Source organism: Vipera ursinii (genome assembly GCF_947247035.1).
Source record: "Vipera ursinii genome assembly, chromosome: 1".
Lineage (NCBI taxonomy): Eukaryota > Metazoa > Chordata > Lepidosauria > Squamata > Viperidae > Vipera > Vipera ursinii.
In genome coordinates, this window is record NC_139512.1 from 228198550 (window position 1) to 228342728 (window position 144179).

The 144179-nt window shown below is 39.9% G+C and overlaps 2 protein-coding genes across 5 annotated transcripts; both read left to right on the forward strand.

Annotated features, from left to right (window-relative positions):
* Positions 1-2157: 2157 nt before the first annotated feature.
* On the forward strand, positions 2158-87457 carry MLIP (muscular LMNA interacting protein). Of its 4 annotated transcripts, XM_083348051.1 has the most exons (15): positions 2158-2287; positions 39447-39542; positions 45359-45727; positions 46534-48096; positions 52824-52895; positions 56432-56497; positions 58212-58295; positions 58387-58446; positions 63699-63743; positions 67718-67762; positions 70265-70324; positions 70861-70986; positions 82023-82076; positions 82702-82846; positions 85384-87457. In XM_083348051.1, exons 1-14 carry the CDS (start codon positions 2222-2224, stop codon positions 82843-82845), a joined length of 2850 nt encoding a protein of 949 aa, XP_083204177.1. In that variant the 5' UTR covers positions 2158-2221; the 3' UTR covers position 82846; positions 85384-87457. The 4 variants fall into 4 exon arrangements, with proteins under 4 accessions (XP_083204177.1, XP_083204178.1, XP_083204179.1 ...); XM_083348052.1 differs by lacking the exons at positions 70265-70324; positions 85384-87457 and having other exon boundaries at positions 82702-83629; XM_083348053.1 differs by lacking the exons at positions 67718-67762; positions 70265-70324; positions 70861-70986; ... (1 more) ...; positions 82702-82846; positions 85384-87457 and adding an exon at positions 64041-64180.
* Positions 87458-92580: 5123 nt separating this feature from the next.
* On the forward strand, positions 92581-130208 carry TINAG (tubulointerstitial nephritis antigen; the record flags this gene model as incomplete). Its single annotated transcript, XM_083349634.1, has 11 exons — positions 92581-92887; positions 97476-97539; positions 99016-99105; positions 104128-104242; positions 106162-106285; positions 106910-107060; positions 116692-116869; positions 117203-117248; positions 120771-120885; positions 128239-128284; positions 130092-130208. 11 exons carry the CDS (start codon positions 92581-92583, stop codon positions 130206-130208), a joined length of 1353 nt encoding a protein of 450 aa, XP_083205760.1.
* Positions 130209-144179: the final 13971 nt, after the last annotated feature.

The following is a 144179-nucleotide window of genomic DNA, read 5'->3' on the forward strand; positions in this document are numbered from 1 at the left end:
CATGCCAGGCAAATATAGAAGGGCTGGATAAACCAGCAAAGAGATGCTTTGCTTTGATGAAGTTTCGTGCGAAGCCCTCTTTTAAGGCAGCTTTGCCAGCCTGCTTTCTAAATAGCACTGCATATGAGCTGCTTGACTTCCCTTTGTTGAATGAGATGGACTTCTCTGGAAAGAAGCATACAACACCACCACCCCCTCCGCACACAAACACACACACACAGTTTATAAAGGTCAATTGGGCCATCTTGCACTATCCTAAAAAGTACCTACTGATCTTCCTTGCTTCCTACCTCAGACAGGTAAGAACTCTAAAGAAAAAGAGCTTCCCAAGGAGAAACTGACAACTGATCGTCCAAATATTTGCCACATTCCCAGGTAGACAGACCTGAGCTAGCTAGCTAGAAGTTCAAACTTGTTCCCAGCATTGCTCAACAATCCCATGTAACCTTCAGTGAAAAGGATGCTCCTGGCCAACCTTTGTTCATCTCATGTCGAAGGTTTAATGTGAATCGTTCAAATATAAAAACAGGTGGTTTGCAAAGTATTAATGGAATAAGGTCGGGCTTGATTAGAAGCCCCTGCCCTAAAGTGCTTACAGTCCAAAAGGCAACCCTGAAATCAACAGCAGAGAGGACTCCCAGGCAAAGGAAATAGAAAGAACATTAATTCAATTCCGTTCTTAGATAGGCAAGTTTAAGCTGGTGGTTCCATGCAGTAATAAAATAAAGGAATAAAAACGATATTTCTTTTTTTAAAAAAAAAACTCAACAATTTCAACGCCTTCAGATGAGTCTAATAAATGCTTACATCATATCCCTTGATTAGAGTGATTCCTGCCGCCATCTGCAGCTGACCCCTTTATTAATCGTTTTCCCCCTGTCCCTTTCTGTTTGTGCAAGTAAAAAAGCTTCTGCCCTTTCATCTAATGATTGCCTATTTACACACATAGTTACCGCATTCCTAAAATGCCTCCCTGTTAGTCCTGTCTCATTCCTTGCAAAAGTGCGCTTTGAATGCCAAGATTTTTGCAACTAAAGTAATTGCACATTATTTCTATTTGTTTTTTTTTTTAAAAAAAACTTTGCGGGATTGCTATTTGAATGAAAACATAGTAAGGATAGATGAAAATTTTCTCTCAACTTACTATCAAAGTAGACCTAAAGGACCAGATTCTTAGAATTTCCAGGCAGACCTTTCTGTTTCTAGATATTGCTCTGATTTCTTTCATTCCTGGATCTCGTTGAGCAATTAATGCCTTCAGATTACAATTGGTCGTACGCTTCTGTGGGCAAACATAGCTTGCTTGTTTATCTAACTACATAACTGGAGAAAGCAGCTTTGAGAATGGAATGTGATTCTCTTCCCCCAGGGGCACTTAAATTACTTTGCTTCCATTCCCCAGCACGTATACACCCACTGCAGAAGATTTGTAACCATTTGCAACCAAGTGCAATCAACCTGTTTGCATGGACAAAATTGCTGAAATGGCAGAATGTTGGAAAATGTCTCTAGTTCTGTAACAAAACCTGCCTAAGATGATCATATGGATGTATTTCCTTTCTAGCACACGTCTCCGGAGGATAGCCTGAAATTTGTGCTTAAATTTATAGTCATAAAGGGAATTCAGAGCTTTGGCAGGTCATGTGCAAAGAACTCCTGGGTTAAGGATGACATTTCCCTTCTCTTTTACCACAAATCCCCAGACCATTGGCCTTCCAATGTGAACTTTTAAAAAGGATTTGGCAGGTTCTTTTGCGACACCATCTATTGTGTGCATGCCGCGATGTTGGGAGCAGCAACAAGATGTCCACTGGAGAGGATTAAGAGAAAGTGAGTGAAAGATGACTCAAAGTGCAGCTGATTGACTGTGGACTTTTAGCTCAGGCTGTCGTCTCATAATTCCTTCCAAATTCTCCGAGGAAGTTCTAGTGAAGGTGGTGGCATGAGCTCCAGGTGACCAAAATCATGCTGGGTTTCAATGGGTTCAGTGCCAAAAGGGCATTTCATGTTATCTGAAGCCCGGGTCTCGCCTTCCTGCCAGAGCACTCCTGTTTGTGAGTTTTCTAAAGCTATAAATGGAAAGTCTAGCTAGGAAGAAATTATCACCCAGGCATTCCGATCCAGTTCAGTCTCACCACTAGAGTGTGGGCAGTCATGGTTTCCACCACCTAGCCAGTTAAGCTCCTTCTTTTTGGGATTTAAATCTTTCTCTTGCTGGGAAATGGAGATAGAAAAATGTAAAAGACTCTCTTCAGCAAAAGACAAGTTATCCCAAGAGAAGCTGAAGGTAAGATGCAATTTTCCTTGGCGTTATTATGCAATATTAGGATACTAGAGGCCGAGAAGAAAAATAGTTACTATTTTTATACTTCCTCCAGTGACCTTAATGATTAACTGGTTCAGCCGTGGGGTGTTGAAATTAATTATGCCATAATCTTTCAGCAGGGATTATGGAACTTCTTAATTGATATTTCTCTGGCTATGAATTTTTCAGATGGTAAAGCCTGGATCTGCAAATGCTCAGTGTGTAGTGTTGTCCCAAAATAAAACAATTCTATAATTTGCTAAATCTTACAGTATGCTGGGTATTATACAAATGGATATGAGAAAGAGAATCTTGGAAGAAGCAGCTGACAAAATGTTCTGTTTCATTTTGTTTATGCTACTTCCTGATTACAACTTCAGTGAGAAAAATAGAATTTGCTTGTGCCAATAGTTGTTATTCCCAGGGACAACGAGGTGCCACGTTATTCCTGACACTGGAAATTATATGAGAGAGAGAGAGAGAGAGAGAGAGAGAGAGAGAGAGAGAGAGAGAGAGAGAGAGAGAGAGAGAGAGAGAGAGAGAGAGAGAGAGAGAGAGAGAGAGAGAGAGAGAGAGAGAGAGAGAGAGAAGAATGGAAAAAACCTTGCAGTCACTCATATTGAATGACAAATTAGAAATAGTATCATATTCTTAAATAAGAATGTCATAAGTTAAGAGCACTAGAGTTATCGGTTTTCTGTTCTAAACAGAACTGTCTGCATCTATGTCTGGCTGCAAAACTCAGACAAGGCTAGATGGTAGCAGATGTCAGATAAACAATTCTTAAAAACTCTACTGCCACCTACTGGTTGCTTAGGCGTTTGCATTCCTGATATGGTAATCTTGGACTGCTCCTTTCAGAATGTATATGTTAGCAAGTCCTATTTCAATCCTTTTAACAATTTAAATATTGGAGAAAATATAAAAACTGAAGTGGGCCACTCCACTACTTTACACCTGTTCCTCATTTATTGAAAGGTTTCTCCTCAACTGTTAAATGTTCCCTGGACTAGTGAGAGGAGGAGGAAGGGGAGGAGGAGAAGAAGGAAGAAGAAGAGGAGGACGAGGAGATGATTCAGACCAGAACCAGAAACTGTCCAAAACATTTTCCAGAGAAATAATTTTAAGCAGTACAGTTAGTCCTAATTTATGATTACAGCTGAGCCCAAAATTTATGTTGCTAAGTGAGACTTTTGTTATGTGAGTTCTCCCTCATTTTATGATCTTTCTTGCCACAGTTGTGAAGTGAATCACTGCAGTTGTTTAGCAACATGGTTAGTAAGTGAATCTGCCTTCCCCCATTGACTTTGCTTGTTAGAAGGTCACAAAAGGTGATCACATGATCCATCCATGTAATCATAAATATGAGTCAGTTGCCAAGCGTCTGAATTTTGATGACATGGCCATGGGGATGCCACAATGGTTGTGTGAGAAATGGTGATATGTCACTTTTTTTGGTGCTGCTGTAACTTTGAACTGTTGTAAGTCAAGGGCTACCTGTATATGAGTGTATAAAGTAACAACAAGAACTGTTTAAACAGATCCTTAAACTAACGAAAGGCAGGGCACAGGGCTGGCCATTGGATTATTAATAACATTGGAAGACATCACAGATTACATTCCACCATTTAAAAATCTAATAGTGCTATAAAGTTTTTGCAGGCTGGACACAGCTCCTAATTTTCAAGGCCACTTCAGACATTTTTGCACCCCAGACAGAACATTTCCTAAACTCCCTTCACCTTATTAGTGGTAAAAAAGGTAAAGGTAAAGGTTCCCCCACACATACGTGCTAGTCGTTTCCGACTCTAGGGGCCGGTGCTCATCTCCGTTTCAAAGCTGAAGAGCCAGCATTTCTCCGAGGACGCCTCCGTGGTCATGTGGTCACCAAAGGCGCACGGAATGCTGTTACCTTCCCACCGTAGTGGTCCCTATTTTTCTACTTGCATTTTTATGTGCTTTCGAACTGCTAGGTTGGCAGAAGCTGGGACGAGTAACAGGCGCTCACTCTGTTACGCGGCACTCGGGATTCGACCCGCCAAACTGCCGACCTTCTGATTGACAAGCTCAGCGTCCTAACCCACTGAGCCACCACGTCCCTATATTAATGGTAAACATTGCAATAATTATAATCAATGAAATATCCAAGAAGTTATTGCCCCTTGAGGATACCTGAAGTAAACCATCTAAGAACGGCAATATTATTTTACCTAATGGTAGGGCTGGCCTTTAATGCCCTGCAGTGAAAAGAAGGGAAATGCACATGGGAACCAGCCCTGAGGAGCTTCCCTTGCAGCTGTCTGCCACATTGCCTACAGCAGTCCCCAGGTTCTTTTCACACGTCAGACATTTCAGCTTCTATTCAAAATGATGCAAATAGATTCCTAGCGTTATAAGCATCTGAATCTCGATTCTGCCCAGCTTAGCATATGTGACCATGTAGGCTGAGAGATCATTTAAAGAAACAAATAATAATGCCCACATGATGCTGGACTAAGATTACTGAGCATGCTAGTGATAATTGGGCGTTGGGTACAGACTGGGTCCCTTTCAAAATTCTGCCAAGGATAGCAGATAAACATGTTGCTCTCTTGGCCAATAGACAAGGCATTCCCAGCACCCATCCCCTTCCCCCAGTTCCACAAATAGAAAGCAATCTCACTGGCAATTGAATCTTTCTTTCTATTTCAGCAGTAGGACAGTGTCCTTAAGGATACCTGATAATTATCACTTATAAGTGAACTCTACCTTACAGCCCTCAACCTTGGCAACTTTAACACTTGTGGATTTCAACTCTCAAAGCTGGCTGAGGAATTCTGGGAGTTGAAGTCCACAAGTCTTAAAGTTGCCAAGGTTGAGGACCCCTGCATTACAGGATATAGGATTGATCTTGATTGCTTGAAATTGCTATCCTGGTATGCCTTAGGTCAGGGGTGTCAAACTGCCAGCCCGCGGGCTGGATGTGTCATCCAGAAGCTGCACCCACCCCATTGCCCACAATGGCAAAACCGTCCTGATACATTGTGTGATGTCACGTGACATCGCGAGTTTGACATGTCTGCCTTAGGTCTTAGGACAGGGGTCTTCAAACTTGGCCCTTTTATGACTTGTGGACTTCAGCTCCCAGAATTCCTCAGCCAGTGTGCCTGGCTGAGGAATTCTGGAAGTTGAAGTCCACAAGTCATAAAAGGGCCACATTTGAAGACCCCTGTCTTATGACAACATCAGCGACTCTGACTGAACAGAGAGACCGAATCCTCAATTGTCCTCAAAGTCAGAGCATCTGTGTCCTTGGCCACAGATTGAGGGTTAACACTGCATTTCTTACCCCATTTAGAACTATAAAAATGTGGAGAAACTGCAGCATTCTTGGAAATCAGGACTCTTAATATTTAGATTATCAAGATGCTGCTTCTCTCAGGGATGATCATTTGTGATCCTTTAATGATCTCCTGTCTCTGTGAAGTTGCAATCCTTTCATGAAATGTGGCTTTTTCTGATGAGATTCTGTCATTAATACTATACACCATATGGACTCCAGAAGATGGACTCCAGAAGATGGTAGAGGACAGGAAGGCCTGGAGGAACATTGTCCATGGGGGTCGCGATGGGTAGTACATGACTTCGCAACAACAACAACACCACCATAGCCTTTCTTAAACATAAAACTATTGGTTTGGCTTTTTCCCCAAGATATTGGAGAATATCATGAGTTCCTATAGATACTAAATCCCAAAGACTACAAAACAAGACATCTTTTGACATTTGTATTCTCAACAGCCTTTGGAAACTGTTATTTTACTAATTATTTAGGAAATCTTGATACCCAATTTAGCGGATTATCCTTTTTTGCAGGAGTGGAGTGGAAGGTGGAGTGCAAATTACTACTTCACAAATGGATTACAACGTATGTCTGACCTTCCTATACTAAATCAGGATTCAGGACAATTTCCTGAAATTAGCATTTCAAACATGAGAGTGGTTGACATTTTTGAACAAACAGGCAGAGTTGATCGCTGTGAAGGTTCAGTCTGAATATTAATTCAAAGCCTCCTTTATCTTGCCTAACAACTGATTCTCTTTGCCAATTCTGATGCCTCTCACCCTCCAGGGAAATTAATTGTGATATTTTAATCTCTTTTGGATAATTAGGAACTCGTCAGTGGCGAGGAGCTTCAGCTGTCATAAGTACATCATTGTAGTTGTTAGTAATGTGGTTGTTAAGTGAATGTGGCCTCCCCACTGACTTTGTCAGAAGGTCACAAAAGGTGGTCACTTGAGCCCAGGATACTGCAAGCATCATACATATGAGTCAGTTGCCAAGAGTCTGAATTTTGATCATGTGACCATGGGGATGTTACACTCGTTGTGAGTGTGAAAAAGGTCATAAACCACTTTTTCCAGTGCTGTTGTAACTTCAAATGGTCACTAAATGAGCGGTTGTAAGTCAAGGACTACTTGTACATCTGGTGCCAAGTGAATGCTTCCTATTCAAATCTCCCCTTTGATTCTAAAAAAACTTTGGGTCATGGTTGCAATTTCTGGGTCAGTAATTCCCAGGTCTGAATACTTTGCAATACTACAGTGAAACTATTTCCCATTTTTTTTTCTTTGCACTGCATGTTCACATGGCTAACTAACTGGGTTGGGCTCCCTAGGATGACCGAGGGAGGAACTGAAGCCAGAGATAAAGTTACTGACTGGCACATCCATCCTAAACATTCAAGACAACATGGCTGTCAGGCACTACCACAAAAAGGGAGTAGTAAGGCGTTTGTAACGTTGAGCTGCTGGGCAAGCTGATACATGCCTCTCGTTCAAAGCACACATTTCTTGGTGGAACAAATCTCTGGATCGGGATCAAAAGGTGCAGAATATCAAGGATGCCAATAAATCCATCCAAGTTACTCAAAATGTATGGTCAGCATTATTTGCCTAAATGTGTAGCTACTGGGCAGCCTGCTATAAATATACTGCTATGTTTGCTGTAAATCAGCAGCAGGAGAACCACTATTTCCTTCTGATTTGGATGAGAGGACTAGTCTGCCTTTGATGTTTGATGTTTGAAGCTACTGTCCCAAAGGAGGAAGGGTACAGAAGAAAAATTGGGTGAGACCAGGGCAAAAATGAAATGTTAACTTAATAATAATAATAATAATAATAATAATAATAATAATAATAATAATAATAATAATAATAATTTAACATTTCAAATGAAATGTTAATTTAATGGATTCACTTTAATTCAAGTTAATATTCTGCATATTTCTGCATATTTTTTTAAATATCCATTTCCCCCTACATTAATAATTGCAATTCAGGGTCAATGCTTGATGCAGTTCAAATCTAGAAACTTGTAATGTATCCGTTCATAGGTAGATGACGTCTGTGAGCAACTGGTGAAAATGGGATGTCTTTTCCCACATACTTGATTGCGCTTGCTCAGTTCCATTAAGCCATGAGTTTTGTTCTGAATTATGATTTGTATCCAAATGAAGTCCAACAAGTTTATTCTAGCCTCTCTCAGGGATCGTGCTAAGCCATGGCTTTAGCCGTGTGTTGGATAAATCACAATTGGCTCGCTCAAATCTAACCACATTGCAGTTTAACATGAATCCAGCCTCTGATTTTCAGTGGAATCATAATTGCCATAAACTGCAATAACAGCAGTGCCTGCACTTTCTGCGTCGCATGAGAAAAGCTCATGTTCCTTCCCTTGTCCTGACCACTTTCTACAGGGCAATGATCAAGAGCATCCTGTCATACAGCATCACAGTCTGGTTTGGAAGCATCGCTGCTTCAGACAGGAAGGCGGTGCAGAGTGTGGTGAGGACGGCAGAAAAGATTATTGGCAGTTCCCTCCCTCCCATCCAGGACATAGCACAGAAGCGTTGCTTGAGCAGGGTCCACAAGATTGTCTAGGATGCTACACATCCTTTTCATGAACTGTTTTCCTTGTTACCTTCAAGGAGGAGGCTCCGTGGTATCCGAAGCAGAACATCCAGATTCAGTCACAGTTTTGTTCCATAAGTATTAACCTTGTGAACTCTAACGCTTTCTCCTTCCATTATGTATTCAAGTTGGACAGTGAATAAAATTTATATGTTACTTATATGTAAGGGTGTAGATCTGTACATACGTTGTATATAGTACATTTAAATGTTATGTACATGTACACTTGAGACCAAACAACTAAATTTCATTTTTAATGAAAAATCACTATGGTAGAAATGGTCCTTGAGAGGCTCTGGGCTTTAATTTCTTATGAATGCACAATGTGAGAACTTATTAATCCAACCTTGGTGCAGAGTCCTTCTGACAGACACCCAAAATGCCCCATACAGTCTCATCTTCTTTAAATCAATTCTTTTTTTATCAGTTGTTACAGCTAAGCTGATACGGATGAAGTAGCAGATGTTGCAAATCAATTTATGGAGCATCTTTTGAGGGCCAGAGTCATATACCCTTCCAATTTTTTTTCCAGGTAATAAATGGAGAAAAAAAAATATTACATGCCCTGTTGGTCCTCAACTTCCAACCATTCATTTAGTGACTGTTTGAAGGTACGATGCTGAAAAAAGTAACTTATGACCAGTTTTCGTATTTACAACCATGGCAGCATCCTCACGGTCACGTGATCAAAATTCGAGCACTTGGCAACTGGCATGTATTTATGACAGTTGCACTGTCTTGGGGTCATGGGATTACCATTGGTGACCTTCACAGCTGGTTTCTGACAACCAGAGTCAATGGGGGAAGCCAGGTTCATGTAATGATTGTATGATTCACCTACTAACTGCAGCGATTCACTTAACAGCTGTGGCAAAAAAACGATTGTAAAATAGGGCAAAGCTCGTTTATTAGCAATGCAAATTTTGGGCTCCATTGTGGTCATACGCTAAGGACTACAGTATCTTATGGAGCTGAATCAATGTAATTTATTAATTCAGTGTTAATTTAAAATAATTAATTTGGACTTCATTTATTTTTTTACTCTTGTCCCACCTACGCTTTGACATGTATGCATACTTTATATAGGTCATATGTGGCTCCTACTCATCTTTTCCCTAAAGGTATATATTCTTCATTTAACAGCTAGTTACAACTGTGGTTTACTTCTAGTAATTGGTTGATTTGAAGCTATTTGGATCTTATGAAATACTTGCCTTTTGGTGAGAGGAGGGAGGAAATGAGAAATAATGTTCACCACCTTTTTATTTACGCTAAAGACTCAGCTTACTGTACATTATGCAGACTTGACAAAGGAGAATAGACAATAATGAAATTGGAGATGTCCTGAGTGTTTTCTTGTTTTTTTTATTATGTATTTCAGAAGAGTTTCCAATTTTTAGTTCAGTTTTAATTTGTATAAACAGGGTGCCTTGAGTGCTCTTTATGGGCACAAGCTAGCTAGGATATACATATGGAAATAAGAAATTATCACTGAGTATTGGAAAGCAGAAAGAGCTATTTCTCCTGTCGTTGTCTTCTCCTTGCCAAAAACTCAGTTGAGTGGCCAGGTTTGAGAACAACTAAAGACAGCCTCAAAAGCAGTTGGACTTCTCTAAAGTCAAATCCTTCGCTGATCTGTGACCATAATAATAATATAAAAAAGTAAAATCCAGAGTGAACGGCTTTGTTGCCTTGTACACCTTCACCCAATGAGGAAGTCATGGATAGAAAAGAAGAAATGCACATGGAATTCATAGTTCTCACTTCCTTCTTGGAAGAAATGATCCTCCATTCTTTTTTTGGAACATCCAAACCCAGTACTTTCATTGTCACTCTTACATAGGCTACATAGGTTTAAGACCAACAATATTTTCTTTGTGCAATCCCAACCAACCTCAGAAAGTATTTGATACCAAAACTGGATGAACAGATCCATCTGGTTTTTTTTTTTTAGTACAGACTACTTTGCAAGCATGCTTTCCATTCAAATATTTTTGTCATCTATCTTTAAACATCCGTATGAAAATTCTGTGCTGTTGTAACTGTACCTATACACCTCAGGAGTATAAAGCTTTCCATTCCCCACCATCCAGTCAGAGCTGAAGAAGCTTCTTGGATGAGAAGCAAAATGTCTTCAAAGAAAAACAAGAAAGTCCAGTTGCCTCTTGGAAAAGCATCTTTGGGATTCCTAAGCTTTTGCTAACTTGCTGACTAAGCAGAATTGCCAGCAGTGGTTTCCATTTGGCCAGATGGAATATATTAACTTGCTTGACAATTCTGCTGGCCAACGCACGCTTGATATCTTCCTTCTGGAGTGCATCAGCTACCACACCAGTTAACAATTTGAATGTTGTTGGTAAGCAGGTAATTGGCCTATAGGTTCTGCCAGATGTTAGCCACTCTTCAATTTCACCTCCTTGTAGTATGTTGCTACACTGCTTGGCAACGAGTGGGTATAGAACAGTTAGATATTTTAACCAAAAACCATGCAGACATCTTCACCTGGTACCGACCAATCTTCCTTGCTTTTCTTGTCTACCATTTCAGCGGTTATTCCTAGCTCTTTCATTTCAACTTCTTTTTTTTATTCTTATGCACCTTTTTAACCAAGCGGTGTCCTTGTTGTATTTTGTTGGGTCATCCCATATCTGTCCCCAGAACTGCACTCTTTCTATTTCCACTATCTTTATTGCTTCCACTATCCTGACTTTTTTGTCTTTCTTATTGACAACTGTTAAGCCTAGGGTAGTTATGTAGTAGGTATCTATTTGTTTGATTTCTAAAGTCCCAGAACAATTTACCTTCTTCATTTTCTATGACTGTCTCTATTTTGTGATCTCACCAGTTCTTGGTTGCAGGCGAATAAGATTTCTTGCAGATCTTCCAAAGGAGCATTGTTACTACTCTATCATGCCATTGTTGTACTCAGTCCGTTCAATCTTCTTGCAGCAGCTAACCAGGTGATCCACTGTTTCTTCAGTTTCTTTGCATAGGTGGCATTTGCTGCCTTTTTTATTTTTCTTAATTCTGGTTTTGTATCCATTTGTTATTAAGGCTGGCTCTTGTGCAGCAATAATTAGCCCCTCTGTCTCTTTCTTCAACTTTTCTCCTCTTAGCCATTGTTAGGTCCTATTATTGTCTGCTTTGCCTATTTTTTTAAAACAAATTGGCCATATAATGCCTTTTCTTCGCATGCCTCCTTTCTCTTCCTCCTTTGATCTTTCTTGTAGGCCAGTTTGGTTTCTCCAGTACTCAGTATGCCTTCAGTGCATCTTCCTCATCTTTCAGAAATTCTTCCAATGCCCCCTTTTTTCCCTTCAACTATCTGATCTACTTGTACATTCCATGCCTACCCATTTTCCTTGGTGGGTAGAGTCAACTTCACTGCATGGATGAAGGGCATGATTCATTGTTATTATTTTTGGTCTTCCTATCCAGGGCCTTTGGTTCTGGTTGAGTCCAGTCAACTATTCCAGCAGGGTATCTAATGATAGGAATTGCCCAGGTGTTGATTGGCTTGATGGTATTTCCTCTACTGACTTTGGATTTTAAGATCTTCTTTATGTTCTTGATGTATTTATTTCTAAACTTTTTTTACTTTATTGTGCTCAACGTTGTCAGCTTGAAGGATGCCCAGGTATTTATACTGTAGTGATCGTTTTCATCTAGACTTTTCATATGATTTCATACGTCATCTTGATTCCATCAGTTTTCATTATTTTTCCCTGTTTCTTGATAAGCCTGGCATATTTGTCCAGTCCAAACTCCATTTCAATATTTTGTTTGTATATACGGACAGTGTTGAACAGAGGTGCTATTTCAGATGGTGCTTTTTCATGTAGCTTCAAATTGTCCATGTAAAACAGGTGGCAGATGTTTTTGATGTTTGATAGGCATGGCCTGAGTTTTTCAGTATTGTTGACAAAGGAATAAGTGCAATGACAAACAGTACTTGTGATTGTGAGTCTCCTTGAGATATTCCTCTTTTAATGTCAACCTCTCTCATTATATCACCAGCAACCATGTCCTCCAATATGCTATCGATCTTTGCACAAAGCTTCTGATGTTTCTACTGAATCCTGTTATTTCTAGGCACTTGATTACCCAGTTAAGTGGCATGAAGTTGAATGCCTTCCTGCAATCAGTCCAAACCACATTCAACTTGGTCTTCCTTCTCTTGTAGTTTTCTAGAATCGTCTTGTTGATCTTTTGTTCCTCTGCTGTTTGAGCGGTTTTCTTTCTTTTCAGCTGCAAAGAACTTATTTTCTACTGGATTCTGTTGGAGTTCATCAGCTACCGTACCAGTTAATAATATGAAAGTAGTTGATGGGCAGGTAATTGGCCTTAGTTGCCTGGGGTTGCCCTTTTTCTGGCTCTTCCATTATCAGGCAGGTTTTGCCAGATGTTAGCCACTTTTCAATTTCACCTCCTTGCAGTATGTTGTTAAACTGCTTGGCAATGAGTGGGTGTAGACCAGTCAGATGTTCCAACCAAAAACCATGCAGCTCATCTTCACTTGATGCTGACCAATTCTTGATCTCCCTTGCTCTTTTCATTACCATTTCTGCTCTTATTACAAGTTCTTTCATTTCAGCTTTTTTTTAAAAAAAACATTTTATTCACCTCCTTTAACCAAGCTACATCCTTGTTGTACTTCTTTGCATTATCCCATATCTGCACCCAGAGGTGCACTGTTTCTTCCTGCTCAGGTACTGATTGATTCACTGCAGTCTCTCCATAGATGAATTGGTAGAACATTTATAATTGAATTGAATTGAAATGGGAGGCTTGGGCTATAATTTGCAATTTGAGCTTTGTATCTGCTAATCTTCTTGGCTATAGCATTATTTACTGAATTGTCATTTCCAGTGCTTCCTTAATCTTCCTTGTACCAAGGTGGTATTTCTTGATCCAGTATTATTTGGTTTTTTTTTTGTTCTTCTGGTTCTTTTATTTCATCTGTTCTACCTTGCTTGTATCTGATTAAGTTTGATCATCTTATTTTCCAGCCTGATCTTCAATTTTGGTGGTGTACTGGTTGGCTTTTTATCCCTCTTGGTTGATTTTGCATCCCAGATATTCAGTTTTAACTGCAGATGTGCTGTAGATTAGTTGGTTTGTTTCTTGCATTGAGCTAGTGTTTATATTTTCTATTACAGTATTGGCATCTTTTAATGCTTGTGCTAGCTGTCTCTTTGGAACAAGCTTCAATGCAGGCCACCTTATCCTGTGTTTTTGTGCTGTTCTACATGATCAGTGATTCTTTGTTTCAATTCTTTTTCTTTCATTAGAGAATGTTGCTGTTTCTGAGGCAAAGGATAGGGTCCTGCTTTCTGATAATAAACAGTTCAATAGCTGTGCTGGCTTCTTCTACTGCCAATTCCCCCTGATTTGCCTTTACAGTTTGACTTACTTCTGGCAAGGCTGTGGGCCCTGCGGCAGCTTTGAGTTCTAAAGCCCATTTTTCATCAAATGTTCAGGAAATCAAAATCTGTTGCAAATCTTAGTTCACGCTGACCCTTAGCTTTCCTGACTTTGTAGAGTCAGATTTTTTGCTGCTATTCTGTTTTAATTATTTGTTCCCCTTTCCATTTTTTATACTTGTCCTTTTTGTCTCTCAATTTCTCAGAGAGTTCTTTATACAACCATGCTGGTTTCTTCTGGGGTCTCTTATTTTTCTTTCTCAGTGGTATTGTGCTAGACTGGTCTTTTATAATCTCATTTTTCAGAGTTTGCCTAGTTTCATGAGTTCTTTTTCCCTTTAAGATTTCCATTTATGGAATCCTTCTTAAGCTGTTGCTAACTTGCTGACTAACTAGGGAAATTTGCTGGCAGTGGTTACCACTTGGCAGATGAAACATGTTAACTTGGCTGGCAAGGCTGGGCGTCTCCTCTTCCTGGGCATTCTTGAGGTTTTCTTTTGTAACACCCTAACATTTGAAGGCAGAAGCTTGAGGGACATGAACCTCCTGCTTCGCATTCAAATTGCTCAAAGCCTTTTCCTCACTTTGACCACCAGGAGGGAAGGGGATGCCCACAATACTTGCTGCAGTTGCTGAAGTTGTTGTTCCATTTTGTTTCAGGTCTCTTTTGTGGAAGTGGAATCCATTCTATGACTGCCTTAGTCCATCTGTCACCAGTTCTTCTTGCTATGTGACCAGTCCATTTCCATTACAATTCTTTTACTCTTTTGATGGCATTATATATTTTCATTTGTTTTCTATAATCCATGTGCAGGTCTTTCCATCTTGTCTTGTGATGCTGAGCATGCATCTTTCCATGGCTCTTTGTGCCACTCATAGTTTTAGTACTGATTTGTGAGGTTAATGTCGATGTTTTGCTGGCCTATGTTGGAACAGATAGCACACACTGATTGAAAATTTTTCTCTTCATGCATAGAGGGAGGTTGTTCTTGAAAATTATGCTTAGCTTGCTGAATCCATGCCAATCACATTTAACAAGCTGTTCAATTTCCTTTTTTGTATCACCTTCCATTGAGATCCATTGGTCAAGGTATACGTAGTGATCTACTAATCTAGTTCTGCTCAATATATTTTTTCTTTCTTTCTTTGGTGAATGTATTAAACATAACCTTTTTTTTCAGGTTTATTTTTAAACCAAATGGTTCTCCTTTGTGCTATACTTGTATGTGTCATTGTAATGCTTCTGGACCTTGTGACAAGAAAACAACACCATTTGCAAATCTTAAGTGGTTTAAATAGGTGCCATTGATTTTTATTCCATCTTTTGCCCAGTCTAGTTTGCGAAATACTACTTCAAGGCAGGCTGAGAAAAGGATAGGTGATATTGTATCATCTTGTCGTACACATGTCGTATGTTGATTTCCACTTTAAGATCATTAAGACAAATTGTTGTTTTTGTTTTTTCATTGAATGTAATAAGTCTCTATGCCTTTGTTTTGCAATGCATTGATTGTTGCTTGCTGGAATACTGAGTCAAATGCATTTTCATAGTCAATGAAAGCCATGCACAAAGGCACAGTGTACTCATTGTGCCTTTTAATGACTTGTTGAACAACATGGAGGTAATTCATTGTGCTGTAACCACTTCTGAACCTTGTCTGCTCCTTTGGCTGGGCATAATTTAATGTTCTCAATATTCTTTTTGCTATTATCTCAGTGAAAATCTTATAGATGATTGAAAGAAGGCTTATTGGTTGATAGTTCTTTTTCTCTTTTTCTCCAGTTATTATTCTTCTATTCTTGCATTCAGTTCACCCATTAGTGTTTTGTATTGGCATTTTTCTTTGCCTTGAAGCTGGGCCATATCATTGTAAAACTCTTCGACCTCATCATCACTATAGCTTATTGTTGGCGCATAAGCTTGGATTATTTGAAGCTTGTATTCTTTGTTCAACTGAATGATGCATTGGGCTATGCTGGTTGGCAGATGTGATTGCTGTTAGTCTGGGGTATCCATCATGGCCTGTTCGCCTTGGATGACCTTTCTGGACATTTACATGACTGATGACATAGCCCATGATTTCATTTACCCACACGAGCCTCTTTGCCTCGTCAAGGCCCCGATCATAGAAGGAGCTTTGGGAGTGTATTTGATGGAGAGTATTCATGATAAGAAGGTTGTCATCATGTTGCGACTTCATTTGGGACCAAATTGGGACTGATTGCTGTTGCTGTTAAGAGAAACGGTGTAAAGCACGATGTCCCCTGACTGCCTCTCTCGGTCACAGCAATCCAGCCAGTTCTGGTGGTCCCTGATTGGGTCAAGCAAGAAGCAGAGGGAGTCCTCAATGGAAGAACTGCAGGTTTCTTGAAGTAGAACTTTTCAACAGTCACAATTTTTTAACCAGAGGTTCCTGCAGAATCTGAGAAAAGTGAAACAAATATTTTAAACAGTATTACGTGTATATTTCATTGTTTTTATGCTATGACACATTAAGAAAAACTGCATTTTATTAACAGTGGATTTATATATAATCTTACAACTCCTTATTTTGTAATGCAAAATATTAATCGGATTGAATAATGCAAAAGAACTGGATTTCTATAAGAACTATTTTAGATGTATTCAAAGAAAGCGTGCTGCTAAAAGTTTATAAAATTCTAGCAAGGGAGGATGAAGGGACGACATTCCCAATTGTGACTTCCCAAAGTAGAGAGTCATCAATTGAAATGTGTCTCTTTCCCAGAAATGGAAGGACCAATCTTACCATCATTGTCATCTGATTCCCTTTTATTTGTTCAGGCAGATGGATTCAAATTCTGTGCACGTTTCCCTGATGTTTTTCTCCATCACTTTTAAAAGTTGTTTCTGTTTTGTGTTCTCCTTTGCTACTTCCTATAAAACGAAATTGACTAAGCACAGTCAAAATTTAACTTTTAACGCATTATATAATTTTACTTACTGAGGTTGTTCTAATTTCTTACTAGCATGTAAGATATTTACCATTTTCAGTTCCTCCAGTTCTTTCTGGAACCTCTGGGTTTCTTCTGCCAGTTTCCTGCATTTCTCGCAATAACAGCCAGCTCCTTGTTCATTAGCAGCCTGGGGGAAGGGAGTGTAAGAGAAGAATAAGTGGCTGTAAAGGTGCACTGCAGATGTTACTTACTTGGGTAAGGAAATGTCTGCAAGAAAACAACCAAGCTACTATTGAGCCTGGTACAGCCTATTCTCTGCATTTGTTTTCTTCCTGCAAATTTGACCAGGTCCCCTTCTATGCTCTCATCTAGCTCATTGATGAAGATGTTGAGGAGGCCAAGACAGAACCTTGAGGTATCCCACTGCAGGCTTCCCTCCAAGTGGATGTAGCTTCACTGAGGGCTACATACTGAGTGTGGTTCATCAGCCAAGCGTGAATCCATCTGATGGTCGTTCCATCTATCTCACATTGTTCTATTTTATCAAGACATAGGCTGTGGTTGACTTTGTCAAATGCCTTACTGAATTCTGCATATGCTACATCCACAGCATTTCCTTGGTCCGCTAATTTGCTCCATTAATTAAATTAGTAATTTAATCACAGGTCTTTATTTATATATAGTACCTGTGTTTTCCTTGGTTTTTTCCCTCCAGCCAGCTGTTTCTCTTTTTTTTTATTGAAACGTTTTACAGTACATTTTTGAATACAAAAAGTGATATCTGCTTCTTTGAGTGAGGGTGTCTTTCCCGCCGCCTTGAAGGAAGCGGTGGTGAGACCCCTTCTCAAGAAGCCTGCCCTGGATCCAGCTATTTTGAATAACTATCGTCCAGTCTCCAATCTTCGCTTTTTAGCGAAGGTTGTTGAGAGTGTGGTGGCACATCAGCTTCCTCTGTTCCTGGAGGAAACTGATTATCTTGACCCATACCAATTGGGTTTCAGGCCCGGGTACAGCACGGAGACAGCATTGGTCGTGCTGATGAATGATCTCTGGCGGGCTCGGGACAGGGGTTGTTCCTCTGTCCTAGTCCTATTAGATCTCTCAGCGGCTTTTGATACCATTGACTATGGTATCCTGCTGCGACATCTCAGGGGGTTGGGAGTGGGGGGCACTGTTTTGCAGTGGTTCTCCTCCTACCTCTTGGGCCATTCGCAGTCGGTATTGACGAGAGGGCAGAGGTCCGCCTCAAGGTCTCTCGTTTGTGGAGTTCCTCAGGGGTCGGTCCTCTCTCCTCTCCTGTTCAATATCTATATGAAGCCGCTGGGTGAGATCATTCGTGGTTTGGGGGTGGGGTATCATCAGTACGCCGATGATACCCAACTTTTTCTTTCTACCCGAAACCAACTCAGTGATGCCCTCGATGTGATGTCCTGTTGCCTGGAGGCGGTTCGGGTTTGGATGGGGAGAAACAGGCTCAGACTCAATCCTGCCAAGACTGAGTGGCTGTGCGTATAGGCATCTCGAGTGAACCATTCTATTCCATCTTTAATGATGGGGGGTGAGGTGTTACCCCCCCGTTGATAGAGCTCGCAACTTGGGTGTCCTCCTAGACTCGCGGCTCAGCCTTGAAGATCATATAGGAGCCATGACCAGGGGGGCTTTTGCCCAGGTTCACCTGGTGTGACAGTTGCGGCCCTATCTGGACCGAGATGCCTTGTGCACAGTCACTCATGTGCTTGTGACCTCCTGGTTAGACTACTGCAATGCTCTCTACATGGGGCTGTCCTTGAGGACCACTTGGAGGCTTCAACTGGTGCAGAATGCAGCCGCATGAGTTGTGATGGGGGTTTCCCGATACTCCCATATAACACCTCTGCTCCGTGAGCTGCATTGGCTTCTGGTTGCCCTCCAGGTAAGATTCAAGGTGCTGGTGATGACCTATAAAGCCCTAAATGGCTTGGGTCCGGAATATCTGAGGAAACACCTGCTGCCAGCATCAAGTTCCCTTCGTCCTGTGCGCTCCCACAGGGAGGGCCTTCTCAGGGTGCCAGCGGACAACACCCAGGGGGAGGGCCTTCTCTGTGGGTGTGCCTGCCCTCTGGAACCAGTTACCCGTAGAGCTTAGGACTGCCCCTGATTCTCGTTCGTTCCGCCGGGACCTGAAGACCTGGCTCTTTGAGCTTTCTGGCCAGGACTGAGGATTTTTTAATTTTTTAACTTATTGTAATTGGGTTTTTAATCAGAGTTATATGGGTTTTAGATTTTAAGTAAGGAAAATTTAATCTATTTTAATTGTTATTAATTTTTGTATTGTAATGTTGTTTTAATTGCCTTGTGAACCGCCCTGGGTCCTACGGGAGAAGGGAGGTATATAAGTTTAATAAATAATAATAATAATAATAATTTCTTTGTAAGGGAAAGCATCTTTTCTTTTAGTGGTTTCGAGTAAAGCTGACTTTTGCAACTGAGCAATGGTGATTTTGTCAATGCCAGCGGAGTCCAAGAGGTGCTCCAGTTGTCCTGGGATTGCACCCAAGGTGTCTCTTACTGTTGGTCCTACCTTTGCCTTCTTTTGCCACAGTTGTTCTGTTTCTGTTTTCAGATTTTTGCATTTTGTTATCTTCTCCAGTTTTTCCTCTTCTAGTCTGCTGTTTCCAGTACTGCCCAGTCCACTGTCTAGACTTTTTTCGTCTTTCTTATCGACAGTTGGCTTGTTATATGGCAGGCGCCTGTCTTTTTGGATCCTAAACTCCCAGAACACTTTAGCTTCTTCACTTTCTATATTTTACGGTCCCACCAGTTCTTGCCTGCAGGCAAATGGTATTTCTTGTGGATCTTGCAATGCACCTGTGTGGCTACTTTGTTGTGCCATTCTTTGTAGTCGATTTGTGTGACCTTCTTTGGTTGGGCTGCTTACTGTTAGCTTGTTTGCCAGTTCCTTGAGTGGAACATTGTTTCCTCCTCGAGTGTTGGTTTGATGTTAATCTTGTTCATGTGAATGTTGATTGTTGATAGGGAGGTATTTTGATCATTTTGTTGCCTTCTTGGATTCTTAATTGAATTCTCAGGGAAAAAAAAACTGGAAAAAACCAGAGCTCACCTCTTCTTCTTCCTCCTCCATTGCCTCCATCTCCTGTTGCCTCAGCCTCTCTAGTAATGTTGTGGTGTCAGGGGTCAGCTGGGCTAGCCCTGGGGGAAAAAATAATAAAACAACGGGCACTCGTGAATTTGTTAAACTTTGCATAAAGCCAATCACTCTCATTTTAAAAATGAAATTAAATTTAATTAAAATATACTCACTCTCTTCAGCTTCTCGGGGTTTCTTTTTAATCTCGTTGTTTTCCTCCACAATATGTGCTAGATGGCTGGCAAGCGCTTCATTTTCCTCTTCCAACTAAGACATAAAAATGACCAGAAGCATGCATCAGTCACAGAGTAGAACTAAGCAGACCAAAAGAGAAGCTTAAGACAGGCTTGTAAGGGAAATGACTGACTCACAGCGGTTATTCTGGCATTCTTTTCCGCCAGCTCCTCCTGATGCCTTGCTGTTATTTCATTCAGGTGTTCCCTCTGCTTTCTTTGTCGCTCTTGGTATTTCGAGAGACACACCTGCCAAAAGAAGACATTTTGAACCCTTTGAACAGAGGAGGCAAATTTACTAAGCAAATCATAGGGTGGTACTGTCTCAAGACTCCATTGCTATTAAAGAAAAAAAACAACTGCAACAGCCTGTCCTGTCTTCCCTCAATCCTTCTCCAAGCTACACGGACCCAACTTGTAACGCTGTTTAACAGAATTTGGGCAGAGATTGATAATGATGGAGAGAGCTTCATTTGTGGCTGGAGTCAGATCCAGTCACGATGCACTTTGGCTGCGTCCTGACCTTTTGTTCTAAAGCACTTTGCAGCAGTTCTGGCAAAATGCTTGGGCTATAACGCCACATTTTGGAAAAAAAAAAGTTAAGTACATCAATCTATTATTAATCTTAACACTGTAGCAGCTTCGTATCCTAGTTTTCAATGGCATTTATACATCCCTTCTCCTAAGCAGAATATTAATATTTGTAGTTAGGACAAAGTAGGGTGAATTTAGATTTTTAGCAGCAATATTAAACAGGCTGATTAGCAATGAAGCTGCTGAGAATAATTACTCTCCTTTGTAAAAACCTTTAACTCTCACTAACCACTGTTAACCATTGTTAAGCAACAAACCTCATGACATCACCTGAATTTTTGCCTCTAGCAAGCTGCAGGGACAGCTGAAGTGGCCCTTGAGCTGCTCTGCTGTTAAAGTGATGTTATAATGGCCCTCCTCTTCCAATATAAACCTTGCTGTGTGAACAATTGACAGTGCCTCCCAGATAGTGTTGATGACAGCTTGGACGGAGGCTGGGATCCTCCCATCTCTAGTTTCAAGTAAGGGGACTCTGAGCCTCCTGACATAATCAGGAATTAGGGACTTGAGGGCTCTAGCCAGCCCCACCACTGTGTGCTTTTCTCTGCACCCCAAGCAAAGCCACAGAGCCCTGTTTCCCAGTGTTTCTGGAAGGTTGTCCTGTGGATGTGTTTAAACTGAACATATAAACACAGTTCACGAAGAAAGCGCCTGAAAGAAGATGTGCAAATATTTTAAAAATATTCAGCTTCAAAAGTTACTCTAAAACTTATTCTAAAATGTTTTTTTGCTTGTTCCTAGATTCTTTTGATTCCTGTTATAACAACAACAACAACAATAATCTTTGTCACTTTGAATGCACACCAATCGGCATACATCAAAATAAAATTTTGTTGCATACAGCTCTAAAAGGGCCATCACCTCTGACATACACTCTTTGTTCATGGCCAGGTCAAATTTCAAATTGTCCATTATAGTCTCTAGGGAGCAAACGATGGCAAACAGGACAGGTGGAAATGGAGCACTATGTGGATTAGCTCTCAAATTAGCTTGTATTCCTGCACGAGAACCTCGCCTCCTTTCCTTTTTCTGATCCTGACTCTTCCACCTTTTCCTTAAAGAGGCCTTGCTTCTTTTCACCCCTGGAGAACGCTGCCGCCACCACCAACTCCTGCAAAAGTCTCTGTGTTATATATGTAAACAGTTCAATAATACTTCATCGACAAAGTATATAAACTAAGAAGCCGTCTGACAGGAAAACACGCGGGAACTTTGACAGCTGTCAAAGTTCCCCGCACAGCGCAGGCGCCACCACTGACAGCTCGCGGCTGTCAAACTCCGGACCATGAGGAAGCCTGAGCTGTCAAAGCGTCCACCGCACAGCGCAGGCGCAACCACTGACAGCTCGCGGCTGTCAAAACACCAACCATGCGGAAGCCGGAGCTGTCAAGAGAAGACGGCGCGGATTGGTCCCTGCTTGACACGGCGCCAAAATAAACACCTCTGATTGGTCCTCGCTTCCAGCTGCCGGCTATAAAAGCCGGACAAGTTATTCTATGTTCGCCTTGCTCTTAATAAACCTGTTGTTAACTAGCCTGTCGTCCTGAGTGGTCCTTAGGCTACTTCACTGGCGACGAGGATGGGATCGCTCTGGAGCTGAAGTCACGGCCGAGGAAGAAAGTTCCCGGCAAGAGCTGTCACGGAAGTTTTAACTTCCATCGGAGCAACCCAGGACCGGATGACATGGCAAACTTCGGCCGTGTGAGGGAATTTGATACCCGCCATCCCGAGAGATGGCAATCACACCTTGGCCAGGTCGAGGGATTCCTCCTCGTCAGTAAAATCACTGACGACAGAGCAAAGGCCGCCGCTCTGCTGTACATCAGCGGACCTCCAGTGTACGATGCAGCCGTCGGGTTGTTCAGCCCGGTGCCCATCACAGAAGTCTCCTACGCGGACCTGGTGGACCAGCTGAACAAGTACTACATGCCGGCTTGTTCAGAACTGTACTGGCGGGTGCAATTCGCCCAAAAGAAGCAACGGCCGGACGAGCCCGCCAACGAGTTCATCGCCGGGGTCAGACACGCCGCACAGAACTGCTGTTTCCCCGACCTGGAAGACCGCATCAGAGACCAGGTGGTGATCGGTCTGAGGGACGAGAGGCTACAGAAGAAACTAACTTCCAAACCCGACATGAGCCTGGCAGAGCTGACCAGAGAGATCATGGCTTACGAGCACAGCCACAAGAAGAAGCCGGCAAACACGACCCCAGAGAGCCCCGCGACCGTCTATCAAGAAAGCGCAACCTTCAGCGACAGCGGAGAGTCGGTGGATTTCACAGATGGAGAAGCCCTGCAGCGCAGAATGGAGCGCCGGCAACCGAGGAGAGGTGACCCGTCAGACCGCCGTAGGTCCAGGAACCCCCCTCCGCCGCCACCGCGTTACGAGCAACGAGCCGCCTGTGCCAGCTGCGGGGGCAATCATGCCCGAGGAAGCTGCCGCTTTAGAAACGCGAAATGCCACAATTGCGGGAAGACTGGCCACATCAAGCCGGTGTGCCGCAGCAAGGGCCGGGACAACATCAATGATGTGGAGGCAAATTCCCCAGGTAGGCCGGCTGCCCAGGCCAGCAGAGAAAACCCACCAGGGCCCCTGGTAGAGACAATTGACAGGGTAAACAGCATAAGCTCCAAGGTTAAGATCTGGGTCAAAATTCAGGGGGTGCCCTGCCACATGGAAGTGGACTCAGGGTCAGCAGTCTCCTTAATTTCGCTAACAACATACCAGGAGATCTGTCAGCAAGGCCAAGAACAAATTCCCTTGAGACAAACCCAGGTACACCTAGCTGATTTCCAGAAAACCCCCATTCCTCTGGAAGGGAGAGCTAAGGTCGTAGTGCAGTACAAGGGGTTCAAGGGTCCCTTAGAGGTTTTAGTTACGCCGGGGAACCGTACCAACTTGATAGGGCTAAACTGGTTCGGCCCGCTAGGTATCGCCTTAACGGGGGTAAATACCATCCAAGCACCCAGCCTGGAAGCCGTTTGCAACAAGTATGCAGACGTCTTCGATGGCACTTTAGGGAAATATACCGGTCCCCCCATTTCCTTGCAGCTAAACCCAGCAATCCAACCAATTAAAATAAGAGCTAGGAGGGTACCCTTTGCCCTTAAAGAAAAAATTGAAAACGAACTAGATCGCCTCATAGGACTTGGGGTGCTTGAGCCAACAGAGGGGGGAACCTGGGAGACCCCTATTGTCACCCCAATCAAACCTAATGGTGAGGTGAGAGTGTGCGCAGACTATAAGGCGACAATCAACCTAGCCCTCAGCCCCCATGCTTACCCGGTGCCAGCGGTAAGAGACGTATTTGCTTCCATCCGCTCTGGCGCCATTTTCGCCAAACTTGATCTCACGCAGGCGTATTTGCAACTGCCTGTCACTGACGACACCGCGGAAGCTCAGACTATTGTCACCCACCGCGGTGCCTTTAAAGTAAAAAGGCTCCAATTCGGCATATCGGCAGCCCCGGGTATCTTCCAGGGTATCATGGAGAAGACCCTGAAAGGAATACCCGGGGTCTGCCCCTATTTCGACGATGTTCTCATCGCCGGGGAAAACGAAGCTAGTTTAGCTGACAGGCTGTCAGCTGTGCTGAGCCGGCTCAGAGAAGCCGGCCTCAAACTTAAGCGTGAAAAGTGCTCTATTGGAGTCACATCTACAGAATTCCTAGGGTACAAAATTGATAGCCAGGGCATTCACCCCACCACAGAAAAACTAAAGGCTATTCAAACCGCACCCAGCCCTAGGAATAAGCAAGAGCTTCAATCCTTTTTAGGACTATTAAACTTTTACCATGCCTTCATCCCCCATAAAGCCACTATTGCGGAGCCTCTGCATAGGCTCCTAGACAAGGGCACAGCTTGGTCCTGGACCAAGGAACATGAAAATAGTTTCCAATCATTAAAAAAGATTATTTGTCACAGCTCAACTATTACCCTTTTCAGAGAAGACACCCCAATATGCATCGCTTGTGATGCCTCTCCCTATGGAATCGGGGCTGTATTAAGTCACTTATTCAAGGACGGTACACAAAGACCCATAGCATTCTATTCACGCACTCTGACCAAAGCTGAAAGAAACTACGCACAAATAGATAGGGAAGCCCTAGCGATAGTAGCAGGGGTCAAAAAATTTCACGACTACTTGTATGGAAGACCATTTACTATAATTACGGATCACAAACCCCTGCTAGGCATATTCACCTGGAATAAAACTACTCCACAAATTCTCTCTCCGAGAATATTACGATGGTCAACATTCTTAGCAGCCTATTCCTATCAACTAATACATAAGCCAGGTAAAGAATTGGGACACGCTGACTGCCTCAGCAGACTACCCATGCAAAACATAGACTCAGACCCAGCCCCTGCCGGTCAGATTTTAGCAATCTCCCAACTTCCAGAATGCCCCTTGACTGCAAACATTATAGCCAGTAATTCAGCTAAAGATAAAATACTTACCAGAGTCCTCAAATGGGCCACAACAGGGTGGCCAGCTCAAAACCCACAACCCCAATTCCAACCATATTTTAACAGAAAAAATGAGATCTCAACACATAGAGGATGCCTTCTGTGGGGAAATAGGGTCATCATACCAGAGAAAAACATAGACCAAACATTACACATTTTACATGAAGGACACCCAGGCATTGTAAAGATGAAGGCGATGGCTAGAAGTTATGTGTGGTGGCCAGGCATAGATAAACAAATAGAAAAGTATGTGGGTGGGTGTTATACCTGTCAAGCGACCAGGAACGAGCCACCCCAAGCGCCAATCCATAAATGGGAAACTACAAGGAACCCTTGGTCACGTATACATATAGATTTTGCAGGACCTATCCAGGGCCAAAGTTTCTTAATTGTAGTGGACAGCCATTCTAAATGGCTGGAAGTCACTCCCCTTAGAAAAACAACGTCCGAAGCCACTATTCAAGCCTTACGAAAAATATTCGCTACACACGGCCTTCCAGACACCATAGTTTCAGACAACGGACCTCAATTCACCTCTCGTGAATTTCAGATGTTCGCTATGAAGAATTGTATTAGGCTGGTCACGTCGGCGCCATTCCACCCATCGTCGAACGGGATGGCTGAGATTATGGTACGGTCCACAAAAGAAGCTTTGAAAAAATTCATTAAAGGGAACTGGCAGAGGCGTCTCAGCCAGTTCCTCTTGTCACAACACACAACTCCTTGCACAACAACGGGCAAATCACCGGCTGAATTAAGATGGGGGAGGCGGCTAATAACAAGACTCGACAGACTGCACCCTGACACATGTCCAGAAGAAAAAGAGCACCCCCACCCCACCCGCACACTCAACCCTGGTCAATTGATCTGGGCACGGTCATACACAGATAAAAACAAGTGGGTCCAAGGGACAGTAATAAAACAAACGGGGCCCATCTCATACCTTATAGCCACGCAAGCACATGGCAACATACGCCGCCATATTGACCAGCTCAGACCCAGACAACCACCACACAATTCTGAGCAACCAGACAATACCGAGATACAACCCCCACCGGAAATGCTGCCTATCCCAAACCAGGAAGAGGAACAGCAAAACGAACAACCAGAACCAGACCAGCCTCCACCCCTTCGCCGCTCAAACAGGAATCGAAGACCACCCACCTACCTAAAAGACTATCAGTGGGCAGGTTCAAACGTCCAAGAGGGAAGAAACGCGCCAGGGGAGGGGTAAGGGGTGTGTTATATATGTAAACAGTTCAATAATACTTCATCGACAAAGTATATAAACTAAGAAGCCGTCTGACAGGAAAACACGCGGGAACTTTGACAGCTGTCAAAGTTCCCCGCACAGCGCAGGCGCCACCACTGACAGCTCGCGGCTGTCAAACTCCGGACCATGAGGAAGCCTGAGCTGTCAAAGCATCCACCGCACAGCGCAGGCGCAACCACTGACAGCTCGCGGCTGTCAAAACACCAACCATGCGGAAGCCGGAGCTGTCAAGAGAAGACGGCGCGGATTGGTCCCTGCTTGACACGGCGCCAAAATAAACACCTCTGATTGGTCCTCGCTTCCAGCTGCCGGCTATAAAAGCCGGACAAGTTATTCTATGTTCGCCTTGCTCTTAATAAACCTGTTGTTAACTAGCCTGTCGTCCTGAGTGGTCCTTAGGCTACTTCAGTCTCGCTCTCTTCCTCTGGGTTTGCCAACAGCCTCATCCACTTCCTTCGCTCCATAAGCCCCGGGACTTCTCCTCCTCTGCCTCCTTTGGAAACAGCCCTGATTTGCAATAGAATGCATCGCTGGGCCAACAGTCAGATCTTGCTGCTGGCAGAACAATTTCAAACAGCACCAACAACTTTTAACGGTCTCACCAACAGTTCTGAAACAGCTAGAAACTGGCCATGCCAGCAGTTTGTCGGTCGTAAGTTAACTTAGTTCCGCCATGCCGCTTAAACACCTCAAAACCTTCCTGATCATGTGGCCCATATCCCTTAATATCCCTCCCAGAACTTTTCATCATGTTATCTGTCATATTACCTCTTTGAATCCTACATCCTGCAGTCAGACATGCAAGTTGACAAGCAAATAAATAAAACCAAAGATCTCTTACCTCAAACAGGAGTTTCCCTGCGTAACATAGGAATGTCTCCATTATGAATGAAATGTGTGAAACTGAGCTAAACTAAACTAATCCTAGCTAAACGAATTCAACAAATATATGAAATATGATAAAGAAATAAACAAATATATATAGTATGTGTAAATAGGTATGTTGAGTAAAATGAATAAACGAATAAATACTGTAAAATAAAACAAACCTAAGCTACGTAAATACAGTTAAAAAAAAGCAAAAGAAAATATAAGCAACCAAATAAAAGCAATTGAACCTAACTAAGCGCCCACAAGAGATAAAACTTTGAGGGAATAGTGAATAGTTTTCACCAAAAAGTTTTATTTACTTCTCCTTTGGGAGCTCATGGCCCTGTCAGCACCATTATCAGGCATGACCTCACAAGGGAAAAGCAGAGCAAGCCGAGTGGCTGAATGAATGCTACTCAGAGGTTTATCTGTCTTTATCTCCTCCCCTCCGAGGGGAGTCGCCCCCAAGCACAGCCGGGCACAGAGCAGTGCAGCCAAGGACATGGCAGCCAGGCAGCAGGGACAAGATTCTGCCCTCGTGCCCCGTTGCATGCAATGATGTTGTGGGGCGTGGGCAGAGGGCATGGCTGCCATGGTCCTGCTGGGCCACCTGGGCAATCTGCAGCGGACCATGGAGGCAGTGGATGGCCCTGTGGGCAGGTGGGGCTGGGCTGGGGGCAACACGAGGCAGGGAGGGTGGGATGGGGCAGAGCAGGTGTGGAACAAGGGTAGGTGGGGCCAGTTTTTGCACACCCGGTCTCTAAAAGGATTGCCATCGCTGCCCAAAGCCTTGTCTTGAGGGAAGAAGTTGAAATAATTTATGCCCAGGATGTGACAGGTCGGTAGATATTTTTTACAAACCTTTTCCTGGCTCATGCAGTAGACGGGTCCTCAGTGGAAGGCAGGCTGGTTGCAATTGTTTCTTTTCTGCAGTCCTAACTATCAGTTGAAGTCTGTGTCTGTCTTGTTTGGTGGCTGTGCCAAACCAGACAGTTATAGAGGTGCAAATGACAGACTCAACAATTCCTTTGTAGAACTGTATCAGTGGTTCCTTGGGTAGTATTGGTATTATTATTGTTATATTTGAATGGGAAGGACAAGGGTGGAAAATAATACTTCTCTGTATGATATTATTGGTCCTGTCAAATCTGCTGCTTTTTCCAATTGATTCCATGGGCAGGATTGGCATATTCTCATACATTCTATATTGTGATGTTACCTGTGTCCTCTTTCCATCACTGTTTCCAAACAAAACTTTTTTTTTAAAAAAAAAGCAAAACTCTTCTTGTCTGTCCTCATCATTTCGCTGGAAATATGACTCCTTCAGGAGAAGCAGAATCTCATTCTCATATGAGGCTCTCAGGACACCCAAATTATAGAGTTGGAAATTATTATTTTTCCTTTTCATCGTTGCACAGTGCAATGTCATGCTACACTTTAGTGAATCAACAGAATATACTTTAAAAAGCGAAGTCAGTGCGTCATTATTTCATTGCAGAGATTTGCTTTCCACTAGCCTGATGACCCTCTGGCTTGTCCACATTTTCCAGCCCCATTTATTCTTTACTCCTTTCTTAGAGGCATATCTTACTTCTCTTCTGGGAGTTTAAGGCAGCCTTCACAGCCTTCCCTTCCTCCCTGTCTGTTTCAAGTCTGTGCATGTGGGAACTGGATACCTGTTCAGTTTGGGTCTGGACTTGTTGTCTAAGCTCAGGAGATACTAAACAAATCTTTGGGCAAAGGCATGCTGAAAGGGTTGCCTAAATGACAATGGACACGATGGGCCATTCTAATAATATAGCAAATTGCAGTTCTTAAAAATGTTAGAGGTTCTGAGTAATACTTCTGCTTAAATTACTTTGACATAATTTCTAACCTGACCACTTGTCCATTATGGTTCTTTAAATTATTGCTTTTCTTAATACATCCTCGGCTCTGGCATACACATCAAGCCAGAAATATAACGTTTTTATGACAATCCTTTTGCTTTCCCGCTGACACTGTTTTCAATTATTTTTTTCATCTATCATCTAATGGGACTTACTGTTCTGATCTTTTGTCAGTGATAATTCAACAGTGAGTCACCAGCTTGATCAAATAATTGGAAATGATAAAACAGTTTCCAAGGCAGATTGTTTGCCTCTGAAAATGGTGAATGCAACCTATCTATTCTTCTCCACTCCACTTGGTTGATATCCCAGAGCTTGCAAATGGATTCCAGATAATCCTTCATTTCAAGAAGCTGTGTAGGAACTACTTCTGTCTAGCCCCTGCACACAACTGCACTGCATGTTTAAGAGGCTGAGAAATCTGCTGCTTTCACCTGGATACTTAAAATGCTCAAACTGGGTCTAAAGAAGTTAGAGCAAGGTGATTATTGTGTAGTGGGTCCGACGCAAGGAAGAGACGCCAGCCGGTGTGTGAGTTCAGCTCTTTATTGGAGGGGCGTAGTGAACTGAGGAATGAGGGTTACCTGGCCTCCTTAAATACCTAGCCAGGTAAGCAGACAGCCAATGGGGTTGGCCCTAGGTTTCCCGCTGAAACTGGGTTTCCCGCCAAAACCGTCCAGGCCAACGCCCCCTGGTGGCTGTTGCTATGCAGGTGCCTGCATACATAACAGTGATTGCTTTTTTATTGAAAAGTTTTACAATACATTTTTAATAAGACAAAACCCCTCCCAACCCCCTCCCCTCTCCCCAACCCTCCCCAACATCTCCCTCCCTTCCCCTCCCCGACTTCCCAGAGCTCAATACAGGGTATAAAAATACAAGCAATCATAGTCTACCTTAAGCCAACAACAATAAAATATTAAATCTATTGCACTTTAACTCTTATAAAATAACTACAAGCAATTTAAATATCACATCAATACTTATTCAAATGCTAGATGAAACTTTTTAGTCCCATATTTATTCTGGATATAATCAATCCATCTTCTCCACTCCACAATATATCTCTGTTGTGACTGATCTTTCAAGTACGCAGAGATCTTTGCCATTTCCGCCAGGTTGGAAACTTTTAACGTCCATTCTTCTATAGTCGGCAGTTCTTCCTTCTTCCAATATTGCGCTACTAAAAGTCTCGCTGCCGTAATTAAGTTCAACATCAGCTTAGTGTCCACAACAGTAGTATCAATAATAATGCCCAATAAAAACAGTTGCGGACAAAACTTTATCCTTTTCTTGAATATCTTTTGCATGTTCCACCAAATTTTAATCCAAAAAGCTTTAACCTTTTTACAGGTCCACCATATATGAAAATACGTTGCATCTTCACCTCTACACCTCCAACATTTGGGCTGACAGTTCGGATACATACTTGCTAATTTTTTAGGATCTAAGTGCCACCTATAAAACATTTTATAAAAGTTCTCTCTTAAGTTTTGAGCCTGCGTAAATTTTACATTTCTCACCCAGATCTTTTCCCAAGTATCCATTGTAATAACTTCTTGAAAGTTCTGAGCCCACTTTATCATACAATCTTTAACAAGTTCCGTCTCTGAATCAATTTCTATCAATGCAAGATATATCCTTTTAATATGTGCTTGACCTTGATCTCTAATTTGCTTTACCAAATTTTCATCAATCATTGAAAAACCAATTTTCTGGCCTTCCTTCCACCTGGCCTGTAATTGCCCATACTGAAACCAAGTTTGTACAATCTTTTCTTCTCTTAAAATATTATATGGCTTTAATTGCCATACATTCCTTTCCAAACTTAAAATTTCTTTTTTTTATTAAAGAGTTTTACAAAAACAAAATTTTACAATATATCCCCAAATCCCTCCCACCCCAAACCCACCCACTTCCCCCCCCCCACTTCCCAGAGCTAAATACAGGATTATAATTACAATAATCATATTCTAAATAAAAATTATGCATAATATACAATTAACCAAATTCATAATGTGCTTTAACTCTCTTTTAACATAACTACAAACAACGTACCAATAACAATATCCCACTAAAATCTACTCATAAGCTAAATGGTACTTTTTAGTCCCATATTTGTTTTGAATATAATTTATCCATCTCCTCCAAACTGAAATATATCTTTCCTGTGAATGATCCTTGGGATAAGCAGAAATCTTAGACATTTCTGCAAGATTTGAAACTTTAAACACCCATTCTTCTACAGTGGGCAAACTATCCTTCTTCCAATATTGTCCCACCAGTAACCGTGCTGCCGTTATCATATTCAACATCAAGTTAGTTTCTTTAACATCACAATCTACAACAATGCCCATTAAAAACAATTGCGGGGAAAACTTTATCTTTCTCTTAAAAATCTTTTGAATGTTCCACCAAATTTTAATCCAAAAAGCTTTTATATTTCTATAAGTCCACCACATGTGAAAATAGGTAGCTTCTAAACTACCACACCTCCAACATTTAGACTGTAAATTAGGATACATGTTGGACAACTTCTTGGGATCCAGATGCCATCTATAAAACATTTTATAAAAATTTTCTCTTAAATTTTGAGCCTGGGTAAATTTAACATTTCTGACCCAAATTATCTCCCAGGTGTCCAACGAAATTGGTTCCTGAATATTTTGTGCCCACTTTATCATGCAGTCTTTAACCAGTTACGTTTCCGAATCTAATTCAATTAAAGCATTATATATCCTCTTTATATGTGCACAATTTGAATCTCTAATTTGCTTTACTAAATTTTGATCTGTAGTTGTGATGCCAACCTTTTGATCTGACTTCCACCTAGCTTTCAATTGGGTATATTGAAACTAAGAGTAACTTATGTTTTCTTGTCTTAACTCCTCTACTAGTTTAGGTTGCCAATCATTCCCTTGCAATCTAAGTAGTTTCTTATAAGAAACCATATCCATACTCACTCCCATAGATACGCCCTCTATCGCGTGTCCAGGAATTCCCCAAATCGGTATTTTATAATTTAACTTATAATAATACATTTTCCAGACACGCAATAAAGCACTTCTAAGAATATGGGATTTAAAAGCCCTGTCTACCTTCTTATCATAAAGCAAGTATGCATGCCATCCATATACCAAACCCCATCCCTCAAGATGAAGTATTCTCTTGTTAGTTAGATTAAGCCAATCACTAACCCAGGTCAAGGCAACCGCATCATAGTACAATTTCAAATTCGGCGCCTTGAGTCCCCCTCTCAAACTTAAAATTTCTTTATATGTAGTCACATCATGTTTAAACCCAACACTTATATTTTCTATTGCATGTTTCGGTATTGCCCATATAGGTATCTTATAATTTAACTTATGTCTATATTTCTTCCAAACTCGCAACAGAGCATACCTTAAAATATGTACCTTGAACACATTATCCACCTTCTTATCATACAATAAATATGCATGCCAACCAAATAACAAATCATGGCCTTCAAGATTTAGTAATCTCACTTGTGTTAAATTAATCCAATCACTTATCGCTGACAAAGCAGCAGCTTCATAATATAATTTAAGATTAGGCATTTTAAGACCACCTCTCTCACGCGTATCCTGCATAATCTTAAATTTAACTCGTGGCCTTTTCCCTGCCCAAACAAATTTATTAATACCTTTTTGCCATTCCTCCAAGTTTGAATCCTTTTTAAGTATAGGTATCATTTGAAATAAAAATAAAAATTTTGGCAAAACATTCATTTTCACTGCTGCAATTCTTCCCAATAAAGATAATTGTAGTTTTTTCCAGCTATCCAATTCTTTTTGAACTTTTCCCCATAACTTTTCATAATTATTTTTATATAACTTTACATTTGAGGGTGACAAATATATCCCCAAATATTTAACCCTTTTAACTATTTCAAATCCCGTTAGCTCTTCTAAAACAGCCTTTTGTGATACTGTCATATTCTTAGACAACATTTTAGTTTTTTGTATGTTAACCTTAAATCCAGAAACTTTCCCATATAACATTATTATCTCCATCAGTTCTACAACTGAGTCTTCAGGCTGAGTTACTGTAACAACCAGATCGTCTGCAAACGCCCTCAATCTGTAATCCTGATCTCTAATTTGAATTCCCTTAATTTTATCCGAATCCCGTATTTTAATCAATAATATCTCCAATGTTAAAACAAATAATAAGGGTGACAATGGGCACCCCTGCCTTGTACCCTTTTCAATGTTACATACTTCCTTCAAACTATTATTAACTATTATGCGGGCTGTTTGCTTTTGATATAATGCCCTGATTGGTTGGAAAAATTTATCCCCAAATTTCATTTTATCTAATACTTTCAACAAAAATTGCCAATCCAATTGATCAAAGGCTTTTTCAGCATCCAAGAAGATCAGCACTGCAGGGATCTGATTGTTTCTTTCCAAAAATTCCAACAAATCAACTATATGCCTCACATTATTCTTCATTTGTCTACCACTTATAAACCCAGTTTGATCACCATGAATTACTTGTTGCAATACCCTCATTAATCTGTTAGCTAAAACCTTAGCAAATATCTTGTAGTCCGTGTTCAAAATTGATATTGGCCTATAATTTTTTGCTTGGGTGACATCCTGGTCTTCCTTCGAAATCAAAGAAAAAAAAGCAGTTTTCCAAAACGGAGGCACCCCTCCTCCTATTTGAATTATCTGAAACAATTCCCTTAATGGCTTTACCATCTCTAACTGTAAATTTTTGTAATACACAGCAGTCAATCCATCCGTACCTGGCGCTTTACCCACTTTCAATTGTTTCATTGCTGAAAAAATTTCTTCCTCAGTTATCAATTGGTTCATCTCTTTCTTTTGTTCTTGTGTAAGAACAGGAATATTAGCTTTCATCAAATATTCATCAATATCTGCCTCACTAATCTTATCTCTAGCATATAACTTAGAGTAAAAATCAACAAAAGTCTTTTTGATAAGACTCTGCTGGAACACTACCTTACCCTTATGTTCTATTCTATCTATATTAGAAGCCCTTTGCTTCTTCCTTAACAAATAAGCTAGCCATCTACCTGGTTTATTGGCATTGCAAAAAGTATTATGTCTAACATACCGTAAGTTAGTTGCCACTTGATCAGCCATCAACTTATCAAACTGTCCCCTTAATAAATTAATTACCTCTTTAATCTTCACATCCGATGGATTCAAAATTAAAGCCTTTTCTTTTTCCCTAATTTCATTCTCTAATTCCTTCCTCCTGAATTCCAGATTACGTCTACTGTATATTTGTTATTCAAATATATTAATACACCTCACATGTGATGGGACATGTGATACCCAGCACAGAATTTCTCTTCCCAAACTGCCACTACCTCGTAACTCATGTGTTCTCCACCTTCTAGCCCTCTCTTCTTTATGTAAAAATAATTTGTTTTATTAGCAACCTTCTCCAGTCCGTATCTTCCAGATATATTGAATTTGCTAGCTGCTAAGATTATGTGGCTTTTATTATCCATGGTCTCATGATCAGTGCTGGTTTGGCTGGAATAATGAGTATTGGTTCATCTCCTATTGGAAGGTGCCCAGTTTGGGAAGACCTCTGATGGATCTACTAAAGCCTGTCTTTTAGCTAGTGGTGTATTAATGTATATGCACATAACATACGTACATGTTTATGTAGAACAGGGGTCCCTAACCCCCAGTCCATGGACTAGTACCAGGCCATGGCATGCCAGCAACCAGTCCACACAAACAAGCAAAGCCCCATCTGCATGATGCAGGCAGCACACAAAACCAAACACCCCCTGGTCCACTGAAAAACATCTCTCCATGGAACCGGTCCCTGGTGCCCAAAAGGTTCTGATGTAGAACCTTTAAATTGCTCCTACCAGTAGTAATCTCCATCAACCATAAGAGGTAATTCCCACACCTCAGAGAAATACTTATAGAGTCTTATGTATGTTATAGAGTCGTTTGTCATTGACAGGAATAATCATCATGGTTGGGAAGAGGTTTGTTTGCTTTTTTATGGGCAAGGCTGAGTCATTTTCAATTCAGTCATTTGGACTTTTTGGCATAGGATTCGCCAACCCATAAGAAAACTTCTTCCAGGAATAAGTATATTCGTTGTTCTCAAATGCAATATATTTTATATTAAGATGACATATGATGTAATAGTATACTGGTTTAATGAGCAACATCCTCTAACATCTCTTGACTGGAGAAAGCAGCTCCATTGCTTTAACAATGGCACATTATAGCAATAGGAAAGTTGGACAAAGAGAACATTTATGCTCTAGATGCTTCTTGTGCCCACATCAGCTGCCTACTCTCCAAATATACCAATGAAGGAATTTCACTTGTGACTGGAACAAGCATTGTTTCTCTAAAACCTGGTCCCCACATTGGCTTTACGTAGTAGACATTTGGAAATTTCTGATCTCCACATGTGATGTGTAGAAGAGAGCAGAGACCAGAAGGAATTGCTTGACAGAGAACAGGTGCAATTTATTTTTTTAAAAAGAAAGATATTGTGGCATATTGTAGAGATTGTACTATAAGACTAGATATTGATTACAGGTGTTTGCTGTGCAGCATGAATTTTAAACTGCAGTAACTATTCTGAAAGCCATGCTTATGCCTATGGCAAGTTAGGAGTGTTGAATATATAATTTATGCCGATCCTCTTACCTGCAAGATATTCAAATAAGTTGGAATAGTTTTTAATTATGGACTATGAAACTCGGCATGACTAATTTAATTTTGGGCTTTACTAAAATAGAAGCCATCTGAATGAGCCTGTGAAGTATAAATTATTGCAGCATGCGAGCCTGATCTATTCATAGGTCTGTGAAATCCTGGGCCAGTTGGGTAACTGTAAATATCACAGATTAGTTAGCAAGTGTGATGTATGCAGGACTTAAAGCCAAACTGCCTGATGAAAAAATGCCAATTGGTGCAGCCCTTCGAGAAGAGTTTCATTTTGAAGGCAGTCACTGCCATATGTTAACATTTGCCTTCGTTGAAACAATAACTCCAACCTCTCTTTAGAAACAAATTGTTTGTAGGCGTGAAAGTCTTCCACTTATGTTTCCCACCGGCTTCTGCTATATGTGTGCTGCCCTGTAGAACTTCTTCAACTCCATAGAGACCACTGTTGATTTATTTTTAAAAACTGAATCATAGACAGACGGGTTGAATAAAATAAATGTCATGGTGCTCCTTTGTACAAGAATAAAGATTTTGTAGCTATTAGGTATCCTGAGTGAATTCAGTGAATAGCAATACCTGGATGGACAAGTCTGAGTGGGGCCAGGTCTTCTTGGCCTTTGGAAGGGAGACTACCAGGAAATGCCATAATGATACGCTAATTGTTAGAAAACATCTCAGAAGAAGGTAATGAGAAAAAAATTCCATAACTGCTAAGAAAACTGTAGGGTTGGGTTATGTCCATGTAGCCACAAGATTCAATTGATTAATTTTGTGCCGTCAAATCATTGTCAGCTCTTGGTGACCACATAAATAGATTTTCTTCATGACAAACTCCCCCTCACCTGGTCTTTTGGAGTCTTCCTCTTGCCTTAAATGCCTTTTACTGCAAAATTCAGGAAATCCAACTTTTAAAATCAGTTAATGTGGTATGGGGTTGGGTGTGGGTATGTTTACTATTTGTGAAATTATTGATGGAAACTTGACATGGGTAAGAAATTCACCCACGATTCTCAAAGGACCATACCGATGAATCATTCTTACATGAGAGCCTTTGATGCCCTTCTCTCCCAGGGAGTAAAATGCTCTTGCATTCATCTTCAAGAATGTTCAATCCACGTGCTTCTGTGACTGTCCCAGGGTATCCTTTGAGGAATAGCACCTCTGTATTGAAAGCTCTGAGGAGCACTTCTGAAGGAAAAGCAGTGACCTCTGCTTCCACTGAGGGCTTTCCTAGTGACTCACTTCTGCTTTGTGTAATGATGTGCTGTCCTACAGCTTCCCTTGACACCAGGACTTCTCTCTAGCTTGGTGGGCGCAGCAGGCAACAAGGGGCTGTGGTTCTGCACATGTATTCTTCTTGATGACCTCTTTTGTAACATAGACTTCCTTTGGATTACAACTCATGGAATTCCATTCTGATTGGGAATTCGAAGAATTGTGCTCTGGATCCAGAGAACTTTGGGTTAGGGTAGATGCCCCTCAGGTAAACATTGGGATCTGGTTGGATTCCTCAGGAATTCCCAGGGAGGGGTCAAAAATATTTTTAGGGTTGGAATAATGTGTAACCCTGGCTATTGTGCCTCAGTAACCATAATTGCTAGGGCTGAGGTCAAATATCCCAGCCCTAGAGATATTATGGTTACTGAGCCACAGTGGCCAGGGTTACACATAACCCTGAGCTAAAAACTGTGGTTTATATACTAAGGTCGCTGGCTTGCATGACATATTAAACAAACAAACCAACAAACATATTACAACTGGCTCATATTATAAACTGTAGATTTTCAAACTTTCTGTCCTTAACTCACACTTGGGTGGGAGATGCTGGCAGAACTGAAACACAAAGTCATCCCTATGAGGGGAACATTTACTTTAACATGTAAAGAAATGCCTCATGATTCTTGACATGAAAACTTTTAAGCAACTTCCAGACAGTTTCAGGAAATTATTCTGTATTTTTTTCTCTTATCATCTATCTGGAAGCAAGTTGGTTGCTTCCTAAGGAGGTTTTAGTGTAAGAGAAGAAGTTTTAAAACCACTTTTTTTGGAATACAAGTGAGCAGCTGAAAAGGAGAGTATCTGTATGGTAACTGGGTTTAAAATCTCAGTATTTAGTATCATGTGTTCTGTGAAGTTTGTGGTACTTGATCTACAATCAGCATTTCTTATTCTGAAAATTGCAGTGAACAATTTGAATAAAAATATAATTATCAGTACCTGGGAACTGATTTTTCTTTTGCTAAATTTTATTGAATCTTGAATTGGTTCTGATTATGTAACCTGAACTCTAAAACTTCCATCTTTTAGGAGATAAATACTAAGCATTTAACCAAATCCTTCTTTTTAAGATGCTTATATTTATCTAGTGTCCAAAGTCATTTCAATAGTGAGATGGGTGGCACATAATTTTTTTAAAAAATAAAATAAAATAAGTAAATACAGCCTTGGACTAAAGCTATTAGGAAGAAAATCTGGTGCTTTCATTCCCCTTATAGTATTCAGGAGGAACAAATCAATCTGTGTAATTGCAGGAAAGTAAATTTGTGCTGCAACTGGATCTGAATACAAGTTAGAAGACTTCACTGTGGAAAATCCTGAGATGATACAGTTTCCTCCAAGAACCAGATGGGGAACAGGAATCTTCCGGAATCTTGTGACTTCCCATTGTTATGCTCAGAAAATACAGTCAGATATATTTATTTTCTAAATAGCCCAGAAACATTATTTGGAATTGCTTTTTTTTCCAAAGAAGGCGCTCTGCTGGATAAATTCCTGGAGTTTTTGACTGTTTAGAAGTAGAGAACATATGCACATCGCAGTCTAGACTGGCCTTGCCAAGTGACTCATTCCATTTTGTCTAATGTGCTGCCAAAGAGAAAAGTAACAGCAGATTTAATGGGCAGGGTAGACTCAAAGATGCTTCTCTGGTCTTATCAATTGTAGGGTTTTTTTAAACGCCTTGGAGCACCAAGAGAACATACCCATTCTTTGTTTTACATTCCATCTTACATCATTGAGGGAGATGGGAGGTTTGGAAATGTTAAATTATATATATATATATATATATATATATATATATATATATATATATATATATATATATATATATATATATATATATATATGAGAGAGAGAGAGAGAGAGAGAGAGAGAGAGAGAGAGAGAGAGAGAGAGATAACCAGAGACAGAGATAGAGACAGACACATACTGTACATACATACAAACATATATACATACATACATACCCATTCTTTGTTTTATATTCCATCTTACATTCCATCTTTGAGGGAGACACAGACAGACAGACAGATAGACAAATTCAGGACTTTATGGTGGCCTACATAGAGTTCTTGTCTCCCATTTTCCTCCCAAGAAGCCTGTGCAGTAGGTTGGGTTGTGAGAAAGCAGCTGTTCTGAAGTCACCCATTGAGATTCTGTTCCTATGAGTGGACAAGAACTAGAGTCTTCTTACTCTCACACAATAACCCCTTATGACTATGGCAAAGTCAATGTAAATTGCTGAATATTTGCAGCAGAATGATCAAAATCAGAGCCTCTCTTCCCTTAATTCTTCGAACAAGCTGTTCTACCCATAGCAGTATCTGTTGGGTGATGTGATATAGGCAGGCCACACAGCAAAATTTTATGTTTTGTTCAACTTGCTTTCATATAGTATCTGCATCTATTGTAGGTTCCTTTGGAATCTGGATTTCCTAGGTTCACCTTTGTCCCCTCCTTTGGAAGACTGCCAATTCAGTGCTACCTTGCTGACAGCACAACATTCTGTGTGAGTATTGCAGAAGGGTCTGAATATAAGAGTGTTTTAAAAAATCTATTTTGTTAATTTATATGTTAATCTGTCTCAGTTATTTTGGAGTGGGGAGGGGGGAGAATTGTCTCAAAATATGCCTAGCCTGGAAATAAAAGGTTGGGTACAATAGGCAGAAAAGCATTGTCAGATGTTTGTTTGTTTGTTTGTTTATTAGAATTATATGGCCGCCCACTCACTCTCAGTAACACTGGGTGGCTTACAAAAAAATTTAAAAACCCCAAACAATATAAAAGAATAAAAAACAGTAACTCCCCACCCCCCTGATGACAACACACAATCAAATGAGCAACTAGATGGGCTCCATCCCATACGGGTTTCCCCAGGCCTGTTGGCAGAACCAAGTCTTCAGGGCCCCGCAAAAGAGAGTCATGATGGAGGCCATTTTAGTTTTTGAAGGGATGATATTCCAAAGGGAGGAAGCTACTATGGAGAAGGCCCTTCTTCTGGGTCCAGCCAGATGTACCTCCTTAGGGGATGGGACCAGCAACATTCCTGCCTCACCACTCTGGTGGGTGAGGTGCAGTGGTGGGATTCAACCAGTTCACACCAGTTCAGCAGAACAACAATGGAGATAATAGACATCCTTGCCTTGTACCTTTTCTTATCTCAAAGTTCTCAGTATAATCTCCATTCAAAATCACTTTCGCTGTTTGTTTGTGGTATATTGTTTTAATCATATTTATAAAGTTCTGCCCAAAGTCCATTATTTTTAATTGCTGAATCATAAATTCCCAAGAAACATTATTAAATGCCTTTTGGGCCTCTAGAAATATTAGTGCCAGTTGTTTTCCTGGATGTAATTCATAATATTCCAGTACATCCATTATCACACTTAAATTATTTTTAATTTGTCTCTTTGGTAAAAAAAAAAAAAACTATTTTTGGACTGAATGTATAAATTCAGTTAAGAATCTTTTCAGTCTCTTTGCCATTATTGATGTAAAATTTTTATAATCCACATTTAGTAATGATATCGGTCTATAATTTTTTTATCTGTGTCAAATCTGAATCTTCTTTTGGTATTAATATTTGCTTCTATCCATGTATTTGGGAGTTTGTTGTTGTTGTTAGCTGCGAAGTCGTGTCCGACCCATCGCGACCCTATGGACAATGTTCCTCCAGGCCTTCTTGTCCTCTACCATCTGCTGGAGTCCATTTAAGCTCACGCCTACTGCTTCAGTGACTCCATCCAGCCACCTCATTCTCTGTCGTCCCCTTCTTCTATTGCCCTCAATCTTTCCCAGCATTAGGCTCTTCTCCAGTGAGTCCTTCCTTCTCATTAGGTGGCCAAAGTATTTGAGTGTTAGCTTCAGGATCTGGCCTTCTAAAGAGCAGTCTGGGTTGATCTTCTCTAGGACTGACCGGTTGATCGCCTTGCAGTCCAAGGGACTCGCAGGAGTCTTCTCCAGCACCATAGTTCAAAGGCCTCAATTCTTTGGCGCTCAGCCTTTCTTATGGTCCAACTTTCACTGCATACATTGCAACTGGGAAGACCATAGCCTTGACTATACGCACTTTTGTTGACAGGGTGATGTCTCTGCTTTTTAGTGTGCTGTCTAGATTTGCCATTTGGGAGTTTAGCCTCCAACAAAAGTTCATTGCAAACATCTTTCAACGGTTCACTTAATATATCCTGTAAAGCTTTATATAACTCTACCTGTAGTCCATCTGGCCCCGGTGTTTTCTCATTTTTTTTTTTTGTCTTCTTATGGCCTCTGTTATTTCCATCATTGTTATTTTTTCCTCTAACATAATTTCTGAAAATTTTGGAAGATTATTTTCTTCCAGATACTGAATCATTCTCTCTCTTGGAATTTCTTCTATATCATACAATTTCTTATAATATTCTTTAATTATCTTTTTTATTTCTTTATTTTAAAATTTTAGGCAACCTTTTTCATCTACTAAATTATTTATCAGTTTCTTCTCCTTCTGTTTTTTAAATTTATAAGCTAGCCATCTTCCTGGTTTATTTGCATTTTCAAAAAAAGTTTTGTTTTGCTCTTTTTATTTGCTGTGCCATTTTTTTCTGAATCCAACAAATTTAATTTGTTTTTTATTGTTTCCATTTCTCTTTTCAAAATCTTCTTTTGTGGACTCATTTGCAGTTCTGATTCTAGTTTTTTTCAAATTTTTCTCTTTATAGTATATGTCGCTGTTTTTTCTGTTTATTTGTTTTTTTTGCCATGCATGTTATAGCTATACCTCAGTCTAAAGTATGCTTTGGCTGTATCCCATACGTTTTGTAACATTGTATCTTCTTTTTTATTTTCTTTGAAGAAAAACTCCATTTCTTTTTTTTTTGCTAGTTCTATAAATACTCTTTCTTTTAATATAGATTGGTTCAAAATCCATCTTGATTTTTTTGGTATTCCTCTCCATGTCACTTTTAAGGGGTTGTGATCTGCCCATATACCTGGTTCTATCTCAATTTCTTGCATATTTGTCCTTAGTTTGGATGTCATCGAAATCATGTCAATTCTGGACCAGGATTTATGACTTTTTGAATAAAATGTGTATTGTAATTTTCCTGGATTGATTTCCCTCCAAACATCTTGTACTCCAATTTCTTCTAACATGTTAGAAAAAAAGTCTTAGGTAATCTTTTTCTTCCACTTTTTCCTATTTTGCTACTTTTATAGTCTAATGTCCCATCCACTATTGCATTGAAGTCTCCTACTAAACAAGCATTTTGATACTCCATTTCTGTTATTTTTCTATGGAGATTTTGATAAAATTCTTCCTTGATAAAATTCTTTATTATTTGGTGCGTAGATTACTACCAACGATATTTGTTTTTGATGTAGGTATATTTCTACCATCACAATTTTTCCTTCTTCATCTGAATAAATCATTTTAGAATCTATTGTCTCTTTAATATATACGGCTACACCTCTTTTTTCTGTTGTGCTGATGCATGGTAAAGTTTCCCAATTTTTGGGTATTCCAATAGCTTATAATATTGTCATTTTATATGCGTCTCTTGCAAACAAATTATATCTGTATTTAATGTCTGTAGCTTTCTAAAAAAATATTTCTTTTTGATGGGGAGTTTAGTCCATTTATATTCACTGAAAAAAATCTGTTTTCTTTCTCCATTTCAATTATTCATATTTAGGTCTTGTCGATCTCGTGGTCCTCTGTTCTCTGGCAGTTCCTTCACTCTCTTGGTCAAGTTTCTCTTTCTGTTCTACTGTTTGTGTAGTTGCTTCTTCAGTTGCTTCTTCTGTTTGCTTCTGATCTGTTCTCTCCTCTTGTCGATATTGCACTCCTTCATCTAAGAATGCTCGATTTCTTTCATCAAAGTCTTCTGCTTTCCAAACTGAGTCCAATCAGTATCTTGTATTATTCCAGTTGATTAAGATCCCTTCTGGCATTAACCATCTGAAATTTATGACTTTTGCAATTAGCTTTGTAGTTAGGAAGTGATATTGTCTTAGTCTCTTGGGGATCTGCTTTAAACCACAATTTCTTTATTCTTGTATTGTAATGGCTCATCTCTGTCTTTTCTCAGTATTTGATCTCTTGTTGTTTTCTTTATAAATCTTACATGAACTTCTCAGGGTAGTTTATATTTCATTCCGTAGCTTGAATTCATTTGAAATATTTCATCTATCTCTATTTGCATCTTTGCTCAGTCTGCTTCCAAAGCCTCTGTCAGAAGATCAATAATCACAACTGCTATATTTTCTTCTCTGTCTTCAGGAATGTTTTGAAATCTTAAATAGTGTTCCGCGTTCTCCATTTCTAAGATCGCCACCACTCTTTCTAGATTTTGATTTGCTTGTTCTCATTTTCCATTTTCTTGTATTAGTACTTACATTTTTTGTCAATATCATCTGATTTATTTTCCATTTTCTGAATTCTTTGTTTAGTTTTAACAATCATTTGCTGATGAACTTCAAATTGTGCCTTTATATCCGACATTTGTTCATTTAATTTATTAAAATTACTTTTTGTCTCTTCATGGTTTTTTTGTATTGATTCTTGAATTAATTTTAATATAGTTTGTTTCTCATTTTGAGCAGTGCTTCTTTTCTCATGCTGCAACATTGTTTCAATAGATCCCTGGCTTGTTGGGCTGGATGTTCCAACAGAGGGTGCAGAGGAAGTCTTTTTCATAAGTCTGGTGAGATTTGATGCACTCATTTTTCAAGCCAACTATCTTAGGCTAAAATCCAAACTGTAAAAAGAGCCAACTACTTTTGGCTAAATCCAAATTCTCAAGGAGGGAAAACAAGATTAAAAAAAAGAAGAAAAAGAAACCAACTATTTCAAGATAAAGTCCAACCAAAAAAAATCAAGCCAACTACTTTAGACCAGATCCAATCATTCAGTCAAATTACAGATGTGAAACGCCCACTGTCTCCAAATATTTCTTGTTTTGGTTATATCCAGAGTCAACAGATATAATTGTAGAAAGTCTTTTCTCTTACAAACTCACATAAAGGCACTTTGTTTACAACAGGTGTTGTTTCAAGGTCAAACACTTTTCAAATTCTTTTATTTGGTATTACTGTAGTATCTCCTTTCACTACTAGATGTCCTCATACACCGTTTTGTCAATATCTGGTTTTAAAAGATGGCTACAAAGTTTTTAATGTTCTTTGTAATTTATTTACCCTAGAGATTAAATCTAAAAAAGGGGAAAAAATCCATGTCCTATAAGTTAAGCAGTCTTTGAATCAATTTGAGTTCGATTTTTAATAATTCTTTTGTCTTCCTTAAAATCCTTTCTTCTCCTGTAATTGCTCACTGCTTTTAACTTTTTTTTCTCCTAGTCCTTCTGGGGTCTTTACTTCATAGCTTCTTCCCAATCAGGGGATCAACTTTTCTAAGTCCATAAGGAATAAAAGAACAGGCTCACCCAGTTTCAGCACACTGTTGACAATCAGCTGTTTAGCAATGACTTGGGCTGTCTGGGCTTACCAGGCAGCCTTTCTTCCGTCCTTTTGGAGGGTTTCTTCAGTTCATCTGGACCGACTGCCATCTGGTCTGAACTCCCAAAGCATCCCTTCTTCTTCATTGCCCCTCCAGGGCAACTTTCCGACTCCTTGGGGTCGCCAGGCCAGAAGAAATCAGGCTAAGAAGCCAGAGCCCTGGCTTCTTCCACCCGTCTCATCAAATGCCAAACTGAAAGTCCCAATCTAAACTGTCTTGAGCCACAAACAAAACTTCACAGCTGCAAATTTCTTTGTTTTATCTGCTAGAAAATGTTTTGGTTTGAAACCTTCTTTTCTTTCATACCTATGGGACTTTATCCCAGATTTGTCCCTCTGACAATCATGGGAATCCCAGCTGTATCTGTAGCCAAGAATCCTTTGTTTTTGAAATGCTTCACATTCTCTTCTGCCTAACTGCATATGTTCCTGATTTCTGCACTGCCCTGGATATTGAATGAATTATTTCTTCCAGTTTTGTCTTTTGTGTCATTTGAAATGGACCAGAAATGGATTGTATCTTAACACCCTGTCCTCTGACATACAATGCTCTTGTGAAACAGGGTAGAGGGGGTAAAAATTGAATGCATATTCCTTCAATAACTAATTCCCTCAGTTCCCCACACATACTGTACATATTTTATTTCTCTGATATTTCTTATTTGTCCCAGTCATGTTTTCTGCAGGAATTTTTAATTCATTGTGCAAGGAGAGAAGCATAGAAGCACATAATACTGAGCCATCTCTCTCTCCTTCCTTCCTTCCTTCCTTCCTTCCTTCCTTCCTTCCTTCCCTCCCTCCCTCCCTCCCTCCCTTCATTTCTTCCTTCAGAATGAAGTAATTACTGAAACAAAGGAAGTGGAGAAGTCATCTGCCATAGGAAAGGGAAACAAGGGAACTGGTGAAGCTGCCAGCTGCCCCAACGATAAGCACAAACTTTTCAATCTCCAAGAAGACAAGGCAAAGGGAGGAAAAATGGATGGGAAGGATCTTTTCAAGGCTGAGTTTGTTCTCATCACCGACTCAGATGAAGATACAAAGGCTATTTTGGGCAACGGCTACAGACATGAAAGTTCCGAGGGCTTAACTGTGTTCCATGTGTCCAGTGGTGATGAGTGCAAAGGACAGGGGAATGTGTCACAGATGCAACAACACACTGACCTTTCCTGCAGTTCAGCCAGTCCACAGAAACCCTCTCAGGTAATGCCCAGGGTCATTGTTGAAATGGGAGGTTATGCAAATTGAATACATAATATTTTTCCATTTCCATACTTCAGGAAAGGAAGCGTTCTGGCCCATGAGTAGCTCACACACACTCACATATTCACCTCAACATAGGGGGGGAGAGGGAGATGGAGGGAGAATTAGAGAGAAAGAGAGAGAGAGAGGGGGGGAGAGAGAGAGAGAGAGAGGGATGTGCATAATACTAATAAAGGAAAATATTTGTAGCTCAGGGTTGAAATGAAGGATCCTTGGTCCTCTTGATTGGTTTCTTGCGACGTTTTATTACCCAAACTAGGTAACATCATCAGTGCTAGTTAGGAGAAACCTCTGTGGAACAACCAAAAGAATTTTTTTTAAAAAAAAATAGCCAGGAAAGAGTAAGGAACATGTCTGCCCATTTGCTGATCAACTTCCTTGACATGTATGTATGAGATGCTGCATGTAACATTGATTTCAGCTACGGTATTTGGCCAAATTGAAGGATCATCAACAGAAGGTCTAAAAGGGCCTTTTCGGTTCACTTCTTAGAGTTGTTTTCATTGTAAATGCTTTCTTATTTTTGCAAAGTTATGATACGATTGTGCAACAGCTGTGGGAAACAGATAAATTTTTTTACACTAATAAAAATGGACGTGAATAGTTTAAAATTAAATACCAGACCTTTAACATCTCCCCCTGCTTTTTAATACTGCAAATTAAGACAGCCAGTCTCCTGGTTAAAGAACTCAGCAGATGTTACAGATCTGATTCTAATCTCTCTTCTTTTTCTTTTTCCCCTCCAGTTAACTTCTCCTCTGTCTGCTTCTGATCACCTTTCCCATAAATCACCTGCTGCTCCCTTACTTTCTCCAATTAATCTGAAAGTAGAACACGGACTGGCCATTCCAGGCCATCAGGCTTCTTCTCACCAAGAATCTCATAGCCAGTGGCGGTCTGCAAATGGATCCTGCATCCACCAGACATCCACCTATTTCCAGTCTACTACGTCTTCCAGTTTGCCTTCCTCTGTACCAAAAATACTCCCTTCCTCATTTGAAAGCCTCGCAAATCATGGTCAATTCTCCCACAATGTTCAGGTTCCCAAACCCAAAAAGGAATCCACCTCTTTGCCACTGCCATTAAGCAAGGATTCCTGTCCTCCCTCACAGATTCTCACTTCAGCAGATGTTCCTCTGGGCTCATTCCCTCAGACCTGTTCTCCTCTTCCTCCCAAGAAACTGGCCCCCTGGCCCCAGGTTCCCATTCATATTACAACACACGTCTTATCACCAAGTCCCACCCAACTGCCACCTTCTCCACATGGATCCTCCTCAAATATATATAATGCAAACAGCCCCTGTAGCCAAATGTCCTTAAGTGGCAACCCGCCAGTGTCTAGAGTTAAATCTCCTCTTCCAACTAGACTTTCTCTTTTGACTGCTATTCTGAAGTCGGGGTCTTCTCCAAAAAGGCCATTTTCTCCCGCGTCTTGTCCTGCCACTTTTTCTCCCAATTCTTTCGATTCTTCAACTCTGGCCATTGAGAAGAAATTTAAAACTACCCCTCCCACTCCCAAGAAAGCTGCTTCACAGTTTTCTATCTTCAGGACAGATTCCCCATACCAAGATGAAGGTCACTCTTCAGGGCTTTCTAGCACACCAAGGAACAGGATGGTCTCCTCAAAGTCCAGTCCTACCCTTCAAACTTGGTCTCTTTCCCCTAAAAGGACGCTTGATACCGGGACATGGTCTCCTGACAAACTGCGTCCTTTGTCACCCACAATTTCCTCCTACAAGAAAACAGTTGTCTCTCCTCTGTTAAAACCCAAACTGACCAGTTTTTCCTTACCTCCCCATGTTTCGAGGCAAAGGGTCCTCAAAACACGAGAGCCTGAGAAGTCTACAAAAGTACGTACCTGCTCTCCCACTTTCACTGCCAAGTCCCATCCAACCCCAACCCTTGCAGTCAACCAAAGGGCCACAGTCTCTCCCACAGCACAAAAACTGTCTTACTCTGCAGCGCCTGTGCATTCTACTAATCAGCCTAAAGAACATTTGCCAAATGTCTCTGCAAAGGACCGAGGTACGAATTTGTCAACTCACTGGCCTTTTTTTCACCAAGGCTCACCGTCATCTATTCCTCCAAACTGTAACATCAACTCCCCTTTGCTTCAGACAAACACGTCTCCTCCTCATTCAAACTTCAGAACTTGCCTGCCCTGCTCAAGACACAAGTCCCCAGTGGTCACACCACACAGATCCCTGGCCAGAAGGCATTCTCCTTGCCCACAGTTGTCAAGATCAAGGGAGACTAGCTCACCGTTCTCCTTTTCCTTGCCTTCTGATTGTGATAATAAGACTCCTCAGGTATTCTATCTGGTTGCTTCTTTCTATTCCTCTAATCCTTTTCCCATTTCTGTTCCAGAAAAATGGCACCCAAAGAAAAGAAAATTGCAAATATAGACATCATTGCATTTGTAATGTTTTCGTGTCTGAGAAAACTGTGGAAATGTGATAGTGAAACATTTCTCAAGCACAGATATAAACATATAACCAAAATGATTTCATCATATTTTAGTGTGTGTTGGGGGGGGAGGGGGGAATCATATATGCTAAAGAGATTTATGGTAATCTGGATATGTATGTATCTCTGTGTATTTGTAAAGCCTAAATTCCACATCTGATTGTCCAAATTTCCAAATTAACTCTTTTTATATGTTTGCAGCCTGAGATATTATCTTTTAGCATGCTTGCAAAGTTTCAGAATAATTAAATTTTACAAACAAGCGAGTTACAAGTAGTCCTCAACTTACAACAGTTCCTTTAGTGACTGTTCAAAGTTACGGTGGCACCGAAAAAAGTGACTTAGGACCATTTTTCACACTTATGACTGTTGCAGAATCCCCATGGTCACATGCTTTAGATTCAGATGTAAATGTAAAATGTAAATTGACAACTGACCCCCATTTATGATGGTTGCAGTGTCCCAGGATCGTGTGATCACCTTTTACAACCTTCTGACAAATAAAGTCAATGGGGAAGCCAGATTCACTTAATAACCATGTCACTAATTTAAGAACTGCAGTGATTCACTTAGCAAATGTAGTGAGAAAAGTTGTAAAATGGGGCAAAACTCACTTAATGAATTTCTCACTTAGCGACATAAATTTTGGGCTCACTTGTGGTCATACTTTGAGGACTACCTGTATACAGAGAGTATTTCTCTTTCTCTGTTAATATTTTATTCATGAGACTCTGACAAGTCAGTCTGTGTTCATCAGTTAAAGAAAGAACTAAGGGGTTGTTTAATTCATGTAAGTATGCTGCACCCTCATGATCTGGAAATGGTCTTTTGATTGTTGCCTCATGTAGCACTAAGATTCATGTTTGCGGTAAAGGGGGTGGGCTGGTTGGAAGATCCTCTTAATCCAAAACAATGATTGCTGCTGGTAGGAATTAACTTTGATTTGTGAAAATGCTTAAAATTAACTTCAGTTAACTTCAGAAAAGGCTTAAAATTAACTTTAGTCTGTTACTGATTATAAATATTTACATATAAAATCAGTTCTTCATATAAATCATAGCATATGCTAATTTGTAAATCATGGCTAATAATTGCATCCTATTCTTGCATTCATCCCTATCTTTAAAAGATTGTTTTACCTTATTTTTGATCCAAATTTGCAGATAAATATGTCTCTTTCATCCACACAAACAACCCATCTCCTCTTTTTTGGATAGCTCTCTCAAAAGCCACTTCAGAAATCCCTTTACTGCAATGAAGTGATTTGGCATTGACTGCTATTCCATTCCAGTATCTATTCTGCAGGTGGTTAAAGCTTCCGTTGATAAGGATGCTCAACAACATTGTGGACCAGGGGTCTTCAAACTTGGCCCTTTTATGACTTGTGGACTTCAACTCCCAGAATTCCTCAGCCAGCATGCCTGGCTGAGGAATTCTGGGAATCGAAGTCCACAAATCATAAAAGGGCCAAGTTTGAAGACCTCTGCTGAGGACTGTCAAGTGTTGTGGAGAGCATGTAGGATAAATAAAGCTATAATATAGGAGAACAATTAACTTTCAGTTTTAATAACATCACTTCAGGTGTGATTGCAGGAAATGTCCTTCAGTACCTGAAATCTTGCTTGATTTATGTGGGTCTGCAGGCCAGATCAGTGCAAGTTGATAGCACCTCCCTAAACACACACACACACAACACAAAGTAATGTGACAATTCTATTCTTTTCATTCAGCTCTGAGACTAGAGAGATACAACACTACATAAGACTAGAGAAAACATGCTACATGTGGTCACTTAATGAAGTTTTATATGGTTTCCACTCTCTGTCCCTGAGGTGGGTAATTTTTACATACCGCTCATCCTGTGTAGTGTTTTCATTTATATTGACACCAGGAAACAGCATGCAACTAGTTTGTTCTCCTCAGATATACATAGTGACAGATTTTTTTTTAATGAGCTCCAAACATCCTCCTGGTAATTAAAACCCTCCACCAGTTCAAATCCTTTACCTCGTGAGGACTACTTCCAATCATGGCACCCTTTTTGCAAAGGACCACAATCACAGAACTCTAAAGGTAGAGCTTCCATTGTCCCAGTCTGTGTATCAAATCTCAGAATTTTGTTTTATAAATACATGCACTTTAGGTTGAGGCAATTAGTGTTACATACTGGTGGGGAAAATGTCTGATTGACACATTTCTTCTGGCTCCTTTTCCATTACAATTGCCTCTCCCAATCTGCTGGGATCTAGATGTTGGCAAAATAAGTCACAGCTGAACTGCCTAGATCCAGTGTAAATCTGAAGAACGACTGGTGCAACCAAAAAGCCTCTTAAATCCACAACAGAGTCCCATCCGATGTGGGTGACTGGGCTGAAAAAGCTGCCATGAATAATTATTATTATGGTTTGTCACACAGTCATCTAGATGTTCAGACTGGATCTGGCATTTTTTTTTTGTTCACCTATTGAGCCCTTCCCAAGGACCTGGGATAGGCAGTTGTGGATGTTTGATGGTCTTAAAGATATCATCGGAGGATGTAAGCTGTTCTGAGTAAAGCTGCCTTTTGCAATTGACTGATGGTGAATTTGTCAGTGCCAATGGTGTTCAAGTGGAGCTCCAATTGTTATGGGATTGCATCCATTATTATCAAATTTATTTGCCACCCATTTTGTGGCCTGAGGTGACCCCTGAGCAGCTTGCAGTGTGGTAAAATATGCAAAATTAAAAATAATTATAAATATAAAATAGGATAAAATTACAAAAAACAAAACACAACTCTAAAAACCCTGGGTTTGGATCAGGAGAAGATAGTGCCTTTTCTATTACTGCACCAACCATCTCCAGGCAACAGCTTCTCCTTCAGGACTCCAAGCCAACCAGCACAGCCAAGTTTTAAAGCTTATCCTGAAGGCTGAAAGAAAATGGTCTGTGGCAAGACATTCCGTAGATTGGGTAAAGTGCCAGAAAAGGCTCTTCTACTCAATCCCACCAGCCAAGATTCCTTGGCTGATGGGATTCACAGTAGGATCTAATCTTCTCCAGCTCCCTACTTACCTCATTGTCATTGGAACAGTGAAATGCCATGGTTTGGGAGAGTAATAACAATAATACTGCCTCTTGTTGCACGTTGAACTCTTGTCTGTAAGTAATACTGCAGTTCTTCTGTGACAGTAGACATAATACTATAAATGTGGCGTGTCAATGGTATGGTTCTACTATCTTATATACTGTATGTTTAGAAGAAGAAGAAGAAAAGAAAGGAGTCCCTGCAGATTTTACTTCGCTAGTTATAAACAACTATAGGGGGCAGTGCTTGCCTCCATTTCAAGGGCCACTAAGCCAGCACTGTCTGAAGATGTTTCCATGCTCATGTGGCCACCATGGCATCACAGAGAGTTGTTTCCTCTCCACTGAAGCGGTACCTGTTTATCTACTTGCATTTGTATGCTTTCAAACCGCTAGGTGGGCAGGAGCTAGGCAAAGACGGAAGCTCTCCCATCATATTTGCAGCTTACACATGCAGAATTCCTAATTAAATCCCAGCTTTCCAACTTTATCGAAAGGGATCCTGCAGAGTCAAAATTCTTATTCAGGGGGTAGGATGAAATGTAAGCTGGGAAGAATAATGTAAAGCAAATGCAGTTCAGTGCTGATTTTAATGCTGACAAATGACTGTACAAGGGAGATCAGTGAGCTGCCAAATCCACTTTGTCTGGTAAGACTTACTAACATTTGGTTTTGAGAACTAAACTTCTTGTCATGCTGGGGAGACAAAATGGGGGATAGCAAGGAAAGCAAGGACGAGAATAGTGATGACTTAAGAGAAATTAAATTTGCATTTCAGTGCTTTACAATATGCCAGAAACAATTGAAATGGAAGTGAGGCCCTAACTAAGGAAAGCGGGGACAACAGGGAAACATGTATGAAATTTGTTACAATAGCTTTGCAGAACACCATATTAGTTTCTTAAGAAGAGCACAGAAGCTTATTAAAGGGTGGCCAAAAAATTCCCACTTTTTTCTGAGGACTGAATTAAGAGTGAAATTATTCCAAGTAGTTTCTGAAATATTTTGATTGATTAATATTTTGTACTGTCTAATAAATGGAATAGTGGAAGAGCTAACGACAAGGCAAAAAGGTTGTTCCTTCACTGAATATCCTTTCCTTCTCAGTTTGGATATTGTACTGTTACTTGGGTAACAAGTTAGAGATTCACACTAAGATAGTTTAAAGAAAATTACTCCATAAAGGTGATCATCCATCTCTTTTCAAAGGGTCTCAGTGAGCTTGTAACTGAATATGTCACCTCTATGGACAGAAAGAAAAATGTCTCTGTGTTGACTAAAATACAAGAATAGATATCCAACCTCTGGAATAAATTATGATGGGAACCCTATGATATAAATTATGGCATTAAGATGGACATGCAATACTTTAAAAAAGTAGAAGATCATTTTAATGTGCAACATTTTTTCTCTCCTTTATACTAAGACAGCATTCACATTGAAGTCTTAAAGGAATTAATTTTAATACTATCACAACTTTCCTGTTTCTGATTATGATTTACAGTCATACAAGATCAATGCAAGCTACAAGACATTTGCAGCCATCCCAACAAACACACTGCTTCTAGAACAGAAGGTTAGTTGGGTGCTCAGAGGTATGTGCTGGTATTAATATTAATTTTAAAATTAAGGGCAGAAGGAGATAACTGTGTTAAAACTGTTTGCTGGTCTTTGAGGCAGCAGAAAAATATTTTCTGCCCAGATTGCTGAGTCCTATACAGCCACAATGCTGATGGTTATGTTGTGATTCAGTGTCAGCCTGTGGGTTCGGCAGTTGGGTTGGACGATTCAGAGGAGGAGCAGGAGGAGGAGTTTGGAGAGCCTGCAGAGGACAGTTCTGAGGCATTGCAGAGCTCTCAGCCAGGCCCCTCCCATCTGGTTACTACTCAGACCCAGCTGCGTGAGCCTGACAGCTTGGATGAAGATGACCCACAGCTGGCCTTGTTCAAGGATGCCCGAAGCAGGAGGCAGTCAAGCAGGAGTAAACAGAGGAAGGCAATGGGGCACCTCGGAAGGAGGCAAAGAGAAGCCACGCCTTGAAACTGTTTAAAAGGGGAATGTGTGGGAGGGCTGGTTGCTGAAGGCAACCGTTTGTACAGCTTGGTTCATATTTTGTTTTGCTCAGTTTGCTCTGTTTTGGATCTGTTTTGTGTAAATAAATTTGGCAGGCTTACTTCCAGCCTTTTGCCTTTTGTAAAGGGGTTGTCCCTGACCTTTCTGCAGGGCTGGTAGTAGGCTGGAACAGAACAGGTTACTTCTCTCCTTCCTCTTGTGAGACAAGTTAAAGAAAGCAATTGGTGTCTATGGAGATTGTCAATCATCCAGGTCATGGCTGTCCCAAAGATGCTTTTTCCAAAGGCAACTGGCCTTTCTTTTTTTTTCATTGAAAATGTTTTGCTTCTCACCTCAGAAGCTTCTTCAGTTCTAACTGACTGGAGAGGAATGGAGGGATTCAGGTGACTCTGAGGATACAGATAAACCCTCAACTACTCTCAGGGAATTAATGGCTGACCCTCAGAGTACTAAGGACCAGATAACTGCAAAGAATATAAATCCTTCCATTCCCCACCAGTCCGCTAGAACTGAAGATTCTTCTTGGATGAGAAGTGAAAGGTTTTCAAAGAAAAAACAAAACAAGACAGTCCAATTGTCTTTCGGAGAAAAGGCATCTTTGGAAAGCCATTGGTGGTTTGCCCTGCCTTAGTTTCTCTTCCACCAACCATCACCTACCAGTGTGAAAGCAAGCAATCACTGATCACCCTCCCTAACATGGGAAGGGAAGGAGAATAGGAGGATGCTTCAAACAATACGATGAGCCACCAGCCAAGTTGCCTATGGTTTCTTAGTCTAGCTATTTCTGAAATGGGTCTCCTCTTCTTCTGCAAGAGGCCTGAACCTGTATCTTAAAAATAGCCTGTCTGGCGGATCACAGGGTTGGAAGAGGGGTAAAGTGAGAAGCAGAAGGTGCCATCGATGACAAGCCACTGGAAACACGTGGGCAGAATGACCCACACACCCCTCTCCCACAGTAAAAGGAATAAAAGAAATCCTTCAATGTAGCCAAAGGTGGCAAAAATCGACCACTTGAGCTGCTAGAATTCCTCTGTCTTTCTCAGTTTGAGGGAACCATCCAGGCAGCAGAAGGCTTATCTAAAAGGCATTCAAACCTTATTCTACAGGTCTAGCACTTTTCAAATGCTGCTAAGCCTGTGCTTATGTGGCACCTGCAAAGGATTGAGCCAGCCCCTTGGAAAACACTGACCAGTCACTATGCAGGCATGTAATAAATAAGTAATAACAATTAATCCCTCTGCAGAAGGCAGGTCTGGGATTTTCCCTTTGGCCCAACCCAAAAGAATCGTGGAGGCTGTTCCCAACTTGAAGGGGCATATCTGCAACAGCCATAACTGGTCATTAGAATTTGGATAAATTCCTCCCTGATCACATGGATAAAACATGCTAGATTATATCCGTGGCAAATAGAAAGGAAAAACTGTAAGGGTTAAATACAATTTATGCCTCTATTAAATGCCTCTGCTTTAGTTGTGACCTGGGGAATGAGACCGAGGCAGAGACTACAACAGAAGAAATGGTTATTGGCACACACTTGTGTTGAAGTAGGGATGATGAGCTTTCACAGTGAGCTGAAGTTTAGTATAGAAAGCCTTTTTCAAACTTCAGACTGTAGGCTGATTGACACCGTACCAAATCAAGCCTTCAAATGGGCAAACCAGCAAGCAAAATGCAGCTCAACAATCACATATAAATAAAGCTCTTATTTTGGCTGTAGCTGTAAAATCAGATGGATATTTAGCAGCCAAGAAACCATAATACTACACTAGCAAGGCTGATCCGGCAAGTCACCCATTATGAAAAACGTACTGCTGTTTTGGGCAGTGCTAGAGGTTTGACTTAGTGTGTGGCATTCCCATTGTGTTTGCCTAAAATGTAGTTCGTTGATCTTGTATTCTGTATGGAACCAGCCACTGCAATTTGCAATACTTGATTTATGGCTTAATATATTAAGCATAAACCATAGTTCAACAGGCTTAATATAAAGTGTGAATTCATTAATTAACTTATTTTCATTGTGAGTTACACAATGACAATAAAGGTAGTCTACTCTATTATGTGACAAATAGTTTCCAAAGGCATCAGGAATTCGATTGCCAGAATGGCATTTGTTGAGTATTCCTTAGGTGATTCCAGGGTTCTCAAAAATGTTGTGGTTACAGAATCATAAATTGCTGTAGGTTTTAGAAAATGGTGCAACTTAATGACGCTGGACCATCCAGGCAGAGTGGTGCACTGCTTGAAGAACAGGTTGTAGCCATGGCCAGGAGACCCTTGGCACATTTTGTGCACCAGTTAGGCCTGTTTCTAGATCAGGAGGCACTTCATGGTTACCTAGTTCTTAGACATCTCCTCTGAAAAATTACAAGGTGTTTTACATGGGGATGTCCTTGAAGAGCACTTGGAAACTTCAGATGGTCTAGAACAGACATGTCAAACACAAGGCCCGGGGGCCGGATCCGGCCCGCGAAGTGCTTTCATGTGGCCCACAAAGCCATCCTGGAAACAGTGAGGGAACGGCCCCCACTGCCTTGGCCCTGGCCCAGAGACCCTCCTTCTGCCAGAGACCCTCAGATCTGTCCCACTCCTGCCCAGGCCCCCATAGGCACCCTTGATGCGAACGATGGAGAGCTGGCCACGCCCAGCCAGTAGGCCATATGCACTCTAGCCACGCCCACCCAGTAGGCCACACTCACCCAGGCCACACCCACCTGGCCCCCTGAGGGCAACCGCAATGCTGATGCAGCCCTCAGTGAAATTGAGTTTGACACCCCTGGTCTAGAACGTGTCATCACTTGTAGATTGCATCATAACTTGTTTTAACACCTATAGAACTCCCTTGGCTCCATAGATATACGTATGTGTTCATAAATCAGATGCTTAACCAACAAAATGGTTTGTGCATATATGTTTATAATGCTTAGACAGTTGACTAGGATATGATATAAATTACTTTAGCAGAGATTATAAAAGTGCATCGTTATTGTTATTCTTGTCTTATCTTGTCTTAATCTCAGAATAATATGAATTAATCCATAGGCACTCGACGAACAAACCAAAACAGAGCTAGATGCTGAGGACAGAACTTTGGATACACATTCGGAGGTGACAATTAATTTCTCTGTGTTTAATTCATTCTTATTTAATTCATTTCATTTCATTCATTATATTGCTTTGTCATCAAATTTCCATAATCAGAACTGAATAGGGAAATAATTGCTTCAGGCTGCACCCTGCTATGGATGCCATGGAGGTGGTGACACACTGGGCTGTGTAATGCTGTGGACCTGAAAGTGAAAAAGTGCTTCAGAGAATGGATTAGTATTTTCACAGCAACTTGTGCAATGAAAGCAAGTGTGCAATCCTAAGAAAAAAGGCCTCCTCCCCTTAACCTTCCATCCCATAGGACTCCTTTTGTTTCACGGTGAGCTCATATGAGCACTGAAGCACCATTTGGCCTTTGAAGGGAAAGCACTGCACAGCTGTAGAAACGCAGAATAAATAATCTGCTTGGGTAAGAGGAGGAAGAGGAGAGTCTAAAATCAGGTTTAATTGGTTGCATCTTTTCCAATGGATACATTTTATTAAAAGGCATAACCTTTAGTGAGCTCCAGCTGTCTACATCAACTGCATGGATTAGCTAAAATGAGGTAGGGTTTAAACTGGGATGAAATGGAGTGGGGAGGGGAAGACAAGATGCTTATGCAGATGCTGGCTGCGTGTGTGACCAACTGCAAGTACCTGATCAATAAGCAATTGTAAGGTGTCAAAACCCATTGTGGTTGTTGGGACCTTCTGAGATGGTCTAAAATCTCTTTGTTGTACATTAGTTCAGTAACCTCTTGCTCAGGTGTGCTGCTAAAATGGATTTGATTCAAGGCAGCCATTTGAGATCTGGAATGGAATCATGATCTCAATGGTATGGGGTTCATTGGGGAGCAACAGACTGTGCAAACTACCAAATACTTCATAGGATGAAATGTGGAAAGCACACCAACAAGGAATCTCCTGGCTTTTGTTTTTCTTGGTAGAAAACTCATATGGCAAGGTGGGGAAAACAACAACAACAAAAAGCATTTAGCTAGAAAAAAGTTGCAGTAAGAAACTAAGTCTGCAGCTTTCGAAGTGCTACATGGCACCACCCAGTCTTTATGTTTGAGAAAGGGTACCATCCAGATAAGGATGCCAAGGAAATTTCCAGAGTACCAGGAGCAAAAACTCTGATGGCCGATAAGCAAACAGCAAGAGACACCAAAATTCTATCTGCCACCTGGTGGTCATACAACGTTGTGCAGTGCAGATCTAATAGCTCCACAAAGTGGAGCTCATCTCAGTACAGGTAGTCCTTGACTTACAACCCTTTGTTTAACGATGATTCAAAGTTATAATGACACTGAAGACTCAGGACCATTTTCCCCACACTTACGAATGTTGCAACATTCCCATGGCCATGTGATCAGCTCCTATTTACGACAGTTGCGATGTCCCGGGATCATGGGATCACCTTTTGTGATGTTCTCACAAGCAAAGTCCGAATGGGGAAGTCGGACTCATTTAACAACCGTGTTACTAACTTAGCAAAGGCAGTGATTCACTTAACAACTGTGGCATGAAAGGTCATAAAATGGGGCAAAACTCACTTAACAACTATCTTGCTTAGCGATGGAAATTTGGGGTTCAGTTACGGTCGTACGTCAAGGACTCCCTGTAGCTGCTGCAGCAGGTCCCATGAGGCAGAGGAGGTACTAATAGATGTTTAAATTGCTGGAGTTGAGAATTGGAGGAAATTATTTTTCTCTTTTTGAAAAAAATCCCACAGATGTGCTCGCCTGCCCAACTCAGGCAACAAACGGAAGAACTTTGTGCTGCTATTGATGAAGCCTTGCAAGAGCCTTTGGCCAGGGTAGGCTAACGTCTAAAGCCACTTGCTTGCTTGGGCGCTTCCTTTCACACTCTGTACTTGAGCACCTTTTCTTCTCAATCCATTCCTACAGCGCCGATGTAATTCCTCTCCAAGTTCCTTGAAGAACATACTCGATTCAAATACGGGCAAAGTAAGTGAATAAGAATGCTAATGAAAATCCCTCCCCCCCGCCCGCAAATGTCTTGACAGTATTTTCTGTTGCTGTTGTTGATGTAAATGTAAATCCTAGTTTTCCAACATTCCCCCTGCTTTTGTTTTGATGCTGCATACATCTGCATACAACTTGCCCGTATGAAGTCTATCTCCCCAACAGATACAGATACAAAGTACAGTGGTAACTTACATTCCAGGCAGTCAGGCCATGGCATGAGTTGTGTGGGTTATCTAGTCAGAGCATCATGACCGTGCTGCATGTATGTGTGTCTATTTTGTATGTGTGGCTTCTGGATACTTGGTTTAACCCTGCTGCATCAGGGATGAAGGCCTAAGAACTTCATGATGGTGGTGCTGTTGTCCCAAACTGGGTCCTAGCCTGGTGCCAAAGCCAATATAGACCACCAGACACGAGGAATAGCTTTTTCAGTTTCTTTTATTGGAGTACTCCTGTAAAAGGGTCTCAGCCTCAAAGGTGCCAAGACCTCAAACAATGCACAAGCACAAATTTTATACACTTATGATTAAGGACGTTAACACCCTAAGAATCTCACATGTTTCTTTTGATTGGATTCTTCTGCTTTACCCTCCTTCTTCATACGTCACATGTTTATGGTAATAAGCTTTCTTATCAAAAGAGGTGGGTCTTTTACTATTATTATAGGCTAGAGGTTACCAAAGTTTATATATCTCTGTGCCTTAGCTAGCATCCTTCTAGCAACTTTCTTGCGTGTCAGCAATTCTTTAACAAACTTTCCTAATTCCAACCTGAGTTCTTCAGTGCCATCCCAGTGGGGTTGAGAAAACATGGGCAGTCATAGAATAGATAGTGGATAAATCCCATTGAAACTCAAATATTGCAAAGACTGAAGAAAACCACACAGAGTTTCCTCCAGTGTGAACCTTACTCAGTGGTTCCGCCAGTTCCCTAATCTTTCATTTTTGTTGTGATTCAGGGTCAGCCTGTGGGTTCGGCAGTTGGGTCGGACGATTCAGAGGAGGAGGAGGGGGGTGTTGGAGAGCTTGCTGAAGGGGTTGGAGAGCTTGCTGATGAGAGCCCTCAGCCAGGCCCCTCCCATCTGGTCACGACGCAGACCCAGCTGTGTGAGCCTGACAGTGTGGATGAAGATGACCCACAGCTGGCCCTGTTCAAGGACGCCCGACGCAGGAGGCAGTCAATCAGGAGTAAACAGAGGAAGGCAATGGGGCACCTCGGAAGGAGGCAGAGAGAAGCTGCGCCCTGAACTGTTTATAAGGGGAATGTGTGGGAGGGCTGGTTTGCTGAAGGCAACCGTTTGAATAGCTCCTGTTTCATGGTTCGTGTCTTGTTTTGCTCTATTTGCTTTTGTGTTCATAAATTTGGCAGGCTTAGTTCCAGCCTCTTGCCTTCTTGTAAAAGGGGTAGTCCCTGCCTTTTCTGCAGGGCCGGTAGCAGGCTGGTACAGAACAATTTTGCTCACTCTAATAATATAGAACAGTATTTCATTTTTTAAAAAAAAAATAATATAATTTTAACTGAAGAAATTTTTTAAAAGACAAAAACAATACAAAATTAGAAAAGCGAAAAACAAGGAAGAACAGCAAATGATAAAACAGAAAGAGAAAAAAGATGGCAAGGAAACATCTTCTGATATTTTCGACGAGGACTAAATCAATTTATATTTAGCCCTAAGGTTACGTGCGCTGCAGGCAGTTTGAAAGAAACTGAATCGTTTACATGAAAATAGTAGACGATGGTCTATGTCTCAAGTCGAAGGATCTAACTGGCCCTATAGAATCTTTCCTCATCACCAAAAGCATCTGGATTTGAAGTGATTTGCACGGGAAATTCTGCATGAGATCCTCCTCTTGACCCATGATTTGTAGTTAAGGATTCTGTAGGAAATCTTAATTCACCTTGATTTACACTGAGGCATCTCCTCTTTTTGCCCACTGGAGCAAACTCACCTAGAGAACTCGGTGATGATCCAGATATAGAGGTTTGGCTGTTTGGGTGGAGAGGTATCTTCCTGACCTGCAAGGGTAGAATCTCCTTTAATGAATTGGTAGTCATTATCCAATTGGTTAGGATAATATTTGGTAAACTCCATTTGCTCTCATCAACCTCCTATATTGAGTTCATTAGCTCCTCCTGAGAAGGAATAGTAAGTGATGCATTGAGCCAAATTTCTCTCCCTCCTTCAGCCTGATGGATTTCCCCCCCACACCCGCCCCCCAAAGAATATTATGTGCATAATGTTATCAGAAACTTTCCTGGATGTACCCTCCTGTAACACCTTGGCAAGCTTCCCAGGAGTCAGGAGTGGCAGGCACAGATATTTTAAAATACTCCAGTTGGCATGATCCCAAAGCTCTGTAGAAAAAGCTTAAGAGCATTTGGGGTAATATGAGTTGTTGAAACAACAGCACAAGCCTCTTAAAGCCTTGGCAGTGTGGGAGCCTTGTTGTCTCCGTCAATTCTGTCAGTGTTGTTTTACACCTAAGTAACTATGGTAAATTTGAGCACGGGCCTTTTCTTGGACTATTTATGTGGATAATTTCTACTGGCATATACAGGTAGTCCTTGACTTACAACAGCTCATTTACTGACCATCCAAAGTTACAACAGCCCTGAAAAAGTTGACTTATGACTATTTTTCACAGTTACGACCTTTGCAGCATCCCCATAGTGATGTGATCAAAATTCAGATGCTTGGCGACTGGTTCATATTTATGATGGTCACAGTGCCCCTCCCAGGATCATGTGATCCACTTTTGTGACCTTCTGACAAGCAAAGTCAATGGGGAAGCCAGATTCACTTAACAACCGGGTTACTAACTTGACAATTGCAGGCGATAAAGGTTATAAAATGGGGCAAAACTCACTTAACAAATATCTCACTTAACGGCAGTGAGGCTCAGTTGTGGTCATAAGTCAAGGACTACTTGTATAACATGATTTTTTTTCCAGTTGTAGTACTTACGTTTCAAATTATCCTTCATTATCCTCGCCCTATACCAGGGCTTTTAAACCAGTGGTACAGGTACCACCTGTGGTACATTGGCACCTGGCAAGTGGTACACGACCATCCTAGAAAAGTGGTAGCGGGTGAGGGGAATGAGCTGAACCAGTGGTAGCACTGCACAAGCCTGAGCGAGAGACAGCTGGAGCTGCAGGGCTGTCAGGGCTCAGCAAAAGCACCAGGATCAGCGCTTCTTCAGGGCTGTCAGGGCTCAGTGGAAGCACCAGGATCAGCGCCAGGCTCCAGCTGGAGCTCAGCGCTGATCCTGGTGCTTCTGAGCCCAGAAGAAGCACCGATCAGCTGGAATGTTGCAGCATCTCCAGGGTCTTGTGATTTACATTCAGATGCTTGGCAACTGATTCATATTTATGACGGTTACAGTGTCCCAGGGTCATGTGAAGTGACCAAAACTTGCTGCAACCACCCAGCAGAGGCGGGGGGGGGGAGAAATAAAAACCAAACACCTTCCCACCCCACCCCCGCTGCCAATCCTCAACAGAAATGCTCACAACAATGAAAACCTCAAACAGGAGGAAGAGCACCGCCAGGCGGGCAGGCAGGTGTCTTGCTCAGCTGTGGCTTGGGGGGCACTTTTTCAGTGCCATTGTAACTTCAAACAGTCACTAAGTGAACTGTTGTAAGTCGAGGACTACCTGTACTTCATCACTTTTTTTCCTCTTTTTTTTTGGTCATCAAGTTTTTGACGCCTTGCTAGGCGACTCGGATTTTGCCATATCCTAAAAGTGGTACAATGGGTGAAAAGGTTGAAAAGCCCTGCCCTATACTATAATTGAGCCCAAAATTTCTGCTGTTAAATGAGACATTTGTTAAGTGAATTTTGCCCCATTTTATCGCCTGCAATTGTCAAGTTAGTAACATGGTTGTTAAGTGTGAAAAATGGTTATAAGTCATTTTTTCAGTGCCATTGTAACTTTGAACGGTTGCTAGATGAACTGTTGTAACTCAAGGACTCCTTGTATTGGCATTCTCACCACCTTCCTTTACAAAGCCTCTACTAGCCTTTTTATTTCTTCTACTGTAGCTTTTTTTCAGCCTCTGACAGCTGATCAACATATAGACTGTGTGGGCCATAAGCAGGTGATCATTTTGCAATTAAGGACATTTCTGTGTTCAGCTCTATTAGGTTGGAAGCTAGTTCATCAACCTCAGATTCCATTCTGACTGCTTCTCCAGCTTTGTCTACTACAGTTAAATCCTTATCAGAGGATGAGACCTTGTCAGAATCACAGTCAGATAAGATGTGGTACTTATCAATTGTTGATTTAAGAGGCAAGGTAGCCTTGCATGCCTTTTTTTTTTGTAACTCAGTTACAAAAGCGGTTTATTTTCTTTCAGTTATTCAGAGGTTTTTCTATAACAAGTTTTGGTGTAGCCATTTGTAGCTAGTTGTCTTTGTCAAGTTACTATTCTCACCTCCTCCAGATATGTTGATGTTTTGGATCCCTTGCATTCTTAGTACAACTCATAAAACTTTAGAAACAACACAACAGCCAGATGAGGATAAGAAAAAAGGGGTTAAATGGTGAGTTAAGGGATAGGCTTGTTTAAGCACAGTGTATTCTTCCATGTCTCTGATTCAATGCACAGCTTCCTTGATAATGACAAAGATAATGATAACAACAACAACAACGTTGGAAAGTACCTTGGAGGTCATCTAATCCAACCCCCTGCTCAGGCAGGAAACCCTATATCATTTCAGACAAATGGCTATTCAATCTCTTCTTAAAAACTTACAGTGTTGGAGCATTCACTGCTTCTGGAGGCAGGTTGTTCCACTGTCAGGAAATTTCTCCTTAGTTCTAGGTTGCTTCTCTCCTTGACTAGTTTCCATCCATTGCTTCTTGTCCTGCCTTCGGGTGCTTTGGAGAATAGCTTGACTCCCTCTTCTTTATGGCAACCCCTGAGATATTGGAACACTGCTATCATGTCACCCCTCACCCTTCTCTTTGTTAAACTACACATACCCAATTCCAGCAACCGTTCCTTATATGTTTTAGCCTCCAATCTCCTAATCATCTTTGTTGCTCTTCTCTGTACTCTTTCTAGAGTCTCGACGTCTTTTTTACTGTCTTTTACTTACTATCTTTGCTGTTGGGTGGGAATGGAAAACATATTCCAGCAGTGCCCAAATGTAACAATTCAGCAAAAAAAAGTTTTCTGCACAGTGCCAAACTGTTCTAACGTGGTGTGGTTGGATTCCTTGCAGATGTCTACTGCTCCACAGAGGCCAGCTGGTCGGGAAACCAAATATGTAAGTATCTTCATAATATGGTCTTCACATCTGTTTTTAATAGCAGGACGCCACCTTTGCGAGGACTTTTGAGCAAGTATAGAGAATTCTGCCTCCAATAATTGAATAATTAGTCTCCAAAAACTGTGTGGTTTAGGCCGAGAGCTTTCAGAGCTGAGAATAGCATTGCTTTCTCTTTCTCTTTTCATTCTGAATCAAGCACTGATCAAAGCATCTTGTGATTTGGTTAGAAGCAAGGATGCTGCATTCAAATTGACATTGTGAGTTAGGATTGCAATAATTTTTTGCATCTGTCAGATTGGATGACAGAAACCCATCTATGAGGAATGAAGAACATGCACATTTTGGAAAGCATTTGGATTTTATTCATCTCTATCCCAGCAGCTGGCATCATAAATTTCTGTGGAGGAGACATGTTCGAAGAAAGTTGGATTTTCTTCCACTTAATTTTAATAAAGATAAATAAAAGGATAGTAACTGCATTTTCCCCTTGTATCAATAACAAAGCTGAAAAACAAGGTGGAAAAAATCAATATAAATAAATAAACGTTTTTAATTTCTCTTTGATGTACTTTGTATTAGATGTTAGTAAAGGGTTTCATTAGGGCTACCACAAAAACCTAGAACCAGAGCTGCAAAAATACCAGCAAAGACATACAGAAAACTCAATTTGCTGTTTTCCTAGAAGTTGTCATGGTTCCAATAGATGAGACCAGTAGAAATAAGAACTCTGAGGCATTTGCTTTCCTCAAAGAACAATTTTAATGGCTACATAATATTAGTACGAACAAAGATGAAACCAAAACTGAAAGTCCCCCACACACAAGGTTACAAAGTAAAAGTTGAACTCCCCACCTCTAAGTGTGTCATAAATCACAATCCCCAATTAACACCTTTGGCGGGCTCTCTAACGGTAGCTCCCGCCTTCCAAATACTTAGGTTGCTTGATCTTGGTTCCCACAAGAAAGTTATTGTTATGACTAAACTAGAAGAATGCATCTTTTCCTCCCCCTCCTGTTGCTGTGGCAACTGAAAAACTAAGAAAGATGGCTGCAGTCAGAGTGTTTGAAGGTTTGACAGAAGCGTTGTCTGAAGTTTTGCATCACAGACCCAGTAATGCTCATTTTATATTAAAGCTTTGTATAGAAAGTTTACTTAGTAAGTGATTGATAGGTAGGAGCTAAGAGAAACTCTAGGAAGAAGCCATTTGTGATAATGCCATCTCCTGTAGTCATCAGGAGACAATGTGAGTAACAAGAAAGTGAAGAGAAAAGAATGTAGAACGTCATAACAACTATAAAAAAGGTAAAAGGTAAAGGTTCCCCCGCACATGCGTGCTAGTCGTTTCCGACTCTAGAGGCCGGTGCTCATCTCCGTTTCAAAGCCGAAGAGCCAGCGCTTGTCCGAGGACGACTCCGTGGTCATGTGGCCGGCATGACTAGACGCCAAAGGCGCACGGAACGCTGTTACCTTCCCACCGCAGTGGTCCCTATTTTTCTACTTGCATTTTTACGTGCTTTCGAACTGCTAGGTTGGCAGAAGCTGGGACGAGTAACAGGCGCTCACTCTGTTACGCGGCACTCGGGATTTGACCCGCCAAACTGCCGACCTTCCGATCGACAAGCTCAGCGTCCTAACCCACTGAGCCACCGCGTCCCATAACAACTATAGTATGGATTAAATGTCATCAAATCAATATCAACTCTTACTAACTTTTTCCAGGATGACATAACGATGATAAACATTCTCAAATCCATCTTTAGTTCATACTTCTGCACAATATGATTAATATTCATCTGTGTCCCTATGCTTATTTCCAAGAAATATACTGTAATTAATCTAGAAAGATAGTTTTATTGGAACAAGATAAAGAGCTATTGACTCCTTTGTCATCTAGCTAAGCACTTGAGTGCTTATGGTGAGGTGAATTAAAACAGAAAACCATTTCTCCTGTAGGTTTTCCTATTGAATGACCACTCTTTTGTGATTGTTCAAAATTATAACAGCACTTAACAAGGAGATTTATGACTGGCCCTCATAACCGTGACCATTGCAGCATCCCTGTGGTTACATAATTGCAATTTGGGCAATCATGGCATGCAGTTGCAATGGTCGCAGTGTATCACAATCACAAACTTGTGATTGTGTATCACAATTGCAAACTTTGCTGCTGACTTCTGACAAGCATAGTCAGGGAAGAATGCAAATGATGATCTTGCAACATTGTGCTTAATAACCATGCAGGATTCACTTAATGACAACTGGAACTGCCACAACTGTCATTGTGAGTTGGTGTGGTCATGTGATGTCACATTTTATGACCAGGTCACTTAGAAGTGGAGTTGCCAGTCCCAATTACCACTGTTAAGTGAAGACTATCTATATTTCAAGATAGGATAATGTTCCATGATTAGGTAACATGAGAAAATCCAGCATATTCAGGCTATTAATTTTATAACAAGACTTCTTATTCATATCTTTACACCAAATGTGATTTGCACCACTCTTCAAGCAATGGGCACTCTCAAAATAGAGGGACTTCTTTTGTAAAATGAACCTCATAGTCATTTATAATTGATTTTTCTGATGGACAGCTCCAAAGAGAAACAATGAGCAGCTGATTTTTTTGTATTGCTTAGTCAATAAAAGAGAGAACAGAGAAATAACAAATTTTTGTCTGCTTATGTTATGCTGGTCCTCTATAATCGGTTATCGGTATAGAAGAGATTATTCTGTCACTCTGCTGAAATATTGTCACTATCATTGTGCAAGACATACACAATTGTAGGTTATTTGATTATAAATATGGGGGACTTCCACTTTTGCCTGGTAGTGACCGTCGCTGGCTTGCGGATTCTCCGCACCCCCATGGCTAATTTTGCCTTGCTAAGGGACCCTAAATGAGTCTAAGTCGCCCCAGAGAGGCGACGAAGAAAGAAGGGTGCTCCAGAGATTCTGGAATGGCAGCGGCCATTCCGTTCAACTTGGGGAAAGCCTTCTAACCCGACAGGAGAAAGGCTGGCTGTATTGCATTGACCAGCCCAAGCTACTAGCAAGTCCAAAAGCACTAACCAGCACAGCTGTGAACAGCGTTCTTGAAACTGGGTGAGGAATTCGATCTTCTCTTTTCTCTTTTATATTTAACTTCCTGGAAAAGATTCCCAAGAAGCAAAATACCTCCAAAAGGGAAGGAGGGGGATTTCTGCCCCATCCTTATACTAACGGAAGTGGCAAATTAATCTTTTTATAGAGGATCAAAATATATGGAAGTGAAATAAATATAAAACATGAAACTTACAAATTAAATCTGGATAGATCTAAAATTGTTTGAATGGTTAAGACTCTCATTCTAAAGATAATTTTTCATTTTGGAAATTGAAAAACAAATAGTTGCTGACATCTAGTAGCAGATGAAGACTATGACAGCTGTGAATTTAATATAAGACTTGGCAACATCTGGGAAAATCTAATCTGTGTTTGTGACCTTCAAAGCTTTAACAACAAAGAACAGCTGTGACAAAAAAGACAATAATCTGGGCTGTAGACAGAATTATAAATTTCTGATTATAAATATGGATGTTTCTATTAAATAGGTCTCATCTCTGGTATGTCTACAATCTAAAGACAGTTGCAGTAGGCATACTTTTTCTTTTTAGCATCTTTTCCTCTTTGCTGGTTACATCTGAAGTGGTTCTACAATATGGTGATGATTTTTGTTTGTTTATATTAAAATAGGAAAGAAAGAACATCTGGCCCCTCAGTTCATTTTCTGCTTGAAAGTCATCCTGTTTGCAGTGTTTTTCTCAAGACAAAAAAAAAATGCTCAAACCAAGTCAAAACAAAATGAAAATACAAAGATGGGCACAGAAATGTATACTAATGAATCTTCTCTTCTTATGTAATATAAGTAATTCTCCCTGATATAAATGGAAGATTCTTTTCATTGAGCTAATATTGTAAATATTTTGTTCCAGGCCAACCTCTATTTAACGGCTCCTGCAGTGACTGAGACACAAAAGGTACGTTTCTGGATCCCTCCTATCCTCTTCAGAATATTAATTAGATCGACTGATCGTAAATCACATTCTCAGACTCCATGTGATCTGAATAAAATTTCCACATAAATACAAAACTGTGGCTGACACAACAACAAAGATGTAGCATCAAAGCAAGCAGGAAGAATTATGATTTTGAAAAAGTTCTGGGGACTTATTTCCCTTAATATCATAACTGCCTTAAGAAAGAATGCTCCAAGTCAAGAGGAACTGAAATAATTTAGCTCTGCTAGAAACTACTGTATATGTCTGGCTATATGCGTAGGGTCATCCCTAATTAAGAAGAGACTGGACAGCCACTTGTCCAGAATGGTATAGATCAGGGGTCTTCAAAGTTAGCCCTTTTATGACTTGTGGACTTCAACTCCCAGAATTCCTCAGCCAGGCACGCTGGCTGAGGAATGCTGGGAGTTGAAGTCCACAAGTCATAAAAGGGCCAAGTTTGAAGACCCCTGGTATAGATCTTCTACTTGAGCAGAGGGGTTGAACTAGAAGACCTCCAAGGTCCCTTCCACCTCTGTTATTCTGTATTATCCTCAGTTATGTGAAGCTCTCAGTTTTTAATGTGTGCTAAGAACTCTACTAGTTTGGCTCCAATAGAGATCTGCGCTCTTCAGACATTTTTGTGCTGAAACCCAATTCCAGTTCTCTCACTCACACCCCAAAACTCATATATACACATACATGTTGTGGGAAGTTAGCCCCCCCCCCAGAGAAGGAAATATTAAAGAGGCAGAAAAGCATGCCCAGTTTTTCTTAATAGCCCCAAGTCTCCCTCCCCCAAGCAGAAACCAGCTCTGTAGAAATGCAGTTGTAAATAATCCAGGAAGGTTGGAGGCCCCCAGCTAGAACCTTAGGAAGACAAAGACACCTAAAATCTACTTACCCCACCCAAACTCTAAGACAGGACATAATAGGATTAACCCACAGATGCCAAAGGGCACACAGAGACTCAGGTCAAAATATATGACACAGGAAATACAAAGCCTCAAACAGGAACAGGAAACAACCGCATATAAATTTAATTAATTTAATAATAATAATAATAATAATAATAATAATAATAATAATAATAATAATAATAATAATAACCCCAGAGGGTATAAAACCCCACTCCCTACATGTGCTCTCTCTTTTCTTCCAGAGCCATCTTTCTGTCTGGCTCTCCTCTTCAATAAACTGCAACCTTCTTTCTAAAGCAGTCGCCATGTTGTTTATTCCCGGCTTGGATTGAACCATGATGAAAACTTTTCCTTCAATAATGTATATCTTGAATAACTGCTTTTGATGGAAAAGAAAGGGATGACTTGTGATACTTCTTCACTAACAATCTTTAGCAGACTAGTCCTAAGTATGGCAGTGCAGTGAACTTGGGGCATCACCACATGCTATCTTGGGGTGGGCAACCTATGGCACTAAGGCCACATTAGATATTTTTAATACCGCAAGATCCAGTCTGAATCAGTCACTGTGACCAAAGGCTTATTTTTCCGAGCTTTTGGGCTCGTGTAGAGCCCATCATCAGAGAACTTCTCTCTCTCCAGAATATCTGATGATGGGCTCCAGCATGCACCCAAAAGCTTGGAAGACTAAATGTCTGGTCACCATGATCGACCCAGATTGGATCCTGCAACATTATCCTGGGACATGTACACTTGCCTTCGTTCGCTTTTTCTCACTCTTGACCACCCCTGCCTCCCAGCCATGATTGGTTACGATAGCTATGGTAAGAAAGAAAGAAAAACTGTAGCAGAAGCCCTAACATTTGTATATTACAAGCGAAACAAAACTCCCCTAGGTGTGATGAGGCTTCATTTTCATGGTAGAGTTTAATCTCCTTAAAAACTAAATTATGGCTTTTGGAAACAAAATCCCTTTGTCCTCCACTTCATCATGCTGTCTATTTTTACTCTCCTCTGTTGCAGGGCTGGATGATATTTTGAGGTATAGATAAGAGGACTCTTGGGGGCAGGGGCAGGTTCCAGGCACTTCTGTGGATATAAACAGTCACAAAAGAAGAAGAAACCTTTTAAAAGAATGGAAGCCTCGTATGGATTCTTTGCTAAAAGAGGAAACGGCAGAACTGATTTATTTTTTTTGAATTTGGGGATTAGAAAGAGTTAAAGAGGGAGAGGGAAAGAGCAAGATGGCAAATACTTGATAGACAGAAGGACAGAAGTCAAGATTCTGTTGTTGTCTTTCTTTTTTCACTTCTTTTGTTTCCTACCTTTACTTTTTTCATGTTTCATTTCATTTTTCATACTTTTATTGTATTGTATCTATCTAGTTAGATAGAAGATCTCATGTTTCAGGAAATATTCTGTATTCGCTTATCTTTCCCATCAGTTAATAGTTCTGACCTAGCCTCTTTTGGATGCCCAGGCTATCAGTGGTCGCCCCCTGCATGATGCATGGAAGCACAGTTATAGCTACTACGTATTTCATTTTACTTTATTTATTCATTAGATGTATATCCCGCCTTTCCTCCAGGAGCTGAAGGAGGCATACCTCCAACAACCCTGTGAGGTAGGTCTGGCTAGGAATAGCAATGAGCTAAAAGTAAAGTCATGCAGTAGGATTTCACGGTTGAGGGTGGACTTGAACCTGGCTCTCCCTGGCCAAAACCCAGTCAGTTAACCATTATGCTATAGTGAAGCTTCTCAGGGCTAAGGTGCTTTGTTTTAAGTACCAGCATAGAAGGATGATCCATCTGATTTACCACATAGGAACAAGGAACATGCCGGTCTGGGGATTGCCATGACCTGAACCACTGATAAAAAAAATGCGAAAGGCAGAAGCAGTTCTGGCTAGTATTTTCAATTTTGGGCACATGCTGTCCAAAATCTGGATTAGAACTTCTTGCCTGGTAGACCAAACTCTCTGTACTATATATTATCTCTGTTAAAGTTGGCACAGATATATATTTTATACAACCTTTTGTCTATACTATGCATTAGAAAAATTCATCTATTGCTTTGTCATCGGTTCAAACATTATACATTTGCCATTCTGGTGTAAGACTTATTTAATATTTCTGTACCATGTTCTTTCTTCACTACTAGACAAAGCCTGGGGTAATCCGACCAACTACTATAAAAGCAAAAATAATGATAAAAGAAGAAGAGCCTGTCCAGCCAAACCCCTTCAGAAAGTATTTGGAAGAAAGAAGTGATCTTCAGACTGAACAGGTAGAGTTTCCTCCTTCCTTTCCTAATTCTGCATTCCTCATCAGGGTTTTCTTTCTACATGGGCCTTCACGGAGGAGTTGGTCTAGGCTACGGCTTCTCTTGGTGGGCATTTAATAGAGGTGCAAATCACGTAATTGCATAGGTGTTATTTTATCTTCATGTTCATGTTGTTCTTCCTGGATTCTTTGCAGAGTTCACTTGTTTTGCACTGCACCTGCCTAGTTCTCATAGCAACACTATCAGCGCACAATGTAATGAAGGGTTTTGTTTATCAGCTGGCTTGTTTTAGAGCCCTGTCCTGGTTTGGGTTTTGAGGGAGTGTTTGTCCCAAGGTCATCCAGGCAGCTTCTGAGCCTTAGGGAGGACTAGCGTATGACTGTCCCCATTCCTACTTCAGCAGCTGACTCTCTGAATAACCTGTGAGCAAGATTTCTTTAAAAGAAAAGAAATTGAAAACACATGGCACAAGATAGTCCTCTTTCTGCTCTGTGGCTGCCCATTTCCTACTCCCCAGCATCTTCTAGTAGGGATGAGGTCTATGCAGTGCTTTTTTTGTAAAAGAAAAAGGTGCTGGAACTCACACATGTCATACAACCCACCTTGCCTACCCTACAAGCTTTCATCCAAAAAAGGTGCCGGAACTCCGTTCTGAGCGTTCTATGAGAAAAAAAGCCCTGGGTCTATGTGAGTAGAAAACAAATGGTTTCTGTTGTGTAGTGAGTTCTTTGGAGGCAGTAAGCAAGGCGAGAGGTTGCAAACAGGAATGTTGCTTTATTGAGGCAAACAGGAACAGAACTGAAACAGAGTCTTCTGCGCAGCTACTTATACGGTTGGCCACAAGGCGGCGGCCAATAGGTTTAAAGGAACCCATTCCCGCCCCAAATCCTCCAATGATCTTCTTGGAGACAGCTTGTCTGGCAAGTCAGTGACCGTTACACAGACACACCAATTGAGCAACCTTAAGCAGCATTCAAAAGACACGTGAAAACAGTTCAAGTAAATCCCAAAACATTACAGTTACCTTCTTTCTCTGACCAGTCCAGAGGTCCTCTGACTATGGACTGGCTTTCTGAAAGATCGGCAGGCTCTGCCTCCAGATTCTGTGATAATTACTTCTCAGAATACCAATACTTTCACAGGGTTATTATCTGAATAATATGCAAAGATATTCACATAGGGTTAGGGTTAGGGTTAGATATAAGTGCAATAAGTAAACTTAAAAAAGAAATCCAGCAGTGTTGTTACATAGAGGACTGTACCAAATGTTCTTTTCAAAAGGTATCAATCCACACCTGGTAAATTAAAATGCCTTTGGATGCTAGTGCAGGGCTTAAAAAGATAACTCTAACCACAACAATATTCCATGGTCATACACAAATACTTTTATAGCTTGCTCTAGTCAAAATTACATAAAATGCAATGGGACTTTAAATAATGATGATGATGATGATTTAAGCTTTCATTCACTTCTCTATCATATGCCATAAAGTGTCCTGGAAAGCTGATGAAATAAGTAGATACTGCACTCACTATTCAGAATTGCTGTTTGAGATAGGCTTAATCTCACAAGGCCAGCTTAGTCCGACTGAATCAGTGTGTTTAAAAACTCTGATTTGTGCTGCTCTCAGGATGAGTGAAAAGGATGCCAAGAGATTAAACCTTTGCCTGTCAGAGATTTGTCGAGCCCCTTCTTCTCAAAGGAGAACTTCTCTGCCCCTAGGTTTCAACCACTGTAGAGATTTAGCAGCTTTAGAAGCTTGTTCCCCTCTCACAAGCAGTACTGGGGGTTGATTGACAGCTCTCCTAAAAACACAAAATGGCACATTTCGGCTTCTCTGCCTCTGCGCTGTTCATTCCAGCCTCTATGTGTGCAACAAGATGGCTTCATTGTAAACTGGCATTTAGGATTATCAGTAGTAAACCACAATGAAAAGAAATGGAGTCATGGCAACTAGATTTCTTTTCTTTTTGGGTTAAAATATTTCACTGCTTATCCTGAAGAAGCTCCTTGGATAAGGAGCGAAACGTTTCGAACCAAAAAAAGAAAAGACGTCCGGTGGCCGTGACTCAACTTCCAGACAACTCTACCTGGATGACTGAGAAGTTTCATAAGAAGTCAGCTGAAAGGGCAAATCTTCCAAGTAAATAAGAGAGAAAGAGTCACAGGACAGAGTCAGTAAACAAATACAAATCTGACTGTAATTTTGTCTTGAGGGTGTCTTTTTTCTGAGACAGCCTTAAGACAAAATTATACTCAGATTTGTATTTGTATACTGACTTAAATAGTTCACAAGTTATAGGTGCCTGAAGATCCTACTAGGAATGCATCATTGAACTTCATAAAAATCCATAGTAGCCAGTGGTGGGATTCAAATATGTGAACAACCGGTTCTCTGTGTGGATGCCGCTTCCAGAAGTGCATTCAGGGCCTGGGCAACAAAAAATTAGCTACCGGTTTTGCCGAAGTGGTACAAACTGGCTAAATCCCACCACTGGTAGTAGCATTATTATTTTTTTGTGAAGTTCTTCTCTACCATTATAGCATTTGTGACACCACACAATATGTACAATAACCATATTAGGAATTTTACTTTCCCATATTCCAGGGAGGAGGGAAGGGAGGGAGGCAGGCAGGCAGGCAAGCAAGCAAGCAATTATTTTATCTTTTGGGGAAACATTGTTAAACGTAACAGAATAGGAAATTTTTGCTATGGAAATGGTATTTCTACTGGCAATTGTAGAGAATGTGTCAGTCCATTATAGTAATGAAGCTAATTTCAGTGCCAAAACCACATTTTTTGAGCACATGGGCCAAAAAATTGTAACACACTTGTATCTGATCAATTAATGCAATACAAGTTTTTCTTACTTTCTGTTGGGCCCATCTTCTCTAGTCTTAGGAGCCTAAAATATCCTGACTTTTACAATTTATATGGAAATCTACTGAGCTTTTGTCACACATTATTTTTACAATTTCACTGTTACCTTGGATCAGCTTGCAGCATTTTTGGGAAGGATTGCTTCTTTTCAGCCTCATTGAAATAGCCATGTTTGATCTTAATTATTCACTCGAGTAACTTCCTTTTTTCCCCTCTTTCCTTGTTGAAATGCCTGAGTTAACCAGCCAAAAATGCACTCTGTACTTTGTACACTAGGGAGCGAGATTTGCTGAGCAAAATGATCTTTATGGTCTATCTAACTCAGACAAGCATTTTTCGTTGCGTTCATATCTTAATTCTAATGATTAATGTTTGAAGATTCTTCGAGGAATCCTGTTACTATAAACTAGCCATGTAAAATTACAGTTTTTAAAATCAGTTTTATTTCAAATTAAATTTAAAGCAGATTTTCCATAGAACTGGCTTGGATCAGTTTTTATAAGTTAAGAGGCAGGTGGCCTTGAGCAAGCCATCTTTGGCAAAAGTATATCAAGCTTTGAACATTTCCAGTCTGAAGGCTGATTCATGTATTCACCTGCAGGAGATTATCTGACCCCAGCATGACATTTCAGTAATAGGTAGTTAAAAATTGCTCTTTATCGTCTTTCCATCATTTTTAACCCTTCCTTTTGTGTAAATACAGCATTATATTATTATTTTTAAATAAAGTTGTGTTAAATTATTGTAAAATAATAACATTAATGTGTAGAGTTGAAATGCTCCCCTGCTTCCCATTCAAATTCAATTAAACCAGGACAGAACAGTTTGTCTTAAATGTGCAAAGCAAATTAGACTTTGTTTAATTTTTTTAAATTGATGATTTTTTTTAAAAAAAGCAGCTTACAAACAGGCAAAATGAGAAAAGAAATAAAATAAAGATTGGCACAGAAATACAGTATTTTAACTGGACAAAAGAATTACCATATGGCTAGAGTTGAGTGTCTATTTGATTAGAAATTAACCATAAAAAATAAATTCTATTTTACAATTAATTTTTTAACAATATGTAAGAATGTAAATCTCTGAGCTAAATGACCCAAACTCCACTATTTGTTGTTTAAGAAAATAAAAAGAAAAGAAAACATTATTAAAACAGTACAAATACCGGTATCTATTAGTTTCTAACTGCTCCTTTATGTGCACCTGCAGCTTATGCAATAAGCTAATTATTTTAACAACAACAACAACAACAACAACAACAACAACAACAACAACAACAACAACAATAATAATAATAATAATAATAATAATAATAATAATAATAATAATAATAATAATAATAATAATAATAGAAGGGATCTTGGAGGTCATCTAGTCCAACCCCCTGCTCAGGCAGGAAACCCTATACTATTTCAGACAAATGGCTGTCCAGTCTCTTCTTAAAAACATCCAGTGTTGGAGCATTTACAGTTTCTGGAGGCAGGTTGTTCAACTGGTTAATTGTTCTAACTGTCAGAAAATTTCTTCTTAGTTCTAGGTTGCTTCTCTCTTTGGTTAGTTGCCATCTGTTGCTTCTTGTCCTGCCTTCAGGTGCTTTGGAGAAGAGCTTGACTCCCTCTTCTTTGTGGCAGCCCCTGAGATATTGGAACATTGCTATCATGTCACCCCTCGTCCTTCTATTCATTAGACTAGACATTCCCAATTCTAGCAACCGTTCCTTATGTTTTAGCCTCCAGTCCACTGATCATCTTTGTTGCTTTTCTCTGTACTCTTTCTAGAGTCTCAACATCTTTTTTACATCGTGGTGACCAAAACTGGATGCAGTATTCGAAGTCTGGCATTACCAAGGCATTGTAAAGTGGTATTAAGACTTCACGTGATCTTGATTCTATCCCTTTGTTGTTGTTGTTGTTTGTTTTGTTTTAAATTTTTTATTGATTTTCCAATATTACACTTACAGTATATCTTTGAAAAGCAACGTAGTGTCTGGGTTACAATAGTTCCATTTCATACAGGTACATGTTATTACAAATCTCCAGTTTGTTGTGGCCAATATTTCCTTTGTTTTTTCCTTTAATACATATTATCTCTTATCTAAATTAACATACTTCTTATTTTATCTCTTATTTAATGGTTTCCTTACACTTGTCAATACTTTTATATATTTTATTTATTTTAACATTTCATCTTTAAGGCATCAATCACCTTATAAATTTTCCCAGCTTTAATTTGCATTAATATTAAAGTTAAACATTTGAAGTTTCTCATTTTCATATTTCTAGGTGACCTCACTTCCCTTTCTCACAGTTCTCTTCAATGCCTAATAATTTAGATACACATCCTATCTATCTCATTTCCATATCAACAGGTTAATAATACAATATAATATTCTTGTTTTCATTATAATTTCCACATACTGTAAATTTAATAACCAAAATTTCTCCCATTTCAAAATTTAATACACCCTTTCTCTTCTCCTTTATATCTGCTCTCTTGTGCTTAGACTTATAATTTTATTCTTATCACTACATCCAAGTATATTAGTTATGTTATATCTCTCTTAACATAAATACATCTTAGTCAATTTCATTTAAACAGTTCGATATTTCAATTTAACTGTTGATATTCACACATCTAAGCTTTTTAATTAGCCAATATTTTTATCTGCACATCAAAACAGTCTCTCATAATCCAAGTACAATCCTGTCTATTTAGATATTTTTCATTTCAGGGCTCTTAAATACAGTATGTCCATTCTTCTTCAATCTTATTCTGGCTTTTTTCCTTTGCCATTTTCTGTTTCTTTGCTTCAGGGTCATGAAAGAGTTCTTGTGTTGTAGTATCGTATTGAAGTGACCCTCCAATCTCCATTTTTGAAGTGTTGAGGGGTCTGATAGAGATACCAAATCTTCTCATTATTTTCTCATTTTGGTGTAATTGTCCAAGACTGTCTATTTTTTCTTCCATCTGTTTCTCATTTTGATCATCAAATTCCTTCTGCTTTATGTAAGAAATTTTTCCCTCCATCCATTTTGTCAGGTTTTCCTCTGATTTTTTTCTTGTCTGTGATTGATGAGTAGTTAAATCTTCTGTCAGAGTATTTGATTGTTCAATTTCTTCTGTTATGTTCTGTCCCAATAAATGATTAGTTATAGTCACAATTTGAGTTTGCTTATCCAAGACGCTTTCTAGTCCCCCCCCAAAAAGCTCTTATTTCATCACCGGCTGTGGAAAGGAACTGATAAGTTTGGCAGGTTATTTTCATCATAGCATAAATTTGTTTTTGTATTTCTTCTATGGTGGACCCTCACATCTGGTGTTCAAGGTTAGTCTTATCTTGTTTTCTAAAATTTCAACCAAGTCTCTCTCTTTTTTTTTAGGGTGTCAGATTTCAATTTCAGGTTTAGCCACAGGGTGTCCCCCAGTGCTTAGAAGATTCTTTTCTGTTCTTTTAGGGAACTGCCTGTTAATCTCTTTTCAATTGTTTCTTCTGTTTCAGAAGAACAGAGCCAAATTTTCAAATGATAGGAAGTGAGGAATAAATAGTTAAAAGCTTTTAGTCCACAAGTTTTTTTTTAAGGAATAAAGTTCTAGTTGAGGTCCAATTCATTTTTTCAACATTTCTTTTTAAATCACCCCTGGAGGTTCATTTGCCACTGTTTCTGAAGGGATGGTTGAAATCCCCCTTCCCTCTCCACAGGGGGAAGGTACTTAGCAGCTTATCTAGGTGGAAAGAAGAAGATTGGAGTATAAGAGAGGTTGATCTTACCCAGTCTCTTCCATGCTGCTGTAATGTTGCTTGATAGTAAGTGTGACTTCGGCTGTCTGCAGCCTAGTGACTGGCCATATTGCTATGGCTGGTCTTTCGTCCGCTGTTTCGAAGGGAATGCAGGAACTAGCGGAAGAGTTGCAGCTCCCCCACGCTTCTGCAAAAGCCCCTTCTTGCTGGTTGCCCCTGCAAGGTGACTCTTCGGCCCTTTTAGGACCCCCAGCAATGCAAAACTGGATGTGGAAGACGAGAGCCATCCTCCAAGTGTCCATAATGGCAGCATTGGCAAACCGGAAGCCCCAATTCTATCCCTCTGTTAATGCAGCCTAGCACTGTGTTGGCTTTTTTGGCAGCTGCAGCACACTGCTGGCTCATATTTAAGTGATTGTCCACTAGGAGTCCAAGATCTTGAAGAAGAGAAACCTTAAACTAAGAAGACAGGAAAGTCAGAAAGATTAAAATTTCCCCGATTTTTGTTGCTATGTTTTTTTTCCTATTAGCCATGATTACATTGTCAAGTGATCCTACTCTGCTTTGGATTTAAGATGACTCTGGTGCTATTTTTTTCTCAAAGGCTGGATTATTATTGCAAAAGATAAGAGATGATCTCTTGTCCAATTAAAAAATCCAGAAGCAAATATTGTCTCCGGTTTAATACCCCAATTAATCTGTTATGCAAGTGAAGTACCATCAGGGATAGATGCAATAATAAATGATAAAATGTGAACATGAAGCAAAATAAAAACTCAGACAAAGGTAAGATTAAATTATCTTCTTGTATGTGTGCTTGGTTTTCCAAAGTATTGTAGATTTGTAGATGTAGGGTGACATGATATCAGTCTTCTAATATATGAAGAGCTGCCACAAAGAAGGGGGAGGGGGGGTCAACCTATTCTTCAAAGCACCTGAGGGCAAAACAAAGAATAATGGATGGAAACTTATCAAGGAGATATCCAGCCTAGAATTAAGGGGAAATTTCCTGAACAATTAATCCGTGCAGCAGCCTTACCTCCAGAAGTTGTAGGTGCTCCATCACTGGAGGTTTTCAAGAAGGGACAGGACAGCCATTTATCCAGAATGGAATAGGCCCTCCTGCTAGAGACTAGAAGACCTTCAAGGTACCTTATTCTATGTTCTATTTAACAGAAAGGCCTGGTCAGGAATAAGTCAGTCCCTGACTGAAATGCAGCCTAAATTATCTTTAAGATTCTAACATAATGCAAATCTCAGTTCTCCCAATCACATGTTTCCCCATTGCTTTTATAAGCAAAATTGGTAGTTGCGAGAGAAAATTAAATTCAGAACTTGAAATTATACATACCTGACCCAAAAACAGGGAGACAGAAAAGAATGCTTACTAAATGTGGGGAAATGGATGAGGAAATTTTAAGTAATGCAGTTGCTGGTAGAAATGTAGTGGGGTGCTACTATCTGCGAACTGCAGTGAGAAATGAATGTTTGTTGAAAGAAACAAAAATGGCTGTGTATAACTTTGTGGTTTTGACCATGCTATGACATAGAAGTAAGGGTCTGATAGAAGCATAACAGAAGAATGAGTAGCAGTGCTTGACTGTAAAAAGTATGCATGGCAAAACAGGAAGAGGGACCCAAGAATAAATGAATGAATAAGGACAAAATACAAAACTGAGTGTTAAAGAAGTATTTATTTATTATTTATTTTTTAAAAAAATTCCACCTTATTACTTACAAGCAACTCAAGGCAGCAAACATACTTAAGGTTCCTTTTTCCTCCTCTTTTCCCTCACAACAATCCTTTGAGGTGATGTGGGCTGAGAGAAAGCAACTGGCCCAGAGTCACCCAGCCAGCTTTCATGACTAAGGCAGGACTAAAACTCACAGTCTCCAGTTTCTAGGCCAGAGAATGAATAAAGATTGATTTCTGGAACAAATGAAGGCTATTGCTAAGCACATTGATTTGTGCTTTAAATTGTAAGCCGCCCTGAGTCTTCGGAGAAGGGCGGGATATAAATGGGATTAAATAAAATAAATAAACTGGTAGGAGAGGTGGAAGGATTGTGATAGTTATGGCTGAATAGAGTTAATGATATCCTGAAAAATAGAAAGGTAACAAGTTTAAAGCATAAATAGGAAAACATCAACTGGTATATAGAAATGAGGGAAGCAATGATGCTCTGCAAGGTTCATTGCATTTCTATTTTCACATTTTTTTTAAAAAAAGTCCTTTGCTTACCAAAGAAATTATGCCTTTATTCCCTTTGTGCAAGTTGCATAATGTTGCTTACTCTAAAACTGAATAAGTTGTAGATATGTAGATATGTGTGCATTTATACAGTGTGTGTAAAATATTTCATTTGGTACATTTAACCTACATGCTGTCATCTTGGCCTGTTTTCAAGAGGATTAAAGGAATGCTAGAGCATTATTAAAGGAATGTTAGAACATCCTTTATGTATGCATGACTGATTTGCGAGGCCGGTGTGTTATGCAATTAGCTCACATGGTGTAACAAGGTGGAGGGTTTGTTGTCACTGTGAGTTGTAGTGGGGGGAGCACGAAGGGAGGCTCAGCCAATCTCAATGTATACATGGTTGTACTTTGACAATAAAGGTTCATTCATCGGCACTGAATTTGTCAAATTGAGAGGACAGAAGTTACTGGCTTGTGCAATGTTTTGTAGCCTTAGGCCTTATAACCAGAAATACGTCCTGAGCTGTACAAATTGCCGAAACATATGTTTACTTTCTTTGACTAAACTATTTGTCAGCTGTGTCACATTGTGGATTCCACGGTAGATGTTTGGCAGAAAGATAGAATATTGGTGGTGTGGTGTCATTGTGAAATTTTGACTAGGGAAAAAAGGGAGAGAAATCTACCCATTTTCCTCCTGTGTTAATGCATAGTCCATTAGGCCCGGCAGCATGTTGCTAGAGAATTCAGCTCTTCATTAGTAGATTTTGTTATGACTTTTACCAGTACATCAGTACATTTGCATTTGATCTATAATACCATTACACCCCAGGGATAGTGCCAGCTGATTTCCTGACATGACTACTTCAGTAACTTTTTACTATGCTCTTTAATATTCTTTGTGGACATTTGAAGTCGGCTATGTCTGCACATTTATTTTCTAGTATCCATTTGCAGAAATGGATACTGGCATTGGCAGGGGGTTGGAGCAGAAGATCTCCAATCCTTACATTCAATGCTTCTGCTTTATGCAGAACGTTGACAGGAAATAATTGTGCACTGTATGGCATCTGCATGTCCAGACAGGAGAAGAGTCTCAATTTGGTCTTCATCAGCTTTTTAATTGGCTTTTCTCATAGAAAATGTTCCAGCACTTTCCACCAGTCAACAGTTGGACTCTATTATCACTTTTCCTGTCACGTAGTTGCTCCAAATGTTTCTTCTCTGAGTAAAACTTCTCACATTCTCCAATAAAGAATGTCTTTATATTGGAAAACTCTTTTGCAATTTTTGGAAACCTGAAGCTTGCTCTATGCCTAAAATAGTGTCTGCCATTTTGATACATTTTTGTGCAGCCGTCATCATTTGGACCATGCTTGATTTATAGAGAATTAATTGATCATGTTTCTGCATTTTGTTCAGTCATAACTAGTAGATACAAATTCTCTCAGTCACAGGAGCTTTTAAGCATCCTGTCAATCACTGACGGGAACAAGCACATATGTACCCAATAGAAGACATTATCAGTTCAGAAACAGAGAAAAGCATAATGCAAATATTTCATTGTTTTAATGTTCTATAGTGCATTTTAATTGAATGTCTGTAAGCCGCTTACAGTCGCCTTTGGAGAGATGGGTGGAATATACTGTAAGCTTAATAAATACTTTGGTTAATTTCTTTTGTATTATTAGTTTTAGAATCTTTCTCCTCTCATTTTGGAGCAAAGTGATTCAGTACAGCAATAGACTTGATCAAACAACCTTTCTGGGTAAATGGATTTTTAATCTAATAAACAAATATAATAATAAATAAGTAAACAAACAGATTTACAACAAAAGGGATTTCAATTAAAAGAAAGCAGGATTATTTTATTCTCTCTCTCTTTCTATTATTATCATCACCATCACCACTAGACTTTATTTTTCCTAGCTAGCAAAGTATAGCAATATTTAGTAGCATAAATTATCTTTTAAAGTTCCAAGACACAGTTCCAAGAAGTCTAGCTTGCCATCTACATAAATACACCATCTGGCATTTTCCTGATAACATCATCAATAAGTCCTCAAATAGCCATTCATAATGAGGATATTAGGAGCAGATTGTACTGGCCTTTAGTTTTCAATTTGCCAGGTGCTTTTATTTTAATGTTATGCCATTATTATGTCATCTTGGCTACTTCAGTTGCCTTTTAATGTTCTTGACATTTCCATTCTTTGCAGACCACTCATCCAATTGTGCCAATTCTTGAAAATGAAGCACTCAGTTCTAACGAGGTAAATCACTTTCCAATTCTGAAAGCCTGCATTGTTATGAAAGAATATTAGTTTGTACTAATATTAGTGTACTTTTATTGGTGTGATAGCTAAAGGAAGCAGGCTCTGCCTGGCGAAGGCCCTCCTTATTTAATAAGCCAATAAATTTATTTACCACAACTAATTTTTGTTAATCTGTCATTTTGCAAAAAAAAAAATTGTCATCTGCTTGGATCATACACACAAAGTACATTTGTTTTTGTTTGTTGACGAAAATCTCAAGGGACCATTTAGATGAGAGGTGACTAACCTTGGCAGCTTTAAGACTTGTTGATTTCAACTCCCAGAATGGCTGGCTGGGGAATTCTGGGAGTTGAAGTCCACAAGTCTTAAAGTTGCCAAGGTTGGACACCCCTGATTTAGACTTTATGTACCAAGGACTGACTAATAGATTCTTCTTTCAGTCCATGGTATTCTTAGTAATTTGTTTTCAAATCCGTACTATAATTCCAACAAAAGCAAACATATTCTGTGTACGTGATGCAAGCAGATAAGGTATTTTTCTTGGCCACTCATCAAAACCATGATCAACAAGTCATTTGGTAGTGCTCACTCAGTACTCATTTGACATATGATTTCTTTTCAGCTTTCCTCTGTCAGAAAAAAAGACAAACCTTCCTACCAAGAAGACCTAAGTGAAGGAAATTTTGTAGACACTGAAAGTCCACACCAAAGAGGTCACTGTCCACTCAGCAGAAACTCAAGAAATAATTTTGCAAAACTCAGCTAAGGTATAGCCATAAAGATCTAACACACACACACTCACACACACACACACACACACACACACACACACACACACACACAGAGGCCTTAAATACCAGCTGCTCTGGTGAAAGAATCTCCATATTTGTGAGCATCCTATATTCATCCAGCTGGCAATTTGGTAACACCGCATGCAGGACAATGTGGCTCAATCCAATAAATGTTAATAATGGTATTATTTTTAATTTCTAATAATGCTTGGGATCTTTTGGAGGCTTGCTGAAATGTAAAGAGGGTGCTGGAGACTGTCATTTTGCTTTTTAACATTTTAGATTTTTTAAAAAAATACTAAGGTAATGTTAAATATTTCTTGAATGTTATACTTATTTCATGTTTTAAATGCTGTAAGCCCAGTAAAATAGGTAATGTGCAGGGGGCAAAAAGAGATGTTCGGGAAGACATAAGGACTCCTAGCCATCACACTGGTGAACCTTAACTCTATAACAGTTCACAACTGGATTATAAACACTAAGTTCAGCCTTCACTAAAAGACCATCCCATCGTAAACCTGTTGCACGCATCATGCTTAGCAGTGGTTTGCTTTAATTGCAGTTTGGCTAATTTGCAAGATACAAGTTAGAATCAGTTGCTGGATGAGCAAATTATTTTTGTGTCACTTGGCCAATTCCAGTCTTATTTTATCCTCTTTTTAGCTGTTTTTGCCTTACACCCTAAACACCTTTTATTTGAGGGTTCCTTGGGGCTCTCTGAGCGTGGTTGTTTTCCTGCAGACGTTTTATCACCCAAACTAGGTAACATCATCAGTGCTAGTAAGGAGTGGGGTTTCCTCTCCCCCACTCCTTACTAGCACTGATGATGTTACCTTCTTCAGTACTGTTGAAACTTTGAATGGTCACTAAACAAATGGTTGTAAGTTGAGGACTACCTTTATTTTCTATTTTAGTTAAGTTGCTACTTTTACTGCAGTTACATTCAAACTCTTTAATATATTACCCTGCAGCTTACAAAATATTTTATGCATGCATGTTATCACTTCTTAATACCAAATTGTCACAGTTATTAGATATAAAACCCAATTCCACAAGATGCCTGTTTTAAGACTTAAAGAGGGTGTTTTCCTCTGTGCATTTTTTTTAAAAAAAATAAACCATTACAAATACAAAGCACTCAATTCTGTATTCAAAAGAGGGATTCTACGTTCACAGCAGACCGTGTCGCTCATTTTGGAAATATTTAGAGGGCAACTCCACATTGCACTCTACAGCTGTTCCTGTCCTTTGTTCATGCTGACTTGGCTACAATGTCCTCCCATTGGATGGTTCCCAGTTCCTGGTTTAGGAAGACAATATAGGAAGTCCTTGACTTACAACAGTTTGTTTAGTGAGTGTTCAAAGTTACAATGGCACTGGAAAAAGTGTTTTATGATTAGTTTTCACAGTTATACGACTGATATAGAATCCCCATGGTCATGTGATCAAATTTCTTCAGATGCTTGGCAATTGGCTCATATTTATGATGGTTGCCATGTCCCAGGGTCATATGTTCACATTTTGCGACCTTCTGACGAGCAAAGTCAATGGGGAAGCCATATTGACTAATTTAACAAGTACAGTGATTCACTAAACATCTGTGGCAAGAAAGGTCATAAAATGGGGCAAAACTCACTTAACAACTTGCTTAGCAACAGAAATTTTGAGCTCAGTTGTGGTCATAAGTTGAGGGCCGCCATTCCTTTCCTTCCTGAGGGAAGGTTTTATTGGAAATATGCGTGCACACACACAAATACACATACATATACAAACGTAATTTGAGTGTACATCTGCAAAGTCAAGCCATCAAAAAGTACTTACACTGCATTTATTATGTAGGTACAAGAACCAGGTTTAAAATAAGAATAGCTTTCTTGCAGCCATGTTGATCCCTAAGGTCTTCCAGAGATAAATGAAGAACAGAGCTTCAATAGGATAGTAGCTGAAGATCTCATCTGGCTCAGAGAACATGGCTGGTCTGAAACCTAGTATTTTTTTTTTTAAAAAAATACTAGTTTTTCTCCTCTGAGGTGCCAACTTTCACACTGTTCTTTTCTTAATACCCCATTCCCCTCACATTCCAGCCACTGGAGAAATATGGCCAATAGGTCAATTTATTTATTTATTTATTCTTTTTTTAAAAAAAAAAAAGGCCAAAGGCAAAGTACACAACTGGGAGAGAGAAAAATAATACCGTATCTTTAAAAAAACCAACAGTAAGGACAAAAGCAAAAAGGCTGTTCTTAAAGAGGAAACAGGAAAGCAGCACTTCAAAGGGAAGCAGGAACAAAAAAATGTGCTGGGAAGTGGCTTTGCGCCCCATAAGGGTAACTGCAAGGTGACCTCATTTATTCCTACTATCCAGAAATGGTTGCTGGCCTCCAGTTGATCAAAAGAGTCCATTTTGAATAAAACCAGCTTTTTTTCAATTTCACATTGGTTTGAATTCAAAATGGTTTGTGGACCACGACTGTTTAACCTAAAAGAAGCATCTTATATTTACTTCACTGTAGGAAACGGTGAAGGGGAGAAAGGCAAACAGGATTCTGGATTGCAGTGTATGAAAAATCCTGGTACTGAGGGAATTAAAGAATGGCATGATTGGTTAAAAATGTGTAATAATATTGAGAATGTACACAGAAAACTGGAATCTTTTTGCAATAGGCCTGACAAATCAACTGTAACTGATTAAAAAAAGTCTGAATTAAAAATGAGTTTAAAAAGGAGATCTCTATGGCTGAAACAGCCTGATTATATTACAAACAAACATCTGAACGTGCAGGATAATCCAGCTAAGAATGCATGGCTGGTTTACACATTCGTTACAGTCTATGCTAACTTATTTTAGAGAAGAAATATATCTCTCTTCCATAGTAGAATCCAAGCAAAAAAATAATCATTAGTTATAGTAGCAAAGTAAACAAGAATGAAAGGTAAACACAATAGGAAAAAGACATTGGGATCGGATATTAAAAATAAAACCAGCAACCAAAACTAATCTGGATAATAGAGAGGCAGGAGTGGCCAAATGGGACTTATTTTTTATTTATTTATCAAATTTATTTGCCAACCATCTTATGATACAGGGAACTCTAGCTTACATCAAGGTATGTTCCTAGGATCTTTTTTTTTTAAATGAGGGAAAAACTATTTTGGTCATCCTGACTCCAGCCCTGGAAGGATACAGAGATTATTCTCTCCCTTAAATTTTAGAGAGCTGGCAGGAAAATAACAAAGGAAATATTCCTTTTTATAGGTACATAAATCAAAACCAGATTTTAAGGCAATCAGAAGTACTGATTGGATTATGCTCTGAAAAGTACTGGTAGCCAATATTGTCTATATACACTGTAGAAATGGGTTAGGATGAAGCTATAAAGTTGCTTATACAGTTAGTCCTCAACTTATGACAACAACTGAGCCCAAAATTTATGTTGCTAAGTCAGAAATGTGTTAAGTGAGTTTTGCCCTATTTTACAACTTTTCTTGCCACATTTGTTAAGTGAATCACTATAGTTCTTAAATTAGTAACATGGCTGTTAAGTGAAATTGGTCCCCATCAGAAGATTGTAAAAGGGGATCACATCGCTCTGGGACACTGCAACCCTCATAAATGTGAGTCAGTTGTCAAACGTCCGAATGTAACTCACATGACCATTGGGATGCTGCAACGGTCATCAGTGTGAAAAATGGCCATACTCATAAGTCGCTTTTTAAAATGCCGTTGTAACTTTGAACGGTCACTAAATGAATTGTTGCAAGTTGAGGACTACCTGTAGATTGTAGTATTTTATCATCACACCATTCAGGTGATCATCTGGAGCTTGGTATGTTTCTGTGTAATGAATTTGGTTGCTGTGCCTTTTGAAATGGAAATTTCAGATGGATGGCAAAGGATCACAAACTAAGCCATCTCGCATAGAGTGGGATTTTCATCTGAAGAAATGAGGCAGGAAAGAATAATATCACCACAGCAAGCATCTGCTCTGTTCTGAGGCATAACACTTCTGAGTAAAGACTGTTCAAACTACTTTGAAATGTATTAGGCAGTTAGATCTACCTTCAAATGTTAGTTTAGTGCAATGATTTTTTTTCTGATCACAAAAATGTTATATAGAGTATTTACAAAAAATGTTTGTACATAATATTTGAACTGCAAATAAGTAATCAGAGATTTGCTTTCTGTACATATTCATTCTTTAGGTTCACATGAATGTGTATCTATTTTTCTTTTTTAAACATAATGTAGGATATGCAGAGAATTAGTCTGGCACAACATTGGCACATAACCCATGCTTAATTAAGCAGAAGTTTCAACTTAACATTGCTTTTCTGTGTATACTAAAAATAAACTAGTGATAGCAGATGGCAAGTAGGCTCAAAAATATGGCAGCCCAAAAAAGATGTGGATTGACTGAGGAAAATATTTATTGCATCTCTCAAACTGTTGGCTGAGCTTTTAATGTCTGTAGTGGAGAAAATCACTTGTTTGGGGGAAAAAAATCACATAATGTTTTCAAAAGAAATAAAATCAAACTATATATTGTACAAAGCATTTCTTGTGTGTTGTTATGCCTATTGATTACTGGCTAGAAGGATTGGCCAGCAATTCTCCTATTTGAACTTTGGTATCCAGGAGTTATCGTTGCTGTAAATCAGCCTGAGGTTGTGTGCCCAGTGTTTTCTAAAAGAGTTCAGAAATGTCCACCATTTTCTTCTCTCTTCTATTGTATCGTTTTTCCTGAAAGAATCCAAAAACTCATTCCTGTGTTTCCTGGGCATGGTAATTTAGGACCTCTTCCAAAGCCTCATTCAGGCATTCTCCTAAATACATGAGGAAGAATCAAGTGCTGAATAATCCGTTCTCTAGTAGATACATACATTGCCTCTCCTTCCAATCCCCACATTGGACAGAATGCCCAAAAAGAGCATAAACAGAGGCTTTCCCTCAGATCCGGAACCCCGAAAACCACCTCATAGGGAAACAGATGTGCCACATTCCACATTAATGTGGAAACAGATGTGCCACATTAGTCATATTTGTATAATGTGAACAGCTATATAAGAATACTACTTGAATCATGATTTCAACAATGGATACTTAAAATGGAGGTTTACTATAATATTTAGAAAAAGACTGCATTAGAACTAAAGACGAAGCTGTTCCTGGTCTTCAGTTTAAAGACTGAGTTTCCAGAATGGGAGGATTGGGAGAAATTGCCTTTTTGTACAAATTTAATACAGGGCATGAAACTAACTGCATTTTGAGTTAAATGTAAGATATTAAAAGATGCAAATGAAACAAGAGGCTTGGGTTTACCTGACTTGAAAAGGTATTTTCTGTTGTTTTAGGTTTTTTAATCATTATTTCTTTTCTTTCTTTCTTATTCCATATTAGTTTGAGCAGGGGGTAAGGACTACTGTAGAAGACTCCAATGTTCCTCCCAACTCTGTTATTCTGTTCTGTTCTGCTCTTTGAGTTTGTATTCATTTTATCTTTGTTTTTAAATAAAATTATAAACACACACACACACATACATGCTGTCAGAATCCATTTATATCATTTTCATAAATGTATGTTTAAAACATTATTCCATGGATCCTGCCATCTCCCAAGGAGGAGGGAACGAATGTGTATTGAGCCTGTATTAGGCATTTCAAAGGAAAAGAGAAGCCTTTTGAACTGGGGAAACAAAAGGGGGGGTAGGGTAGGAGCATTTGGCTTGTGTCACGGAAGAGAGCAATAAACATAAAAGGTCCTAAGTTCCTTTTTCCCACGAGAGGGATGATACGAGGTAAATGATGGGGGACTGACCAAATGGGGTTAAGGGGGGGTTGAACCGGGAACTCTTTATAAGGGTTTAGTTTGTAGAACAATATTAAGTCCTGTCTTGTATTCCTACAACCAAGCATGTCATAGTAAAGATTTCTTTTGGACTAAGATTTGGCTCCAAGAGTTTTGTCTTCCTAAGACGTGGTTTGGGGTGGGTCCTGACACATGCATGCATTAGTGATCCTTGGTGAAATCTAGCCATTGATGCAAGAACAAAAAAAGCTGACGGCATAAGGACTGTCCTCTGTGTTCTTTTTGCTGGTGGGTATTTTAAAATATTGGAAAAACTGGCTTAAACTATGTTAAACATACCTTGAGGGTGTGACTAGGCTAACTTCTAAGGTTGGGGAAAAACTGAGGTTGCCAGGGTATCACAAAGAAAAGAAAGACCTGGTCATGGCTTTTTCAAAGCCCATTCCCTGGAATTCTAGAGTCCCACAAAAATTGTTGGGGCCCCATAAGAGACTAAGAGAAAAGAAAAACAAAAATTCACTAAAATAAAGCCAAGGGCATCTTTTGTAATTTTTCAAAGATGCAACAGAAAGGGTAGGGTTTGACAGCTATCACCAAAAAGCCCAAGTCTCTCAGGGGAATTTGTCCTTGTGAAGACTCCTCGTTCTCTATCTGAGAGGCAGAGGGCTCCAGAGATTTGGTTTGTACCTAAGAAATTCCATAGCTTGAAAAATATGAAAATCCCTGGTCTGTGCTATGAGTTAGCAATGGCAGGTTGTTTTGTTGCAAGTTGGTTTTGAAACTGGTTCTCCTCCCCCCCTCTCCCTCCCTCCCTCCCTCCCTCCCTCCCTCCCTCCCTCCGTCCCTCCCTCCCACAATTGTGGGAGAAGAAGCAGTGTTTTGCTTTGTTGTTAAACACAGTAATTCTTGGATTTTCATCCTGTTTTAATATTCAGGGGCAGTGTTTACTCAGGCATCAATACGAAGAGCTCCTCTTCTCTGGAATCCTTAAGCACCCAGCTGGATTTGTTGCTCTTGTTATATTTGAATGATGTTGTGTCTTTTTTAAAAGGGTGTTGGGCTCTGCACCAATAAATAAAAAAGGAAGTGTACAACAAGCAGTTTCTCTTTTATCCTCTTTTATCTTCTCATCTATACTTTTCTGATGAAGGTGTAGAACAGAGATTTTATGAAAGTCAGGAAAAGTGGAAGAAAAGGAGAATCAAGATGATCAAAGAGGAGGAACTATGCACCGCTGAAGAAACGTTAGCACTTATAAAGATGATTTATTTGAAGGGGGGAAATGAGGGGGAAGGAGAGGGATATGTCCAGTAAAATGAAACATGATCCAAAAGAAGTTGATTGTCTTTTGCACTTGGCACTTATGAGGTCGTTCTCCACTTGCACTTAAGTGCAGTCCATAAAATACACAGAAATCTTGTTTTTCCTGCTGTGTCCAGATGAGGCTACTGAAAAGAAGGACCAGGGGTGACATGATAGCAGTGTTCCAATATTTGAGGGGATGTCATAGAGAGGAGGGGGTCAACCAATTTTCCAAAGCACCTGAAGGCCAGACAAGGGACAATGGATGGAAACTGATCAAAGAGAGATTCAACCTAGAAATAAGGAGAAATTTTCTGACAGTGAGAACAATCAACCAATGGAACAGTTTGCCTTCAGATGTTGTTGGTGCTTCATCACTGGAAGCTTTCAAGAAGAGAGTGGACAGGCATCTGTCAGAAATGGCATAGGATCCCCTGCTTAAGCAGGGGGTTGGACTAGATGACCTATAAGGCAAACTTCCTTCCAAGTCTGTTATTCTATTCCATTCTATCTGATCCCCAGTCCATGCCTCAATTATCTTTAGCAGTAGCTCTCAGAAATGCAGCTGCTGAGGTAGACACCATGCTTTCCCAGACTGATGAAAACTGCTATGTCAGCAAAATCTGTTTCCCATGACTTTGAAGAGAAAAGCAAAATATCCATTGGCTTGGAAAGGAAGGGAGGGGGAGAAAGCCTAGGATTTAAATCATGGAGCAAATACACATATTTATTACACAGGTCTCTTAAGTGAAGCCCAAGGTTTCATCTCATCTTCAATAAAGCAATTACATATAAATGTGTTGTGCCAGTGAGCTTCTGCTGCCTGAAGGATTACGCGTTTGGTGAGTCAGGATTTGTTGCCATTCTGGCCTGAAATTTGGCAGAGAATGGGTTAAATTATCATGACAGGGTTATTGCTTTGGGTACAACAAGATACAGTGGTGCAGTTCTGTAATATTGGGCAGAGGATGGATGGGTGGATGGATGGATAATGGAGATGATAGATATACATAGATAGATTGTTAGATGACAGAAGAGTGAGCGAGCGAGAAATAACCTATTGGTCACTTAAAGTTGCCATGGGAACACTTCTTCCACTAAGGCTCCCATTGCACTCTATTTGGGCTGTGAGAAAACCAGGTTCTTTCAAACTGAGCTTTCCCCTATTATCTGTCAAGTTTTCAGCCACTTCCTAGGTCAATCCAAATAACAGCTGATTGTGCTCGAAGGACTACATAATGAAACATATATGTCTCTGGTTTGGCGTCTTCATGGTGCCACTTTCCCACTTGATGTGTCTGTCGTCTCTGGTTAGTCTGCTTTTGCGCCCAGGGTGAATCTCTTCTGCAGGAGTGCTGAATTCAGGTTCCTTCCTCCCTTTGAATACACTCATGCAAAACACTTACAGAAGGCCAGATTTTGAACCACCTTTACAGAAAGTCAATGAATGTACAGTATTGTATACATTTTCCAAGGGAAGTTTGCTTTTTATTTTTATTTTTAAAAAAGGTTAAGGCTTTGTTTTCATTACTGCCAATCAGATGCATCTCACTATTGGGAATATAATTGAATTTCCATCACTGATCTCAACACCCACATATCTGACCCTTCAAATAATAATTTAAATAACAGTGTGGGTATTTTTCTCCTTTATTAATTAATAGAACAAAAATTGTATATAAAACAATAGAAAAAATACTGAAAAGAAAAATAAAGTGGGGGAGAAAGATAACAGTTGCCACTATGGGAGATTTTCAGAGGAAATACTGAGAATTTTGAATATATGTTGTAGATTTGGCCACAAAATGGCTGCCATGTTGCCACAAGTAACGTAATAACTACTTATCAGAAGTTGAAAAGGATGTTTTTTAACTCTGCCACTGGTCTTTGACAAGGAAATCCCTAATACTCTTTCCTCCTTTCCTTTCCTTTCCTTTCCTTTCCTTTCCTTTCCTTTCCTTTCCTTTCCTTTCCTTTCCTTTCCTTTCCTTTCCTTTCCTTTCCTTTCCTTTCCTTTCCTTTCCTTTCCTTTCCTTTCCTTTCCTTCTTTCCTCTCCTCTCTTCTGATTTTCACTGACTTTGTAAATGAAATATAATACCCCTAAGCCTTGACTTAATTTCCATAATTTTATATACTTTAAGATATGATTCCATATGTACAGATAACGCTCAATTGACACTGATGAAAAAATAACCTCACATATAATGGCTTTATACTAAGGATTTGCTCAATTGTTTTGTTCCAAATGATCTTAAAAAGTTTCCCAGTCGTTTGCAGAGACAGCTTGCATTTGTCATCCCCATGATGCCTAAGTTTTGGGGGTTTTTTAACCTTGTAAATAAAACATTTTATAGCATCTCTGACTAATGGTTAAAGTATAAATGTTTTCCCCATCACCAAGAATGTTCCTGTTGCAGATGGCTGAATCTGTGTGGCTTCTTTTTTAGGAGTTTTGACATCAATGTAGACATAGATAAACACTTCAGACAGTCCCACTCTGAGTTTCACAACATCCGATGCAGCCATCCTGACAGCAATTTGCTGTTATACTCAAGAATGTGGGCGAGGGCCTGGAGTTTAGCTTTATGTTGCTTTGCAATCATGATTTGCACGGAACAACTATTTGTCTCCAGAAATAATTCCCTACACAAGGACTGTCCTCCAGATTGTTCTGGAAGAAAGAGAGTAAGGAGAATCCCCCTCAGAGGAAGCTACTGCTGGCTGAAAGGGTGTTGCCCAGGCAGAGATGACAATTGCATCTTTCAGTACGATGCCAGAAATGCCACATGCTACTGTGATGAGTTTTGTACTTCAGAACCTCCTGATTCTATCGACTGCTGCCCAGACTTCTGGCTGGTCTGCCACAAGCATACTCCAGAGCATGTAAGATATCAGACACAGCAATGGGGTAAGTGTTATGTTCCCACCTCTATTTCTTCCAGACAGAGCAATGTGACTGACTGAATGCTGTAAAAAGGTTCATAGTCTTGGAGATGAGCCTTGGAGATCAGTGGACAATTTCTGAATTGTGAGTGCTCCATTCCTGGAGGTTTTCAAGAAGAGATCGGACAGCCATTTGTCTGAAATGGTATAGGTATGGCACAGGGCAGGGGTCTTCAAACTTGGCCCTTTGATGACTTGTGGACTTCAACTCCCAGAATTCCTCAGCCAGCATGCCTGGCTGTAGAATTCTGGGAGCTGAAGTCCACAAGTCATCAAAGGGCCAAGTTTGAAGACCCCTGGTATAGGGTCTCCTGCTTGAGCATGGCTTGGACTAGAAGTCCTCCAAGGTCCCTTCCAACTCTGTTATTCTATTACGAGTCCTCTTAAGAGCTTGCAAAAGGTATGGTTGGTAAATGTGCAGAAGGAAGGAAGGGAGAGAGGAAGTTATACTGTAGTTTCCTGCATTTCTCTTTTTTTAAAAAATATACTGTGAAATTTATTAGAAAATATATCAATCATTCCCTTTTATATATATATAAAAGCAATATTTGGAAAATGGAAGATGATAAATTGCTTTATTAACACAAGTTAATAAAGTATTTAAAATTTAATATCACTATGCATTACTATTTCATCTGCCATTACCCTACTCTTGAAGACTTTATTTCAGTTCTTTTAATAAGTTCAGCTCATTTGGGAAGCTGGATCTTTCTCACTTTCATAAAAACATTAAAATGTATCTAGCAAGAGTGAAAAAACAGCTGTCCCTCTGAGACGGTAGTTCTATCTTCTCAGCTCCACAAGTGACTGAAGGCTACAAGCAGTTAGACAACTGTTCTCAAAATGAATAGCAACAGATGGAATGACTTTGCTCTTCTTTATGTCTAATTTAACCGTTAAATTGGCCTTTTCTACTCTGTTTAAAAACTAAATATTGCTGTTTCCTATTAAGTTCAAGAGAATTCTTTTGCCATTATGTCAGCTGTCTTAAAATCCAAATAGATAGCAAGATAACTGAGGATTAGTAACAGTGATATTACCTGACCACATACGTATTACACAGGGCATTTGAAGATTAAAAGGCTGCAGAGTTTGTCAACTCTGACATATTTAAACTGAGTCAGGCCATTGGTCTGCTTTCCTGGGATTTTAACATTTGTTTTTATTTTATTTTAGAAGTGTTTTAGTAAAGTCTTTTTTGGTCTGGACTTACTAGTTGAATGCAAAATCTTTTGCATGGAAAGATGCTCTGTCGTAGAGCCTTTGTCTTTTTTTGGTGGCTTAGAGCCAGTGTTTGAATCCTGGCAACTGCCTGGACAGTGGTCTGCAGTTTCTTGGTGAGATTTCAGAAGTGGTATGACCTCGCTTGCTTGTGAGGGATGAGAAAGAGTGACTGTGTCAGACCTACCCCAATCTGAACCCTTATTAAAGAAAGACCCTCCACTCCATTTGGTTGAAGCAAAAGGTTCTTTTACTAAAAGATGTTGACTGCAGCAAAGTCAGGCCAGATCTGGGTTGCCTGTGCTCAAAAGATACAGAAACATTTCCCCTCTTACCCAGCCCTTCCCCACCCCACAATGACCAGTCCATCTTTAGCCAATTGGAATGCACCAAAGAGTTTTGAGAACGCTGAGTTATTTTGGGGTAATTCATATTCTTTCTCAAGGTTCCTGGTCTTGGATGCTGGTACAAACTGTTCTGAGCTTCTCTGGTCTTTATCACTTGTCATTCCCGCTCCCTATTTCCCCTCATGTAAACGCACAGCTTTATTGCCCATCTATTCGCCCCTCCCCAGCCCTTCTAGTCTTTGATGGCAGGATTCCTGTGAGGCTACAGGCTGAACCTGACAGATCTGACAGACTGGTCCAAGGACATCCAGCTGGCTTTGTGCCCCAGGCAGGACTAGAACTGACAGTCTCCCAGTTTCTAGCCAACTGCCTTAACTACTAAACCAAACTGGCTCTTGACATGGAGCTACAGGTTCCCGTTCAAATATTGCCTCTGGCTGCCATCAAGTCTTATACCAACAAGTTGCAATTCTAGAACCTCTTACTTGAAGAAGACTCATTGTGGCTTTCTACTAAATGAAAGGATGCGGGTTTCCATGTGTGGCTGCAATCTGAAATCTGTCCAAATGGATGGAACATAGCAGGATTTACATCTAAATAAACATTGCTGGAAGAAATGTTGCAGTAAGCAGAACCACACTAATTTGCATTTTAAGCAAGATGTATTAGTTTTCAACTATGGTCATGAGATACCGCAACAATTTCTTCACTCATAATAGGCATTAAAGTCAGCTGTGCTGTCCATAATATTTGTTGCATACTTGTTACATGATTTTTAAAGGGGTGGGAAAAGGGGTCCCCATACACTAAAAGGAACTCTTAGGTGGTGTTTGAATTTCTATTTGTACTGCAAGCTTCTCCAATTACATTCCCATCTATACAACTCCCATAAGAGATATAGTAGTGCAGTGGTTAGAATGCAGTATTGCAGGCTAACTCTGCCCACAACCAGGAGTTCAGTCCTGTCTGGCTCAAAGTTGACTCAGCTTTCCATCCTTCTGAGTTCACTAAACTGAGGACCCAGATTGTTGGGGGCAATAGACTGACTCTGTAAAATGCTTAGAGTGGGTTGTAAAGCACCATAAAGCAGCATGTAAGTCTAAATGCTATTGTTATAATTCCATTTGAAGAACATCAGACTGGAAAAAACATAATGAGAATTGCATGAGTAGGTCTCTTCCTACAAGTTAAACTATAAAAACTTGGTCAATATTTTAAAAGCACTAAATATAAATCTCAGATGTTGCTCATGTTGAATGGGGGGAAAAGTTTTGATTTGGCTACAACTAGGATCTCATGAAAAGCAAAAGAAAAAAAGGTACTTTCTCTCCTCCTACATCAAGCTCTGTAATCCCTATTGAGTACAAATTGCATCTGGCAGTTTCCCAAAGCATGATAGCCCAACCTCATCAGTGAATTTTCTTCAATCTGGCAATATGCTGTTCAGATCTCCTTGCCAAGAGAAGCCCAGGTTGAAGAACGTTTAATTACTATTAATTGGGGCTGAAGTTCACTGGTGTGACTTCAATCATATCAGAAGATTGCTGTCCTGATCTTTGCCTACAGAGTTCAGTGGAACTTGCTTTCCTAAAGAATGTCACAATTCCTGAAGATCTGTAGCAAAATAATGTTTCTTTTTTTTTAAAGAAAGATCTACTTTGGGGAAAAAAGGAACAATATAAAAATTATTCAAGCCAAGAAACAAGAGAAGTCTTTGGCAGAGGGCAGTGATTTATTATTGTTTTGATATTGCAATATCTGCAAATGCTTCTACAGTGGCCAGCAAATGATAGGAATTTTATTACTACTAAAGATCCTGGTCCAGCTAAAACAATTCACAGTATTAGAGATTGTGTTCCTCCACACATTTATTTAACACTATCAGTTTTCAAGCTCTTTTACCAAGAGTTGCTTGATCCCGAGTGCTTACAATCTAAAATTTTAGACAGGAGAATAGGAGAAATAATAGCAGCACACAGGCAATTTAAACAAGGAAGCAATAAATGAGAGCATGAATTTAAGTTTAGTTTCTGATGAATTTACAGCACACTACGCCTTAAAACTAGAACAGGCATAAGTAATCAGTTGTCCTTCATGTTTGGGGTTTGAAATACCATTAACACTATCCACCTAAGCCAATGGGAACAGATTGTCCAAACTGTAATTCAAAGCATTTGAAGGGGAACAAGTTGCTTTTCCGAAATCGGGAAATTCAGCCAATGATTTTGTATGAAGAACAGAAGTTAAGGCAGGATCTGAGAGAAATAAGAGAAAAAAGTCATTTTCCCACTAGTGACTTCTAGCATTTTCCTACATATCACCCAGCCATAAGCGAAGTGATATAAAACTCATCTGTCAGGAAATTTCTCCTCATTAGGTTAGTTCTTTTCTTGATTAGTTTCCATCCATTGCTTCTTAACAGAATAGCAGAGTTGGAAGGAAGTTGGAAGTCTTCTAGTCCAAACCCCTACTCAAGCAGGAGACCCTATACCAGGGGTAGGCAACCTTGGCTCTTTTATGACTTGTGGACTTCAACTCCCAGAATTCAATTCTAAACTCAGCTGGCTCAGGAATTCTGGGAGTTGAAATCCATGAGTCATAAAAGAACCAAGGTTGCCTACACCTGCTTTAGACTTACACCAAACTGGCTCTTTAAAAGAGCATTAATTTGGAGAAGGAAAAGTAGAAGCTATTTTTTTTAAAAAAAAAAGTACTTCAGGAATGAAATAGAAACAAGGTTAATGGGAATAGAATAATTCTTAAATTCCATTACAAGGGCTGCACCGGACATGCTTCTTAACACCTTTTCCCAGATATTCTTTTTCTTCAATTCATCCTTTTTCTGCAAGGATGAATTATTAATTCAGTTCACTGATGCAAAAAATTAAGTTTCCTACTTGACACGGGAGCATCATCTTTTGGGAAGATTGCACAAACTAGCAATTTTCTAATTATTACCTCTTTTTCTATGCATTATGTTGGCAGATTGCTTCAAAGATGGTCAGCATTATGAAGAAGGAGCAACATTTAAAGATAACTGCAACAGTTGGTAATGTCCCTAGGAGAAAAGAATAAACAATCTTCATTGATACAAATGATTACATCACTTATTATCCTAAACTCACATTAATTTGAATCAGTGCTCCCCTCATATGTACAAATCAAAGAGAAATCATTTGGCAGCATGCATCACAACAGCCCATGAATTACTTGCAGATGTATTGCTGTGCTGCTGTTCTGCAATCTGGATAAACTGGTACTGTAAGAGTACATTTATGCAGTTTGAAGGTGGAGCTGCCTATTATGTTAAATATTTACACTGGGGAAAAATGTAGAGAGCAACAACAGTAGGGTGCTGTCAGGCACAAAGCAATGGATGGAAACTAATAAAGGAGAGAAGCAACCTAGAACCAAGGAGAAATTTCCTGTCAGTTAGAACAATCAATGGAACGACTTGCCTCCAGAAGTTGTGAATGCTCCAACACCAGAAGTTTTTAAGAAGAGATTGGACAACCATTTGTCTGAAGAACAATTTGAACCATTTGAACTAGAAGAACTCCAAGGTCCCTTCCACGACCACCACCACCACCACCATCATCATTATTATTTCAGACCCACACATGAAAGAGTTTAAACTAGTTACTTTATTATTCTATTGCCTATTTCACAGGAATCTTTCCAGACTGGCAGGTTCTCCTGGGAAACACTAGATGAAACTCAAACGCATTCAGGGGTTATCAGACCTTGCCCTCTTGTGTTTATGTAATGAGTCCAGGCTAATTCCCAGTCTGATGCCTCCTCCCAACTAGGATGGTGCAAGAAATCTCCATCATATTTCTTGGCTAAGTCTTATGTGTTCAAGGAAAAGTTTTCATCATGGTTCAGTCCTAGCTGGGAATAAACAACATGGTGACTGCTTTAGAAAGAAAGTTGCAGTTTATTGAAGAGGAGAGCCAGACTGGCTCTGGAAAAAAGAGAGAGAGCACATGTCAGGAGTGGGTTTTTATACTCTCTGGGGCTCTTGAGGTTGTTTCCTGTTCCTGTTTGAGGCTGTGTATTTCCTGTGTCATGTATTTTGACCTGAGTCTGGGTGTGCCCTTCTGGTATTCTGATGGTGGTAGGTTAATCCTATTATGTCCTAAGGGTCATATCCTGCTTCCCTGGGTCTGTGGCTGATGACTCTTAGATTTTTGGTGTTGATTCTAGGGATCTTTCTTCCTAATCCCAGTTTCCTGACTCCAGTCTTTCTGACAAGATTAACACATCTGCAATTCTGCAAACTTGGTTTCTCTTTGGGACAGAGAGACTTGGGGGTGTGTGGTTTCTTCCTTTAAATCCTTTAGGGAAATATATTCTGCCCTTTAAATATTTCCTTCTCTTGGGGGGGCTGACTTCCCACATATGTTTGTGGCATCTGAGCATGAAAATTTCACAAGCACATCACTTGTAATCTACTTATGTTGTGTTTAGTTCTTCATAATTTTGTTTTCTCATGTAAAACTATTCTCTGTTCCCTTCCTTTCAGCAAGTGCGTAAACAGTCATTGGAGATGCGCAGACGAAACCTGCCTCATTCAGCCCAAATTAATTGAGCAAATCAACAGTGGGACCTATGGGTAAGCATCTTGATTTGTGTGACTCTCAGGCAAATAGCTTCCCCTTTGTTTACAGAGAAGGTATCAAGTGGGTTGTTGCCATGATACACTAATTCTTGTGAATGCCTGCACTACATTTGAATTCATGTGCACACGTACCGTTTTCTAATATATTTTAATGTTAGAAGTAAATCTACAAAATAAATTCATCACCAAACAGCAATAAAGCTGAACTGTCTGGAGTTCTAGGTTTGCAAATCTTAGAATTTTGCAATTTATGACTTCAAAAAGGAATGATTTCCAGTTTTTGCAACTCTTATTCTGTAAGATAGGAATCTATGTGGTCCTAATTTAATGAAGGAATGTGCTACAGGCATATTGCCAAGATTTGCTTCTGAACTAACTGATCTCACAGGAGAGGGGAAAAAATATTTACATCAATTGTAATTTTAGTTTCCTGCTGTTGATAACAGCCTTCTTTGATAGGTTTATGCAACACCATCCCCCCCCCAATTCTTTTAGCTTCACTTTCTAATCATACTGTATCCTTGTGAATTTTTAATTATTAACTGAGAATAATCATCCATACATCTGAAAAATGAGTTCTGACCTATTATCTATTAATATGAAAGATTATACTGCAACCAACTTTTTATATAAGGTGTCATAAGGTCAGGAGCATTCACAGAGGAGTAGAAAAAAGTCAAGGTGACAGCCACAACTAGTGATTAAATCTTGTTCCTTTTTTACATATGTTAGCTAGGGGCTTTCCTAGCTAACTGTGACTGATATCTTGAGCAGTTGTATCACAATACATGAGACAGACCTGTTTGAGATGGTGTACAAAATATGCAGTTTTGAATGAGTCACTTTAAAAAGGCAAAAAAACCCCAAACCCCTCACAGCAGCTAGGTTCACAAAACACATCCAACTTGGTGACTGAATTGCATCTTTTTTTGAAAACACACAATATACTGAATCATGAACTAACCAAGCAGGCTGTGTTCCCAGAGCATACTACTAAGCCAAATACATATATATGTAGTTCTCCACTTTAGAACCACATTTGAGCCCAGAATTACGGTCATTAGGTTGTTGCTGTCATTAAGCAAGGTGCTTGTGTAGCTCTCCCCATTGCAGTCACTATATGGAGCATGGGGTGCCAGGAACGACTTCGCTCCGCCCTGTGCGCTCACACAGAGAGGGTCTCCTCAGGGTGCCGTCGGCTAGACAGTGTCGGCTGGTGACCCCCAGGGGGAGGGCCTCCTCTGTTGGGGCACCTGCCCTTTGGAATCAGCTCCCCCAAGAACTTCGGATGTCCCCAGATCTCCAGTCCTTTCGTCGCGACCTAAAGACGTATCTTTTCCAACTGGCCGACCTGGACTGAGGATGGGGTTTTTTTAATATTGTTTTAATTTTATTGTTTTTAGTAATTAATTATGGGGCTCTATAATTTAATTCTTTTTTAATATTTGTATTACTGTTTTTTATAGCTGTTTTATTGTTGTGAGCCGCCCTGAGTCCTTCGGGAGATAGGGCGGCATATAAGTCCCATAAATAAACAAATAAACAAACAAATAAATAAATAAATAAATAAATAAATAAATAAATAAATAGGGGCTGGGGGAGGGCCTGGATGATGAAAGAATGATTGTAAGTTGAGGACTATCTGTACCCAAAACAGGCTTAATAAAGATTCAAATCAACAAGGCTCAATATGTGGTGTGAATAAATGCAATTGCTTGAACTTTAATTGACCTGGCTAAGCAGATCATCTTAACACCATCACTGGCTATGTTGGGAGTGGAGGAGAAGGAAATTCTGCATTTTGTCTCCACTTTCCCACCCACCCACCCCTTTATTTGAAGAGCATTAACAGATTGATTAGCATGTGAAGGGCAGTAGAGGCATGGGATAATCAAGGAATCTTTAGAATTTTTTAAGATCAGTAGAATTTTGAAACTGGCCTTCTAAGGATTCCTTGATGGTCCCATCCTTCCCCTGGCCACTATTAGCTTTTTTTTGTTCATGTCCATGTCAAATCCAAAAATTATCAATGCCAAACAAAAATATAAAGTCATGGAAAAAGAGAAGGCTTTGATTCTGAACCCATCGGATGTAAAGACTAAGGAGGTTATTAAGCTATTAAGAGGACAATTTGATAAATTAATGGCTGATCAGGTGGCAACCAATTTGCGGTTTGCCAGGCATAATACCTTTTGCAATGCTAATAAGCCAGGTAGATGGCTAGCTTACAGACTAAGGAAAAAGCAAAGGGCTTCTAATATAGACAAAATTGAGCATAAGGGAAAGGTTGTGTTTCAACAGGATCGTATTAAGGAAGCCTTTGTGGATTTTTATTCTAAATTATATGCTAAGGAGAAGATTAATGAAAAAGACATTGATGTATATTTGGAGAATGCTAGCATCCCGGTTCTTATGCAGGCACAAAAAGAGGAGATTAATCAATTGATAACAGAAGAAGAAATTCTTACAGCAATTAAGGAATTGAAGTTGGATAAAGCGCCAGGTACAGATGGTTTGACTGCGGTTTACTACAAAAAATTACAAATGGAGTTGATAAAACCGCTAAAGGAATTGTTCCAAATCATTCAGAGAGGGGGAAAGGTGCCTCCGTCTTGGATAACTGCTTTTATTTCTTTGATTCCGAAGGAAGACCAAGATGCTACTCAAGTAAAAAATTATAGGCCGATATCACTTTTAAATACAGATTATAAGATATTTGCTAAGGTGTTGGCTAATAGACTGATGAGGGTTCTGCAACAGGTGATTCATGGGGATCAAACGGGGTTTATCAGTGGTAGGCAAATGAAAAATAATGTGAGGCATATAGTTGATGTGTTAGAGTTTTTGGAAAGGAACAACCAGATCCCTGCGGCGCTAATTTTTTTAGATGCTGAAAAAGCTTTTGATCAATTGAATTGGCAATTTTTGATGAAAGTTTTAGATAAAATGAATTTTGGGGATAAATTTTTGCAACCAATTAGGGCATTATATCAAAAACAAACTGCCCGGATAATAGTTAACAATAGTTTGACTGAAGTTTGTAATATTGAGAAGGGCACAAGGCAAGGGTGTCCGTTATCGCCTTTGTTATTTGTGTTAACATTGGAGATATTATTGGTAAAAATACGGAGTTCGGAAAGAATTAAGGGTATACAAATTAGAGATCAGGATTATAGATTGAGAGCGTTCGCAGATGATCTGGTTGTTACGGTGACCCAGCCGGAGAATTCTGTTGTGGACCTGATGGAGATAATAATGCAATATGGGAAGGTTTCTGGATTTAAACTTAATGCACAAAAAACTAAAATTCTGGCCAAAAATATAACAGTATCGCAAAAGGCTCTTTTAGAAGGATTAACTGGATTTGAGATTGCTAAAAGGGTCAAATACTTGGGGGTGTTTTTGTCACCCTCTAATACAAAGTTATATAAAAATAACTATGAAAAATTATGGGGAAAAATTCAAAAAGAAATGGAGAGCTGGGAAAAATTGCAATTGTCTTTGTTGGGGCGAATCGCAGCAGTGAAAATGAATGTCCTGCCTAAATTTTTATTCTTATTTCAAATGATACCGGTTCTTAAGAAAGATTCTAATCTGGAGGAATGGCAGCGAGGTATCAACAAATTTGTTTGGGCAGGGAAAAGGCCACGAGTTAAACTTAAGATTATGCAGGATACTCGTGAAAGAGGTGGTCTTAAAATGCCTAATCTTAAATTATATTATGAAGCTGCTGCGTTAGCAGGAATAAATGATTGGATTAATTTGACACAAGAGAGATTATTAAATCTTGAGGGCCACAACTTGTTGTTTGGCTGGCATGCATATTTGTTGTATGATAAAAAGGTAGATAATGTGTTTAAAGCGCATATTTTAAGACAGGCATTGTTGAGAGTTTGGAAGAAGTATAGACATAAGTTAGATTGCAGGATACCATTGTGGGCAATCCCAAAACACGCAATAGAAAATATAAATGTTGGTTTTAAAATGTTTATAAAATGTTTTATAGATGGCATTTAGATCCTAAAAAGCTGGCAAGTATGAATCCGAATTATCAGCCTAAGTGCTGGAGGTGTGGCGATGAAGATGCAACATATTTTCACATATGGTGGACTTGTAAAAAGGTTAAGGCCTTTTGGATAAAAATTTGGTGGAACATGCAGAAGATTTTCAAGCAAAGGATAAAGTTTTGTCCGCAACTTTTTTTGTTAGGTATAATTACAGATGCTACGGTTGTGGACACTAAGTTGACATTGAATTTAATTACGGCAGCAAGACTCTTAATAGGTCAATATTGGAAGAAGGAGGAACTGCCGACTGTAGAAGAATGGACTTTAAAGGTTTCTGACCTGGCAGAGATGGCAAAGATCTCGGCTTACTTGAAAGATCACTCGCAAGAACGTTATATTATGGAGTGGAGAAAATGGATTGAGTATATCCAGAACAAATATGGGACTAAAAAGTTTCATGTAGCATTTGAATAAGTCTTCCTTTCTTTTTCTTTTTTCCTTTTTTTATATTTAATAGTAATAGTGTTTGTAGTTATCCTATATGAGCTAGAGAGTGATAGATTTTAGAGTTTATGGTTGTTAGCATATGGATGTTTATGATTGTTTTTTTTTGTTTTTATACCTTGTACTTAGCTCTGGGAAGTCGGGGGGGGTAGGGGTAGGGAGGGATGGGTACGGGAGGGGGAGGGGGGATTGTTAAAGATAAAATGTATGTTAAAACTTTTCAATAAAAAAAATATAAAGTCATGGGATAGATTCATATTATTATCAACCATCATGCTTCATAATTCCAGAATCCTGAAACAATTGTGTTGATTCCAAGCATAGAAAACATAATCATCTTTACTGATATTAGCATCAACTGGTTGCATGAAATGAAATTCGACAAAACATTTATAAACAATAGCACCTCTGAAGTGTGCCGAGTTTAAAACAGCCACGTTTTAAACACACCTTTATATACAAATATACATACATATCTAATGCATTCTATCTATTTGTGAGACAGATGGAAAGCTGATAACTACAGTCAATTCTGGGGAATGAGCTTGAAAGAAGGTTTCAATTATCGTCTTGGCACATTTCACCCATCGGCTGCCCTGTTGGGCATGCGACCTGTCACGGTAGGGTTCCATTTTTCTTTTTGATTCAAAGTACAAACATCACTTAAAGATCAGACATATTCCACCCGTGGCCCACAGGTCGCATGCAGCCCTGGATAGCTACTATTGTGTTCCAACAAGGTTGCAAATTTTTATCATTATTATGTGTCTATTTACATTAAGTAAATCATATATTTTATATCTTAACATTAAAAAAACCAAGATCATGGCATCCGGCCCTCTCAATTCCTGGCAAATAGATGGGGTAGTGACAGATTTTATTTTCCTGGGCTCCAAGATCACTGCAGATGGGGACTGCAGCCAAGAAATTAAAAGACGCTTGCTCCTCGGGAGGAAAGCCGTGGCAAATCTAGACAGCACACTAAAAAGCAGAGACATCACTCTGTCAACAAAAGTGCGTATAGTCAAGGCTATGGTCTTCCCAGTTGCAATGTATGGCAGTGAAAGCTGGACCATAAGAAAGGCTGAGCGCCAAAGAATTGAGGCCTTTGAACTATGGTGCTGGAGAAGACTCCTGTGAGTCCCTTGGACTGCAAGGCGATCAAACCGGTCAGTCCTAGAGGAGATCAACCCTGACTGCTCTTTAGAACGCCAGATCCTAAAGCTAAAACTCAAATACTTTGGCCACCTAATGAGAAGGAAGGACTCACTGGAGAAGAGCCTAATGCTGGGAAAGATTGAGGGCAAGAGAAGAAGGGGACGACAGAGAATAAGGTGGCTGGATGGAGTCACTGAAGCATTAGGCGTGAGCTTAAATGGGCTCCAGAAGATGGTAGAGGACAGGAAGGCCTGGAGGAATGTTGCCCATAGGGTCGCGATGGGTTGGACACGACTTCGCAGCTAACAACAACATATTTTATATGTGGCCCAAGACAATTCCTCTTCACTCAGTGCGGCCAAGGCAAGCCAAAAGGTTGGACACCCATGCTCTAGATAAGAGTTTTTTTTGTGAACAACACCCAAAGATCTAACATTTATAGGCAATTGGTTAATCAAGACAACAAATCTTCCCTATGAAAATGATTGTTTTTTTCACAGCTGATTGTCTTTACTCAGGTAAATATTTGTAATGAAATGTAGACATTCCTCTATTTCCTGATTTTAGAGTTCCATTATATCTGCATCTCCCTGTAGCCCAAGAATAGAAGTTCAGTTTTCCTCTTGATGTTGCTGAAGTACAGCTCCCATCCTTCAGCATTGGAAGTGTAGTTCAACATCAAAAAGTCAGACATTTCTCACCTCTTTGTAAACTGTCACAAAGCTAATAACAATCTGCAAACCATTTTCACTGCAGCATTTTCCAGGTGGATCCAAACACACCAAATGTTCCAAACATCTTCAAAACGATTTTTGTGGGGTCCTTGGTGTTCTCTGAGCTTGGCTGTTTTCTTGCAGATGTTTCAGTATCAAACTAGGTAACACCATCAGTGCTAGCAAAGAGTGGGATTTGCTCTTTTTTATATACCAGTGGCTTGCCCTGTCTGTTGGTGGGAGTGGTCTTGGTTCTTGATTAGACAGTTGTTTACTGTTAGCTTGTTGTTCTGTGTTGGTAGTTCCTTGATTTTTTTCCCCTTGTATGTATTGCCATGTATTTTCATTTGGATCAAAATCATGTCACAGCACATGAAAAATCTCTACAGCTCATAACAAAACTCTGTTCTCCCCTATCACCCACCTGTTTGGTTATTGCTATTTTATTATGGCCCCTCTCCCTGCTCACAAAACTAATTCATTTAAGGACAAACATTGACTGAAAGTTTGGGAGGTGTTCACAGTGGTCTGTAATGACAGCCTATGTATATAGCTTGAAGGGTAAGAGGATGAACAAGGCTTTCTGGAGATGGGGCTGTCTGTGGGTGCTTCGGTGATGCAGTCTTGAATCTTATAGCTTTCTGCACCAAAATGTTTGATCTCTTTAGGAAAACACAGCAGCTGTTGCAGACTTCCCCGAATTCTTTGTGGCTTCCTACGAATGGCCAGGCTGGATTCATGATCCTTTGGACCAAAGAAACTGTGCAGCATCCTGGGCATTTTCAACTGCAAGTAATATGCTCTTTTGGCTGCATGGTTGGTGCCTAGGACTGTGATTGAACTATATCTACTTTAAACTTACTCTTGACGTCTTGCTAGGTGTACTTGAAAAGACAAATATGCAATAAAAGCATGTGATCAGATACAAGGAATAGATGTTCTTTATAAAGAATATTGTGACTGTGGGTAAGCTCTTACAAAAATTGAATGAAACTAACTTCTTAACTCATCCATATTGATGTAACCCCATTTTAACTATAGAGAATTTTGTTAGACCTACTGAATATATGGCATTTCTTGTAGGGCAACCATATTGGGGCAACATAGATTTTGTTCTTGACTATCCATTGACCAAAAGTCTTCTGTTTGAAGACCTCCAAGGTCCCTTCCAACTCTGTCATTCTATAATTCTGTAAAAAAACCAAACCAGCTGGTTCTATTTGCCTGTGCAATCCTAAACAATGAGAAAAAAATATCCCCAATTTTATGAGAATCCTTTGAAAAGCTCATGTACTGTATATTCACAGTAATCTACCAAAATTAAGGAATGCTAGCTGGTTTTATGTACTCCAATTCAATGATTTATTACTACCTCTCAGGCAGAGAGCTTTATAACCCACCTTTTCCCATTGATAGGTGTCGCTGCAGATAGAACAGCAATTCATTCCCAAGGCCATTTCACAGACAACCTTTCGCCTCAGAATCTGATATCTTGTGCCATTAAGAATCAGCAAGGATGCAAAGGAGGAAGCATAAGCAATGCTTGGTCTTACATCAAAAAGTATGGGTAAGTAAGATTGTTATTATTAGTCCCAGAAGTAAGAAAGAATCAATTACTGAAAACAATATTAGGATACATGTACCATCCATTTTAGAGAGATGAGGAGTTTCAGGGTGGATGCCAGTTATTTCTCAGGGTTCATTTTCATCGAAAAACAGACAGTGTGACTGGTGTTGCTTCTGTGATACAAAATTTATTAAGCCATGTGGACAGGCTGAGTGCAAGTCGTTAAAAGCTTTAAGACTTCCTGTTCACTATCAGATGGTGGGATGTAGTTTGGAATCCAAAGGAAGAGGGGCTGTTTTCCAAAGAGACAGTGGAGCTTGGGGTGTCTGGTAGGCAAGAAGAAAGGTAGGCTGAGCCTTCCCTAGCAGTTCATAAAAGTATAATATATCTCTAGCTATGCAGAAGGTTTTAAACTGGCACAGAGTCACAGCTGCTCCTATATAGTGTTTCTCTGCAAATCACAGTGAGCCTCTGTGATTTGTAAACCACGCTTTCTGGTTTTATATGTTGTGCGTAGTCAACAAAATGTGGATATGGAATTACCTATAGTTAATTGAGGTATTTGGAATGCATAGATCAACCTACGAAAGCTTATATATAGGCTTTGTAAACTTATATGCACCCTGTAAAAGAACTTACATACTAACATAGATTTTCTCCAACTGTAACTCATTTAACCACTTTTTACAAATGTTAAGTACTCCAAACCCTTTGTATTTGTCCACTTTTTTAAAAAATGTGAAGGTACATACAATATGAGAAAGAAAAACCCAAACAGTAACACAAAAAATATGATGAAAAAGATTTCTTGCAGCACATATTTTTATTTGATCATAATAGAGAGTAGCCCTGCAACAGTAACAAAACCTCATCAGTGCTCATAATTAGACATGATGGGGTGATGTGACAGATTATAGATGAAGAAAATTATAGCTGCCATTCAAAAAACAGATCTGAATTCTTCCTGTTTGTTCCTTGTAGGATAAATATTCTATTGTAGTTGTGAATAATATGCAATTATGCAACTATTCACACTGATGGACATGAAAATAGAGTTTATGTCAATGAGATACTGATTTTCTAAATTGGTTTGACAAGGTTCTTAAGAAAATATAACTCATTCTCTTCCTGGCACAAAAAGTACAGCTAAAGCAATCACCCTAAAAGTTACAAAGTAATATAAACCTAAAAAAGAATTTAAAAAGTAGAAATGCAGAAAAGATGGAAAAATAGAAAAGAAAGTAAAAAAGAATAAGAATATAGTAAAGAAAAAGAAAAGAAATGTGTAAAGATATGACTTCCCCCTTCGTTACAACAAGTGTAAACAATTTTAGGAACTTATCACCTTCTCTTAAAATACAACAAAGAATCTCTTCTTTCCATGTCTCATATCTTATCTATAAACAAATCCTTAAAGCTTTGTCATTCAGTTCTGGTTAGCAAAAGTCCATTAAGAGTTACCCAAGATAACAACATATCTATGTTAACCTTGATCAAATAAGCCAACATATATTCTTTCCTTTTACTTTTAGCAAACTTGAACTTTAATCCCTTCAAATAATAAAACTTATTTTTTTTAAAAAAATTTCTCTGTCCCTTCTCACAAAGTTCTTCAAAAGTTTAAAAGTCTATTTTGCAAATTCAGGATAGGAAAGTTATCCAGGTCACATTTGGTTTGTTATTTGTTATTATATCCCTTTTTTAATTATTAAGACTTAAGGCAGTTTTATTTGTATTTACAGTATAGCATCTTTTCCATATCGTTCTTGTTACCTGTCATGTTTAAACCCACTTTCAAATCAATCTCAGTTTTGTCTGGTAAAGCTGGTTCCTCTTCCCTAACATCTTCTAAATGCAGTCTGTCTATAACAGCAAAAACTCTTAAAATTAAGTTCTTGGTTCATTGTTTGCAAATATGCTTCAGTATGTTGTTGAAGTACTTTGCTCCAGCCTGTATGAGTAAATCAAATTCAAGAGCTCTTCTCCTTTAATTGTAATGTTTAATTCCTCTGGGTTCACTTAGTGTCCAATCTTTAAAGATTTTTTAAAAATCCTTAAAATTATATTTAAAATTTCTTTCACTAAGAACGAAGAAAACTTACTTGGTTCCTTAAAACTGAAAGGCACTTAACAAGCAATTTCTAAAAGTAATTAGAAAACCATGTGTCCCTAAAGGTATTGATTGTGACTTGAATGAAATTGACTTTCCCTCATCTCCGAGAGCTCTAAATCTGCTGGAGACCACTGCCTTGCAGTCATCTCATGAGGAGCAACTGTCTGGAAGACTTATGGGCTATCTCAGGTTCTCTCCTTGTCCGGAAAGGAATTACAAAAAAACAGTCATGGGCTTTGGCTTTCCTTTTAGGGAAGATGTCTTCAGTTTGCCATTTCTTCCCTGGAAGTCCCAACTTGTATCAATATTTACTGTAGATAGCTGAAATTGATACTCATCTGAGAACAAGTCCATCAAAATGAGTAGGACTTACTTCTCAGAAGTTACATACAGGGCTGTTTTAGTATTGCTCTCTAGTTTCAGGAACAGAGATATGAGCTCACTATTTATGTGCTATTTGGGAAAAACCCAAAAGATTTAGAGCAAGGACCAGAAACATTTTGGGGTGAAGGTGTACATTCTCTTGGGAGGTCTGTGTCCAAGACCACATGCTAGTATAGGCAGTGCCAAGTTAGAAGTCCCTGGAAGCATCTTTGCCTCTCTTTTATTATTCCATTCATTTGTTTTCCTCTTTCCACCACTGGACATACAGTATGGTTCACTTGGCAAGTGTACTTTTGTTTCAGAGTCATAAGGAAATTAAACTTTGAACTAAGGGTTTTTTTCCACTTCTCATGCTTCTGATGTTCGGGCAAACTGAAGACTCCCATCCATAAAAAAAAAAAAATCTGAGGCCCTTGTGCATTTAAGCTGTGCCTTGCTGAAAACACATCCAACTGTTCTGCATGATTCTTCCAAATCTTGATGCTCTCTGTCTGCTGAGTGCTTATTAACAGATCCAATTAATTTCCAATATATAGTCAAGTGAGAGGACAAGATGGAGGTCATTGGAATCTGTATATTCCCAGACCTGGAACTGGTGTACAACCTGTTCTAAAACAGTATCCATTTGAAGGATGTGAAGTGGAGCTTGTGGGTCCAGTGTTGTTCTCAGCTGATAGCAGTTGAAAAAGTGTCTGCTCAGCTCAGGATCATCAGGAGGTGCCAGCTGCATCCTTTTCTGAGCAGGTAAGAATTGTCTGTAAGTGATAAAACAAAACCAGGCTGTTAAAGAACACGGTGGTGGCTGAACAACATCAAAGCTGACACCAGCCAGTTCATAGAAAAAAATAGTGCAAGATCAGAAGACATGGAGAGACCTGGCCATAGAATTGCCAAGAGTCAAACTTGAATGAATGGATAACAACATCATCATCATCATCATCATGAATTGGTCATAGTGATTCGTGCCTTCATCACATATTCCTCGTATTCCTTTAAGAAGACTGTCCCTGAAAACTGGAAATTGCAGGTCTTCAAAAGGGGGCACTTTGATTTTTATCAAACTGGCTCCTCGTCATGGCAGCCTTGTAATCAGTTCCTTTACTTCTTCTTCTACTGCCCAGGAAGGAAGGTTGCTGGATATTCAGAGCAGAGCTTTTCCAGAAACAACAGCACCCCAATTCTGCCACGTCTTTCCAAAGGAAAAAAAAGTCTGGCTTCCCCTTTGTACTGTTATTGATCAGAAGGGAAGGCAATCTGGTACCATGGTGATTCCAGAACTGTCTGAATGCTCTGTCACAGAGGTCCCCAACCTTTTGGCACCAAGGACTGGCTCTGTGGAGAGAGATTCTTCCACGGACCAGAGGGGGAGTGGTTTTGTGTGCTGCCTGCATCCAGCGGATGAGGCTTCACTTGCTTATGTGGCCTGGTTGCTGGTATGCCCCAACCTGCGGCTGTAGGTTGGGGACCCCTGCTCTATCATTCCTTTTCTGGCTTCATTCCAAGCTTAGTTCAGGGCTTACTATGGGTTGTGAGAACTCAGGACTCATGATCAGCTTAAACTGTTTAGGCTTGCATAGACAAAGGTTCAGCACTGTCGAAATTTACTCCATGCTTAGCCTGCATTAGCCCATCCACAATGTTTGAGAAGCCTTGAAATATTAAAAGGAAATGCAGGTAGTGTTTGACTTACAACAGTTCATTTAGCGGCCATTCAAAGTTACAACGGTAGTGAAAAAAAATGTCTTATGACCGTTTTTCACACTTAGAACCACTGCAGCATCCCCCTGGTCACATGATCAAAATTCATACACTTGGCAGTTGTCTCATATTTACGATGGTTGCAGTGTCCCAGGTTCATGTAATCCTCTTTGCGATCTTCTAACAATCAAATTCAATGGGGAAGCCAGATTCACTTAACAACCATGTTACCAACTTAACAACTGTACATCTGTGGAAAGAAAGGTCATTAAATGGGACAAAATTCGCTTAACAACTGTCTCGCTTAGCAATAGAAATGTTGGGTTCAATTGTGGTCATAATTTGAGGACTACCTATAGTATATTTATTTTTGATCCAATCTTAACCTGAATAAAATAAATCATTAATTTTATTCCGGGAAGGAAGGGAAGGCTTTGCACAAATTTATTTGTCATTTCAAGGGATCAAGAATGGGGCACATTTAACAAGGCCCACAAGACCAGGGTCAAAACTGTCAAGATGGTGGTTGTAAGTACATGATAGGAGCTTCTCCTCTTTGCACAAGCAGGTGATTGCAACACATACAAAAGGGATGTTAGGGATCTTGACTTTTTTGACACATAACCTCCTCTCCACAGACATGCTCAAGTCACTGCCTTATTTGAGTAAAATTATTTTGCTCTTGCTTCCCTTAGTTTTATGATCAAGCTTAACTGCTCTGATTATATAATTTCTAATTTTTAATTACCTTCAGCATTTGATAATTTATCAAACATTTATAAACTTAAATTTTATAGATTTGTAATTCATAACAAATGGAATAAACATTTAACAGTATTCAGAATGATCAGTTTCCAGCTACATCTAGTTGGGGGAAAAATTCTCAGCGTTACCATGACACTATGTCACTTTAAGCAGAGCAAAATAAACAAATGACAAAGAAGATGCTTATGAATGCTTTTTTTCAATTGTTAGTTAGGTATTTGAAGCTTAAGGATTTCAGAAGCCACCTTATTATTCATCGAAGTGGAACAAAGGTACTTCCTAAAGATTTTCTGAAAGGATTGGTTTTCTCTTTCCCCAACTTCCCTCTCAAAATTGTTCAAACATAATTGCTGGTGGTTAATTTTGAAATGAAGAAGACCCAAGATATGAATCAGAACTTTCCCACATCTGTGGTTTTCAGTCTGTCTTTTTAAAAGAACATTTTTCGGAAAAATAGCTGTGTAACAATAAGAAGCAATCATTTTGTATCTTGAGCTCTAAATATTTTCAATATTCATTTATGGAGGGAAGACAGGAATCTTGTAAGCAGCATTGGACAGAACCCCTTAATTATTTATTTGGTATTATGAAAAGGAATTAGTGATTTTTTTCTTCTTCAAAGCATTTATCCTCTCATACATTGGCTTGCAAATTGATAGTATAATACAGAATCTGCCAAACAAGAGTCTGCTGATAAAGGGAACTCTGAGGCCAAAGAGCGGAGCTTTGACATATGCAGGACAAGTGTTATAAAATATGCGTGCATCTACACGGGGTTACAGGTCACTGGAATCCTGGAAAGTTTGGTTCTATTGTTGGCCAGAGTGAGATGATAACTTAGGATATTGGGTGGCATGGAAGCAGTATTATCAACATTATCCCAAAAGTGCTTTTTCAAAAAGCAACTGGATTTTCTTTGTTTTTCTTAAAGACATTTCAGTTCTCATCCAAGAAGCTTATTCAGTTCTTAAGAAGCTTCTTTGGTGAAAAGCAAAAACAACTTCAAGAAAAAAAGTCTACTTGCTTTTTGAAAAAGCGTCTTTGGGACAACCATGGCCAGGATGACTGAGAATCTCCATAGACATTTATCAACAACATCATGACCATCAGGCTCTGTTTAGCGGTCAGGCTCTCTATTCCAAATAATAATAATAATAATAATAATAATAATAATAATAATAATAATAATAATAATAATAATAATAATAATAAGAAGAAGAAGAAGAAGAAGAAGAAGAAGAAGAAGAAGAAGAAGAAGAAGAAGAAGAAGAAGAAGAAGAAGTTGGAAGGGACCTTGGAGGTCATCTAGTCCAACCCCCTGCTCAGGCAGGAAACCCTATACCATTTCAGACAAATGGCTGTCCAGTCTCTTCTTAAAAACTTCCAGTGTTGGAGCATTCACCACTTCTGGAGGCAGGTTGTTCTACTGGTTAATTGTTCTAACTGTCAGGAAGTTTCTCCTTAGTTCTAGGTTGCTTCTCTCCTTGACTAGTTTCCATCCATTGCTTCTTGTCCTGCTTTCAGGTGCTTTGGAGAATAGCTTGACTCCCTCTTCTTTGTGGCAGCCCCTGAGATATTGGAACACTGCTATCATGTCACCCCTCACCCTTCTCTTCGTTAAACTACACATACCCAATTCCAGCAACCATTCCCTTAGGCATAGTTTAGCCCTTGTCCCTGAGATCCCTAAGCGCTCTTAAAGTGAGATGCGGGATGCTGTCCCATCACTGGTTGTAAAATAAAGGCCACTCTTAGTCTAGACCCACTTCTGCTGTGGAAATAGTATGGGATGCTATCATGTCCTTTGCCTTAGGCCTTAAATCCTATATAGTGCTTGAAGAAGTCTCTAAATTAGTGTTTAAAGCCAACCTCAGTGACTTTAAAATGTGTGAGCTTCGACTTCAACTGCCAGAATTGCTTAACCAACACTTTCTAGGCATTACAGCCTACTTCCTTGAGTTGCAGTCAGCCTGACTAACAGTAAGGGACTATAGGAACTGCTAGTCCAGGGGTCAGCAACCTGAAACAGTGAAAGAGCCATTCGGAACTGGTTCCCTCACAAAAGGATAAACTGGGAGCCGCAAAAAATGTGTGCGCATGCACATACATGCGCACATGCGCAGAACAGGGTTTGGCTGAAGAGTGGAGCCAAGGCAAGATATGCACCTACCCTGCACATTTGAATTGATTGGTTGAATTTTTTTAGTTCCACTTTTTTTTTTTTGGACTACACATAGCAGAAGACTGGGAGCCGCAGGAGATGGCTGAAAGAGCCACATGCGGCTCTGGAGCCGCGGGATGCAGACCTGTGTGCTAGTCTAAAACTCCCAGTGACCGACCCAGATGGGCTCATGCAACATTATCCTGGAACACTCATATTTGCCTTCATTCATGATAAGAACTCTGTGCCAAACTATCTCAAAGCACCTGGATCAAAGAAGGCATTTCTAAAGTGAGAGTCCAGATTTCAAAACTATAAGATCTACATTGTAGCAGATCCTCTTTAAGTAAGATTTTAATCCATAAAATGTTAGCTCAGGAGATTAATTCACTTACATCCTGTACCGCTTTAGCCATACACTAGAATGTCTCATATTAGTACAACTCTATCACTGAAGTAAGGATCAGAGAATCTAATAGACTGTTTAAGAAGAGGGTTTTTTTGTTGTTGCTGCTGATAAGAAAACAGAAAAATAGAACACATTGCTTTCCTCCATAAAACGTTTAATATCCTACCAATAGATCCCAATCTACTAAAACCCTTTCCAAATTAGATTCCAGGAATCCTGTCGGCTATATGGAACATCTGCATCAAACTTCACACTGTAGCTGCCTTATCTTGGCTCCAGCAAAGTAACCAACAAAACATAGTAAAATAGCTTGTTAAGAAATAACTTTCTTGAACCAAATTTCAGAGCTGTTGCTTTGCAGAACAATCCCATCTGGTGTGGTGGCTGCAAGGAGTCTGGGTCTTTAAGATAAAAAGGATTCCTAGGATATGCATTTTGAACGGTGGGATATAAAAGCTTTCCTGACTTCTGAGTGATTCAAAAAATAAGTAATGCAATAAATGCTTTCAAGTTAAGAGTAGAAAGAGTAGAAGAGTAGAAGAAATAAATATAATAAGGTATAGATTATCTTCATTTTTTAGATGCAGTCTTGATCATATCCTCTTACTTATTGCTTAGATCAGATTATTTGTTTTGATGTATCTCACCTAAAGGTAAAGGTAAAGTTTCCCCCGCACATGCGTGCTAGTCGTTTCCGACTCTAGGGGCAGGTGCTCATCTCCGTTTCAAAGCTGAAGAGCCAGCGCTTGTCCAAGGACATCTCTGTGGTCATGTGGCCAGCATGACTAGACTCCAAAGGCGCACGGAACACTGTTACCTTCCCACTGTAGTGGTCCCTATTTTTCTACTTGCATTTTTACGTGCTTTCGAACTGCTAGGTTGGCAGAAGCTGGGACGAGTCACAGGCACTCACTCTGTTATGCGGCACTCAGGATTCGACCCGCCAAACTGCCAACCTTCTAATCAACAAGCTCAGCGTCCTAACCCACTGAGCCACCACATCCCTTTTGTATCTCACCTAGTATGGGATATTTCATACAGATACTAGTAAAGTGATTGCACAGCCAGGGACAACCAGAATATGACCTCAGCCACCTGGATTTACTTTTTCAGAGATGCAAATGGGATCTAGCAGCTGGTTTCAAACAGGACTTGAATTCTGGCAATAAGAGGGAGCTTAACCTTCTCTTTGCCACAGTGCTGATCAAGATGGACTCGTATTTAATTCCAGGTAGCTTTGTTGTAAATTAAAAATAGGTTTCCTTCAGGTTATAATATACCGGTATATATATTAATTTGAAAGGCCTCTCTTGAACAGGAATCTTATCCATATTCTAATATAGGCATGTATGCAACCAATGACATGGAAGGTGAATGCAAATCTCCAGCCTCTCTTTTATTGTTGCCAGAGGCCCTAAGAATTCTTCCTCTAAACCTACTTCCAAACTACTAAGTTATATACTACTAACTACATAGGCACCAATATATTTTACTTTTTTTTTTAAAAAGTATAAGCTTCCAATAGGCATATTATGCCTACAGTACTTTAATAGAGTAGAATAATAGAATGACAGAGTTGGAAGGGACCTTGGAGGTCTTCTAGTCCAGACATGTCAAATGTGCGACGTCACGTGATGTCTTGCAACGTATCAGGAGATTTTTGCCATTGCTGGCAATGGGGTGGGCATGGCTTCCGGATGATGTGTCCACCTTGGGGGCCAGCAGTTTGACACCCCTGTTCTAGTCCAACACCCTATTCAAGCAGGTGTCCCTGTATCATTTCAGACAAATGGCTGTCCTATCTCTTCAAGTGATGAAGCACCCACTTGACTAATCACCATTCAAAATATTCCCAAAGAAAAATCCAATTTTCTGAGGCGACTTTGAGTTACAGCTGCTTTCCACCCCACCCTTTTTTTGATAATAATACATGTGTTTTATTATAATAATACATGTGTTTCCAAACGTACAAAAAGCATTGCCTACCATCAGTCTAAAAGATGAGGCATTCCTGAAACATAGTTCCTTACATAAAATGAAGAATCCTGCCTATTTAAAACTTTAAAAAAAATGTTATCAATTTGTATTTTAATCTAACTAGGCTGGTATCCCATGCCTGCTACCCTTTATTCTGGAACCAGCTTCACCCGATGACTTGTGCCATTGCAAGTGTGTTTGATACTGAGGGGAAAAGACGGCCCACAAAGCCGTGTCCAAATCAGTTTGAAACATCAAACCGCATTTATCAGTGTGGCTCTCCCTACCGAATCTCTTCAAAGGTAAGTGCTGAGCGTGAATATATTTCAACTCCTGCAATTTACTTTTGTTACTTCGAAGGCTGACAGTTTCTTGGTTATACAGTATATTTGCATGTGCAGGGGTTTCTTTCTAAAAGAAAGATTCATCACTGGGTAAGGATATCGAATTGAAACCCTTTCTCTAAGGAGAATGTAGTAAAATCAGGGTGCAGCCAGATCAAACTGTTTGCTATAATTAATAAATGCCATGTACCCTTTTCTCTAAATAAGGTGTTCAATTCAAAAACATAAACATGAGGGGAAATAGATGTAAAAAATAAGTGTGCCATTTTGTTTTTTGTTCCCCAATTCTAGGAGGCCGATATAATGAAAGAAATCAAAGAAAATGGTCCCGTGCAAGGTAAAGAAAAACTCGATTTAAAATTAATTACTAAGCTTGACATGCATAAAAGCAAACTCTTACCACAGACAATTCTTGAGAATATTAGTTGTCTCTGTGTTAATTGTTTTAGAATAACAAAAATAACCCTCATTCTTCCTAAGATTCAATATATGCTACTATATGGCTCAGCTTCAATTTGCCTGGTATATACTTTAGAATTAGATGATTTATTACAATCCTAAACCAAGATGTTATACAACAAAACAGCAAAGCTTGATTTATGGTGTACTTCTCCATATGTCCCTTCAGAAGCTGGTCTAGTCCATGGTTCAGTGAAATTGATTGTTCACAACTATATCACTCCAAAACAATGAGCATGGATTTATGATGTCCAGGTCTATATTTATGGGTATTAAATGAGGGGGGAAAGCGTCAATACCTTTATACTGCATAGGAGTGGGCAGCTCCAGCTCAATTTGTGCTGGAAACAAACAATCAGCACAAGAGAGAATGTCCATTTTTGCCTCTTCTATTGGTCAGCTGAAGAAAGCACTGACTGGTTCTTGATGTCTTTAGCAATCCGAGACCCACAAGAGTTAACAAAAGATGTCAGGCAGGTTGGCTTCAAATAGCACTGGAGGACTAGTGGGATAAAAATGGTGATTTATTGCATCAAATGACAGCTAAGAAATCCTATTTGGTTTTGAACCGGGCACGAGAAAACCCACCAGTTTTCTCAGAGTTTAGTTTAGTTTAGTTTAGTTTTATTTGATTTCTATACCGCCCTTCTCCCTAGGGACTCAGGGCGGTTCACAGGGCATATATAAATAACGATACAAAAGTTAAAAGGAAATTAAACCAGTGCCCAGTTAAAAAACAACAATAATAAAGTACTAAAAAACACCAATTTAAAAACCCATATTCCCCCATCAGGCCAGACCAGCTAATTCAAATAAGTGGGTCTTCAGCCCGCGGCGGAAGGATCGGAGGTCTGATGCCATCCGGAGCTCAACCGGCAGTTGGTTCCATAGCGCCGGAGCGCCCACAGAGGCGGCCCTCCCCCTGGGGGCCACCAGTCGACATTCCCTGACCGGAGGCACCCTGAGGAGGCCCTCTCTATGGGCACGTACTGGGCGGAGGGAAGTTGACGCCGGCAGCAGGAATTTTAGGAATTTTAAATTCTGAAGCTGAGGGACAGACATAGAAGGATGCCACCTTAGTTTGGTGAACAAACTAAGGATGGGAGGGAGAAATCAGTCTTAGAACTACTGAAGTCATTTCATGCTAGGGATCCTCAGAAAAGGAGCTTTTCTTTTTAACTAATCCCCAAGGAGACTTCATTTGGAGCATCATGGACACTTCTGACTACTGCATCTTTAGGTGGTTATTAGAGGCTTGGAGAAAAGGAGCAAAAGTGCATCCAAAATTACTGGGGTGGAAAGGCTGCTTTACAAAGAAACGTTAGGGCAGCTGAGGCTCTTTAACTTGGATGAAGTTGAGTCAGAGGTTGAGCGATGGAGGCATATAACATCATTCATGGCAAACACAAGTGGAGAAAGGGGCATCCATAACAATTATGCTCAAGCAATGACATCTGTGCATGTGTCATCCTGCAAATGCCAAATGTGTACTTGCGTCACAATGTCTGATGTGTGCCTGTATGATCAGATTCCTAGATGAGGGGGCAATCTTAGAAATCTACTAAATATAGATTTTGCATGTAGCTGTTGCCGTCTCCTTGCCCTCCCACAGACACCTGTGCAAATATTTTGCTCCCTCTCACACATTTAAGTCCTTCAAATGAAGGAAGATTCAGAAACAACAAAGAGGGTTTTTTTTCACATAGTCCACAGTTAAACTCTGGAATTCCCTATCAGTGAAGGACAGATAATGGCAGCCAAGTTGGATGATCGTAAAATGGGCCTGGAAGAGTTCTTGAAGGATGAGGCAATTTATGATGTCTAACATTAATGACAGTCAGGGGTGTCAAACTGCCGGCCTGCGGGCCAGATGTATCATGCAGAAGCTGCGCCCACCCCATTGCCGGCAATGGCAAAACCGTCCTGATACGTTGCGTCATGCTTCACATGACATCGCGGGTTTGACAGGATTATAGGCAGCATGCCTTAAATACTGACTGATGGGAAGGGAACTAGGTATGTTTACCTTAATGAAGAGAAGGCTCAGGGGAGACATGATAGCCATTTTCCAATACCTGAAGGGCTATCACATGGAAGGGGGCATCCATTTATTCTCCAAAGCACCTGAGGGGAGGATAGGAAGCAGTGGGTGGAAGCTCCTCAGAGAGAGATCCAATCTGAAAATAAGGAGGAATTTCCTGACAGTAACAACAATCAGTGGAACAGCTTGCCTCCCAGAGTTGTGGGTCCTTCATCACTGGACTTTTTCAAGAAAAGATTAGACAACCACTTGTCCAGGATGATTTAAGGACTCCTGCCTTTTGAGCAGGCAGTTGGACTAGAAGACCCCCGAGGTTCCTTCCAGTCCTATGATTCTATGATATGATTCTACTACAAGCGACAGAGATAATAACTGTGCAGTCTAGGCACACAGGAGCTTTTTCAATGCATTCAGCTGATGGCTGAATGACATACAATACAGGACTAGGTAGACCAATGGCCTGGTTTAACAGATCCTCTCTTACATCCTAATGATTCTGAACAGGAATCTGAACATGAAAGAAATGAAGAGATTCTAGCACGAGAGGTTCGAGGAAAGGGTAAAGAAGAAGAGATTGTAGGTGTGAGAGGGATTAGATGAGAGAGAGGCAGATGTTTCCGAAAGGGATGCAGCAAAAAGCAAGATGTAAAAATAAGATGAAGTAAAAGAAGGAGCACTGCATCTTGACTCAATAGGAACTAAGGAAGAAAATAAAGGAAAAGAAACAGACAATCTGTTTTCTCAAAACGATTGAATGATGCTTTATTAGCTATCTGAAAACAGTGCAGGTTCTCCTTTCCTTGCATGCATGCATCAGGCTGTGGTTTACAACAAGGATCCACAGAGAGCAGCGCTGCAACGATGTCAAGTTTATGACACCTATGTTGTGTCATCATCATGCAAAGATGCAACTTACCCTACTTGTGCCATGATGTCTGATGGAACTACATAAACCACATCATTTGTGTGACATCAGATGGACATAGCATCCTTTCCCTTCTTTCCACAACAGATGCTTATCACGTAGCCTTTTAGCTACCAGTCAGAATAGGAGTCTCACTGGTTTCTGTGTGTTTTAAGTGAAACCTCAAATCAAGGGAAACGGTGGGTTCGTGTTCCTGCATAAAATATTTAAATTTGGGAAAAACAGGCAGGAGTACACCAGGGACACTGACTGTAGATTTTCGACTAATACTGAGGTCTCCTGTGAATTATTTGTTTATCTTTAAGGCTTTTAGTCTTAAGACGAATGTGAAATAATTTCCATATATTAAAATGATGTTTTTGTAATCAACACTAATTAAAATTAAGATTACAGCTAATCTATGTTGCCTTTTTCCATTCACTGCTACCCTTCAGCCATCATGAAAGTATATGATGATTTCTTCCTTTACAAGAGTGGGATTTATAGGCATACTATTCGAGAACCACAGCATGAGCACCAGGAGAGACTCCATTCTGTCAAATTAGTTGGGTAAGCTGAATCCATAGCTGTTTTTCCTTCTTTTTATGATACAGGTAGTCCATGACTTACAACCTTTCGTTTAGTGACTGTTCGAAGTTGCAATGGCACTAACAAATGTGATTTATGACCATTTTTCACACTTAGAATTGTTGCAGCATTCCCATGGTCATGTGATCAGAATTGGCAGCTGGCATGTATTTATGACAACTGCAGTGTCCTGGGGTCATATATCACATTTTGTGACCTTCTGACAAGCAAAGTCAATGGGGAAGTCAGATTCACTTAACAACTGTGTTACTAACTTAACAATTGCAGTGATTCACTTAACAGTGAAAACCAGTTAACAACTGTCTCGCTTAGCAACCGAAATTCTGGTCATAAGTCAAGGACTACTTGTATATAACAGGCAGACAATGGACTTTGCACAGGAACATGGAACATTTCCTTTTGGAGTTGTTCCTGTGGCATGAACTTTGACCTGAGTCTGAGTGTGCCTTTCTGGCTTTCTGATGGTGGTGGGTTAATCCTATTATGTCCCAAAGGTCATATCATGCTTCCCTGGGGCTGTGGCTGATGACTATGTCCTGTGTTGGATTTGTTTTTGGTGTGAGGGAATGTTGATTCTATGGATCTTTGTCTTTCTAATCCCATCAGATCTAAGCTTCCAGGTGTCAGTCTTTCTGAAAGGATTATGATATCTGCATTTCTACAGAGCTGGTTTCTCTGTGGGGGAGGGAGATTTGGGACTATTAAGAAAAACTGGGCATACTTTTCTGCCTTTTTAAGATCCTTTGAAGAAATATAATATTCTCCCCTTTTTAATATTTCCTTTTCTGGGGGAGCTGACTTCCCACACTCTCTTGTCTCTACCTGAAAGTGGTGGTGGTGAATCTAGATCAGAGAATATTCATCTAAACAGGCTCAATGATGGTGAATCATTCTGAATCATGCTGATTCCAAACACATGAGACAGACGTGAAACAACACTTTTAAAGCTGGGGACTAGGGGTTATGTTGCTAACTATCTGGTCAGCGATAAACTTCAGCCAACATATAAGTATAAAATAGAATATTGATTAGTCTTATGAGCTTATCAATAAAATTTTAAAAATGAAATGCATGAGAATGTCATGATGTTATCCCTCAGAATATGTATGAGGTTTGTCTGCAAACTAGTTAACCTCATCTGTGCTAGTGCTTTAACCAGAAATGCAAAACACTTGAGAAGAGACCTATTTCAACTGGAATGCTGGCCTTCTCGTATCGTGACTGCATGAGAAGGAGGGGCCCAGTAAGAAGAGTCAGAAGCCTTGAAATGAATTTCATCCTGGAGATGACAAACCAAAGTGACAGACTTGTTCAAAGCCCCACTAGATGGTGACTGAAAGACTAGTCCCTACTGTTTTTTTGACAAGATTTTGGAAGTGGTTTGCCTTGTCTCATTCCTAGGGCTGAAAGAGAATGACCAACCCAAGGTCAACCAACTGGCTTTGTGCCCATGCTGGGACTAGAACTCCCATTCTCCCAAGCATAAGAAAAGTGATTTAGTTTTACCTCTCACAGAGCTAATTATGCTGGAGTGCTTCCTACAGCTCAGCACAAATAAAATAATTTGAAAGTGAAGCAACACTACTATCCTTCAGAAGCAAAGCCAAATGAGCCTTGGTGGAGCAGTGGGCTAATGCCTCCTTAAGTAACACCAGCTGCCTGCAATTAGTGCAGGTTCGCATCCCACCAGGCTCAAGGTTGACTCAGCCTTCCATCCTTCCGAGGTAGGTAAAATGAGGACCCAGATGGTTGGGGGCAATAAGCTGACTTTGTAATAATGCCGCTTGTGTGTGTGTGTGTGAAAGCCCTAACAAGCAGGCATATACATAGAATGAAGGCTACTGCTAACCTTGTAAGCTGAGTCTTCGGAGAAGGGCGGGATATAAATGTAATAAAAATAAAAAAAAATTTAAAAAAAATCTCTTAATCTGAACATTTATTCAGAGTAATATCTTCAGCAAAATCCAATGACACTGATTTTGAAAACAGGTTATTTATTGATGGATTTAATTTGGGAATTTATATACCCATCCAAACTCAAACAATGAGTGATGCACAACAAAAACAAATATTAATAAAGTAAAAAATAAAAATTGTACAACATTAAAAATACAGTATATTTTTAATATAGAAAATAGAAAACCAAACAAGACAATTAAAATAACTACAGTAAAAGGAGTTTCTAATACTAGGAGTGGGGGGGAGAGGGAGAGAGAGAGAGAGAGAGAGAGAGAGAGGAGAGAGAGAGGGAGGGAGGGAGAGAGAGAGAGAGAGTTTGCAGAGTCAGAGAAGATAACTAGCTCAGAAACATTTTTGCCATGCTTTAAATATACATTTTCTTTTCTTTTTTCTTCCACTCATAGCTCTCTTCTGAGCACCCAAGAAAGGATATGGGTTAATTGGAAATTTTCTCTGCTCTAACTTCAAAATTGGATTTTGAGCATTCTGTTTTAGGGTTTAATTCAATGCTAAATGTGGAACACTCTAACTTGTATCAGTTTAATCAGGAAATATTTCTTTTATCTCATTTGTTCACTTTATATCTTCTATTTTATTTTACATTAGACTTGGAGGCAACTCCTACAGGAGATGGGCTTGGCTTTTGAAAATGAAATCATCATCTTTCTTTTCATCCAGACTTTCTCCTTAACATTCCTTCCTTCCTGTTCTCAAACTTGAACAAGTGAGAGGGTGATCTGCCATGGATCCTCTTTCCTGAGAGATGAAACTATAATTGCTCTTCATCTATTCTCAGGTCACAGCCAGGCAATGTGTCTTCCAAATGTGCAGCGAGGTGCTAGTGACGGATTAGTTACTTTCTTGGCTAGCGCAAAAAAATATATACAGTGGAAAGAATATGTGGAGGCAGAACTCATTGATTTATTCTTGTGTGAAAGAAAAATAAAGATAAGCCTGATTTTAAAAAAAAACAACACATTGTGATGATATGAAATCCGAGTCCATCTATAAAGAAGAGCCCATACTCTTTTATCTTTCTTGATGGAGAAAGAGTGAGTTAGGTGAGTAGCTGTGCAGAAAAGGCTGGAGTCAGAAGAGATACAGATAGTCCTCAACTTACAACCCACAAATTGCTGTTTTTAACAACAAGACAGTTGCTAAGTGAATTTCGCTCCATTTTGCATTTTACATCCTTGCTTGCCACAGTTGCTAAGTGAATTGCTGCAGTTGTTAACTCAGTAACAACCTTGATGTCCCTCTGTTGTTAAGTATAATTATGTTACAAATCCATTAGGTACTCACATTACCTGCCTAAAATATGTTGCTTTTGGCTTGCTGATCATTTCCTCAAAGCTTTCAGTTGGTCCAGGACTTTCTGGTTTGTTCTTCTTGCAGCCCATGATACTCCAATTTACCACCCTGTGTTTTTGAATATAATTTTATCAAGCATTTTAATTATAGTAGTAAAAGCTAATTCAAATCTAGAAAGAAATAGAACAAAGAAGAAAAGGTGAAGAAAAAGAGAAAAAGAAAAGAAAGAATAGAGAAAATGAAAATATATGAAGTCATTTCTAACCTTCATCACAAGAAGTATAAACTAATTTAAGAACTTGTCACCTCTTATAAGTTTAAACAGATATCTCTTTGTTCCATATCTTATCCTTTATCTATAAGCAATATATTGGTTGTGTGTTTTTTTCAATCCTGGTGCCAGCAAAAAGTCCATAAAGGTTTGCCAGAACTTTGCAAAATCAAATAAGCCAGCCATATATTCCTTCCTTTTGGTCTTAATTTTCAATTCAGTCAAATACTGTCATAGAATTTGATCTCTCTTCAATTCTTCTTTATCCCACTGCACAGATTTCTTCAAAGCTTTAACAAGCATCTTTTGTAGAACCAATGGGGGAAAAAAACATTTCCCAGACCATTCCCTTGGTTTAGAATTTGTATTTCCCTTTTAATTTTTAAAACTTATCCAGAGAGTTTTCCAAGGAACTTGTCCCCTCAACAGTTACTTGGTCTGTGCAGTAATCCTTGACTCTGCTTTTGCATAGGCAGCTTCCGGTTGCTGTACACATTCTCCGGGCATCCTCTGATTAATCAGGATACTTTAATATTTATATTTTCTGTACAGGTGTCCCCGGGTTATAATAGTTTGTTTAGTGAGCGTTCAAAGTTAAAACGGCACTGAAAACCATGTGACAACACTGCTAACATCAGATGTTCTTGCTTTGACAAGAGATGAAAATGAAGCCATTTTCTCTATGCTTTTAGAATTAGTTGGTGCTGGGAGCAGGGATTGCAATGAGAGTTCAGTTAGCCATAATAATAATAACTCTTCCGTGAGAATCCAAGGACAAACTGGGTCCAGAGCTGATAATGTTTTGGCAGCTTGAGAGCTGGGGAGAAAGCCCATGCTTCAAGCTAATTGAGGAATGTGATTTATGACTGTTTATTGGGGGTGGGAATTGTATTTTGTTACTTTGTATCCAGGGGAGGGGAATTTAGTTTTTGGGTTCAACTATGTAGTGCCAATACTTTGTTTCCAGAATAAAAGATTCTTTAAGGAAAATAATGCCTCGAAGTTGGCAATTGGTTCATATTTATGATGGTTGCAGTGTCCCGGGTCATGTGATCAGCTTTTGTGACCTTTTGACAAGCAAAATCAATGGGGAAGGCAGATTCACTTAACAACCATGTTATTAACTTAACAACTGCAGTGATTCACTTAAGAACTGTGGAAAGAAAGGTTGTAAAATGGGACAAAATTCACTTAACAAATGTCTCGCTTAGCAACAGAAATTTTGGGTTCAATCATGGTCATAATTCGAGAGCTACCTGTATTGCTTTCTATAAAAAGCTGTTATTGCAGAAACTTGCTACTCTGAAATTTAAGGACAAATCCATAGACATTACTGACAAATGTCACATCAACTTCAGTTGGGGATGCCAAAACAATATTCAAATTTCCAGAAGTTGATATTATAATTTATAATTTATATGAGGTAGTGAAACATTATGGTATTTACTTTTTATCACTTTGTTCTGTACTATTTTATTCTTAATCTTAGGACTTGAGATTCTTCTAATGGATACAGAAAAAAAATGGAAAATGGTACTGGTGTAGAAGTAATTGTTCTCTTTAATGATTTTCAGAAGAAAGAGAACTCTATGGATCATTAAAATATCATTTAAATTTTATACACATATTTAAAAACATTTTCAATGCATTTATTCAGTTTTTCACTGTGGGGCTTTTAAAAATGCAAGAATGTTTCATCCCTCGTGTAAGGAGGAGATATCAATAGCAAAGTTAGTGTCCTCTACCTTCTGTAGCAGTTCAAATGCTAATAGACATTACCCATGTGGCAAAGGGTTTTGTGGCCTGAAGCAAGGCAGAAATTTCACTTCATATCCCGTGTTATACACAGATAAGACAAACAAGTAATTGAAAGACATGAGTACACAAACATACAATATATTACAAAATTAGAGATAGCTCATAATACATATTCTGTCATCTCTGGTCTGCCTGAGATAAAGCAAAAGTGGTCATTCCTTTATTTGAGTTACACAAAGAATTACCTAAGTTATTCTGCTATCTGAAGTGGGAACCTCCAGAGATACTGTACTTCTCTTCTTGTACAAAAAGTACAATGTGGATAATATTAAATAACTCCCAAAAGGCTGCCTTTTCTGCTGTTTAAGACAGCCACTGCCTTATTATCAGACACAAGCAACCACAAGCACTCGTGAATAGTTCTCACGCAGAAGCTTTATTATTAGTCACCTATGTTACAAGAATCTCACCTGGCTGACTATATTCTCTTGGTCAGATTAGGCTTCAAGGATTCTGGGGGTCTGGCTAGTGCTGCTTTCTGCAGTGCAAGGACTCTACCCTCCGGCCCCACCCTCCAATGTAGCCGAAGATTCCACCCCACTTTTTCTTCCTTATAAATTGGACAGTTTTTGTGTGTAAGAGCCACAACACACCTTCTTTTGAAATAGCCTGTTCTTTCCTCTGGTAGAAAATGGTTCTAGCAGTTTGGAGATGCCGCCATTCTAGTCTACCATGAAGTAAGACTACTGGAGGCCATAAATCCCCATCCCATCCTGTTGTGAAACTGTCTGTCTCTTTATATGTCTGTCTGTCTGGTGGGAATGTTGAGAATGGAGTTAATGAGGGAGAAGAGGTAGCTGCCAAGAGCGGGTTTGTAGGACACTCTTCAAACAGGAGGCTTTATTTATTCTGTTGGATATCGCACATTCCTATTTTCTATTTCAAATTCTATGTCATTTTTGCATTTTCCTACATGAGACATGACTATAGAAAGGGAAATATATTTTTATTTTATCAAGCTCTTGGTTTATTGAGTTTATTGACCCTATACCATTCCAGACAAATGGCTTTCTTAAAAGCCTCCAGAGATGAAGCACCCACAACCCCTGAAGGCAACTCTTCCACTGTTTAATTGTTCTCACTGTCAGAACCTCCTTACTTCTAGGTTGCTTCTCTCCTTGATTAATTTCCATCCATTAATTCTTGTCTTATCTTTTGATGCTTTGGGGAATAGATTGGCCCCCTCTTCTTTGTGGCAGCTCCTCAAACATGGGAACACTGCTATCATGTCCCCCACTAATCCTTCTTTTCACTAGACTAGACTTATCCAATAGGACATCCTGTCACATGTCCTGTTCTGCCTCTGGAATTAGTCCTTGGAGTAGATTGTCTGTTTTAAAAAAATAGTATCCTTATGATCTGGCCTGTGTCTCCTTTTTAATAATAAGATAAAATATTAGTTACTAAGTTTTGTAATGAATTAGCTTCAGCAAAAAACCAAGTGCTCTATGATTTATTTTGTTGTTGTGCTTTATTGTTGGTAATTCTAGCTGGATGGATGCAGTTGTGGCATTGACTGAGAATACAAATAAGGCAAAGGTTATGCATTCTGATTTCTGTGCAGATAGAGCAAGATGAAAAAAGCCATTGGAAACCATGGCTGCACTCACACAGAGCAGAAATCCTTCCAGCCTAATAAATCAAATGAAATTACTTGCACTGCCCACATAGTACAAGGTCACCTATTTACTGAAGAAGTGAAGTATGAAGTGTTATTTGCCCATAAACTGAACACCTGGAAACAAATGCTTTATAACATGCTGTTCAATAATGAGCATATTCTAAAATGAAAAGCAAGTAATCGGAAAAAGAGAATCACTATGTGCTCGCAGAATGATGGCAACATACTCACTCTTGGGAACATAATAAGAAGGAAATTTGAATAGCGAGATTAAAGATGCCTCCAAGATGTCCAGGGGAAAAATATGTATTACTAATGCTTTTTCTTTGGATAGGTGGGGTACACTAGAAGATGCAGAAGGACAATGGCAAAAATATTGGGTAAGTGCTTAGAAACAGAGGACTAATCTAGAAAAACGATATTTTTGCTTGTTTGCTTTTGGAATCAATAGAAAAGGTGTTTGTAATTAACAAGCACAATTTTCAGCAAAACATACACACACAAAGCTACTTTGTAGTGAGGACACAGTCATGTAAATACCATTTTGATTTAACTTCAATGGTCTGTTTATATTTTATTTATTTACAGTATATTTGTAATTTGAGTAATTTGTATTGAGCTTGCAGTGCATACCAAATCTGGGGGGCAAAATGCCATGTTAGTTCTTTTTTTTCTCACTAGATAATAATAATCATCATCATTGTTCAATGACTGCAGTTCAATTAAATAAGTGAAAAGTCCACAGAATGTATTGTACATCCCATCCCAATTTATAGCTCAAAATACCTATCACACTCAGCTCTGCATTTTTAATTATTCTAAATCAGCTATGGAAGACAGATGGAGAGAAGCTATTTAAGCTTCCCCTTTATTCATTTTCTGGTCAAAATACTCCTTGTACATTTTTCTTTTTACCCCCGCAGGAAAGGTTGAGGGTCAAAAAAGCATCAAGAACTCTGATTCTGAACTTTTTTAAAAAATAATAATAATCCAGAATTAAGTGCTCACTTTTTTTGTGCCCTGATTCATGTGGGCCTCTCTATCCTGTCTTAATAGCACTGTTAGGATAAAAGCTAAGTATCAGGGTCAATAAGCACCAGATTTTTTTTCAACAGTTGTTGCTCAAACTCTTTATTCTAAAAGTTGAATCAGATTACGTATCCTGAAAAACAGCACATGTGTCAACCCTAATCCATGCTATTGCCTTGCTTGGTTGCTCATAAGCTTTTTAAAAATAACTTTTTAAAAGTTATTTATAATTTTTATGCCTTAACACAGAGTGGGAGGGGGAGGGGAGGAACAAGCACAAGAAAAAAAATGGAGAGGTGACTCTAAAACTTTAAAACAAGATATCACAAACTGATCAGAGTTGTGTCAAATAGCAGCTCACCTCTGTTATTCTGTTAACCTCTTCAGGCGAGGTTCACTTTAGGGATATAATTTTAGTAGTCTCTGGTTAGAGTTTGCCATTTAATCACCTCCAAGGTTCTCTAACCAGTATTATGCTGCTTGGGGAAGTCTGGGAGTTGAGGTCTACAGGTCTTAAATTTGCCAAGTTTGCCTAGAGCAGTTTTCCCCCCCAAAATTGGCATCTTTAAGATGTGTGGTCTTCAGCTCCCAGAATTCCCCAACCAGAAAGCAGTTGCCTAGTTCGAAAAACATTGCCATGGAGCTATCTTGCAGCATTTCCTTTTGCACCATCTTAGCTCTAAAGGAAACAGGGTATAACATGGGACATGTTGTGGCCACCCCAGATCAGCACACAGACTGTATGAAAGTGCACCCTTGGGAGAAGGATGTGTCTTAAAAACACCTTTTCTAGCCTCATAAGGTCTAGAAAGTGTCACAGGATGAAGTCTATTTTTATTAGGATTTCAGTTGAGGAGGGAAAGTTTAAAGTAAACTGTCTCTTCACTCCCTGTTTACTGCAACACAAATGAAGATAATCCTACTTGGCATTTTTAAATAGGCCCTTCTAATTGCTAATTATTCATTAGCCTGAGATATAGTTTTATTAGGTCTTCAAGTAACTCTTTAGAAGAAATATTTGGAAGTGACAATCTATCTAACTGGATGAGGACAAGGCAGTAAATATCACAGCTCCTCTTTTGCTTTCTTTCTTTTTCTCCTTTATCACAATTTGACTTTATTTGCTATAATAAAATATCTTCTCTTCTCCACTCCTAGATTGCTGCAAATTCCTGGGGAATTTCCTGGGGAGAAAACGGTTATTTCAGAATTTTACGAGGACAAAATGAATGTGATATTGAAAAACTGATCATAGCTACCAAATGTCACCTTTAAAAGATTTTCATTATGGCCACTATTTTGTTCTACATATATTTTATACAAATGGAATATATAGCCTCTAACCTCAATATGTGCATACTTATATTTGTTATTTTCTCTTCACTAAATATTCTGCATTTCTATGTCAGATGTTAAGACTGTGGGTGAACATTTAGCTGTGAATCCAGCATGGTGAAAAATATTACCTGTTTTAATTTCACTTCTACTGGTATTTAGATGACCTAATTCATAACTGGAACAGTCCAAATGCAGTAAATGAGGAATGAGAACAATTGGGCAGGTCTCTTTCTTTTTTTCTGAACTGTGATCAATCTCAGTCTTGTGAGATTGTATATTTTTAACCACTAGGATCCCTGAGAGAAGTGTGTGTGTGTGTGTGTGTGTGTGTGTGTGTGTGTGTGTGATCAGAACTGGCTTGCTTCAAAAAGTAGAGCTGGACATCATTATTTAACTATATTTATATGCATATGGCTTTGTATCTCATCTGACTGTGTCTTTCAAAGGAATTAAGAAAGAGAGTCCTATTGATAGCTAAGTGTAATCATGACTGACTGTTTCATTACTGTATTTTCCAGCGTATAAGACGACTGGGCGTATAAGATGACCCCCCAACTTTTGAGATGATTTTCAAGATTTTTCGTCTTATACGCCGGAAAATCAGTGAGCCCGGGAAGGCACGCCCTCCCCTCTCACTGTGGAGGAAGCAGGGCAGGCTGGCGTCTGGCAGGAGCTGGCAGGGCAGTCCTGCGCACGCGCGGGCTCCCCGGCTGTTAAGGAGCACTCCTTAGCAGCTGGGGAGTGCGCGGGTGTGCAGGACTGCCCTGCCGGCTCCCGCCCGACGCTCTTCCCTCTTGAGGCAGCATCCCCGAGGACTCCTTAGGAGCTGGGGAGCGATGCTGCCTCAAGAGGGAAGAGCATCGGGTGGGAGCCGGCAGGGCAGTCCTGCACACGCGCGCACTCCCCGGCTGCTAAGGAGTGCTCCTTAACAGCCAGGGAGCGCGCACGTGCGCAGGACTGCCCTGCCGGCTCCCGCCAGACGCCAGCCTGCCCTGCTTCCTCCACAGTGAGAGGGGAGGGCGTGCCTTCCCGGGCTCGCTGATTTTCCAGCGTATAAGACGACTGGGCGTATAAGACGACCCCCCAACTTTTGAGATGATTTTCATGGGTTAAAAAGTCGTCTTATACGCCGGAAAATACGGTACTACCTCTGGTTGCTAGAGTACAGCAGTGCAGGAATACTTTCGTGCCTTTTTTCTTTTCCCCCCAGAAATATTTTTTATTAACTGTAGAAAGCAGGGGAGGGCAACCATGGCCTCTTTATCATCAGTGGACTTCAACTCCCAGAATTCCTGAGCTGGTTCAGGAATTCTGGAAGTTAAAGTCCACAGGTTGTAAAGGGGCCATAATTTTCCATCCCAGGTATGAAGCAAAGAAAAAGAAAACTAGAGAACAGTGGTTCCCAACCTTTTCTATACCCTGCACCCCGCAGTGGGCCATGGAAATGGCTGGCCAGTGCGCTCATGCGTGGGCGCACATTGCCCCCCCAACACACACACACTTGTGCTTCTGATATATTCTCGCACTCCTTACAAAAGTTCAAAACGAATTATGCATATGCACTATAATTTTGGAACTTCTCAACCCAAGTTTTCGCACCCCCTGGAATATTGTCTCACACTCCCAGGCGGTGTGAGCATCCATGGTTGGGAAGCCCTGCTATAAAAGAATAAAAAAGAAAGCTAAAGAAAAGAAACAAAAAAAATACAGGGCATATATTCATGGATACGTATACATGTGTTAAAATTGCACAGTAAATGTTTCAATAAATGGCAACTATAATTTATTACAGTCACCCACAGCTAGTCTATACTGATAACTTAGTGGTTCATAAATTGCTGGTGACATCAATTTGGCTGTCTATTGGATAGCTCCATATGTCCATAGGGCCATATGTTTCTCTTTCCAATGCAGTAAGAAGGATATTGGAAAACCACTTTCTCTGTCGAGATGTCAGCGTCCATGTGGTAGGAATAAACTTCAGAAGTATATGAACATCTGAAAATACTGAATCTCAAAACTGAAGTAATCCCTTATTTCCCAAGCGGAACAATTTATTGGGCACTTCATTAAATGAAACAATTTTATTGCATCTCCAACAATGTAATTTTAGGTCCTATTAGTGGCAGGGAGTCATGAGGGAGCCCACAAAGGTGTTTTTGATTCAGAATTACAACTACATTTAAAGTTTCTAATAAAGTGTCTGGGACTCCATCTCTGAACAGCTGTCCCAGGATGCACTTAATCTGTAACGGCAGCCTGTCCATTCGCGAAATAAAGTACATTCAACTGAGAGAAACAATAAATGTATTAAGATTAAATTTAGCAGCATGCATTCCTTTTCTCTAAAAACCCATTTCCCTTTATGGCAATATTAGCAACTGCATTGTAGTGATTTCTAAACAAACCCTGTAATAAATTTTCCCTTAAATTAATTCAGGACACTTTGGTTAACCAAAAGATTCAAAGATATTTTTTCCATTAAGTTTGCACGGACAGGATCATACACAAGCATATATTTCCTGGACATAAAAATGTCACCCCGTTCTTCGAACGTGTACATACTGTATATCCCCCAGCTAGGCCTGCACAGAAACACATGCAAACTAGCTTTTCCGTGAGGGTTTAGAATTCTCCTATTTTAGACTCATCCTGTGAATAGGGAGCAGTTTTAAGCATTATTGCCAGAAGCTAATGGGCAATTATGAAGCTGGTTTATCCCCAGAGAAAGGAAACCGAATTACTCCATCTGGCAGGCATTGAAGTGCTAAAGCTAGGGAGAATGGGCCTTTGATGTCCCAAAGTTGTTTTTCCAAAAGGCAACTGGACTTTTTTCTTGTTGTTTTTTCCTTTGAAAATATTTCCCTTCTCATCCCAGTTCTCATCTCAGACCTGAAGAAACTTCTTTGACGAGAAGTGAAGCATTTTCAAAGAAAAAAAGAAAAGCAAGCAAGCCCAGTTGCCCTTGGGAAAAGCACCTTTGGGATAGCTAAGGCCCATTCAGAATCTCCATAGACAATGGGCCTTAGACACCCTTCTACCTCCCCACAAGAGACATGGAGGTTGGAGGTTTAAAGGGCAGCAGCACTTTAATTTAAAGCGGACCAGGAGAAGTTCAGGGCAAGCAGACAGCTTTTGGCATTGCACTGCTGATTCCAGATGAGGGCCTTTCCCGAAAGTTGCACTACTGCTCTTCTCTTTAATCCATAGTTTGTCTCGCCATACTTCACCCTGACATTGTTGCTGAGCTCTTCCTGCTAGTTTTGTCGGGACATACTGATTGCTGGAAGGTAGATTCCATGGGCATCAGAGGAAGGCAGGAAAAACTGTCCTTGAAATTCCTTACCGGGTTCATTTCTGAGCCGGGTTCAAAAAAACCAGGGAATTGCATGAAATTAAGTTCTTTATATTTCACTCAATAACAACGACAGCATTAGATGGGTGGCCACAAAGGACCCTCCACCCCAGTTTATATATATATATATTCCTTCCTTCCTTCCTTCCTTCCTTCCTTCCTTCCTTCCTTCCTTCCTTCCTTCCTTCCTTCCTTCCTTCCTTCCTTCCTTCCTTGCCAGGGCCTCTAAGGTTTCTGAGAATGCAGGTAGTCCTCAACTTATGATCACAATTGACCCCAACATTTCTGTTGTTAAGCAAGGCAGTTGTTAAGTGAGTTGAGCCCCATTTTATGACTTTTGCCACAGTTGTTAAGTGAATCACTACAGCTGTTAAGCGAATCATGAGGTCATTAAGTGAATCTGGCTTACCCCCTTGACCTTGCTTGTCAGAAGCCATCTGGGAAGGTTACAAATGAGAGCCTTGGTGGAGCAGTGGGCTAATGCCTCCTTAAGTAACACCAGCTGCCTGCAATTAGTGCAGGTTCGAGTCCCACCAGGCTCAAGGTTGACTCAGCCTTCCATCCTTCCGAGGTAGGTAAAATGAGGACCCAGATTGTTGGGGGCAATTAAGCTGACTTTGTAATAATGCCGCTTTGGATGTGTGTGAAAGCCCTAATAAGCAGGCATATACATAGAATGAAGGCTACTGCTAAGCTTGTAAGCCGCCCTGAGTCTTCGGAGAAGGGCGGGATATAAATGGAATTAAAATAAATAAAATAAAATAAATAAATGGGGATCACATGACTCTGGGACAATCCAACTGTCATAAATACATGCCAGTTGCCAAGTGCCCAGATTTTGATCACGTGACTCTGGGGATGCTGCGATGATCCTAAATGTGAAAACCCGTCATAGGTCACTTTTTTCAGAGCTATTATAACTTTGGTCACTAAACGAAGGGTTGTAAGTTGAGGACTACCTGTACTTATCTAAGGAGAATTTTTATCTCTCTCCTGTGGGTAAACTACTTTGAAGTTCTGCGAACGATCAAGTGTAAGTCAGTTAACAAACCTTAAAGTAAAATTAAAGGAGGCATGGTTTGTCTGCCTTGATAAAACTGTAAACGCTCAAAGAAAATATTTTAATACTACATTATATAAAATATTCTAAGACCATCACTGTCTCTAAGTGAGACAGCAGTTGTTAAAACCTGGTCCTGGGCTAGCACATGTGTGAATTGGCCCAATAAAGCAGGCAATGGTCCTCAGCTTCAATTGGTAGAATCCAGCCTGTTTCCATGTGGATCAGGCCTCGTAACATGATCACTGTTCACCTATGTTTGTAGGGACTGGGACTGGGGCACATTTCGCCTAGTAAAGCAAAATCAGATGTTTCCACCCAAGAAGCAGCAGGAAGGGAATTGCGGGGAGCAGATTATTGCCCCATTTTCCAACCTCAGAGAGCCATTTTCTTCTCGTTTCTTTTTACAGTAGTCCTTTCCTTTCCCTTCCCTTCTCCTTCCCTTCCCTTCTCTTCCCTTTCTCTTCCCTTTCCCTTCTCTTTTCTCCCCTCCCCTCCCCTCCCCTTCTCCTTTCCCTTTCCCTTCCTCCTCCTCTTCCTCTTCTTCTTCCCCTTCTCCTTCCCCTTCCCTTCTCTTTTCCCCTATTCCTCACCCCAACCCACCAATCAGATGCTGGTCACACGTGCAGACGTCTTTTAGAAGTTCCATGTGGCAGAACGTCTACTGTGTGATTGCTTGTTCTGGGTCTGAAAGAAAGCACATTTTCCCACTGGGCATGTCTAACAGGCACATCTTTTCCGTTGTGACTTTCTTGTAGCTGATAATGTTCTACTTCTATCTTACCCATCATAAAGCGTGTAAAAAAAGATTCCACAGTCCTCACTGCTGTAAAGGAAAGCCAATTTGTAAACCCAGAGAGAGTTAATCTCACTAAATTAGTATGGTTACTTACTGCAAGGGCCTAGAGAGTTCAAAAAGATTGCTGTGAAGAGAACAACTGCATCAAAGTGTACTCATGGGTAAACTGTTATGCAGCCCTTCCTTTAAATACGGCTAGTCCTCGACTTACAACCATTTCTTAGGAACAATTCAACAGTGACTTTGAAAGGACTGAAAAAAGTGACGCCTCACACTTATGACCATCGCAGCATCACCACATTCATGTGATCAAATTCAGGCACTTGGCAACTGGCACGTATTTAGGATGGTTGCAGCATCCCAGGATCATGTGATCACCATTTCTAACCTTCCCAGCTGGCTTTCGACAAGCAAAGTCAATGGGGAAGTCAGCATGGAAGATCACATGCTGCTGAGGTAAGCACCCTCACCTAGCCTGTCTGCAAATGTGCCTTGCCAGCCCCTTGCATATCCTTACACACCCCCTTGCACCTCACACACCCTCCCTAAACTGCACTGCACCTTTTGCACACTTCTTATACTTCCGCACATAGCCCTGCACTCTCTTGCACCCTTTCCAACCCAGGATGCTCACACGCCTCCTACCTGACCCTCCCTCACATCCTTATGGACCTAGGTGGATCCCTCTCCGCCCCCCAGACTCTTTCCTGTACCCCCATGCATCCACTCTCCCTCCCCCACCTGACAGCATCCACTTATCTGTAACTTGCAATTTCCTGCAGGCTTCATCATTGACAATTGCAGTGATTGACAACACTAAGTGATGCAGTCGTGCTTTGCAGTTGCTATGCTTAGGTATGGCAATTCTGGTCCCTACTGCAGTCATAAAATGAGGATTACCTGTAATCCATGCAAGATAGCAGAAACAAAGAGATCTTGCTCTGCCACTTTCGTTTTTAAATTGCCTCTGCTGGACTCCTCAAGAGGAAATGCCAGACAATTTTTTCCCCTTCAAATAAAAGCAGAGACCTTAAATACAGTTTGAATGTGCTATTCATAGACATTCTTATGTCATAGAAGCACAGGTTGGATTATTGACGTCATTCGGAGGACCGGTTGTAACCACCATTCATTTGGTGCCATCGTAACTTTGGAGAGTCACTGAATGAATCATCATAACTTGAGGACTATCTGTACATGGAGTTCAATGGAACTATTCAATGAACATATACAAATATCTTCATCTTGGACAAGAAGAGCCTTTTCCTTTTAAAAACTTGGCTGCCAAGCCATGGCAGTGAAGCATGGCTCCCCCCGCCCCCCGCCCCCCCCCCCCCCCCCCCCCCCGCTTTCTGGAAAAATGATAAATAGTGGGAAACTTTCCCCAAGGGGAAAAAAAATAGAGAAGCTGATCTCTTCGTGCTGTTGTTTTGGGAGGGCCTTTGATGGCCATACAATGAAAAATGTGTGCCATTAGACATTAAAATACCACGTACACATAGCAATTACTGTATGTATCTGCGTGATGTGTGTCAGGGAGATAGGTACCGTTAGAAAGAGTAATTATAGAGATGCCGTAAGTAGCTGCTTTGTGAAATTTGCATACAGCATCTGGCATCGCGGCAACCCTTCCAAATACGGCAAACAAGCCACAAGATGTGAATCTTCGGTATTACAAGTAATTATTTCGTCAAAATAAATCCTAAAAAGTTGAACACCAATGCAGTGAATTGAAAAGAAGTATAAGATCCAACGAAAAGCTGACAAAACTACCTTTCGCTCAGCCCTTCTATCTGGTTTGTGTTTTTTTTTTAATGATTACCTTCTGTGTTTCTTCTTTAATGAGAATCAGGAAGCGTTTCAGTCCGTTATCGTTTGGAATGGGAACGAGATTTTTTTTCCCTGTCACAATGAGGTGCTTTGCACTAAGGACAGAAAGCAAAGAAAAAAAAGAAAAAGGAAACCTTATTAAGTTTCTGAACATCTGCAGAGACTTTTGTTGTCTTCAAAGCAAACAGCCCAATTCAACTAGATATCTAGAGCTGCTTAGGGTGTTTTAAAAAGGCTGTGTCATCTATGGATGTGGGGACGTTCTCTAATTGTAAAAGATGTCTTATTTTTATTTTTTATTTTAATTCCATTTATATCCCACCCTTCTCCGAAGACTCAGGGCGGCTTACAAGCTTAGCAGTAGCCTTCATTCTATGTATATGCCTGCTTATTAGGGCTTTCGCCCCCCCAGCGGCATTATTACAAAGTCAGCTTAATTGCCCCCAACAATCTGGGTCCTCATTTTACCTACCTCGGAAGGATGGAAGGCTGAGTCAACCTTGAGCCTGGTGGGACTCGAACCTGCACTAATTGCAGGCAGCTGGTGTTACTTAAGGAGGCATTAGCCCCCTGCTCCACCAAGGCTCTTAGCCGAAACGAAAGCATGCCCATATCCTAACTTTCCACTGATCATTTTCTATGCCAAAAAAGGCATTTATCAAGGACAGTTTTCGAAGTTTCAGTCTTCCAAATCAGTTTTTCCTCAACCACATAAATTTTAAAATGTGTGGACTTCATTTCCTAGAATTCCCAAGACAGCAGGCTTGCTAGGGAATTCTGGGCAAAGGGAAAACTGAGCTAAACTGTCTGAAAAGTATAAACATCTAAAATCTGCAGCATGATCTCATTGCCGTTAGCTCCTTCGGCGTCTGCTGTCTTACTGTATATTTTCAAACAATACTTTCTGATTATGAGAGGCTGAAACATACGGCTTGTTTTTTTTTTAAATGAAATCTGACATTCTCATAGCTGTGTCTCCAGGGAGCAGAGGCTTCATAGATTGTCATTAACAAAGTTCACAATGAATTTCATGTTCGTTATTTTACTGTGTGACCAAGCTCATAAGCTGCAAATGTGAAAAAGTAAAACTGAAAACTCAGTTAATTGCTTCTACACTAGGGGTCCCCAAACTATGGTTGGTGGCCTGGGCCCGGGCCGCAGAAACAGCTGGCTGGTACGCACATGTGTGGGCATGCATTTCCCCCCACTCGCTCTAGCATCTGTGGCCCCATTTGCACATGCGCATGGGGGCAAACAGGGATGCTAATGCAGGGCAGGTGCCCGCAGCCTATTTGTGCATGCACTGCTAGCCTGGGTGGTATGCGCAGCCTATTTATTCATGCGCAAATGGGCTGCTATCCACCATAGGGGTGCATGGCCATTTGTGCATGCACATGGTGCCAGCACATGCCACACGCATGAATGGGGCTGCCAGTGCTGCTCCAGTGTGTGTGGTCCCATGCATGCACATGTGTGCACACACACCAGTTTTGAAGCTGCTCTCCTTCCCTCCGATCCTCAAGCCCATAAAGGTTGGAGACCTCTGCTCTACACAATTTGCAACCTTGTCCAGTGAAGTGCAGCCCACTAGAGTCTCTATAAACTTCTTTCTGCTTCGTATCTGGAACTTGAAAGACAAAAGTTGTGAGTTGTGAGTGGTGTCCCATTTTATGACATTTTTGCCACAGCTGTTAAACAAATCACTTCAGTTGTTAAACTGAACCGTGCAGTTATCAAGCAAAACTGCCTTCCTCCATTGACTTAGCTGGTTGGAAACCAGCTGGAAAGGTTGGATAAGTGACCACATGACCCTGGAGCAGTGGAAATGTCATAAATACATCCCAGTTGCCAAGTGCCTGAATTTTGATCACATGACCATAGGGATGCTGCAATGGTCATAAGTGTGAAAAATGGCCATATGTCAGTGCATGCACAAATAGGCTGCGGGCACCTGCCCTGCATTAGCATCCCTGTTTGCCCCCATGCGCATGTGCAAATGGGGCCACAGATGCTAGAGCGAGTGGGGGGAAATGCATGCCCACACATGTGCGTACCAGCCAGCTGTTGTAATTTTGAAAGGTCACTATATAAAATGACTATATAAAATGAGTAAGTAGAGGACTACCTGTAGTTATGATTTAGTTATGTTTGCTCCCTTACAGCCATTAAATGCCCTGGTACTGTCTTTGAAATAATTGCTTATTCCTATAGTTTTCTGGCTATTAACAGCTTCTCCTTGAAACAGGTTTTTTTTAAAAAATAATATTTAAAAGGCATTCTACAAATAAAGAATGATAAGGTTGGTTTGGAGCAACTCAGAAAATGATAACTGCAGTACTATTTACCTGAACAGAAAAATATGTCTAATATGTGTACCAGCATCACTGAATTTTATGCTGTTTTCTCTTCTAAGTAAAAACAGATTTTATGCATGAAAGCACTGGCTCTTCGGCTTTGAAATGGAGATGAGCACGGGCCCCTAGAGTTGGAAACAACTAGCACACAAGTGCGGGGGAACCTTTACCTTTACCTAATCAAATCATATACCATATGAAAGTAGCACTTACCAAAATATCCTGCCTCAGTCTAATTTTACAAGCATACGTCTTATTTAAGCAATAACATTAACACCTGAGATAATTCCGACACTAGAATTAAGCCGTCTTTGATCTGTCTTATTCTGTGCTGAAGCAAAAGAACAGCTCTGAGGCTTCTATATTAATTTAATCTGCTTTGCTGGGAAGCCTTTCTTTATTCTTTTTTTTTAAAAAATGTGATGCTCAATCTGTAATTTTGTGCTGCATGTCTCCAGAACAATTGTAAAAGGATAGTACCGTGCAAGTCAACTATTACCCACACTTTTTCATTCTGTCAGCCACCTTTTCAATTGCCCTGATTTTTTTTAAGCTGCAGAATCTTCCAAGGATTGCCAAAAACCTAAAAGATTTTCTCTTAGTGCTTCTAGTGAGCTGACTCATTTTAGTTCAACTAGTATTGAACGATTTGTTTTTCTTGTAGTCCAAGATATTCTCAACAACATGTTAGAGAATGTGTTGCACTGACAAGGTTATCACGGAACTGTTCATCTTCCACTTTCTCTGCTTCTGTAGCTGGAGCATAGACATGGATTAATTAACTTGGCTTGGACTTTCAACCCAGATCATTCTTAAATTTGGGGGGGGGTTGTCTCTGAACACTAATTTAATATCTTTTTGTTCATAATGATGGCTAGTCTATTTCTTCTATTACTTTCTTATCTACCATAATTCTGATGCTTTTCTGAAATTAAGTAGACTATTCCAGCCCATTTCTGGTTATTGATTGCAGTAATGTCAGTGTTAAACCTTGTTGTTTGTGTTCTGAAAACATATTTGTTTTAGTTCACAGTTCTTATATTCCATGTTCAAATGGTACACATATCTTTGCAGCATTAAACTTCCCTTTGCCCCTGTGTACATATTTACATTGTCTTGAGTATTAATACCTAATTGGTGTTTTTGGCAGAATGCAGGATTGGGTTGCCATTATCTTATCCATTGGATCAAATTTGGACTGTTTAAATTGCAGCATAAAGTTGTCTAGTAGACTGAGCTGAAAATGAGCCAGGCGGAATCTATTTTCAAACCAGAGTGTAGCAGGATACAAAAAGCATAGGATGAAAGCCAGGCGGAATGCTTTATGTGCCACATCCTTTTATATAATAGGATTCCTTGGTCTTTTTGGATCACAGGGCAAATTTATTTTATTTTATTTTTACTTATTTATTAAACATATATGCCATCCATCTCACCCAAGCTACTCTAGGTGGCTTACAATCAGTCAATAAAACACTGATATCAAACAATAGTAACATTGAAATTGAATTAAAATTGACAGAAAAGAGACAAAAATGCACATGGGGAGAAGGTGGGGTCTTGCTTTAGTCTGTTAACCACTTCTAGAATGACATACTGCCATTGGGGCCCCAGGCCAATTGGGAGCAAAGCAGAAAATGGTCTTCTCCTGGACCCAGCCAGTTGAAATTTCTTGACTAATGGGATCCACAGCACACCCTTTCTGCCAGTGACAGTGGGGCAGGCTAGGTCCTTCAGGGTGAGGTGGTTCTTGAGATAACCTGGGCACTCTTTAAAAGCACTCTCACAAAATGTGTGCTAATTGTGGGCATGACAACTCAAAATATAATCTATCAGAAGACAGTCTGGTGAGGTTCTTCGCTTCATTCATACTTTAGTCTTCCAAAATGTTTTGCCCCATCTCATCTTCCTGCTTTTAGTCTAGACCATTAAAGCAGGGGTCCCCAACCCCGGGTCCATGGACCAGTACCAGGCCACGGCATGCCAACAACCGATCCGCACAAACAAGCAAAGCCCCATCCACGAGATGCAGGCAGCACACAAAACCACGCACCCTCCGGTCCATGGAAAAACCTCTCTCTGTGGAACCGGTCCCTGGTGCTTAAAAGGTTGGGGACCTCTTCACTAAAGAATATGTAGATCCTAGAATTCTAGGTAATGCAAATAAGGCTTGATGGGTGCTTTGCAGAATGCTAGCTTCTCTACCATTTTAAAAAATATTCTAAAAATGAAGAATACCTCAGATCAGGTACCTGAATCTTGTCAGCACCAAGGGAGGCACTTGCAGATATATAGGTACAATACCTTTGTTGCCAACCTAGGTAGAAATCTAAGATCATGTAGGCTCTGCAGGATGCTGCAATTGTATACTAATTTACCAATAATTAAACCCAATGGCATATAATCCCAGTGATGCACAAGACTGCAGTCTGGGGTTATTTTTAGCATTAAATATGACTTTGGAATATTAGACTAATTATGAAAAGCTTGTGCAATATGCAATCTTGTTGACTTGAAAATTTTGCCTGGCCTGTGAGAAACTGTGAGAGCAAAATTAGAAATTTCAGCTATAAGTGTATACAGAAAAACAATGGGTAATTTTAGGAACTTCTACTAATAGCACAAGATGATTGCTGAAAGTTTAGCTAAAACACTATTGTGATGGCAAGAGGGTTTATTTTTCTTGCACCCTTTCACATTTACTAGGACTTCTTTCTTGACATATGATGTAATCAGCTAATTATGAAAATGTTTCATTGCAATGTCCAGATATAAATGAAAAAGTAAAATCAGGCAGGAGAAAGTCAGGCACGTCAAATCTTCTGGGAATTGCTGCACTGAGATTACTGAATATTGAAAACAGGCATGCTTTGCACGTTCTCCAGTCCACATTTCTCCTGGCTGTTCATTTTGCAAATTTGATTAGTTTGCCAGCTGATATCTGAGTGTCAGTGCCCTGTCATTCTTTATTTTTCAATTTTCAAACTTCTCTCCCAATACAGCACAAACAAGCAGCCAGTATTTTTGGTCCATTTTCTCCTGTTCTCATGAATTACGGGTTACTTTAATCAAAGCACAGTGTAAACTTGAGTTTTTGACATGTTGCTATTGCATTAAAAAATCAGTGGAGCATTAAATCAGTGCTCAAGGCAAGCCCTATTGAACTGAGTTTTTACTACGGAGTGCACAAGTTTAAGTTTCTTACTTAAGTTCATTGACTTATAAAAGGGGAACCTGGGGAAATATTTGTTAATTTTCCTTTTGTAAAAATATTTTTTTATTAAACTTATTGAAAAATAAATACAAGTGAAAATAAAGATAGCGGGAAAGTGGATGAGGTGGTAAAAGGGAAAGACAGAAAAGTAAGATAAAAAAGGGGGAGGGGGAGAAGTATTAACTTTGAAGTCTTTCCAGCATAGTAGAAAAAATAACAGCAGTTTTTACTTTTACATATTTAGTATATATTAGCCATTCTGTAATATCAAACTTATCTAACCAGCAAATACCAACAGCAGAACGTCCTTTTTTTTCTATCTCAAGCACAATATCTAGAAGTGGTTTCCAAGAAGAAATGAAATTGGATACCTTCTTTTCTTTGATTAAAGCAGTTAATTTGGTCATCTCTGCTAGCTCCATCAATTTTTCCAGCAATTCTTCCATTGTGGCAAATGTCCACATTTTCCAATTAAGAATGACATTTATTTGGAATTGTCAGCATTCAAACTGACCCACATCCTTCCATTCACCAAAGTAGCAGTAGTTCTATTGAGTATAAGAGGTAAGTCATCTTATAGTCACTAGAGGGTGTCATAGTTTACAAGAGACACCCCAAAGTTATATTTGCCCTGAAGGCTGAAGTCAAATAAACATCTTCATGCAGAAAGCTACTTGAAAAGCAAGCTCCACCTGAATGCTGCCACAATAGGTGTGAAAATAAAAGCTTAATTGCAGGAGAGAGAGAGAGAGAGAGAGAGAGAGAGAGAGAGAGAGAGAGAGAGAGAGAGAGAGAGAGCTATGACTACTTACAGAATCCCTGCACACAGAAATTGAGGGTAACATCAGTATAGTAATTGCATATCACACCAGTATAGACAGGTTAATTATATGTGACCCAGTCAGTCTTTCTAGGGCTGTGCAGGTTGGTGCTCTGACTGGATTACTGTTTCAATCAGTCAACCTTGCAATCGATCTTATCCAGATAAGAAGCATGCCCAGAAGTACAAACTCTAACTTTATTATAACATTACATCAATAGAATCTTGCAATACAGAGGAATCTGCAGAATCTTGAATGTACATCTCTCCCCCCTCCAATCTCCTTTACAGTACAAGGAACTAAGGAGGGTCCCTTCTGAGAATTTTTCCATGCCTCCATTACTTCTCCAGACTCAAGTGCTACTATAACTAGAGAAGTAATAAATGAACAGAGTGTTTTTCACCATCAGTAAACAAAAAACATTTTTTCCAAATTTGGTATTATGTATAAATTCTTTATAATACTCATTTTCCTG

What these genes read in the sequence shown, in the direction of transcription:
- MLIP (XM_083348051.1), top strand. Translation starts at nt 2,222, where the DNA reads ATGGAGATAGAAAAATGTAAAAGACTCTCTTCAGCAAAAGACAAGTTA. An exon ending in GTCCACAGAAACCCTCTCAG is followed by an intron (nt 45,728 to 46,533) that starts GTAATGCCCAGG and finishes TTTCCCCTCCAG; the next exon opens with TTAACTTCTCCTCTGTCTGC. An exon ending in CTGGTCGGGAAACCAAATAT is followed by an intron (nt 63,744 to 67,717) that starts GTAAGTATCTTC and finishes ATTTTGTTCCAG; the next exon opens with GCCAACCTCTATTTAACGGC.